Here is a 143532-nt window from a genome sequence, read left to right as displayed (position 1 = left end):
AACGACTGGCATGTACAGTTTGAATAGCATGATGTTTTACGTAGAAGAATAAAGTTAAAGCAGGTAAAAGCAATTCACATCTCCATCCAGAAGCACAATGTGAGCTGGTAAGGGACTTTCTTACACGGAGATAAAAAACCACAAACCAAATAATGCTGATAGAAAAGGCTGTCACGGCCTAGGAATTTCACAAGAACCTTCGCTACAAGAATCTAAAATAAATGCAAGATACTGTAAAATTGTTACCTTTACCAGTGCTCTGTATTGCCACAGATTTATAGAATTTATAGAAGGATCTGTTTGAAGTGTTTGGAACTTTCAAGACTTTTTAGCCATTTCTCTAGGTATTAACAGAGTAGTTTCAAGAGCCAATTTTAGTTTTTCCCCCACAAAAAAAGATACAGGTATAACGTCAAATGTTCTCTGTCAGCTTCCCAGGGGCTGAAACAGGGAGACATTCAAAACAGCTATGGCAAGGCTCCAGCAGTGGTAGGAGGAAAGCTTTGTCGTGCCTGCCAAGAATCCCAGCGATGGAGAGCAGAGAGCTGAACTTTGCCTCACATAGTGGCTGACAAGCCCTGAGGTTTGTACGGCTTTCATTTGGGGTTACTTGCTTACAAAAATGTACACGCTGTGGGAATCCAGGGAGGAAAATAGCTTTAATTGTAAATTGCTAATTCAAACTGCATTAAGCCAGTAGTTACAGGTCAGCTTTCTCTATGGTATCCAGCTACTAGACTTCTTCTAACATACCTTCTCATAAACACTTCCCTCTCAGTCATATTGACTGACAGAGTGGCTTTATTCATTTCTTGACCTAAAGGGCCCTTCTTTGCCAGAAATAGCCAAGAGAAAACCTCACGTGACACACCTTACATTTGCATTTCACTGCCAAAGTGCTTAATCTTGCCCATGAACAGCTGAGTGAACACAAGAGCCACAAAACTTTCAACAGGCATTTTCTTATGTTACCTTTGCCAAAGGACAAGTGATTTATTCTTGGAGGGTTTTGCTTCTTAGTTATTTGGTTTGTTGCTATTCCTGTGCTGTGATGTGACATAACATTCATTCTCACCATTTCATTCTCATACATCTTGTACCACTCCACCACCCCCCTACCCCCCCCACCCCCCCCCCAAAATACAAATCAGCAGGCTGGGACTGCAGAGTGTTAAGGAAGTTTTGTTTGAATTTGATTTAAATCACAGAACAGCTACAACCAAAATAACCAGGGTTTTGTTACCACTTGAGTAAAAAGCCAAATAAATTTTTTGGGGGGTTGACATTTAAAAGCATTTTAACATTCCACTTTGCAGAGTTACATCTGTGTAGAGAATGATCTTTTTTCAATCATGCCTTGGATAAGGCTTAATATTCTGGCTTTCCCAAAATATTTTTTGGAGTGTGGGTTCTTTTGTTGTTAATTTTTTTGTTGGCTTTGCCAAGAACATTCAAGCGTTTGAGGCTTAGTGAGACCCTTTCCCTCCCTTCTCCCAGTTCAGTCACTGAACCAACATCTAGTTTTATAGCCTAGGTGGAAGCCTTACTTTAGTTCTAGATCATGGACTGAATCTGCAAAGGCATTTAGGTGCCTAACTCCCATGTGATCAACAGGAATCACTAACCTCTGCTGAGAGCTGTGATTATTCTTCGTTTTCTCAGTGAACACTGTGCTATCACACCAGATTCTTTCCACCTCTCATTCTCTGCCCCTCCCTGCAAAGGAAATACCATGAAATCTTTCTCTGGAGAAACATGTTTGATTTCAAGGATACTGGAAGTTGCCCTTTACAATCCCACTAATCTTAATGCCCCACAGAAGACAAATAGTCTGGGCAGTCCCTGGCATGGTCACTTCGGCGGGGAGCTGGAAGGCTACTTGTTGGGCTCAGGCCATCTCACAACCCTGTAGATTGTAGAGGCTCCCAGGGTCAGCACCCTGCACACAGGCTCTTCCTCTCTGTGCAAGGAATGGGGTGGATGTGCCAAGGGGCATCAGATGCGCTGCATCCTATTTTCTGGCTGAAAATTGAGGGGGAGCTGTGAAAGCTCAAAGTTTATGAGACAAGTGGGCTATTGTAGCAAGGAGGCCAAAGTGCTTTCCCATAGAAGAGCACCATGTCAGGATTCTTCCCTGGGAAACTGAAAGAAAAGGTGCTCCTGCTCAGGCTATTAGCCAGCTACCCAGTGAGATGGCAGGGCAGGGGGGAGAGGGGATCTGTGCTAAGCATTCCTGTGGGAATAAAGAAAGGGAACTTACAAACTGCTGAGGTGTCCATCACATGAGTTTTGTCTCCTTATTAGCTCTACTCAAGATTTTTATGTCAAAGGCATTTTTTGCTGGTAATGACGTTGTATTTCTACTATACAGCATGAATCGTCAACACATGATGGTAGTGCACACCTCACTGCAGATTAAAGAGCAGCTCACTCAAACATCCCACATTTTAAGATAGTTGAATTCTATCTTTCTCATTATGTTCTGATTTCCTATCAGTTCAAATTTCCAGCTTTACAGCTGACCTCTCTGATCATCGTATTTTTCTCTTCTCAATGTTAAAGGAGTAAATGTAACCAGAACCCCAATCCAGGAAATACATAAAAGTTGCTTCCTTTCTATTAGTAGCCTTAAGAAGATTACTAATCCTCCCACCTGTGTGCAAAGTGACATAAGAGTAGTATGGTACAATACAAAAGAGTTGACCTAGCCATGGTTATATTTCATTGCAGATCTCTTTAGGTCAAACTTAATTTTCTCAACAAGAATTAAAGTACCTTAAAGAGTGCCATAAATAATTTTATTCAATGGGAATACATTTTATGTTCACTGTATCCATTTGACTGAGCCCTCTCACTATACTGGGTAACTCAGGGTGCTCCCATACTCACCCAATGAGTGATATATTAATACATTTACCATATAACCACAGATAAAGTAGGATAGGAAAACTCTAACCAGGAAACACATGATAGTGAGTCTTAAAATACTCTGGGTTTGAACTACTTGCTGGCTAGGAAACTGCTGAATCATGCCCTTAACCTCGTACCAAAAATAGCATTTCATTTGGCAAAACACATGCAAGGTACTAGTGTTCCCTATTGTTGAAAGCCTGCTGAAACAGCTGCTGATCACAAAGGATGAACAAGCATTCTCCTAACCTCTATTCCTCCTTGAGAGGAAGAGAATAGCAAGTATGTTTTCTCCTACAGTAGTTCCCCCTATCACAACATTAGCTTTGAATAGAAAAAGAAAGTGCCCCAAACATTTTCAAAGCTTTCTATGAGCTTTCTAAGTTTGAGACACCTTAGAAGAAACTTTAGTTCCCTTTTTATACACACACGTGTCAATGACGAGTAGTACATATCTCATCTCTCAGCTGTAGTCCTCTCTGGTGAGACTGTGGTAACTTGCATGGCCTGTAAGTTACTTTTTAGACCCAAGAGGAGAAAAGAGCCTTTCTTGATCATTTAAATAAGGTTGAATTAATAAGAGGAAAGTGGTTCTCTCTGAGGCTTTAGAAAAGGTGACTGCTAAATGCCTGTAACAAGGAAGAAGGCATTTTAAGAAGTTGAGCTCAAAAGCTCTAGCTAGAGTTAATTACATTCTCTAATAGGCTTTGTAATGACTGTGTTTCCTGGCCTTTGGCATCCCATAGGTGGAAGGAGAGACAAGAGCTGCTCTCTGATTTTCTCTGGGTGCCTTGTTACCTTCTCCCTTATTCCTTCTGCCCTGGTGTGACGGAGCCCTAGACTGAAGTCCTGGGTTTATCAGCAGAAAAGGATGCCTTGAAGGCTGCTGGTATGAACTTGGCAAAGTCTAAGGTGGCCAAGCACTTGGCACAGCACAGGTTTCATTCTCTTTCTGGCCTGTTCTTGTTAAAAGCCTGCTGAAACAGCTGCTGATCACAAAGGATGAACAAGCATTCTCCTAATCTCTCTGCCTGCTTGAGAGACAGAGGGTATGTTTTTTCCTACAGTAGTTCTCCCTTTCACAGCATTAGCTTGCCAGTGTGCTGGGTCTCTTGTGCTGGCTCAGACATACCACAGCTGCTGCTGGCCTCACCCAGTGAGTGTCAGCTCTGCTGGAGGGATGTCATGCCAAGAAGCCCCTTCATCAGAGCTGCCAGAGAAAAGGCACTGAGAAATTGTTAAGAGAAGACTAAGAAGGGAAGAAAGATCATTGCAGTTTTCTCTGCTCAGTCTGGGAGTGTTTCTTCCCACCCCTCTGCTTGACTTGATGTCTCCACAAGTGGCTGACTTCCACCCATGTAATATCTGACCATTTAAAAGAACAAAAAGTATATTACCCTTTAACCATCTACTCTGTAACCTTTATACAAGAGTTTGGGTGTCACAGAATGAAACATTCTCAAGCACTTTTTATTACAGGAGTGGCAAGAAAAAAGCCTGTGGTGACGCAGCCACTTGAAGTTGCAGCTCTTGCATTTTGTCTGTAACTTACATATAATCGTGTAATTTTTCTTGCAAATAAACCTGTCTTTGAAAAGACAAATAATCTCTAGGCAGGAAGCGTGGGCAGCGTGGCTCTCCAGTCTCCACAGAGGGCAGTTTACTCAGAAAGCAGAGGATGGTATTTCCAGTTTCCTTTATGGAACTTTAAGCTGCGGTAGGTTGGACACATGAGGTCTGTTGAAGGGATGTGCTGAGTTAATTTGCTGTTTTAGCAAGGCTGCCTGACACAGGCCATCTGCCATATCCACACTATATAGAGGGTTGTAAGTATTTTGTGCTATATATTTCTGCTATACAGGATGAACCCTTAACACATGGTGATTACAGTTACCTTTGTGTTATGTATTTCTCACAAGTTCATGAGTAATTCACTGAACTCTTTAGCACAGCTGTAATTAGGTAATTCCTCTTGGTCTCTGTCCAATAGTTTACTCATTTTTTTCCTGAAATCCACAAACACATTTTGCTTCTTGTCCTACTTCTTTAAGATTTCAACAGCAGATGACTGAGACTATCAGAGTCCAGAAACCTGGATGCATTCATCAAGCCCAAGACACAAAGAACCTGTATTAACGAACCTTCAGTCAGTATCCTTAGGATGGCACAAAACTGTCTCACTCCAGATAGCTTCAGATGCAGGAGTAAGCTCTAGATACGGTTTACTGCAGTGTGACAAGTGATGCTTCAGGGTATGAGAGCAGGGAAAGATGGGAACATTCGCTAAATAAATGAAGCATCTGAAGTTTGCAGGAATTTAAACAATGACTAGGAGAGAGGTTATCACATGGAAACCAATGAATCTCATTCTGCAGTATCTGTGTCCTCTGTCACATGCTCCTGGTGGGCTGCCATACCTCCCACTTCATTAACATTTTATACACTTTTGTCATGCCAGTCTGAGCTCTCCAATACTCTCTTCTACAAGCACTGGACATATATTCCTTTACAGAAACTGCTTTCTCCCAATCCCCTCTTGCTATCAGCCAGATTTTGCTGCTCTGTAAAACCCAGTCAGAACTGCCTTTTCCATTTCTAACCAATGTTTGTACTTAAGACTCCCAAGAATTGGTTTACTATTGTTTTGTGAGCATAGCCAAACTCCTTATATAATTTATTTAGCATGATGCAACATAAGAACTTCTGACTTATCCTCAAGCACATCTAATAATGCCTTGTATCACTTCCTCAGGATGGTCTTGCGAAACTGGTCTTTCCCTTTTGTTGAACTGTGTTATTTGTAGCTGTAAGCAAAGTTAACTGAATAAAAATGCACTCTAGAAATTGCAGCCAATACTACTGAGGTGAGCTATTCCTATTTTATTGTTTAAATTTTACTCAGTGACAGTTTTCACAAGCAGCAATATACAATAACCTCATTGTTTTTATGTGTTTGACACCCTTCTATTCTGAAGTGTTAACAAGGAGTATTAGAACTGTACTTTTCCATTCATGATTTTGCCTTTTAATGAAGAGAATTAGAAGACCAAAATGGTAATAGAGAAATCATTCCCTAAATATATACTTTTATTAATTCAGTACAACATTGTCTTGATGTCCTTTCCAAAGGTGAAGGTTCTTGGAATTTACAATAGCAGTGCATGGATGTTTGTACAGAATGACCTCAAGTAACACTGAAGTGTGAACCCAATGCTGCACACATTCAATAAACTACAGCAACGAAAGTTGTTGCTGCCTTGGTCATCCTGTTTGGGTCCAGGCTACAAGTAAGGCCTGCACCTTGAAGCTTAGTCCATGAAAACCGCTAATAACTTGCTGAAGTGCCACTGATTGGGTAGCTCCTCTACATGCTCTTTTTCTGATGTCAAATTTGTCAATGAATACAAAATTATCTTCAGCAAATAGGTAATGCCTGGGAAATGTACGAACCCAGAAATCAGCACCTATCCGGAATACACCAGTGCAACTTCCATGGTTTGGAGCTCTGTGTATGTGGCTAGAGTGAGGAGAATGCTGATGTGTATTTCAGTTCCTTTATCACATTTAAGAAGACCTATTATTGCCAGAAAGCACTGAAGTTGTTAATATGGTCTTCTGTTTCCATGCTCTGACACTCATCTAACCTATGTCCTCTGTGACTAAGTGGGGAATGCCAACCAGACAGCAGATGCAACATGGGAAAGAAGTACAAAATCAGTCTTAAGCTACAGCTTTCTGCTCAACATCCAGCTATCATCAGCCTTGTTCTCTTCTGTTTTCTCTGTCCTATTTAGATAAGCCAACATTTAGAGTTTAACAGAGCTTAGCAGATAAAATGAAACTGTATGTTTCTCTATAGCCCTGAACTTGAACTGGTTCCTATGTTCAGAACTCAAGTTACCATTTTGTTACTGAAAATCTAGTCTTAGTTAGCAAGGCAGCACCAGATAAGAATTAATTTCTTAGTTAGCAAGGCAGCACTGGATAAGAATTCATTATCTATCTATGGAGGGAGGACATACCTAAGCATACATCTTAAGAAAAACATATCTCTGCTATTGTCTAATCAGGATGTCTTTGCTGTAAAGCCAAAGATCAGACACACTCAGGTCTGATTCCTCAATTTGCTGCATTCCCCTGTTCAGCAAATCTGTTCCTCCTTGTGTCCAGTCATACAAAATTAAAGAAACAGAGGAAACAGTGGTAGAACAGTTTCTTTTCCCTCTTTTGGCTAAGCATTAGGAAAATGACACAGATTCAGGGGAAGGAATTGGAGGGGAATTAAAGGTATTTTATTTTTTTCTAGACATTGTGGATTTTGCACTGAGATGATATCTGCCAGATTCAGGCACTAAATAGGGCAAGCAAGACAGTAGAAAACAAAAGAACCAAAGCATGACTCTACTTCTTTGACAACTGAAAATCCCTGGAAAGGCTATCCTGGGATACTAAAGGCAGCAAAAAGAATGTAAAGTTAGAGGTCCTTGAAGTGTGCATGACAAAAATGGCTGTCGCTTTATAATAAGACATATAATAAGGAAAACACTCTGCCTTAAAAATAATTAAATAAAGGCTTCCTGACACATATAAAATGTCTTGGTATTTCAGAGGGCAAAGAAACTTTTCAAAGGCATTCAAGAGACTTTCATGTAGAAAACAGTTCTCCTGGGAGAAATATTTAACTGGTTTTATGTGCCTTCCATGGACATATATTACTCCTAGTGATATTTTGTGTGTTTCTCTCCAGGAATTGGTTGTATTCCAACTGCCCCACCATGTGCAGCGGTTCTGGGAGAGTTTGTTCCTGATTCCATCCACTTGGTCCACTGATACCTTGAGATTATGCTACCGAAATCTGCAGGGGGTTACTGCAAAGCAGCTCTGGCTGTGCTCAGATATCCACCAAGGAAGCTCTGCAGCCCAGATGGGCTGTTTAGTGTTCTTTGGTCCCCAGTTGTGTCAGTTTGCCCTTCTGGGCATGGCTGAACAATGCCAAGGTCAGTGCAGGATGACAGAGAACAGTGTATCTGTCTCAGCAAGTAAATAAATAAGAAAAAAGCTCCTAACATATATTTCAAGTAAGTAATTTTTATTCCTCTGAAACTTTTGTCAAAACTGTCCCAAAAGAACGGATCCTTTATCTTGTTTTGTTATCTTTAGCAGATAAATGGACTGCAGCACACTTCATACTGTAAACAGTAACTGGCCTTACTCCAGTAGCAGCTGAACAAACATTTCTAACACGGACATTCCTCCTCCCTCTTTCTCAGCTGGACAGACCACGTATTTTTATAACTCCCTGTCAGTTCTTATGTTGGCCAAGGGAAAGAAGCTCCAAGAAATAAAGGAATTCAAACATTGCGCTTACCTTTTCAGCAGTCTTAGAACCAAAATGTGCCTTTCTAGGAGCAGCCCCAGGAAACACACTGTCCAGGTTAAGGCCTGCAGCTCTTAAATGAGCAGGCTTTAGACAGCTAAAAGAGCTCAAAGCAGCAGACTGTGTAGGACATGTATACATACAGTGCAGGCAGGCTCTGCATAGGAGTATCACATATGAGTGTTTTGGAAAATAGCTTTGGCAAGTCTGCTGAATGAAAAGGGGAACATTTGTACTGTTGTACCCAAACCCTAATACTCCTCATTGTCATGCTAAATAATTCAGAAGACCATGTTTAATTATGGAAGATTCCCTGCTGAAATTATATGAATGTTAAACAGGAGGCATCAGTTTCAGTCCTTTAGGTCAAGATAAAATATCTGAAACGGTTTGAACTGTATTGAAAATGGTAATGTGAAGAATGTGCGTTTTCTTCACTTTAGGTGTCCTACTCACAAAGGTGCTTCATGATGAAAAGGTGCTTCATGAAGCTGTTTACATTTATGTTCTAAGCAAAAGAGGATTTTCACACTGTTTTGCTCTTTCAACCACGTATTTCAGCTCTGCCTTCAGCAGCACCCCTTTTGAAGATCTGCTGTATCACTGCTCTATGAAATCTGACTGTGGTAATTGTGGAGTTTTGACAGTACTCAGGAAGAAAAGCTTTCATTCTTACAAAAGATGCCTGAAGGCTTTAATAATCCTGCATAACAGCTTGTAATGGTGAATTCAGAGATATTGCTTATAAACGGAAAGCAAACATTAAGACATGAAATTAAAAGTTGTATTTATTGATGGACAAGCTATCCATTTGACAGATCTCTGGAGGGCAATTAACTGGTCATAAACTAGTGTGAAAAGTCAGTGTGAATAGGCTTCTCAGTTCTAGAGGAAATACTGAACTGGAAGAACTGTAGGAACATATTACATAAAACTGGATGAAAAGAGAGCTGGAAAAATGGTAACTGCCCTTCAAGATATTCAGGATTAGAAATTTCCCAACTTCCAGAGTTTCAAGCATGCTGTAATCTGAACAGCCAGCTTGTCCTGCCTAAATGTAGTGCCTTGCACTTGTCTACACTGGATTTCATCTTACTTTTTTTTCTGGACCACTTTATCAGTTTGTTAAGATATTAGTGCTGGCAACAGACATACAGCCATAACACACCTCACTCTCCAGGCACAACACAGTTTTACCCATTTTTGCTAAGGACACAGGATTTAGGCAATTACACTGCTCTCTGTCACCTCCCTTACTTCCTGACAAACAGCTTTTGAACCGCTTGGTTAATTCCATCTAAACATGATGGTATTGGAGCAAGTCCAGAGAAGGGCAATGATCAGAGGGCTGGAGCCCCTCTGCTATGAAGACAGAGGTTTGTTCAGCCTGGAGAAGCCTCTGGAGAGACCTTAGAGCAGCTTCTGGTGCCTAAAGGGGCTGCAAGAAATATGGAAAGGGACTTTTTCCAAGAGCATGCAGTGACAGGACAAGGGGGAATGACTTTAAACTGACAGAGAGTAGAATTAGATTAGACATTAGAAGAGAATTCTTCCCTATGCGGGCGGTGAGACACTGGCACAGGGTGCCCAGAGAAGCTGTGGCTGCCCCATCCCTGGCAGTGCTCAAGGCCAGGTTGGACAGGGCTTGGAGCAACCTGCTCTAGTGGAAGGTGTCCCTGCCCATGGCAGGGGGTTGGAACCAGGTGGGGTTGTTTAGTCCGGAGAAGAAAAGGCTCAGGGGAAACGTTATTGCTCTGTACTAATACCTGAAAGGAGGATGTAGCAGGTCTCTTTTCTCTAGTAATCAGTGACAAGAGGAAACAGCCTCAAACTGTGCCAGGGGAGGTTTAGGCTGGGTATTTGGAAAAGAGTTTTCACCAAGAGGGTGGTCAGGCATTGGAACATGCTGCCCAGGGCAGTGGTGGAATCACCATCCATGTAAGTGTTCACAAACTGTGTAGATGAGGTCCTTATTGACATGATTTAGTGGTGGTCTTGGCAGTCCTGGGGCTATAGTTGGACTTGATTAAGATTTTTTGATTAAGGTTGGATTAAGGACTTGATTAAGGTCTTTTTCACCTAGTTGATTCTATGGTTCTATGATCTTTAAGGTCCCTTCCAACCCCAACCATTCTGTTATATGGTTCTGCGACATGATGAAAGTCTCAAAGATTGATTTTAACAACTTAATTAGACTCAGCAGCTGAGTAGAAGTCTGAAATTGTTTCCTTTCTCTGAGGGAAAAGCCAAGAGCACAAGACCCCTATGTGCTGTTTGTCCTGTGAGCTGGCTAATCAGTCCCTGAGCACTCATAGGCCTGTTGCAAACACATCGATCCTGAGGATTAGTCAGAGCACATGTTCTACTTTGCTCTGCTGATAAAACAGGGGAGAGGGGAGCACTGTGAGCAGGCCTCATGGAAGAGTTAGGATTACACAAGACAGGGGAAGGAGCCACAGTTATTGCAGCTGTGGGCGTGTAGGGACTGACGACACAGATAGAGGAACACGTGCTTCGTTAGCTCTGCTGCTCAAGGTAAAACTTACTTTCAGACTCTGGTATGCTGTCATTGGGACGCAGAAATCTTCTATACTGTCTTTCCCCTGACTAAAGTGGACAATGGGTTACTATGAACAAAGTGGGTGTGTTTTCTGAGCTGATCTGTACAGCTTTAACAAGTGTTTTGCTGACTTGCAGGTTTGCTTTTGGTCTGACTGAGTTATACTTTGACACCCACTGAAGTTCTAACAGCAGTGTCTACTGTACATCCTTTTTCCCTTCTCTGCCAAAGGAGGAGAATCAGATTTTCCAAACATAAGTCAAGTAACTTCCCATGCATTTACAAAGGATTAAAAACTCTTAACTCTGCATGTGTGAAAACAGATTGCTCCATCACTCTGTGCCTAGAATAAGAGTGGAAAGCACATGTTTGCATGCTTCTCTTGTGACCAAATGCAATAAAGTTTAACTAGAAAGAAATATTGACCCACACAAGGACAGGCTGAAGTATTTGAAAAAGCATTATTGAACAGCGTGCACTTTGTCCATGCACTTTGCAAGCATTTAAGCAAACATCCTCCTTCAGGTTTTTCTGCCCTTCAAAGTTGCAAAATATAGTCTGTTACTTAAACCAGAAGTTAGAGACATAGTCTAACTCCAGGAATAAAATTACAATGATTTTTACTCCATGCAGTTAACAGTACTCACGAGCAGGAAAAAGGATGTGTAAGAGGGCAAAACATTAAGGACAATTACTCTAATACTTACTACTAGCTTCTCTAGTACTAAGTACTTGAGAAAGACATGAATGCAGAGTACAGAACAAAATATTCCCTGAGGACCTGAAAACAGGTCAATCTTGAGGCAGATAAAAAATATTTATCACCTTCACAGTGCTACATTTAGAAAAGCTGGATCTACTAGTTGCACTCATCTCTAGCAGAAACAACCCATACTCTGAATTACTTCAGGTTTGCCTGTAATCTTGTATAGTTTGAAAGTTACAAAGAGCTTATGACTTGTCATTGATGCAGACTCATCTGCTAGTTTTTAATACTAAAAAGCAATAGAAATTGTTATTTTAAATTACTCCGGATTTGCCTGTTCATTTCTATCATAGAATGTTTGATTTCTTTTCTTTGGTGTCCCTGCCCATAGCATGGGGGGTGCAACTACATGATCTTTAATGTCCCTTCTAAACCAAACCATTCTGTGATTTATGAAGCTTTACCTGCAAATTGTGATCTTTTGTAGCCTAGGAGTTCAAATAAATGCTTTGCTAAATTAGTTGTGCAGGAGGCTGTGAAAGAAGCCTCTGTCCAGTTGGGAAAGAAGCATAACACTGTGGCATGAAAAGATGTGATCTGTATCAGTGATCAGTGAGGGAACACAGCCAACTCAGGCAATGAGCTAGCTCTGCTAGTGTGGGACATACACACCATTATACTCTGTAGAAGCAAAGACAACAGTAATTGTAGAATTTTTTAACTATTAGACACGAACTTACTTACCCTTTCGGAATATCTAAGATATATGTCTAAGAGAGAGTTTTCTCATTAAAGAAACAGAAGATAGTTCAAATTGAAGGCACTGATTTCACTCTATCCTTTTTTCTTTAACAAGATTCAATTTTCAGTCCCCATATCATCAGTGCTCAGTTTAAGAAACTCCATTTGAAAATAGAAGCAGTGACGTATTCCAGAACAAAGTAATACAATATGTAATATGCAATACACATTGCCTTCCACAGGAAGGGCTGGTATCTCAACTACCCAGTAAGTGATCTAGTGCAACAAGCAATTAATCAGATCAATAGGCATCTTCAATCATTCTACCTTTGGTTGCTGAGCCGTGAATTCCACAGGGTGTTAGAAAATTGAGAACTTCCCATAATGTGAACACCTGAGTACAGGAAAACAGTGAAACCACTGAATAGTAAATGGCAAAGGGCCTTCTTCAGTCAGAAAAAGTGTTCTTTATCCATTAAGCATATTACACAACACTATTGACAAATCTTTGTACCTACAGGGGTGAATCCGTGCAACTACATTTTCAAGTCACTACTCTAATACTGCTCTTATTTTGTAAGTGACAGTGAAGGAAATTACTGATTTCAAATTTTCGGAATGTTTATCTGTCTTTAACACTAACATTTTGGTAGCTCCTATTAAAGAGGTACACCACTTACCCTAATGCTACTAGGTCTGATACATGCAACAAAGCCCATAGTTTCAACTCACCACATTCCAATTTCCACACAGGAATAAGTAATTATTACTAATTCTAATTCCCATAGGGGAATATCATGGTAATAATGTAACTGGGCACAATCGATAGAGGTATTTTTCTAGGAAAACCTCTAGTTCAAAGAGGAATCAAGGAAATCCTTGTGAATGAGCACAGCATCCTTCCAAAGACGGATTTATCACACAAGCACATCCTAAATACGTGTAACAAGAAGCAATGTTGTATAAAACACTCAACTGATGTACTTTTCAAGACTAAAACCAGATTATTATGCCTAATGTTTTCACCTAAAGGTTGCTGCTACAGAAGGCAGTCATCTCAAATTCAGTATGGCAAAAGATGACTGGGAAGGTAAATCATTTGCTTTCCATTGCTCAGCAAGTCAATACAAAAAACTGCTGCATCACCAGTGGTAGTCCTGGGTTGTAAGAGCACAACTTCACTTTCAGTTGTTGTGTCTTAAGTTATATCTGTGAGTGGTAAATTAAAAATCAGTTCAATAAAGACAGAGCTATATGGTCACAGAAAGGATTTACTATACTTGTTGCTTGATTTCTCCATATTATTTATGCTTCATGACTGTTTCCATCCCATCACTATGGAAAACCTTCATCTACCAGATCCATGCTAAATATTGCATAGCAAGATACCCACAAACTCAGTAAACAGAACAAATAATTTTTTATGTAAATTTATTCATCAGCTTTAACAATAGTAATACATAAATCAATGCTATGTCCAGCATAAGGTTGTATAATAAAATATGCTATTTTGTTAAGATTGATTTCTAGTGGGTACTTTTTAGGGGCAGTTTTCATCCAAATTGGATACATTTTTTTTTTTAAATAAATAAATATAAGGCCAAAAATGCTTCCTTAATGGAAGTCCTGCTAAGTAAGACTTCAGGCTCCACATTGCTTCAAAGTACTGATCAGTACAGGTGTCTGCGTACATCAGACTTACACAAATGGGGTGGGCTCAAGCAGCATACATTTTTTGACATCTGACCCAGACCAATAGATTCAAGATTTCAATTTAGACCTTATTATTCCTCTAAAAGCTAGCATCCACCTTTCTTCTTTCTCTTTTAGGATTGTCTTGCCTTCCAGGTGTGTATCTGCTCATATGAATCCTAGCAACATGTGCACAAAATACAGATGTCCAGTCCCCTCCCAATACTACTTTTCTTGGCTTGAGATCCAGACTGCACTACCTAGTAGAACTATTCATGAAACAAACTGCTATGCAACTCAAATAAGACTACATTGCTCTTGGTGGGAAAAAAAAAAAAAAGGACAAACTTTGGAAACAGATGGGAATATAGTATGCTCCCAGCTCTATTTGTTATGTTCTTGGAGCTCTACGGACTTCAGGAATACATCCTCTCTGGGATGTCTGGTGCTCAGTGATTGCTACAGCATAAAACTTCAGGCACACTGGGCTCTGTAGGCTATAAACAGCCCACAAGAAGCTGCATTTTCAGCTTGGTTTCCCTGATGGCCAGTGAGTCTAACAAGTACAATGGCATTCAGACATTCAAAGTGCAGTATGGAGGCTTTCACTGACATTTGGGCTACCTTTATTTATATTCAGCAATACTAAAATCTGGTCCCAGTTCAAATTAGATACATGTGAGAAAACATATTTGGCAAATCAGAGGTATTTTATTTACTTGTGTACTTATCACATACTGTACAGGCTATTCTTTGGGCATATTTATTCTGTAAATCTAGAAAAGTTTGTTTTATTTGTTTTCTGACTTTTAAATCCTGCTGATGGAGAAATTCCCTTTTCCTTAAGAACTTACACTCAGGACTGAGTCACAAATTTTTAAAACTACTCTAATTTACATATTTTACTTTATTAAAAACCTAAAGCTTGGTCAAAGTATAAACACTCATAAAGCTAGTGAAAACATCCCTGAGACACTTTCAGTAACATAGCAGTAATGGGTAGTTTTGGTCCATTAGAGGAGAAGAACTGTTACATCCAGTTATTGAATACTGAGGGCTACAAGTACATTGGCTGTACATTCAGTTCCACTCCTCTTACAAAATATTGTATCCAAGAGAGAAGCCACATTCTATTTAGTTTGATACATAATGTAATCATTAAAAATTTTATGATGAATGGCTAGATTAGCCCTGGTGTAACGCCTTTAATGTCAATGGAGCTCACACAATTACATTCCAGGGTTGAAGTCTGGCAACACAGATGACTGTGAAGGACAGTACCTAAAATACAAAATGGCTTAAAAGTTGCAGAGCACACCCTTCACAAGTTTATGGCATATGTTTTTGCATACCAATTATTTTGCAAACAAACATTTTTACAAAGATTTAAGTTTAGGAGTCATAGTCATGCCATAGGAAAATTCAGATCACCATCAGGTTCAACTCTACTGTGAGAGCAAAGTGTGTAGTTTCCACAAAAGTGCACATACAGTTACTATGGAAGTACTGTGTTAGTAGACATGCAGGGTAAAAAAAAAATAAATGCAAGAACTTCCTTAAAATCAGAGGGATATATCACTCTTCATTGCTCCGAAGTTGCTTTAGAGGGCCACACAGTCCAACATCTCACTGTCTTAGCAGTATTTGAGAACGAGTCAAAATTCACATACATGTAAAACAGATACACGCAAGTAAACCACTTTTTGACTTCTTTTGCCTGCAATACTAATAATATATCAATACATCAGGCTTTAGTAGGGTTTCTGAAAATAACAGCAAAAATAACTAAAGCTGCTTGCAAAAACTAAGTTAGCCCTAGACTTTACCTTCCTGTACCAGTACTCCTGACCTTAGCACTTCCTGCTACATTAAACCTGAGCAGACCCGTCATTTGCAATTAAAAAAAGCCATGCTTTCTAATGTTACATCAACAGCTTCTGCTAAGATGAGGCTATGTTTTACTTTATCAAGTGCAACAAAAGTGTAATACAACATCTTTTACCTAGCACTCATCTAATTTGTAAGAAAACATGCAAAAAACCCTACAAAGGTGTTTCTGTAAAGTTAAACCAAAACAGCATACTAAAACGTATTTTGGGAAAACCTCAAAACTCAAGAGTCCACTTCAGGAATTCAAGAATGATGCTTATACCATTGCTCATGGTAAGGGGGAAAACGAAAAACTCCACAAAAAAATCAGATATTATATATCAAGTTATTCTGAAGCAACTAAAAAAACCACCTTGTTTCGCTCAATAGCGAAGTTCAATTCATGAACAAATTGAGCTAGTATAACCACTAAAGTATCACTGTAGGGGTCAGCAACAGGAAGTCAACATAACTTTTGAGATCAAGTACTAGATGTAGGGATCCTTTGAAACACCAGCTGTCAAGATCCAATTAGGTTGTCCTCTACCAAACATGTAACACTTTCACAGGGTCACTATGACTTTTAGATCTCTTTGAAAAGCTTCCTCAAACAGCTAAGTTATGCATTCAACTCTAGAGAAACACCTTAGGGTCACAAAAAGCAGTATATGTATTTAACCACTATATTTGTGTAGCAAGTTAGTAAGAGAAGTGGATCCTCTCAGACAGTAGATGTATTACCAGTTGGTGAACTGTCAGACACTTTGGGATCAGGAGTGTGGCATGAAAAAAGTTGTTTTCCTAAGGTTTTCTGCGCAAATCTGAAGTACATTATGTGGCCCATGGCAACAAAAGACACAGAAATAAGCACCAATAAGCCAAAAGCTTCAGGATTTGGGGCCAAGATGACCATGATGAAGTGCAGCAAATCAAGAAGATAATTCATGGAGTTTTGGACACCGTTTATGATGCCTCTTTCAGATTCTACCACATTTTCTTGGAGCAACTGTGTGACAGTCAAATCAAAGGACCAAAGGCCTATGGAGAGAAAACACAGTTATCAGTACAACTGGACTTCTTATGATGAACTTTCATTGCTGGCAAAACTCAATTCATGCTTTCAAATTTTCCACTTTTGCCAAAAAAAGCACAGGACAAGGCTAGTTTCCTGTCAGCCTGGAATGGATTTCACACTGACAGTCAAGGAATTTACTTACCCTTTACTAATATAACCTGAAATAATACATACAGCTTGACATATGAACTTGCCTGTAATATCTTGCTTCAACATATCTACCAAGTTAACAATGTTTTGTTCATCTGTTCCCTATTTAAACAGCTGGTTTACAGCTATTTACAGTGTATTCATGCTAGCTACAATTGCTAAGTTTTGCATTAAATGTTTGCAATGAAAAAAATAATCAAGCACATTTTAAACTATGCAGAATACGTAATTTACACCTAGTCTCTGTTAACGCTATCTTCTATACTATTTTAGTCCATTAATGGTTCAGTTTTAAAAGTTTATCTTGCAAACAAACTTAATACATGTGAATAAATTATTTTATTCCTCAGAATTCTACAGATGAGAATTGCTGTTCATTACATTTATGCATTTGATTGCCTCTTCTTTTGGCAGATACTAATACAACACTAACCACCAATGCCTCAATAAATTAAGTATCAGCCAAATAAAAGTTTGTTCTAAAATTCCTTTGCTGGTCAAAAGTTTAAAGGTTAGACAATTTATTTAATGAATGGATTAATTTCTTGAACTCCTAAGTTCGAAGGTTTTCTTAGCAGATGTGTTTTGTATTGTTTCCAATTAATGAATGGTTTTATATGGTAGTGAAGATATCTAGAAATGAGCAAAGAAACAAGTTACATTCACCTCCAACTGTTGCAACTTCTCTGCTATTAGTGATATATGATATGCAAGAAATTAGTACTGCAGTCTCTGCACTGGCAATACTATTGCAAGATCATTACATTTTTATGCAAAGTGTAATGAATTAGCCTTAGAAATATGATACAATGCGTCAAATGTAGCCCACAGGTATAAACTCAAATCTGTATTTAGTTAATAGGCATTGTGCTTTTATAACTAAAAGCAGTCAATAGACCACATTTTAATAGAAATATAATACTTACCAACTCTAGCAGCAATGACTCCTGCAAACAGGAGACTAACAGAGAGCAAAGGCACAGGCTCAGGACTCATCTCTGGGTCGCTGTTAGCCGGAGTAGTAGACCCGTTGAACAAGTCGGGCATTTCAGTTGCAAAAAACACTTCAGGCTTATCTTCTGGAGATGCTATAGCAGGTAATGGTTCACTTTCAAACAGCCTAGCACTGATGTCAGCAAATGGGGAGACAGTCAAATCCATAGGACTTCCAGGCATAAACACAGAGACAGCACATAAGACCAGGCAAGCAAATTGAGCAACTCCAGAAATGAGGCCTGTGCGAACAAGGCCACATTTGCGACGAAGCCAAGTGAAAGCTACTGTTCCCATGATTCCAGTGACTGCTGAGGCACCCATCAAGAGACTTAGCACTGAGCCACTCAAACCCTGAGTGTAGGCATAGCCTGTAGTAATACAATCAAAGCCCAGAACAGTCATGTACAGAAAGGCAAGACCCATGCCTGCAAGAAACACTGGCTGGTTGTAGTACGCAACCCATCCATCACGGAAAGTGATGAAAGGCTCGGCAATCCGGGCACCGCAGCTCATCTCCTTCTCCTGTTGGGGCTCAAAGCCAGTTACATCTTTTTCAACAATTAACTGCACTCCTTCAGCAGGTTTCATGTCACTCTCTGTAAACAGAAATGTAACTGTTAGATATATTCTTGCCTGGAAAGTGCAGAGTGCAAACTAAGACAATTGTTTGTAGTTAGGAAGTTCACTGCTGCAGAAGTGCATCAGTTAAATTTTGCAATCAACCTCTGATTATTTAAATGTTTTAAAGTGTCTTTAAATCCCATCTGTCTAGTAAGATCAAGTAAAGTTTATCCGCATCAACTTAAACTCCTACTTATTTAATTAAACTGTGGTAGGAGAAAGCATGGCTTGCGTCTTCTCAACAGACTTGACACTGTACGCTCTATTTCCATAAAGAAATTATTTGCTTAATGAATGCTAATGTTAGTTGGCATTTTAGCATAGCTTTCTAATTAGATGCACTAACCACAGAGAGAAGGAAATACTTAAACATCTGTCAATATCTCATGTTATGTTAGAAGAACCAAGACAAAAAACCTTGCTGAAGCCTACCAAAGCCAAAAGCTTTCAAAATTTGCCTTAAAAAAAAAAAAAAGTAAATCTCAGGTCATGCTTTTCCACAATTCCATTTTCACTCCAATACAGAAGAATGGCACTTACACTGATGACAAACAATAATCAAAAAATCCCACAGCAGTTTTTAGATTAGCAGAGTAGATAAAAATGATACAAATGTTTGGATGCCTGAGCAGGGTTTTTACACTGTCAAGTTTGAAACAAACTCCACATACAGCAAGTGAGACATGAAGCTTTTCGGCAGCTTTTAAAAATGCAAGTCCTCTGCTGAAATCAGAATACTGCAATGGCAGACTTTTTGTTACATGCTGACATTAGCTAAATGCTTCATTTCTCAGGAACATTCAAGAGCCAGCTTCAAATCTATAGAGCCTTCTACACTCTTTATTTTGCTTTCCTATCCCAGGCTGAGATCAGCCTAGTCCAATAGCTCACTGGACCAGCTATTACCACAATGGATCTGCTGTATTTGCTGGGCAAAGAACAGATTGCTTACTAGCTCTTAAAGAAAAAAAAAAAAGCCAGCAATTCTTCATAATATTTGTTTTAAAAATATAAAACCCACAGCATGCTGTAGTTGGGAGCCCATAGCATGAGCTTTCAGCAGTATTCATGTACTGCTACCTTAAAAATGGGAAAATGCTTGTTTTGTATTCCAGTATCTGATGTTTCCAATACTTCATAATAAACAGTCTGCTTCTAAAGCAATTTTAATTTCTGACATGAAAACTATCTAAAGAAATGTTAATACCAATTTTAAGGTTGCTTATAGTCATAGCCATATAAATTGCAAATCAAAGTTGCTCGTGTTGACCAAGGAAGCATAGTGAAAGGCTCAAAGTAGATTATTTTTTTCTCCACCATTTCCTGCAGCATGTGGAACTCACTGAAGCATGCCAGACTAGAAATATTACTACCTACTTCACAACCTCCTGAATGCCTGTTAGTACTAAGTATTGAGTTAGCAAGAAAGAGCACTACCTACACAGGCTGTTTTGCTTACAGACACTGCAGAGCAAAGGGTCCAGTTTATTAGTTATGGTATAGATGGATAAAAGCATTTCTTACAATCAGCCCTAAGTAACAGGGCAGACTTACTCTAAAAAATTAATTTTAAAAGGACAAAATTCATTCTTTGGCTGCATTTTAAGGGATTCCTCAAAAGGTTGTAAATATACTGTAACTTAAGAGCCTCTGTATCCACAACCTGAAACCTCCAAGCTATGAGTAAAAAGCTATACAGGCCTCAAAGCAGTGTCTGCAGAAGACAAGAGTCAACACTTTAAGATCGATTGATTCAGTGAGTATACTGTGAATTTGAACAGTTACTTTTGTGTTTTCAGTACCTTTCTTTACATTCAGCTGTTTCAGTTCTGATTCTTCAACTTTTGCGGATTTGAGAGCCAGAGTAGGGGTTTTCTGATAAACCTTCCAGAGCAGCAGATATTCCACACACATCGACATCAGGTTCCAACCAGAAATGAATCCACAGCCAATCATTGGGGAGCCAAATGTCATTATCTGACCAACTGCCACTGGGGCCAAGATATTGGTCAACTGATCAATTCTTCTTATTGTGGCATTCATATCTGTCAAAAATCAGTTGACGATATGAAGCAATTGCTGAACACTTACAATGAAATACTGACAAATGTAACTGAGGATTGCACATGTATACACATCACACTAAGAAGTCTTACTCCAACTGCAAGTGGTTCCAGCAGGAGTTAGACTGCTGACCAGAGATAAACATTAACATACTTTAAAGGTAAGTTTATTGTGACCAACCAATATGTTTGTAAGCCAAAACCCTACTCCCACCAGTTTTGCCTGCCTGAGGTCTACCCGGTTTAGCATGCTGGATTCACAGTGGAAGTATACTACTGCTGGTAAAACGGTTAGTGATGGGATAAGATTACTCTTACGTCCTAGTGACATTATGGACACTTAAGCCTGTTTCTGTAACATTCAAACCCTGCATGTACAACTCCAGACATTAAAAGGTACCCCATATGGCAGAATTCTTTCCTATAAAGATTATTCTAGCAACTACTATCTCCCAATATTGGGCCATATATTTCCTAATCTCCTCCATTCAATTCTAATAAATGGTGACCACAGTTCCCACCACGATAGCAGCAGACCTTTGAAATGCCTTTAAATTCCTTATCGAGTCACACTGGTTGATGGCAGTTGTAGGCACTTTCAGAACTTAGTGAGCAAAGTCCTCACTCCTTTCTGTTCCACACTTTGATGTTTACAGTCAAAACAAGCAGTCTATTCTTAGCATGAATGCATCTTCCATTTGCTGGTAGGGGATGTCTCGCCCTCCCCAGTCTTATCCACTGGAGTGGCATTACATCCTCTGGGCTCCTGTAAGCTTCCAATTAGTGGTGCCATCATTCTATGCCTAGAAGTTGCCAGAGGCTCAATGGTTCTGCACATCAGGGCTTCAGGCTGCTTAAAAGTACATCTCAAACCCATTTTAGAATCCTATTATGAAACTGGAGATCTCGAAACGCAAGTGAAGTTGTCTGTAACTATGAAGCTGCTTTTCTGAGTCTACAGAGAATTACTCCTTGCCATTCAAATAAATGTTTAGATTATTCTATTTAGAATTCAAAGTCAATTCAATGTTAATTATTTGACCGATGGTTAACTAAGATGAGTAAGCTAGATACTTGCATAACATTCGGCTTTAGAAATTCCAAGAATTAAGCTTTGGGGTTCCGAGTTATTTCAGGAAAGCTAATATTTCCACAAAGGAAAGAAACAAAGTAAGAGTCAATGGAAAAATTAAATCAAGGACAATGAAGAAGGGCAACTTTTTATTTCCCTAGTCCACTAAGCTACCTTTCCTCAAAGAGGAGCCTTAGTTAACAGTGTAAAGAGGTACAACAGTATTTTCAAACATGTCAATACTGGTGTTTGGTTTTTTTATGTTAAGAAATTTCAACAGTCTCCAAATTACATTATGATTAAACACATAACAACCCTATTCAGCCTGGAAAAGATGCTTTAGATATGTTTGTTAAACTAAGGTGCTTGGTTCAAGGGATTTTCTTGTTTTTAAATTAAGTTGCATGAGCATTCAGAGTAACCTCTTGCCTGATTTTTCAGTACAGAGTGTAAGTAGTCATACAGTTCTGTCTGACATGAAGTAGCACAGAGGCAGGGACTGCCTCCCATGTAGGTGTGGTCTGTACTTTATCTCATGTGTAGTAAGTAGTACAGGGACTGGGAAGAGAATTTGCTGAGTAAGAACTGACACAAGAAAGGTTAATGAGAACCACTAGGACTTTAAGGCTTTTATGGAAAGATAACTTTTCTACTCATGATTCACATGCATAAAGAAGTTAACCTGCACTGCTGTTCTACAAAAGGCATAACCTAGAAAGGCACTGCAAGGTCAAAAATAAATGGCCATGGCCGAATATGTGTATACCGGGAAACAAAAGCAAGACACTGCATGCATCTAATTAAAAACTAGCCTCTCCTGGATGAGATGGGCAAGTAAGATTCCTTCACTGGAGATAAACATCAGGAATAAATCTACAATATAGGATTCAAATCCCTGAAAGGACTCTGGCATATAAACCAAACTCTGGGCAATTTAGGCAACTTTAAACAAACTTAAAGAGTCCAGAAAGTGAAATGCTGTCTACTCCTGGAGGTATCTAAACTCTGCTTAAAGTTTTAAGTCAGGCTTAAAACTTTAGTCACAGAGTTAGTTTAGTGAGCTATTAATGACTTGCCAATGTTAGGCTGTTCTGTGCCTTGTTTGCACTTCAGTATCAGTTCCTCTTCCTCGGGAGGCTTAAGTTCCCTTATAGGAATGATTCAGAGCCCGTACAACCTGCCCAAGTTCATTGCAAAAAAAAAAAAAAAAATGCTGCTTCTCATACACTGTTACAATCAAAGCAGCAGCACAGCTAAGATTAATCATACATCCTTGGTTTGAATGGCCTTGGGAGGAGCAAAAGTGAGTCAGGTTTAACACATCCTTGGAGAGGACCCCAAACAGTCTCTCACATTCAAATAGTGTCATACTGCCAAGCTGCAGTAAAATTTGAATGGAAGCTCACTCTCTCTCCCAAAAAGAGAAAAGAAAGGTGGGAAAGGAGGAAAAATATTTGCGAGGCAAAAAATAAGATGAAGTCTGTAGTCTAATACCAAAGGTATCAGATGTCAGAGGAACACAGAGCTTTCAGCTCCAACTGAAGAGTGTTCACAGCTCTGAGTTAAGACATCTAACGCTACAGAAGTGCAAGATTTTAAACAGATTTGCATGAACAGCATTTCCTACTGGAAGTTTCCTGATCTGCCTCCTTTACTGTTCTGGACTTCATTCTCATGTACCTCTTTCTTTGATCCCTATGTGATGAGCCCAGTTATGCAAGAGTTTTCTGTTTCATTCCACAGACCTAAAAATAAAGTGTTGCAACACTTGGCTTTAAATGCCTGAAGTTAAATAGCTTTTCTATTAAACACTGGTTATTTGATTTAAGTATCTGGCAAGAATAAAGTTCTCCTGACAAAGCTGCAGTAGGACTAAAAGGAGGACAAAACAAGTTTAGGGATGCCTAACTGAATTATGGTCACAACAGTAATTTCTAATCTCAGCAAGTGTAATCCAAAGCAGGAAAGAGGAAAATAAATGCTGCCCTTTTTACCTGCTGTTTTCTCATAATATATGGAACTCAAAGATGTGCTGACCTCTGTAAAATTCTAGTCTAAAAAACAAACTTGGAAAGTAATACATTGAAGGCATTAAAAAGGCAACATATTTCACCTGCCAGTTTGCTTCTGTCTTCCCCTGCAATCACGACAATCCAGTCCCTCTGAATTGTGATTGCTGTAGCAGTGCTGGCCAAATTGGCAATATTTGCTATTGTGATAACCAGGATATAGCACATCGTCTAGAGAAATGGGGGGGGGGAAATTACAATGTGAGAAAACTGATGAAGGGAGATCTCCACTCGTACCCTGTAAAACCAGAAAAGACACTTTTGCATTTGAATTTATACATTTCAGTGTTATTCTTCAGACAAAATAAGACCAAGTCTACTTTACAATTCCTGAAAGAAAACAACCACCTCTGTTTACCCAACCAGCTCAAAGTTCCCTTTTCCAGCTTTAGCTCCCAGGAATGTCTAAACAGACTAGAGGAAAAAAAAAAATAATTCATGTCTCCCATGCTTCCCAAAATTTCTTTGCAAGTTAATTCCTTATTAACAAGTTCAAGCACTCACAAGAAGCCATCCATGGTATAAGGTTAAAAGCTGTGTCTTAAACAAGAAGATAATCATCAGGATAACACCACACAGGATGACTGATGCATTCTGTACAACCAGGGATGTCTGGGCCACTGTTTTAAATCAAAGCAGAGAGAAAGAGTTATGATCAGAAGAATGAGCTAACTATAAGCTTAAGGAGGTTACAAGTAAGGAACACGCACAGATTCTTTAAAACTTTTTATTTTCCCATTTCCCCCCCTAAAATATAAGTGATAAAACTATACTTTGTTTCAGATGTTGAATCTTCCATTGTCTTAGAGAAACAAATATCTGTCGTAACTTCACAGCTCTGAACAATTCACTGCTCTTAATTTCCAGTCCAAGTAGTTCTTTTCTCAATCAAAATCCAAACTGCACCTGTTTAAATGCTGACACTATTTTTAAGCGATGCTCTAAAATTCTTCTTCAGCATACCATGGAATGATATTGTAAGCTTTTGGAAAATAAGTATGTGTAAGAACCTGATGCCATGTTATTAATAAATGACTACAGACTACAGCAACAAGTAATTTGAGTGTATGTTAGTATTAGACGGTAAAGAATTTGGTCTGTAGCCCTTGAAGTTCTGTGCTTTTTACCTTTTGCATTTGTGTGCATCTCTATATATCATACAGGTTTAGCCTGAGTAGCAGACATAGCATGATGTAAACTGTTTTGCTCCTGTCCTTAACACTACCTCTGTAACCATTACCACTCTGAAAAACTACCCTTCTGAAAAAAAAACCAAAACAAAACGTCTGCAAGCCCCATTCTCGTATTTGACTTGAAGAGTTAACTCTATTAGCCTTATCCTTTGCCATTAATTTGATCCATCCTTAAGTAAATAACCTGCTCTGGGCATCTAACCTTTGAGCCTGGAGTTCTTGTCCACCCAGTCTCCAATAATGGCTCCCAAGAGAAGAACTGATCCCGCCACAACCAGTCCATAGACTGCCGTCAGGAGTAAGCTGTTTCCATAAAGTTCAACCAGGAATACAGACACAGCAAAATGCCACATACGATCTCCCTTTAAGAGTAACAGAGAATACATACACAGCATTACAATTTGTACTTTCCAAGCACATGGGTTGACAATCTTATTAATGCCCTGATGAAAATATGTAAGAAAATAAAAGTTTGTTACACATCCAGTGGTGTGCGGGGGGGGGGGGGGGGGGGAGTTCGTTTACCGGGGGAGATGGGTTTTGTTGTTTGTTTTTTTTTTTTGATGACTGCATCCCACCACCATTGTTTTTATCCCACTATCATCTGTTCTAATCAAGTGCAACATAACCGCTTGCAACACCACATTAAAAACCCCAGCTGTTTTCCATTATAACATTAAAGGACAAAGTCTGTTAGCAGCCACATGCAACAAATCCCAGAAAGCTTACACAGATTCTTCAGCACAGATCAAGTATTACCAACAGATTTATTGATTACTGTTATTATTTATATAACTTTTCAAGATTGCAGTTTGATCTCAGATGATCAATACTTAAATGCTGCTTTAAAACATCAGAGCAACACAAGCCAAGCTTGCTATAATTCAGGATAGCCATGGTAAATCAAGAAAGGTGTTGTCCTAAATATTAGCTAAAGTTTCTAAAGTCAGTGGCTTAAGCTCTTTTTAATAATGTTAATAGGATACTATTAAGACAGAATATCAGAGCTCATTTAATATACGCAAACTCATTGCTAGTTCAACCTACTTAGCCTATTGCTGTTTACCTAGTGCTTAGAATACAAGCTTTTCATGTTGTGAGAGCACTTACTACAGATAAAAAAGAAGCCCAAAATCCTGAACATAGTCAAGCAGTTTTCATACTATACATAATATTTTTTGTTTTGCTACCAAAAGTCCTATATCTTGCTAATGTAGACAGCAAGGTTTTTCTGCTGTCACATGACGGGAGTCACACCTCATTTTGCTTTTAAACATATTGCAAGAAATGCCCTACAGAAAATGCTTTATCTAATAAATAACAAAAGAAGATTAATAGAAGCAACTCATACTATTCTAGGGCACACAGTATGTTTACTAAGGGTCCCTAATATTAGTCTTTTATAAACCAGTCATTCTGCTGCCTTAAATAAGCAATTGCTATGTGATACAGCAACAGTAAAGGACCTCCAATATTCTACAGGACTGGGGGAGGTGTAACATAAAAGCACTTCTAAAAGGCAAAGTCTGACAAATCTAACATACCATGAAACACAGCAATCAAGATACATAAAAAGCATGCTATTTGGAGGGTCAAAGTTATTGTGAAGTTTGATTAACATCTTCAGTGTAGCTTAGACAAAGAGAATTTGCCTTTTAATGTTACTGAAGTTGTCTAAACAAGGTTTCTTCAAACATTGTAATGTGTAAGCATTCATATTTGCTTCCTTAACCACTGGCAGAAAAAAATTTACAACCCTATCACGTGGGAAAAATAAACTTACCTGTTCAAGAAAAAACTCTGGGGGGTTTCTGTAATTTTATTTTTTATTTAAACTGATAAAAAAAAAAAAAGGCAAATATAAGCATACCCAGAATATTTTGAACGGGCCAATCCACACAGATAATTCTGAGGTAACTGAAGCTGTACCAATGTGGAAGAATGAGCTTCTTTGAAGAATTCAAAATAAAAGCAAACAAACTCCACAAAACCAAAACATAAAGAGTGAACAGAGATAAATTAGTGTTACAGAAGAATAATATTAGTGAATTGCAGGGGTTTGAAGCAGTATGGAATTTCAAGCTAGGATCTATTGAAATTTAGATAGTAAATACTGCCTGAAGAAATCAGCAAACCATTGATTATATATCCTTAATCCCACTTTAAGATGTCTCAAATGTGGATATTTCAACACTTCAAAATAAATAACTACAGCTGTTTAGCCTCACCAGCCTTTTAAAGATGGTTCCTTCTCTTCTGTCATTATAATTATCCTTATAATCATCTCAGACTGAATGTATACACTGTACACTAAGGCCAACATGTGAAGCAGCACAGGCTACTACCTACTGACAGGCCTCCCAAGGCCCGAGTAGCACAGATAAGGCTGGGAAGTTGCAGCTCACTTCCTGGAAATTATTAGGCCTGGTACCAACAAGGCAAAACCAGTTTCATTCTGTGCTTTCTTTATTACAAGTGATAGACAGCAGTGAACTAAAAACATATAGGCAACAGCATCAGGTCTGAGACTGCAGTTCAGCAGCACAGTCCAGCCTATTAAGATCAAGACCAAGGACATACTCAAATGCTTTACTGAACAAGAGCCTAAGACACAGTCCAGACTTTGTTGAAGTCTGAACACATGTGGAGATGTGACATGTATAATGATTTACAGCTCCTGGTATTTGGGAATGGCTTAGTAACACAGAAACCAAATTAGCTCTCAATTCCAGCAAAACCACATTTCTAGCAGGTTTTGTATTGCAGATATGGCCATTTTAGAACAAGATGATCCATTTCTTAGAGTTCTGAACATTAAGGTGCTGGTTTATTACTCCTGTTAGCAAAACCACTCAAACTACAGGCCCACGACAGCTTAGGAAATACAAAAGTTCCAGTCCTGTGCCCAGTTTTGTGGAAGTTAAGTTGTATTTCTGTTGCTTCAGCACAGAAGTTGATTTGAGTCAAGATATTCAGCACAAAAGAAAGCACACTGGAACAAGGAGTACACCATTAATACAGCTAAGCAGCTGAACTGACACCTTGCAGCCTAATGTTCGTTATGGTGTGTGACATTGTTTTCAAACTCTGCTTTGTCACCTTTACTCATGAGCTCAGAGAGCAGCTCTGCTCCAGAGCTCTGAAGTGCCCATCAGAGAGGAGTAAGCAGGGCTGGCCAAATTGCCAGGTACAGGCAATGGCTGACAAACTGCTACAGGGAACAACCTGGCCTCCAAACAGCAGCGAGACAAACATCACCTCTCAGCTACCATTAATAATAGGTAAAATATTGCACTTGTTTAAACATGTTTGATACCACCCTGAGCCTTCTTCCATTAACAGAAACATCAATATGACCTTTCAGGTTAGTGAAAGTGAGGAGCTGCCAGAGTTCGCAATACAATGTTGTAACAACTGTACCAGCCATTTGTTCAGTGCTATACAAAGCACACATTAAACCAATCCAAATCCAGGACTACACACAAAATAGGGAGTATCAGGGAGAAAACTTTCCACTTCTTTTGAATCAAGCCATTGGATGGAGACTTGAGATTGTACTACGAGATACCAATATTCTTCATTGTATTATATGGAATAGAAGCATGTAATCTATTTTTAGTGCACATTTTTAAGATTGTTAGTATCTTTCAAGTGAGTAAAAGCTGGTGTAGCAAGTTACTTTAGTAGAGAAAGAAAGCATTTCAGAAGACAGGCATTTTGACAGAAAAAGGGATGACATCTGGCACTCAACAGATTTGCTAGCGACTAGCTAATGGGTCCACATCCAAAACACTGTATTTCCAACTAGTTAAGTGCACTTAAGCATACAGGTCCTTCAGATATATGCTGCAATGGACCATCTTTCATTCTGCTATAGACTACGCTTAATCTCTTTCACTTAGAACTTACTTTATAAAGAATCTCATGGGTTCTGTAGTTACATAAAACCATAAAAAGGTACAGAACTACAGAACCAGGCCTTCAGGAAACCTGAATACTGCACCACTGAAAACTGGATCTAGTGCAGCATCATACCATGTACAGATGATGAAGGTTTTTAACAGCTAGGTGTTGTACCACGAACTCTGTCTCCGTGGTGGTGTCCTGTTTTATGAGTATTTTTTTTTTGAAAGTACCAATAATGTCCATTGGTAGATTAATAAAACCCTACTTCCACCAGGCCAGTATTTTACTTACCCAAGTGGACAGTGCATGCCCAAGGTAAAGGAGAAACTTTGCCGAGGTAAAATAGACAACCACAGATCCTAAACGAGAAACAAGAAACAAATGCTAAAGGCGATTCGGGCACACGCACCAAACCGCTGGAGGAACCCAACGCCGCTTTCATCGCAAAGCCACCCCCGTCGGAGCCCCCCGTGCCGGCCCCACCACCATCGCCCGTCGAGCGGCCCCGGCCGCCGCCTCCCCGGCCGCGCACTGACCGCAGCGCCGCCGCTCGCCCGCCGGCTCCGCTTCCCGCGCCATGCTGGCCCGTTCAGCCGACAGGAGGCGGGGGGACGCGCGGCTTTGCTCCGTGTTGCCTTCCCCGACTTAGCTAGCACTGTAGCTGAAGTCGGAAAGCCTTTGCCTTATGCGGCGCGGGCTGCCGGAGACGCTCCGCCGCGGAGGGGCCGAGCGCCGTGGGACGCTCGGCGTGGTGAGAAGGACCACAACAGCCCCCACGCGCGGTTGCTTTAGCCTCTAGAGGGAGCCGCGCACCGTCCTTTGTAGGCCGCGGAGGGACCGCCCCACACGGACCGCCCCAGGGGCGGCCCCGGCCCTCCATCAGCCCTGCCCAGACCCGCCGGGGCCGCGGCCGGCAGGGTACGGCCGTCGGGGCTAGTCGGGCCGGGTTTGCGTGCCCGGCGTCTTCCTCTAAGATGGACTTCGAGACCGGCTCCAAAAGTGTCACAGTGTGCTTTCTGAAAGCACGGGAGGGCTGGCAGTGTTCTTCGCTTAGGTCTGCTCTTTCTTGTTGGCTTTCTCTTTTCTGACATTTTAAAACCTGTGAAATTCTTGATTATTCAAGTACGTCTAGAAGCTGGGTTGTAAGACAGGCATCAAATATCACAAGGCTGAAGCTGAAACACGTGGAAATGACAGCTCTCCCAATTCATACCTTTCAAAAAGAACCCCCAACAAACTAACAAGGTACCAAAATTTAAGCTGTTTAACTGAAATAACCTGTTCTTGAGAAGATGATGCAGAATTCACTCATTTGATTCTGGCTCAGACGAAGTACCCTGGTTCCTACCATAAACACTGGTTTTTGCATGACTTACTTTTGGTACTGAGCACCAGCAAAACCTGCATCTCCACAGAATGTACAAAGTCAAAATGTTCAGCAGGCTAGGGTTTTTTCCAGATACTATAACAACAACTAAGAACTATGTCCTCATGCTTCAGAAAACGTGATTGCTCCTGACTGCCAAAGCTATTTTTTTTCACTGTGTAAGACTGCGAAGATCCCTCCTATATGTGTAAACTTGCTTTTGGTTTGTTTTGTTTTCTGGTGGATTGTTTTTTTTTTTCACCCAAGAATATAGGCCATCCCAGAAGCAAATGTCTGATGTAACAGACCAATAAGCTGTTCCGGTTTTGCCACTCCTGTGATCTTGTTCAAAGTATTTCTTGTATTAATTAGATGACTTTCTATGCATGAATCACAGTTTACCCTTTGCATACAGAGAACTATACCTGGGGAGAAATGATACAGAAATAAAAATCCATATAAACATAGGAAGCCTGAAATTACTATTTGGTTATCCTTAGAAAATGCACAAAATCTTTTCCCAGATTGGCATCAAAAGTAGGGGAAAGTTTCTTGATGGCTCATCTTATAAAGTCTCACTGCTTAAACTGTGTTCTTCCTTCCTAACAGACTAAAAGAGAATGATTTTTCCTAAAGCTGAACATTTTTAGTATTATTAGCCCATATGAAATAAATGACCTACAGTTTAGGTTTGGATGGACAAGGAGCTGCTGAGCAAACTCAGAATGAAAAAAAGATGCTTACAAAAGGTGGAAGTGACGGCAGATGGCCTGGGGGGAATATAAGGACATTGTCTGGGAAGCTAGGGACCAGGTGAGAAAAGCTAAGGCCTAGCTAGAAATGAGTCTGACCAGAGATGTCAAGGATAACAAGAAGGGCTTCTATAGGTGTGCTGCCACCAAAAGAAGCACTAGGGATAATGTGGGCCCTCTCCAAAAGGAAACAGGAAAACTGGCTACCTTGGATTTGGAAAAGGCTGAAGTTCTCAATGACTTCTTTGCCTCGGTCTTCACTGGCAAATGCTCACATGCTGCTCAAAAGACATATGCAGGGAGTGGAAGAATGAAAACCTTTTAAGCTCACTGTAGGAGAGGATCAGGTTCAAGATCATCTTAGGAACCTGAATGAGCACAAGTCCATGAAACCTGATGAAATCCATCTGTGGGTCCTGAAGGAGCTGGCAAATGAAGTTGCTAAGCCGCTGGCCATCATATTTGAAAAATCATGGCAGTCAGGTGAAGTTCCCGACAACTGGAAAAAAGGAAATATAACCCACATTTTCAAGAAGGGGAAAGTGGATGACCCGGGGAATTACAGACCAGTCAGTCTCACCTCTGTGCCTGGCAAAATCTTGGAGCAGATTCTCCTGGAAGGCATGCTAAGGCACAGGAAAATCAACAAGGTGCTTGGTGACAGCCAGCATGGCTTCACTAAGGGGAAATCCTGCCTGACCAATTTGGTGGCCTTCTATGATGGGGCTACAGAACTGATGGACAGGGGTAGAGCTGTTGATGTCATCTACCTGGACTTGTACAAAGTGTTTGACACTGTCCCACACGACATCCTTGTCTCTAAATTGGAGAGACATCAATTTGATGGATGGACCACTCGGTGGATAAAGAACTGGCTGGATGGCCGCACGCAAAGAGTTGTGGTCAATGGCTCAATGTCCAGCTGGAGACCAGTAACAAGTGGTGTCCCTCAGGGATCAGTGTTGGGACCGGTCTTGTTCAACATCTTTGTCACTGACACAGACAGTGGGATTGAGTGCGCCCTCAGCAAGTCTGCTGATGACACCAAGCTGTGTGGTTTGGTTGATACACTTGACGGAAGGGATGCCATCAAAAGGACCTTGACACACTTGTGAGGTGGCCTATGCCAACCTCATGAAGTGCATGGTCCTGCACCTGGGTCAGAGCAATCCCAAGCACAACTATAGGCTGGGCAGTGAAGTGATTCAGAGCACCCTTGTGGAGAAGGACTTGGGGGTGTTAGTCAATGAGAAACTGAGTATGAGCCAGCTTCAGTGCACACTCGCAGCCCAGAAAGCCAAACATATCCTGGGCTGCATCAAAAGGAGTGTGACCAGCAGGTCGAAGGAGGTGATCCTGCCCCTCTACTCTGCTCTTGTGAGACCTCACCTGGAGTATTGTGTGCACTTCTGGTGTCCTCAACATAAAAAGGACATAGAACTGTTGGAACAAGTCCAGAGGAGGGCCACGAGGATGATCAGGGGACTGGAGCCCCTCCTGTATGAAGATAGGCTGAGAAAGTTGGGGCTGTTCAGCCTGGAGAAGAGAAGGATGTGTGGAGACCTCATTAATATCTGAAGGAGGCCTACAAGGATGCCGGAGAGCAACTTTTCATCAGCGACTGTAGTGACAGGACAAGGGGCAATTTAGGCTGGATATAAGGAAGATCTTTATTGAGAGGTTGATGAGGCACTGGAATGGGTTCCCCAAAGAAGTTGTGAATGTTCCATCCCTGACAGTGTGCAAGGCCAGGATGGACAGAGCCTTGGGTGACATGGTCTAGTGTGAGGTGTCTCTGCCCATGGCAGGGGGGTTGGAACTAGATGATCTTAAGGTCCTTTCCAACCGTGACTATTCTATGATTCTATAACACAATCACCTTATGCTTAATTGGTTGAAAATCTATTAACTATCAGTGCTTTCACCTTCACTGACAATCTTGCTGTAGTCCAAAAGTAGATGCATTAAATTAACTCAGGTTTCTTCTGAAATGAGGTCCTGATTGGTATCTGAGTTACCAGTACCTTAGGCACGAAGGCAACACACAACCTGGAGGAGCACTGTGGGATACCTGTGGTGGGCCCTACAGACCAACATGTTTGACCTGTATCTTTTCAAACCCTGTCCCTGCTGGTACTTTGGGCAACTGGCACATTTGATTACTGGACTACATGGGTCCAGTGCCTGATCTGGTCTGTCAGGTACCACATGCAATATAGCAGCAGCAGAACTGGATCCTAAAGAGATAGATTCTCCATACAGTAAGACTAGGTAGGAACACTTGCCACTGCTGGTTGGACTTTCTTTGTTACTAGAGAACAATTTGGATGAATTAAGAGTTTAAATAAACATTTCTGGTCGAATGCTCACTGTACTTTATATATGTTCATTGGATTATATAGGTGAAATCATAGAATAGTTAGGGTTGGAAAGGACCTTAAGATCATCCAGTTCCAACCCACCCTGCCATGGGCAGGACACCTCACACTAAACCAGGTCACCCAAGGCTCTGTCCAACCTGGCCTTGAACACCGCATTCACAACTTTCTTGGACAACCCATTCCAGTGCCTCACCACCCTTACAGTAAAGAACTTCCTCCTCACATCCAATCTAAACTTCCCCTGTTTAAGTTTGAGCCCGTTACCCCTTGTCTTATCATTATTATCTTCATTATATTTTCCTACTGGGTAAAGAATCTTTTCTTTTTTCCTTTTTTTCTTTTTTTCTCTTTTTTTTTTTTTTTCTGATACTTAACGCATGAGAACAGGCCAAGAAAACACACCTACTATCCTTTTATGCCTCATCTCTGGCAGTGTTAAAAGCCAGGCTGGATGGAGCCTTGAGCAACCTGGTCTAGTGGAAGGTGTCCCAGCCCACGGCAGGGGGGTTGAAGCTAGATGAGCTTTAGGGTCTTTTCCAACCCAAACCATTCTGTGATTCTATAATCCTTTGCAATTTAAAAAGCAAAGGCTCCTATATCTCTCTGTGATTTCTCATGCAGAAGTATGTATAGTCTGTCCAGTACGTACCCACTGAATCCACTGTGCCTATGAAATACTTACTGTACTGGATTTTGGTGAAAGTTTGTATTGTTCCTTGCAACCTAGAGTTGATCTGCACACAGTGAAGTCAGCCTGTCCACAGTGTACAATGTGTGATGTATAGATTTGCATAGTGCAAACAAACAGTGCAGTTCACACACCAGAGGTCACACATGTCCCAGACACTGCACATGGGACACAGGGTACCTACCGCCAATAGGTCTTGTAGGTATCATCCAGAATTTGTTGCAGCTGAAGGCAGTATCAGCACCTTTTCTAACAATTTGTCTATCCAGAGGTCCTAGACACATAATACAGCCAAAAGGCCATAGCTGCTTTATGAAGCATGTGGCTACTTTCAAAGGCAGTGGAGCTGGCAGGTAGGGGAAATCCATTGTTCTTCTCCTGAATTTGCCACCACTTTGCTGCATGATCTTTCCCCAGATGCTTACTGAAAGAAGTCTGTGGTCAGGTTTCTTTCCCTGTCAAACAGGGAATAACAGAACATTCCTTACAAGACTGATGTTAATCCTAACACAGTAGCTTGAGCACTCTGATTTTTAAATCTAAGATGCTGCTAGGAGACTCCCAAATATTCTTCTTAATACTCCAGTAAATCCAGATTTTATGAGATTGCTTTGTGAAGCCCTTGTGAATATTTTTAAAGCTGCAGCTCTTGTTTCAGGTCGGCTGCTCACCGGAGTCTTTTCACCACAATATGTACAGATTCCTGATGTACTTAGGGAGGTGTTTAATAGCTGGAAGCTGTACGAGAGGAGTTACCAGTTTTACTTGGTATAGACCTGACCCAGCAGTCTTACAGCAATTATTTACCTAACAAGACAACATGCCAGCTGGGGATTTGAGCCCAGGTCTGACTAATTGTTACTGGCAGAGTGGAAGTGGAGAGACAAAAAGTGGGAATTTGGAGACACAAGGTATTTCTTTTGTCTGAACACAGGTGAGAGAAGATGTCTTTAGAGATTCCTTTACAATAAGGGCAATAAGTGTGTCAGAAGCCTTGGATTAGGTTAGCAAGAGTTGAGCAAAACAGTAAGACAACCTTGCTATGCAGATAATCCTGGCTTTCCACCACTCTTTTCAATATACATGGTTGTGGGCAGTCCTATGGCCGCTTCTATCGCAAGGCAAGAACTGGCATCCGACTGGTGGTGCTTCCTGTTTTTACCTACATCTCTGCTGTTCCTATAGAAAGGCTTAATCATTTCTTTCATTACTACTTTTCCAGATTATTAGATAGCACAATTTATCTTTGTTTTGTTTATTTTCACATGAGGAAAACCTTTTCAGACTGTATATTTACTACTTTTTGTAGCTGTCACAAAAGCATTTTCTTCCCAATAATCTCTTAATCCTTTACAGCACATCACTGGAGATGCACAGGAATTAACAAAACATGTATTTATGTTACCATCTTCCTAGCTAAAGTTTTTCAGTGGATTAATTCCTTATGCTTTAAGAAAAATGTATGACTGATGTCATTTCTCTAGTTACTGAGTGAAGAGATGTAACTACTAGATTAAATTTTAGTACTTGTTTCAGATTAATATATAAAAGTAATTTCATTCAAAAGCCAGAAACGTTCTTCCAACTGTTTCTAATGAGACAGCAGATGAGAATGGAGAAAAGTTACAGTGTATTTAACTTGTCTGGCAACAATACAACTAAAAGATGTAAACAACTTAGAATGTTTTCGTTATTGGTAAGCACATAACTATGATGCCAAGAATATTCAAAGATACACTTTCAAGAAAGACATTTCTTGAAAAATAAGAGAGGATACATTTTGGCTTTAAACAACTGCCCACATCAGTGGCAGCTTCTTTATGCACTGTGCTTGTAATAGAACTCCTGAATCTAGAGCAGGAGCAATTTTGCAAAATAATACCCACAAATGTCATCATGGTTTCACCAAAGAGGCATGAATAATAGTGAGAGACCTCATGTATGCTCAGATCTTACACTTAGCTGAGAGGTTTCATGATGTTTAATTATCATGACCTTACCATCCTTCATTAAGCTGCCCGTCTTGGTGTGCAAAGTGTTTTTTTACTCATTTAGCTTACACAAGGCCCAGCAAAACTTGAAAATATATATACAAGCTGTGTCTTTTGAAGGTGACGTGCAGAAGCCTTTACTGAACTGACCCCTGCTGTGATTTAGGCATGGAAAGCTGTGGCTCTTTTGCTCATAACCCCACACATTCAACCTCAAAAAACTGTTTTTCACTGAGTTTGTAATGCACTTGCAGAAGGAAACAGAGAAACACAGGTTTTTCAGGATTCCAGCTTCCTTTCAAAAGAGATACTTTTTACTCCAAAACTGTGAATTTCACTTACATATAAAGTAACCTGAATATCTATACTTATTAATCTTTATTAAGTAAATGTCCACTCCCTTCCACTTCCTCTGAGATCCAGAGTGTGATGCTTCTCTTGGATTTGTTTTTCTCAGACTTCGAAGTGGTAGCTCCTGTCTCTTAGGGCTAGGTGACAGACTACCTTCATTTTAACCCAAAACAATGATCATTTCCATTACCAGAGCTAGACTCCTGTGACAAACTCCTGTGGGAAAACCATCCAGAAGCTGTAGCAAATTCAGGATTTAGAAGCTGATTTGGAGAGGCTAGAACTAATCTAGCTTATAGAAAACTCCAGCTCAGAGACTTGAACCATCTCAGTGCTCACATGCTCAAACTAAGATGTTTGTGATTGGAAAGTGATAATCTAACGTGGTCAAAAGAACTTGCTTAAAATCCTACATTGTATGTAATAACTTGTTTCAGTAAGAGACTTCTTTTGCCCAATCCTTCAGTCATGAGAAAACACTCTACACAAAACACAAAGAGGAACACAGCTTGTACCAGATGAGAAAAAAGTAATTAAAAGAAAGGAAGACACCACATCTATGAGGAATAAGTGGATGTGTCACATCTAAATGTCAGTAGCAGCATTTTTGCAAACTCCCAATATCATACTCAACATTCACTCTCAAGGGCTGGAATTAGTGACTCGAATTGGAACACTGTGTTCAGGAAAAGACTGAAATGAGTCTGGACGGGAAGATAACCTATCGGTGAGTTAAGCTCATTTTGTTTGTTTTCTTCATTAGAACTTACTGCAGTTTGTCTCCTACAGGGTGTCATTGTTCTGTTACTAGATAATACAACAACACTTCATAAACACTATTTTGTTTCCTGTTTGTGTTTTAGAATGCTATATGAAAATATTGGGATTTGTTATTTCCCCCACAGCCTTCTAATACCTATGATTTTTGCCTTTATTTATTAATTCAGTCTTCCAGAGTTTTGATACATACAATAAAATCAAATGTGAAAGCAAGTCAGACAGGATTTATATCCCTTATAAAATGAAACCCTGTTATAAGTAGAGAGCATACTTCTCTCGAACAACTCCCATTGAAGATTATGGTTGACCTCTTTAAGACAATCAGATTTTGACATCCTTGCTCACCTTTCTGCAATATTTTATTCTGATTCTATGCCAAGAACATACTTTAAGACACATTTTTAACTTCAGGCATGTTTAGTTTCCATGGATTTCAATAAAATTAAAAAAAAAAAATCATAAATTTAAGACTTTTAGGAAAAGAAGTGAACCAGGAAACTTTCTTGTGATCTGCCATTAGTTTGAGCTGAACAATCTGTAGCATCAGTGATCCCACAGCAGGAAAAATGAGACCCCTCAGAAGAGCTTCAGTTGCATTATCAACTTCTCTTCCTGGGTGTCCCCCAGAACTGTCTTTATGAAAACATTTGTCTTTGGAAACCAGTATTACCTTATGTTCAAATTAGCCACAATTTCAAAGTAAATTTTTAGAAGGCAAAGCATGAAGTATAAGTGCTTAGAATTACATGACTAAGTAACCATATATCAGCAAATAAAATCATTAATTTAACTGTTCTGCAGTTATACAAATACCATCCTCCTCACATCAGTTTTGCAGGTGAGTGAACATGCATGGAGCCTTTTGCCCATATACAGCACCTTATGTGACCAGGGCTTTGCACTGGGGCATAAGACTTTGCCCGATAAATCTTTAGCAAAACCTGCACAAATCAGTCTGGCATGCATTTATAGGAATGAGAAGAACCTCATACTACCATCTGACTGTACCTGATGCTAGGCAGTGATTAACTAAGTTGCCATATCTTACTAAGAATTAACAAGACAGTCTTTTCCCCTTTTGCAACACCATTAATGTAATCTTTTGGTGTTCATGCTGTATTGATTATTCATAATAACTCATGTAGTAATTAGCCATCATTCTACAATTACTTAGCCTTCAATTCTTATAAATTCTAGCCTTAGCTTTCAAAGAGTAGCTTACCCATCAGACTTGACCTGATACCTTCTTGTCACTGGTGTATGACTTCACTAACACAAGTAAACATCAACTACTGGTTCAGTCAGGTAAAGCTGTTCCCATAGAAAGCTTTGTCCACCTTCAGGCTTTTTTCTTAAAAGGTCTTCAGCATTAATAAACGATTGAAAAATCAAAACAAACAACCCTGAAAAAAATGACTTTGCTCTACAATTTCTTTTAAAGTAGCTTTAACAAGACTATTCATATCGTTACTTTCATTTTCTAATATATTTGAAGTGAAAGTTAATGTAATATCAAGGGAAGGACTCCTGTCTGTTCCATTAATGATACCTGTGTCCTGACTCATACTGCAGAGGTACTGCTGGGTAGACCCCCACCCCAATATCCAATATGGTATGTCGAATCTGCTGGCATCAGTATATTTATGTAGCTGTGCTCAGGGACAATATACAAACCCCTCTCCCTCACGAGTGTTTTTGAAAGAGATAGTCTTTGGCCACAATGGTGGTCTTAGCCCTCACTTTCAGCTTTGTGCAAGCACTGCTCTATCAGAGCTGAAAATGTGGCTTACAGTATCGGCAGAGCTTTTTTTTTGTTGTTTTTTTTTTGTTTGTTTCAATATCTTAAGCACAAATCTACTTCTCAGCTTAAATGAAGCTAACAAGAAAAAACAAATATGACTGATAGCTTGCTGTTGCCTTGCTGTAATACTTCTCCACCCTATTATTATGGCTAGCACTCCCAAGTGGATGGAACGACGTTTTATTCTCACCCAGACAACTGGCTAAAGTACAATTTTTCATGGAACATTTATGCCCAATGGCCCAAACTACGATACATTTAAATAAGGGAAATAAAATCTCTATATAAATGCCCACTGAAAATTTGAAAAACAAGTGTGGTCAACATTTCAATAGAAGGCTCTTCAGAAGCAAATGCAAGGTCTTATACCTGGGATAGAATAACTCCATTCAACAGTACAGGCCAGGGAACAACTGTATAAGAAGCAGCTTAGAGTAAATGGATGGGGGAGGCCTGGTGGACAAGTGGAACATGAATTGGCTGAACATGAAGCAGTGTGTCCTTTCAGCAAAGAAAGAAGACCAACTGTATTTTGAGGTGATTTGACAACAGTGTAGTCAGCAGGAGCAGGGAATTCATCCTTTCCCCTGTTTGGCACTTGTCAGGCTGCATCTGGAGCACTGCAACCAGTTTTTGGTTCCTCTGGACAAGAAGGACATTGACATATTGGAGTGAGTTCAGCAAGAACTGGAGCACACCACATAAGAGAAGAGGCTGAGGGAGTAGGGTCTGTCACAGTAGAGAAGACTGAAGGCACATCTATGGTCAGAAGATACAGAGAAGATGGAGCCAGACTCATCTCCAAGGTGCACAGTAATAGTACAAAAGGAAACAGATACAAGTTGGAACGTGAGGAATTCCAATAGCTACAGTAATAATTTTTTACCACAGAAGTGGTCAGATACTGGAATGGAGTACCCAGAAAGGCTAGGAAATTCCCATCCCGGGGGTGTCCAGAACACAAGTGGACAAGTCTCTGAGTAATATGCTCTGGGACCTACTATGAACAGGGTATTGGCCTAGACCTCCAGAGGTCACTTCCAACCTAAATGATTCTATGACCATGGCAACTTTAGCACATTCAGGACTCAATTTCTCAAACTGTGGAACTCTCTTTTGGAGGAACTGTAAATAAAGCCCATTACAGATCCACCAAGTAGTCAGTGTATGTGAAGAAGAAATAATCAGAAGCTGATCCTGCTTGTTTGAAAAGGCAATGTTGATTTGAATTTGGGGGTTATATATAACTACATATTACAGAAGAACTAATTATGAAAAAGAAGTCTGTATTCAATGCTCCTGAGTCAATTCAATTTAAATCAAGGTTAAATTAATATAAGAAACACAATCAGATCTTTGAGATTTTGCACATCTAACAAACATTATCAAACATTAATAAATGGAAAATCATGGGGGTACTGATCATATAAAACCTAGCATGTAAGTCAAACATGAGTTAGCAAGAATCCTTTCCTGCCATATCAGTGTCAGGAAAAAGAGCAATTATCTTCAAACAACTGTGACAGAAGAAGAAATATCTAACCAAGTATATTACTGGTACTGCGAAGAACAGCTTTATGTTAGCTACATTCTTAAACTACATTGCATGGGTTCACACATGGAAAAAGTAAAGATTTCAGATTGTCTCTCAATACAGTATATTGGTATTTTTTTCCTGACCTCAACCTGGGCTGAGGCAGGGCTCTTGCTTCACTGCAAAGGAGATTGACTTAAGTTGCTTTTCAAGGTAAGTTTCAAGTAAGTAGGCTTTTAAATCTATGAGCTGCTCACTAATTATGTCTTCAGTCCTATAAAAACACACAATTGCTCATTAAAGTATTCAGTAGAAATGGTCAGGTATTTATTATGCACGTGCTTCCAGGTGTTTTCAGGACGAGAGTCCATGCCAAAGTCAATTAAGTATAGGGTTTAAAAGCGGTTGGGAAATTATGTAGGATAAACAGGCAGAGGATATTTCTTAAGTGAAGGTGCAATTGGATGCCTGGATGTCAGACATGGTCAGATGGTCAGTGTCCTGCATTGCTGTGATGCATTTAACCTTGGAAACAAACAGAAGAATTGTTGTAACATACAATTATTAAAGAAAACACTGACATGATTAAACCTCTAACTAATGCCTACTTACACAGTATTCCATCCTGAGAAGCATGGGGTTTTCATTTGTGAATTCCTTTATTCTATAGTCTTTCTGTTTTGACCACATCCTTATTGTCAGCAATCGATTTCGTACGTCCCATTGCAAAACAGGTATTTTGTTTATGTTGGTGTGCATAACAAGTTTCAAAGTAGTCATTAATTTAGCTGAAAAACTGCACTGTGACCACATGCTACGTAGGGCTAAAATAATCTGCCTAAACATGAGCATCTTGTTTGAGAGACCCCTGTGTATAGGAAACATACAAACAGCAAATACAACACAGCTCCTGCAAGACTGCTGTGCTCTCCTGGTGTATTAACTGAGTGGCAGAGAGGATAGACTCTGTCATCTCAGATGATAATAGGTGTCTAAATTTAGAAAACTAGATCAAACTCTTACTCTCTAAAAACCTTACTGAGGCTGCTGGAGAAACACCGTATCTTTAGGACAGCATGTGTTTATTAATATGGTAAGTTTTAGGTTTCTATGTTATACTCGGAGTACTTTGTCAATATTTCTATGTTGAGACAGAGCCAGAAGTTCTGCAGTAGGTATTACAACTACATTGCAGAAGAACTGAAGTTCAAGGAGATGAGGAGCCACATTCAGTTTTCTCAAATTCTACTTCAGTCTGTGTCCAGCATTTTCCACTGGAAAAGCCTACAGCCAACCATCTGAAACACCATCACTTAGCTGCAATTTGGATGGCATGAGTTGGGCATAACTTCCTCCGGAATGATCTCTTGGAGCCGTCAGAAACCTTGAATGGAATCTTAAGGGGGGACTTGTCCTAACTGATGTTTAGAACACAGCCTGAAAGGAGAAAATGAGGACTGTACCTGAGCTTCTGCTGTTGGGTGGAACAGTAGGTTGTAGTAACTGAAGAAGGTAGTCACAAAGAATGTGGGAATCATTCCATATTGTCCGGGGAAACATGTCTGTCTTCACATTTATTATTTCTTAGATAACTAAATACCTGGAAATTGTCTGTGGGCATCACTGTTCAGAATAAATTGGTTCGCTTCCTTAACATTTTGTATAGGTGTCTAGACTTGGAGATTTAAAGGAAGCTCTCAAAAGAATAATAGAATTGTAGAATAGTAAGGAAGTATTTCATTAACTAATTCAAGACATGAGATTTATTCTTATGATTCAGCTTTGTTACATACAGACATTTAATTAGTAAAAATAATTAATAATGCACTGATACATCAAATTAACAATGCAAGATACATGCAATTCAAGGTTTATTACTTTCTCTAAGATGTACAGGCCAAAGATGGGACCTAAGGGAACAAAAAGGCTGAACATTTACTTAAGCAGGAAGCAGTAGGGGAAGAAAGAAAATTCAGAACTACCTGCCAGCGTGGACACGATCTGATCTCCAATGGGGCCTGTGGGAAGTAGAAGGCAAATGGGAAGAAAGCAAGGAAATTAAAAAAAACAGCTTTGGCACACAGGAAAAGACACAACTGAAAAAGAGATTAAATCCAGTAACTGACCAACAGGCACTTCTGGATTCTGATCTTAGATTCATTGCTGACTCACCGTGTGGCCTCAAACAAATTACTCCACCTTTATGTTTCAGTTTCTCATAAGAAGGGTGATATTTATCTACTAGTCTCATGGAACGTGGTAAAGATAATTAATAAATGTTTGGAAAGTACTTTGAAGATGAAAGGCCAAATTCACAGTAATGGAGTAATGGCTAGGAGGGCATAAAACTGACTTGTTCATTTCTTTTCCACAGAAACTGTCTATACGTACAGAAAGCATGCAAAATTTGTCACTGCTGTCTACTCTCTCCCTTATTTTCACCTCTGCTTGCACTCAGTATTTAGCTAATCTTTGATTCAAGCAAATCATATAGATTGTAGAGCTATTCATCAGCTCATCATGTGCCTAACTGATAGTCAGATCAGATTCCAGGATTAAATGGTGTGTAGAGGGCTGTCTTATCGTATATCTACAGAAAGAGCTGATAAACACTTTTCCGAATACAACTAATCATAGCTGGTAAGTTATAAAAGGGTGACAAATACATTTAGGATTGGTCATCAGCTCTATGAAGTCAGGACCATTTTTTGTGCACTAGCACTGAAGTGGCAGGTGTTGATTAGAATTTTATATTATTAAAATATATTTTAAAAAATCACCACACACTATAGGGTACATTTACTATTTCATGTAATGTGAAAAGCCTACTACATCTTAGGCAGCACTGTGTTTGTTTGGTCACAATCAGACCAGAAGCAGACTGGCATTGTGGACTGGTAAAATTCTGGTTACTTAATGATTCCTTGGCTCAAGGCTGAGGTCTTTCAGAGAGGCAAAACAGTCTTAGCTGTTAGGCCATTAGTGTCTTATGGGTGCCTTAAGTCAACTGTAATTTCTACCCAACTTAATATGCCTGACCTTCCTATGAATCTATTTAAGGTTTTGTGTGTCAGGCTTTATATATGCAACTATCTACAAACTCACAACGACTTGACCTACTTTGGTAATGTTGAGAAAGTTCACTAGCCAGCCCTAAGTAAAGTTTGCTTCTAAACTATTCAAATAAGTATAATTAAATATTTTTAAATGAGATATTTAGGTTTTTGCCAATTATGATTTGCTGTGCTTGGCACAGGTACTATGTCTAGCTTTAGTAAATTATCATGATCTAATATGGCAATAGAAAAGACTGCTATTCAGTGTGAATTAGTACATGAAATACCAGACATGATATAGAATCAAGTGGTTAGTCCACTTCTGCTTCTCCTGTACCTAACCGGTGAGTAAACCATTTGTTCAATCCAAGAAGAACAAGAAAACCTGCTGAAAGATTGAAGTATTATTAAATGCTGAGGCAAAACTTGCTTTTATTGCCTAATGCATGTTTAGTTTTGGGCAACCCAATGAAAAACAATGTATCTTGGCTGCAACATAGGGGTCTGTACTTTATTTGTCAAACAAAAAGAAAACTGGGTTGTTTAGCCCATTTTTAAATGTGAACACAACCAAACACAAACATAGGTTTTGTAAAAAAAGACAGCAAGCTGTAATTATTTAGCAAACAAATTAGTTTAAAAAAACCCACACACTGTATCTCCAAACCATAGCACACAATCACTAGTTTTCAAGAATACCACTTGAGAAGTTGCAGAAAGTGACATTACACCTAAATAGTCACATCTGAATATGAAAGAAAAACAGTATTTTTGTGGCTTAAGTGACTTAACTGACAATTGGGTGAACTCCTGATAACTCACTGCTTGCTTTTTCCCTACTGATACAAAAATGAAATTGTAGAGCAGCTTGCTAATCAGTAATCTTGGATTCATCCTGTCTTGGCCTTTGTCACTGATGCAGGGTGCAGTCTCTAATACCAATCTAGTTATGGCAGTGCTGAGCTGCCCTATCTGTCTAGGATATGGGGTATGTGCTCAGACAGTCCATGTCAAGCTTTATGCTGCATACCTATTGGTGCTGATACTGAACTAATACCACACATATACTAACTCCAGGAAAAACATATCAATAGCGTGTCACAATTTCCTTTATGCTTTATTAGCAGCTTGATGGCAGTAGAGTGACAATCTAGCCTAGATGGGGGTCAGGGTCTAGATTTGGTTCTGTCACAGCTCTTTTATCTATTCCTAAACAAGTGCATAATTTGTTTTAGTTTCCTATTCTTAAAAAGAGATATTTTCTAAAGTCTTTCTTTTAAAATTTGTGGATGAATAGTGTCCTGCAGAGTAAATTCAAAGTGCTGTCATATGCAGTCATGTCTAGTTTTATATCCTTCAATTCTCTCATCTATAGAATGAGGATTATTTTGTGTGTTATAATTACTAAGAGGTCAAATTCATGTATGTCAGTCAAGCATTGTGAAAAACTGCAAACGGAAGCAGCATTCAAAGAATATTATTAGTAGTTTCACCACATGCACCACACACATAAAGCTTTGCAGAGAGGCCAGGGAGTGGAAGACAGGGAACAGTGATGTTATTGTGCCCAGACTGATATTAGAACAATAATCACTATAAGCTGATGATACTTTATCAACCAAATAGAACAATGGCCAAGGCTTAGCACCTAGTACTCTATTAGTTGTGACATTATAAATCAGAGAGATCACAAAAATGAGGTCAGTTCTCTGGGCTAATTGTGTTTGGCTATTTGTTGAGAATTGTTTGTATAGGAAAAAATGTGTACTTAAATTTACACACCTACTGTACTAAAAAATTAGGAAATTTAAAAGAGCTAAAACTCAGCTGAGCTCCTCCCCTGGTGGTACCAGTCAGGCTCCTGTGTGGCAAAGATGCCAGTCACTTTTAAAAATCCCAGTGGAACGTGTGTAGTTTGCAGGATTCACAGGTCTTGATTTTTTCTTTGTGAGCTAAAGTCACACTGTTAACACCTAAAACATATGTTTATACACTGTCTACAGTACTGGTATTCCTCAGGGAACAAAGCAGTTAGAAAAAGCTAAGTGTTGGGGCTACCACTACATTTTTCCTCACCCAGTTGGTTACTAGATACATATATATCTAATACACTAGATGTTTGGTTAATTAAGGTTGGACCAGATGATCCTTGAGAGACAGATGATCCAACCTGTATCCTATGATTCTATGAATTTGACCACTGCTATTTGTATAAATATAGCTAACAACACTGGACTTGTTACACTGAAAACTACTGACCAACTAATACCCAGTATGTCTAACCTTATAGTTCTCCCAAGAAAATCCTTATGTAGTCACTGAAGAGGTACCGAAGTTCAGACATCACCTTCCTTGAAGGTCTTCAGAGCACTCTTACCACTGCATGCCTTCCCACTGTTTGCCATGTGCTTTCTGATATGAAACAGCTTTTTGGTGACCAGCCTGCAGAGGAACTGTGGGATAAAGTACAGCCATTACAACAGTAACTGTACAGCAGTACAGCAAGGAATGTAGCTGTGGGAGAAAAGAATGCGTATCTGTTGAACAGAAGGGACAAGAGGGGATGTGGAATTAGTAAAAGTCAAATCTGAAATGCAAGATGGGGTTCATTTTTTTTAGGTGTTACAAAAACTATGGAATTAAAGAACAGTAAAAAAGGATGAAAGTGGGGCTTGACTTGTCAGGTCGAAACATTTATTTTACTGCAACCAGTGTGATAAAAGCATGAAAGGTAGGAAAACCAGGATAATTGTTCATATACAGTACTATTATCGGCATGAAATCTGTAAAGAATTAACCTCAGTAATTGAGTACCCAAAAGAAAATAAGACTTCCTGCAAATATGATTAATTCAGTACATACTGTTCTTGTCCTCTCCTCTCTCCAGTACAATTTCATGGAAGTTAAACTGAAATTTGTTGCAGCCTTGGGAACAGCTGATTAGTACAATCTTTGCACCGGAGTCTGAGACACATCAGTGGATATGGGAAATGAGGCATAGGGAGCAGCAGGAGAAGTGAACAGCCTCACTAGAAAGAAGGTGAATCAATTAAAGCAGGATGTTGCAGGTAAACATCAAGCCAGACTGTGGCAGGTTTTATGGTCCTTGTGAGATGCTGGACACCTTCAAGATTTTCTTGATCTCAAAGACTTGCATAATAAGATAGTTCAGGGTGGAAAGGACCTCAGAATGTCTCTTGTCTGATCTTTGGTTCCAAGAAAGGTCAGATACAAGATCAGGTTACTCCAACCTTTATCTAGTTTGGTCTTGAAAACCTCCAAGTTTGGAGACTGAAAAACCTCCCTGGACAACCTGTTCCACTGCTTCACTGTCCTCATCTACATCTTTTATCTCACCTGAGAAATTAATTAATGCTTCCAGTTGCCAAATATCTCCTGTATCTGTTCCTGCTTCATCCTCATTGACAATGGCACCGTGGAACTGCTCTTATTCTGCTAAGGGGGAATTTATGTTTTATTTTTTACAGAGTTCATATTGTATGAGCTGTGGCTATGTGATGAGAATAAAATACAAGGGAGATGGTGCTGTGCTATAAACTTAAAACCTTTGTCAGGCTATTTTAAAGCATTTACAGAGGGCACTGCCATGTTATGAACAGTCTCACAGCTGGTCTAGTTAAATTCTATAAGCTAAAATGCTCTAGTGTAGGGATTTTAGGAGCTCAGTATGAGCTGAAACATTCTCAACTGTCACGAGAACAAGCATTTCAGTGCCCACGGATGTCTTATGAAAGAAGAGAAGCAGCTGTGCAAGCATTCTGGCCAAAATTATCAACAAAACAGTACCTAACAGTAACTGGAGTAAGTGGCTGTACATTTTGCACCCCAAGAAATGCAGGGAGTAAAAGTGAGAGCAACAGCTGTAGAAGTAATAGTTAGGGAAATAGAAAAGGACAGCAAGATATTAAAAAATACAGGGTTTTATTCATTCCGAGGTATGCATTTGTGCCTTCTGAGATAGGCGCCAGGGTGCTCACTACCTCAGAAAATTAAAAATCAGCTATGTCGTTTGTGTCCCAGACAAAGCAATGATAAATGTTTTTCCCACACCTATGCACAGAGGTGTGGCACTCTGGTCTTTCATCAGATCTCTGTTTGCAGGAAAGCAGCTTGCTAGATAAAGCTCCTGCATAGTAAGAGCCTTTCATAATGCACATGCTAAACATGGCTGTTTTCCCCAGGAGATTTCCTCCCATTAATAATCCTTCCTGTTTGAAGATGGCTTTTCTGGATAAATCTGTAGAAACCACAGTGTGCTCAAGGGCAGAGTGCTGGCCCAATCACACCACACCACACCGCATCGCCCTTCCCCCCCCCCCCCGACAGAATGCAGGACTTTGAGTCAGGATGTTGCAGCTGTTTCAGCACAGAGGTGCTATGCAATGATTTCGTCCAGGAAACGGAGATTGCTTCATCCTAATGCAGAGCTGGGGATGATTTTTAAAAATACTCAGAGGTGGAAGTTTTATTTCACAATAAAACAATAAGTAAATAAATAGATGAAGCAATGGCACCAAAGTCAAGCAGGAAGCCTGCTTAATAACTTTCGAATATAAAGGACTAAAAGTACAGTAAAATAAAATGACAGTAACACATGGAATGAATAAAAATATCCTCAACCTCGTCACCTCAACTGCTGAGTTTACCAAAATATTCAGCCTGCTATTGGATCATACAGAAGGAAGCTGCTCCACAGGCAGTAAGAACTATTTGGTCCAAGCACACACTATGATGAGAAACGAATTATTAAGAATTAAATAATTAAATGCTGCTAAATCATTTTTCTATGCATGAGGTCATTATTACTTGAAAAAAACAGCCATCTATTCTGCTAATCAGAAACTGACAGAATGTGATAAACCCTTACAAAAAAACCTGCTTACTCCCTAAAGCTATATTATAGTCTTACTTTTAAAAATGAATTAGAAAAATAATTTAAAGTTAATCATTTTAATGCCTAAGCAGATTCCCCAGAATCTCTCAGTAAAAGCCACAGCAGAAGCAGACTTAAAAGCTTAAACCAATTCCTTTCTGACACCTGCTTATATACACTGAAGCATGAGATTTGGTTCTCCTTGCTCTACCGTACACTATGACTAAAAACATCATTAATTCCAATAAAATTAATCTATTTAAAAAGCATTTTAAACTAGGAATTTCTGTGGCATTACCTTCTACTGACAAACTGTGTGCAATGTATTTTCAGTTCTAAATATATTACAACCCCACCACCCATCAGTGCTTGTCTGTTATAAAATTAAGTTAAAAAGAGGCAACAATCCCTACTATTTGGATACATAATTCAACCATTTTTCCAGTTCTACCTAACACAATTGTAAATAAATTCTCCCACGTCAACCCTATAGTACCAGTGAAATGTCAGATCATAAAGAGAGTTAATGTCACCACTGTTAGAAATCATGCTGCCAACCATCTAGCAAGTATTTCCTGCAGGACCAGATAAGTAGGCAGAATGGATGGCACAACCTCTCTTTGGATGCTCTACTGGGAAGAAGCTGAATACTACAACACTTCTCTTCCACCACACCCCCAAATCACTTCCTCATCTACATATTAGAACAGAAAATCTTTACCATCAATATCCTCAGCTTTGACCTCAGCATCAGAATGAGACACACTCACAATTTTGCAATGGCTAGAAACTGAATTGTCTGGCAACCAGAGTCAAATCTTCAGCTTTCTTCATCAGCCCTGTGCATGATGCAGCCTTGTCAAGCAAAAATACCTTCCATTTTGAAAATCTAAAAGCAGCTTGAATAAGATTAAATATATTATCAAGGTAAGGTGTTGAGGTATATACTGAAACCCAAATATGTTTATCAAGATAAATACTGAAACATTCTGTATAGTTTTGGAAGAGTGCAGTGTCTGAAAGAAAATAGTAAACTGCAGTGATCTTAGATACATATTTAGGTCTGATTCATTACATGGTTTTTATGTCTGATTCATTACATGCTCCCTTTGCTGCATTCACCTGAGCTTAGGTTTTAATGACTTCTCTAAACTCAAGAAAAATATTAGTTGAGTTACCCATGATGATTCATGACTCCTTTTCAAAACAGCATCTGGCACTCTTCATCAGGGACTGTAGTGATAGGACAAGGGGCAATGGATTTAAACTTACACAGGGAAAGTTCAGTTTAGGTACAAGGAAGAAGTTCTTTACTGTGAGAGTAGCGAGGCACTGGAAAAGGTTACCCAGAGAAGTGGTAAACGTTCCATCCCTGGCAATGTTCAAGGCCAGATGGGACAGAGCCTTGGGCAACATTGCCTAGTGCGAAGCTCCCAGCCCATGGCAGGGGGCTGGAACCAGATGGTCTTAAGGTCCTTTACAATGCAAACCATCCTATGATTCTATGATTCTCAGAGGTCATCAAGCCTACAAAAAAATGTTATTGGTAGACTGGTATTCTTGTCCTTTAGGGCGAGTTTATGCTCTAGGATAAGTCTGGCCTTGACCACTACACAGAGCACTAATGATTCTCATATATTCCAGTACCCATAAAACATTTTCCAAATAGTTTATAGTAGTTTGGCTTTTTATACATAATGTAGCAACAGAATCTGATCAAATTCAAACTTAATTCAGAACTAGCACGGGTTTCAAAACAAGAGCTTGCTGAAACTTGTGGGCACTTTTCTACAGATTCCTTGTGATTTGTATCTGGACCTAATTGAAAATTCACAAAAGCCTAGAACTATTTAAGTAGAGAAGCTTGGTTTACAAACCAAATCATCATCTTACTGCACAATCATCTCTGCTTTGCTATCTAAAGAGTCTCATCATCTCTTCTTAGTGTACATTTTAATACACAGTTCTCAACTTCCAAACTCTTTTAAGATGCTTCAGCCCTTGACAATTTTTCCACATTCTTATTTTCTGATTTTCACTAACACTTTCTTAAGTTTTTCTGTCTACACTTCCAAGGACACTAACTTGGAATTTTATTTTTTTTTAGAGTTTATCTATAAACTCCTTGTTTCATACCATGCATACCTATGAACCATAGATTTCTGAAATTTAAAGAAATGCTACTAACAATAATTAAAACATATAGGAAGAATATTTAATACAGCATGCTTATGTACGTATACATAAACTTGCACACACTTAAATTTATACAAATGAGACATGAAGTTCCATTAAAGCTAATGAATACCCTCCAGCAGCATTTTCAAGACTGTGTTGCTTTACTTTCCCTACAGAAAGAATGCAGTCACCCAAATAGTTCTTTATCAGCTAAATCTTGCTCATCTTGCTTTGTAATCAACATTCATTCAATTCACATTACCTAAAAGAGGAAGGCAGCAGACTTTGGCTTTGCAGACTGCTATTCATTCACACAAGTAAGATGAAGATCCTATGTTCATGTTCTTATATAATGAGATAATGACTTTTACTTCAGTTAAAAATAGCAAATGTGATTGCAAACTAAAAATAAGCCAATTTTCTAATTATTACTTAGAACAAGAGATGCTTTTTATTTCCCAATATCACGTATGAACAAAATTTTCCAATTTTTCAGTCATACAAACATTTTATGAAAAAAAATATGGGTACAGCACTAAAGGAGGAACATTACAGTCTGCAGGAGTCTATTTTAGTGCATGATTGAAAATAAGCATGGCAAAGTCTCCTGGCAACACTTTGTGTAAAGACACAGTAAGCAACCAAGTCTAAGTTACATGCACAGTAACTGAATGCTCAGGCTTTCATTTCCTATCCAACAATATTTCCATGGTGCTCTGTACTCTTAAGGAGCTGTTGCACTCATTTCAGTAGCAGACAATCCATGTAAGACTGTAAGCAGTGAACTTATTTAATAGAAGATTAGAAGTCAAATATTTCAGATAAAAAGTAAAATGCAAAAAGAAGGACTACTAATCATTTTCCAGTGATCTTCCTCTGATCTTTCAAAAGATCATGACCTCCTAGTTAATATAATTTTTAATCAGAGATCTTAATGTCATTTCTGCAGTAGCTGTTTAACTAACAGAGTAAATCTGATAGTTGCAAGGGCTGGCCATGAGCAGGTATTTGGCAAATCTGTCTCTATGGCTTTGATTGTGCTGAATACTTTATAAATGCTTTAACAGTTGTGACAAACTGATCACTTATTCAACAGAGGATTATCACAAAGTTATCACAAACTCTGCTCACCAATAAGCCAGGCACAGCCTGTGACACTACTGTTCAGGGGCTTGGCAGTGGGTTTATTTTTCCCCACAGTGACAGATACCTCAAGAAGCCTTGCAGTCCAACTGTCAGCATCTCAACTATACTCTTTATGCCTAAGGATTGCTTTAAATTTTGAATTGCCTTTTAAGTTTTGAACACCATTCATAAGAGGATTTTGACCGCAGTTACAGACCACAAAATATGATGTCTGAACACTTCCTCAAGAAGAAGCAGCAGTCTTGTGCATTCTACATAGCAGTAAACCAGGGACTAAATGATAATCCTGACATTGACATAAACAGCGAGAACTGAGCAGATCAATTTACCACCATCCCCTATTTAACCTATGTATGGTTCCAACAGCCAGTCTGGGGATTAATTACTTATGATTTACTACCTTCTGCATGCTATAACCACACATTATTACTGTAATGTAACTTTTGCAGATTGTTACTGAAAGAAAATGTGGCTTGCTTTTCCTTCTTACCATGCAGTTGTGCTAGAAAACTAGTTCTCCTAGTCCAGTAAGTGAAAAAGCAAAGAAACACTTATTCCACCTGTAACAACTGAGAAACAAGTTCCAAAGAGATATTATTACACACTGCACTTTCTCTACTCTGAGGGAGTACACACCCAAGTCCTTGACCAGCAAACAGTAACAGACCAATCCACCTCATTGTGTTAAATACATAGAGCGTGATTTCATAAGAACAAAAGAAATTCTTCCACATACTCACCTTTCTTAATGTAATAATCATTTGAAACAAATTGTTTTTTCTTGTTTCTACTTCTTTGCATGTTCTTTCCTGGGCTCCATTTATCAAATACAGATGGAGATAGCTCATAGAGCTAGAGGGACCTTTGATCTGACTTCATACAGCCACTTGTGTTATCTTATATTCTAACCTATTTTTTACACACATGCACACATGCGCGCGCACACACACACACACACACACAGTGCCATGTATCAGAACAGAATATTCATTGTACCAATTTGGTCCTGTAATTCAGATATAAGTATACTGACATAGTTTTGTGACTGAGATAAAATTATTGACCTTTCCTGGTGCACTGCAAGGAAGAGCCATATCCATATAACATACACATAGACCACACTAGAAAAATCAACCATATTCCTCAAGTACATATTCTCAGCTTCCATATCAATGACTGAAATTCATCATCTCCCTGATAATCACTTTTCAACATTTCTTTGAGGATGGAAATCAGCTAAGAAGGCTAAGATGACACAAAAAGTGGAAAAACAGTTGCCAGAGAGAACTTTCATCCTTTTGGACTAGAACAATTCTAGATATATATGTTCCTTCATTACAATTCATTGTCATGCCTCTTTTTTCATTCTGCGCTGGATACAATCAAATGTAGTCACATCTTGCTCACATTACTTTAAATTCTACCAAGAAAGGGTAGCTCCACAGTTTAATTTCCTATGCTACTACTGCTAGGCCACTCTAAATTTTCCTCCTTTTTGCCCATGTAAACTGATGCCAACATCACTGTCACCTTCTACCTATTGAGACTGTAAGCAAAATTCAGCAAAGATGTATTCTAAATTCACTATTCTTATATCTGACTCCCACTGCTAACCAAGATTACTACTACTTCCATCTGCCAAGTTCCACTGATACTTTCTTATACTTTTTAAAAGACTTTAAATGACACCCACAGTCATGCACAGAACACAACAACTTGCAACTAGTGAATTTTGTCTTTCTTCAGGTTTTATGTCAAAGTGACAAATGGAAGATGCTTTTGTCCTGTGATATTCCAAAATACATGTTTCAGGAGATCTATTCTGTTGCCCTATGTGAATTTGATCAGAATATTTTCCTTTCAGTTATTGAGATGAAGCGTCTTGGCTGCCAAGCAAGCATGATGGTTTAAAAGTCAACATAAAAACGGTGATAAAAATAAAATAGATAAAAATTCACCATTCAGTGCATTTCTTTTTTTTTCTTTTTTTTTTTTTTTGGACAGACTAGTTTTCTGACTGTGACTTCATAAAGCAAAAATAGCTTTATTTTAAATATAGGAATAGTCATTTAAACATGGAAATAGCAATGCTCATGGGTAGAATATAAGAAGAAAAACCAGGACCTCAAAGTTCTATTCATCACTCTGTCAACTCACACAATTTTGACTTTTTTTTCTCTCTGTATTTACCCATCCGAGTAAGGTATTTTGACTTCTACACACCCTTAAAGCATTCAGAGCATTCAGTATCATATTCATCATAAAATGATGGTGAACAAGTACACTTCAAGACTGAAAGCTCTAGTAAGATTTCAGTTATTTTGGTCCCAGGTTGGTTTGCAGTGTGTGCAGGGCTTCAAGTAGAAAGGAAAAAAGAAGAGGAAACAAAAAAAAAGCTAGAGAGGAATAAAGACAATGGATAAATGGGAAGCCCCTAATATAGCCTAAGATAATAATAAGTGTAAAAATATGTGAAGCTAAACAAACTGTGTGATAACATGGCCTCTGGCACAGTACAATTTAAAATCTTTTCATATAACTCAAAACCTGGAAAACCTGTATTTTCTCTCCTCACTGTCCCAGCAGCTAAATTTGCCCACTAGTAAGCAGTAAGCCCAAATGTCTGTAACAGTGAGAAAGAAGGGACAAAAAGCACTTGAGAGCAACACTCTTACAAAGTAATTTAGGTAAGATCCTAATCCAGCTGGGCATCTTAGGACAAACAGCCTTACCTTCACTCTTGCCTCAGAATACTCCAAAGGCTTCAGGCATTTCCCCCTTTCTCCAGCCTACTCAGACATGTTCTGGTCTGCACAAGCTCACACTTGGGCAGGTCCATTTTGTGCTGATGGGAACATGCTTTATGGGACTGTAACCTATCTCAGCTGAAATGACCAAGTCCCTGATTCTAGGAGACTTGTATTAGAGTAACACAAGCATGCTGCTACTTCCATACCTTCAGCCCATCCTGCTCAGGCCTGCCTAATCCTTCAAAGCAATCTGATCTCTGTGTTATATCTCCAAGAAAATATCAGTTGTATATAATCTTAAACACAGTACTTACTGTCAGAGGCACTCCCAACAAGAAATAGAAGCAAGCACCTAATTATCTGTCTACTCTTCTCCAGGCTTCCCAGCTCAGCTCACAAAAAGCAGCCTTGCTGGGTAGGCTGACTCTGAGTGTACTTGGTGCAGTTCTCTTCTACTTTTCTCATCAGACAGAAATATTAGCACTGATTTTGCATCAAGATGCCCTGATCCGAGGTAACACAAGTAAGGCATACGTGCATCTGTGCTCACAAGCAGTTCTAAGCCATGCATAGTTCAGCTCCTTAGCGGCATCAATGGAAGAGCTTCCAGTATCTGGCCACCAAGCTTCCAGCTTCATACTACAAAAAAAAAAAAATTGTGGCTGTAAGGCAAAGCACTTGATTTTTAAGATCCCTGAATATTCACTGCTGAAAATGTATATCTGGAAATCTGATCCCCTATTCAAACTAGACTGTTACTATAGTAAACCTGTGTGTTGGTTATTCAAAGCATGTAAGGAACTGTTGTGCCTGGCTAGGAACTCTCTATAAAAAAGAGACTACATAAGCAAGAGACAAAACCAGGTATTTTAGTTCTAGCTTTCTAAGTCAAACTGCCACTCACATGAACTTCTCAACTCTCTTTAAACTCCAGCAAAATGCGTAACAAGGTATTCTGTATGAAGAAGGAAAGATTATGAGAATTAAAGGTCAGACTGTGTAACAGCCTGGAGAAACAGACTGTCGCAACAGAACACCTGGAGAAAGGCCCTTGTATTCATTAGAGTTACTTTAGTTTTACACTAAAGAGCACAGGTTGGACATGTAAAAGTCAATTTTAGATCCTTTTTTATCTAAATCATCAGATGAAAGAGTACACTGGGTGTATTTTACAAACAAGCTACTTAGTCCAGCACTTTTAGAAGCTTTAAGGAATGCAATCAGATTGTAAAAACTAATGATAGACTGATGCGATGCACATTCTCAGCTATTTATTTTCACAACAGCCTTAAAATCTGAGAACGATGACATTGTTTTTAATTAGAAAATTAAGATTTTTATGCATCTGACCTATGCAGAAGTTTTGTATAAAGGAGTTCCCAGACTGCTTTACCAGTGTATCAAAAGTAAATACTGAAAAAACTGACAGTCCTTCAAGCCCATAAAGGTACTCACAGACTTCTTGTTTTCTTTGTAGTAATGAGACTTTTAAAGTAGAATGATTAGAGGGTTTTCAAGGTTTCTTGTGCAACTGATAATCTAGATACTTAACCTAAGAAAACAAACCATTACTTTACCTAGATTCTGGTACATAGATCCAGATCCCTGGTTGTGTAAACTCGCTTTACTTCTTTCAAATCCTAATGTCTCAATCAAATTAGCAGAAGAATTACCATAAAAAAAAAACAACTAAAACCAACCAAAAAAAGCCTAACTTCAACAACTCAAATTTTCTTAGACCAGTATAAGTTACTAAAGTAAAGCTTCAACTGATGAGTTAATGTAGACATCAATGTTACGCCTCAGAATTTTCTAGCATGGATTCTGATGTTATATCTGAATACAAAATAACTCAGAATCAGAACTGAAAATGTTCCAAAAAAGCCCCACCAAAACCAAAAAGCCTTTGACCATGTTCTCCCCTTCTAGAGACCTCATCTACCTTACACCCCAGGCTCCGTAACTCTGGATTCACCTAACAGCACAGTTTCAGCTTGCTCTCTTGTGGCCAACATGAGAACTACAATTCTCCAGCACTGATGTTTCATGGACCATCATGAGTGGTTCTTCTAAAGCATTACAAGCTTCCTCAGCTAACAGACACTTACAGCTGAACCTACTAAATGACTCAAGTCTGAACTCATAATCAAGTTAAAGGGACAGAAGCACTCGTCTGTTCGCCTGACCTGGTCTCCAGGGAGGTGTGTTGCCTACCAGGGGCACAGATCAGGGATGTGGCAGAGAGGCTGCCTGCTCTAGTAAGTCCCACAGACTATTACCCACTTCTGGTGATACATGTGGGTGCTAGGGATATAGATAGTAGTAGCCTGGGGAACATAAAGGACTACAGAGCCCTGGGGGAGGGGGTTAGGGGCTCTGGAGCTCAGATAGTCTTTTAGTCAATTCTCCAGGATACAGGGGAGGACCTAAAAAAAGCTAGGAGGATTAGCCAGGTTAATAAATGGTTAAAAGGGTGCTGTCATAGTCAGGGGTTTGGATGTCTTGAACATGGGACCCAAGTTTGTAGGCCAGGTCTAGTGGGGGCTGGTGGAGCTGGTCTGATAAAGAAGGGAAAGAGCAGTTTTGGTAGGAGGCTTGCCAGACTGGTCAAGGAGGCTTTAAACTAGATGTGTTGGGGGAGGGGGGCATCATTCCATCCCAACACACCCAGTCAGTTGCCAGAACCTATAATAAATGCTTGGAGCAATGTAGAGATATCCCAGCCTCTCCAGCCAATGAGCCGGCTTCAGTTGGAGCTCGGCTCAGATGCCTCTCTACAAACACTCATATCATGGGGAACAAACAAGAGGAATTAAGAGATGTGTGCACGTCTACGGGGGTATGATATAATAGGCATCACAGAAACATGGTGGGATGGCTCCTATGACTGGAGTGTTGGAACGGAAGGTTACAGGCTTAGAAAAGACAGGCCTGGCAGGTGGGGAGGGGGAGTTGCCCTTTATGTTATTAGGGATAGGCTGAAGAGTATGGAACTCTGTCTGGGGACAGGTGAGCAGTTCACAGAGAGTTTGTGGGTCAGGGTTAAAGGGAATATAGCTATGGGAGACATTACTGTGGGGATCTGTTACAGACCGCCTGATCAAGGAGAACCTGTGGATGAAGCACTCCATAGACAGACAGGAAAAGCCTCACGCTCACAGGCCCTTGTGTTCTCATGGGTGACTTCAACCACCCTGACATCTGTTGGAAGGATGGTATGGCCTGGCACAAGCAATCCAGGAGGTTCCTCAATTGTGTAGAAGACAACTTCCTTCTGAAAGTAATAGAGGATCTGACAAGGAGAGGTGTCATGCTTGACCTTGTGCTCACCAACGGGGAAGGGCTGGTTGGGTAACAGGAAGGGATTTTACAGGTACATAGCAAATAAAGAACAGACTAGGGAGAACATAGGCCCCCTCAGGAAGCTCTCGGGAGAACTGGCTACACAGGATTTGGAGAAGGCTGAGGTTCTGAATGACTTCTTTGCCTCGGTCTTCACTGGCAAAGGATCTGACCACACCACCGAAGTCTTGGAAGGCAGACGCAGGGACTGTGAAAATGAAGACCTTGCGTCCCTGTAGGAGAGGATCTGGTTCAAGACCATTTTAAAAATCTGAACATGCACAAGTCCGTGGGTCCTGATGAGATCCATCCACGGGTCCTGAAGGAGCTGGCAAATGAAGTTGCTAAGCCGCTGGCCATCATATTTGAAAAATCATGGCAGGTGAAGTTCCCGACAACTGGAAAAAGGGAAATATAACCCCCATTTTCAAGAAGGGAAAAATGGATGACCTGGGGAATTACAGACCAGTCCATCTCACCTCTGTGCCTGGCAAAATCTTGGAGCAGATTCTCCTGGAAGGCATGCTAAGGCACAGGAAAATCAACAAGGTGCTTGGTGACAGCCAGCATGGCTTCACTAAGGGGAAATCCTGCCTGACCAATTTGGTGGCCTTCTATGATGGGGCTACAGAACTGATGGACAGTGGTAGAGCTGTTGACGTCATCTGCCTGGACTTGTACAAAGCATTTGACACTGTGCCACATGACATCCTTGTCTCTAAATTGGAACGACATCAATTTGATGGATGGACCACTCGGTGGATAAGGAACTGTCTGGATGGCCGCACGCAAAGAGTTGTGGTCAATGGCTCAATGTCCAGCTGGAGACCAGTAACGAGTGGTGTCCCTCAGGGATCGGTGTTGGGACCGGTCTTGTTCAACAACAGACAGTGGGATTGAGTGTGCCCTCAGCAAGTTTGCCGATGACACCAAGCTGTATGGTTTGGTTGATAATGCTGGAGGGAAGGAATGCCATCAAGAGGGACCTTGACATGCTTGTGAGGTGGGCTGATGCCAACCTCATGAAGTTTAACCATGCTAAGTGCAAGGTCCTACACCTGGGTCGGAGCGATCCCACACACAGCTACAGGCTGGGTAGAGAAGAGATTCAGAGCAGACCTGCAGAGAAGGACTTGGGGGTGCTGGTCCATGAGAAAATGAACATGAGCCGGCTTCAGTGTGCACCTGCAGCCCAGAAAGCCAACCGTATCCTGGGCTGCATCAAAAGGAGCATGACCAGCAGGTCGAAGGAGGTGATCCTGCCCCTTTACTCTGCTCTTATGAGACCTCATCTGGAGTATTGTGTGCACTTCTGGTGTCCTCAACATAAAAAGGACATGGAACTGTTGGAACAAGTCCAGAGAAGGGCCATGAGGATGATCAGGGGACTGGAGCACCTCCCATATGAAGACAGGCAGAGAAAGTTGGGGCTGTTCAGCCTGGAGAAGAGAAGGCTGCATGGACACGTCACAGCAGCCTTCCAGTATCTGAAGGGGGGCTATAGGGATGCTGGGGAGGGACTGTAGTGACAGGACTGTAGTGACAGGACAAGGGGTAATGGGTTCAAACTGGGGAAGTTTAGACTGGATACAAGGAAGAAATTCTTTACTGTAAGGGTGGTGAGGCACTGGAATGGGTTGCCCAGGGAAGATGAATGCTCCATCCCTGGCAGTGTTCAAGGCCAGGTTGGGCAGAGCCTTGGGTGACATGGCTTAGTGTGAGGTGTCCCTGCCCATGGCAGGGGGGTTGGAACTTGATGATCTTAATGTCCTTTCCAAACCTAAATATTCTACGATTCTAAAAAGAGGGATTCCACATCAGTCTTACTCAAACTCCCCACTCATATTCACTAATAAATACCTGATATCCATGAATTCAGAGATACAGTCCATTCACCCATTAACTCAGTGATCAGAGAATGCAACTGCTTCCGTAACTAAATCAAACTCTTAATATTTTGTTCTTCATTGGTGCTACTGGAAAACATCTTCAAAACCCTCTTATCACAGTAACTGGCTCTAGCATTTATCAGCCTAAATTTATGTATGATACCAAATGAGGGCAATGTCATTTGTCCTTGTGCTATCATCATCCTCCTGACAGCCAACTTCTTCCTTATGTATTTATAAAGGCAGGTGCATTGCTGCAATTACCTATAGCAGAATGAAAGAGATGGCAATATTAAGGCCATCCTATGAAAGAGGAAAACCTGTCATCTGTAAATTTTATATAACCCGTATCTCCTCCAGATTACCACTAAGGATACTGCTTAGACCTATTTCAGAACAAGCTGACTCTAGTCCATTGTCTCCCCCACACCAAGCAGCTCCAAAGTAAAACCCTTTTTCCTTTACATTTTTCCCCATCACGCCCTACAAGGCCCAAACTCCAGCCCTCATTCCCAACAGCTTTTTCACCTTGGCCTTGCCAAGGCCCCCTCACAGGCTATGCGACAGCCTGCTGTGCGCGTTGGGCTTCCCAAGAACCCTTTGATGGGGCCAGCTCGGCAGCTACCACCACGCAGACACCAGCACCGAGCGGACAAGAAAGCAACCCCTCACGCCGTACCGCCAAACCACCAACGAGGGCGACAACCCCGCCCCGCCAGCGCATGCGTGCTGAGTGGCGCCCACTGACTGGCTCTCCGCTTGGGACGGCCGTACGCATGCGCGCCGCTGTCTGCGCATGCTCTGTGGGTGGGGGGGTGGTTCCGGAGATGCTCTGTGTATGTGGGGGGTATGGCGGGCCGTGAGCTGCGGGACGAGGAGAGGGATGAGGGTGCACGGCTGCGTCGCAAGGAGGAGTTGAACCGAAAGGTGAGCCGGGACGGGTTGAGCCACGGCTAACATCGGCGCCTGTAGGCCGTGGCCCCTCGTCCTCCCCGCGGTGCTGTCGGTGTTAAGGCACGTCCAGGGCTGTGCTGTCGCGGGGGAGAGAGGAGGGAGCGGCGGTCCAGTGAAGCCTGTAACTTCAGGCGTGATCAGTGAAATGAGGGCGAGTGCTGTGAGGAATCTGGGGTCTTGTGGCACTGAGTTTTCATTGTAGGCCTCATTCGTTCTTGTCGGCGTCGCTGTTGGCTTTCTGGTGAGGTTTGGAGATTTTTTGTTTATTACGGCTCCAAGTGGAGCTTGAGATGTCAATGAGGCTTTTCTTTGCAGTTGTATCTACTCAAAAAGTGCCAAGGATTTTCAGTTACAGAGGGTGGCACTCCTCATAAATCTGCTCTATTTCTCCCGTGATACCAATAGGTTTGTTTAATATGAAATCTGTCAAGTCCTATGGAACTGCTTTGTTGTATAAAGTCAATGATAGTTTTGATTGCCTGGGAGGCTATAAAGCTACGGCATGTATTTCATGTTGTCATTCCTGCTATGCTTAAGTGGCTGGTTTAGCCTGTAGCAAAAGATGACACTGTCTGTTGGCATTATAAGATACTGATATAGCTGCTGGAAAATTTGTCTTTTCTGTATGCCGTGGTCAGTTTGGCTAACCTAGCAACTTTCTGCGTTGCACCTGTTCCAGGAGACACGAAGAACAAATTAAAACATGTTGCTTGTTTATGGCGAAAAAGAAAGGCGTTAAGTGCCCTCCAACAAGATCCTGTAATTTTTATGGCTTTCATGAGAGTCCTCCTGATTGCTCTTTACCTTTCACAGCTGTTATTGTAAAAGAAAATGGGAATACCTGCCACCTCTGCCAGTGCAGTTGAACAGAGTGGTAAATCCTTCTAAGGAAGTTCGTGCAAAACTCCAGAAGCAAGGGCTTCTGTTGCTATTAATAACATTTTAAGAGTTTTGACTGTTTGCTGGTTTCATTTTGAATCTGGAGGATACCTGTGATTATAGAGCGTATTGTAGATTTTATGCGAAATTTTGGGTTAAAATTATTTGATGTTTAATTAGTTGTTTGCACGTTTTCTTTACTTCTGGGGGGAAAATGTGATCTCTGATTATAAATAGCTAGAGGTACTCTGGCTTCTCAATAGTGATTGCTTTTGAGGGTAGGAGAAATATTAATCCCTGCAAGATAACCTGTTTCTACGCTTTTTGTATCTACTTCTACTTTGTCTTCAGTGGTCCATTTGGAGAACAGCAACTATATATGCATGTAGCCGTCTTAAAAGAAATCAGTAAGCGTGTTCACCAGCAGGATTATAATACAGTGATTTACTTTTAATAATTGAAGTGCATCTTTTGCCTTTCAGATTAAAGAGCAGAAGGTTGTAGTTGATGAGCTGTCAAATTTGAAGAAGAATCGGGTAAGTATTTACAAATTTGCTTCTGACTGTTTCATTTTAGCATCAGAGAAATAAATATAGAGACAAGAGGGGAAACAGAATTGGAGCACACTGTCTTTAATTTGTTTTAACACAGGTTTTAATGCAGATGTGGGCTGATGTTGTCAGAATAATTTGTCCTTCACTTGTACCATAACACAGTATGTTGTTGGATTTTTTGCCTCTCTTATCTGAGTTCTTTAATTAAGATGTTTGAGTTGATCAGAAGACTTCATGAAGTATTTTTACTTCTCATGTGCATGTGTTTTAAAATAGAATGGTAGCCCTCATGTATGAGAAAAAGCAAAATGCAGACAAGGCATGGGTTGATCATGAAATGTTTTTGATGATACAACATTAGAACGCTGGTGTTCTCAGGGCAGAAATTGTCCTTCTGGAATAAAAATAAAGGGGTATATAAGTGGATCTGCATCAGTTTCTCTTGCAGGATGGTTGCCAGAGTTTCTTGCTCTGATCTAATGCAGTGTTGGTTTTGTTTTACAGAAAGTTTATAAGCAGCAACCCAATAGCAACATATTCTTCCTCGTAGACCGAACAGAAACGCTATCTCAGTGCAAAAGTAAGTTTGCAGTCTAAACATTGTTCGAATAGTTAACTATTTAAAAGCTGTATTTATAGCTGTTAATGATTGCAAAAGTGTGTTAAAATGAAAAGGTGGCAACTGTGTATCAAATACAAAGTAGACTTAAGACAGGCTTGTTTTTCTGGATTGGATAAATGTGAAAGTGTTATGTAGGAAGAGGGAGAATGTCTATCCCACAGAGGAGCTGCTATTGTCAGTGCCCTTTGGGAAGCTGTATACTGGCTTGTCCCTTAAATAAAAATAAAAAAGCCTAAAAATTGCATGGGATGAGTAGGAAGAAAATAACATTAGTTTAACTGGAGGTTAAGTTAGAAATCTTCAGGTATTTGAAAGAAAGGATCTGTGAAATTATGAAGATAGTAGATGGATGATAAAGAGAATTGATGATTGAACAAATGTTAGAAATGTGTAACTTTAGATGTATGAATTTGTTTTCTGGAATGCACAATTTCTACTTTAATTTTCTTTCCCTGTCAACTCACTACTTATCAGTTTATGAAACTGATTATTCATGTATTTCTTACACAGATACATTAGATGAATTAAAGAAGGCACATCAGGAGATGGAAAATTCAGAAAAGACTAAAATCAAGAAATAGTCCATCTGAATTCAAAGCCACCATGTGTGGTATTTGTTGCGTTGTTACCTTGTGTAGGCAGCATGCTATTCATGGTTTCTTTAACGAAGACATACTCTGCCATCTTAGAAGAAGAGGACCAGATAGTAGCCAGCAGTTGATAAAAACTCTGCCTGATCTCCCTTACGAGTGCCTGTTTTCTGGCCACGTACTTCACTTAAGAGGACTGGTGACTCCTCAGCCTCTGCAAAATGCCAATAGCAGTATTTTTCTTTGGAATGGAGAAATATTTGATGGAGTGCATGTAGGAGATCTAGAGAATGACACCGAAGTTATGTTTCATCATCTTGCATTATGCAGTAGTGAAGAGGACATGTTATCACTATTTTCATCAGTTCGGGGCCCATGGTCTTTTATTTATTATCAAGCATCTAGACACACTTTATGGTTTGGTAGAGATTATTTTGGTCGCCGTAGTTTGCTTTGGCAATGCAGTAATGAGGTCAACAGTGCTTTCTGTCTTACATCTGTAAGTGCTTATTCTGAATCAGGTCACCAATGGCAAGAAGTCCCAGCATCTGGAATTTTCAAAATCGATCTCAAAGCTTGCACAGCAACTAAATCTTGGTCTTTAACATTGTTTCCATGGAAGTACAGCTGCACAGAGAAAGCAGTAGAAGAAATACTCATTAATGTTCTGGACCAAGTTTCAAAGGACTTACCAAACCACATGCGTGTTGTGATGAATGAATCAAAACTATGTCTCAGAGCACCAGTTATCCCCTTAAATAAAACAATTTCTGAAGCTTCAGGTCAATGTCCAGGCACTAATGCTAGCAACATTACTCATACGGTTTCTGTAGAAACCCTTCAAGGATTTCTTGCAGAGGAGCACAAGAAAAAGTTAATTTGTCAGTTTATTGATGTTTTAAATGAAGCAGTAAAGAGACGGGTTTTATCTCTCATTAGAGCTGAAGATCAGGAAACAAGAGAAGTTCCAAGCATGTCTAACAGAAAAGCACATATTGCAGTGCTCTTTTCTGGTGGCATTGATTCCATGGTTATTGCAGCCCTTGCTGATAAACATGTACCTTTGGAGGAACCAATAGATCTTCTCAATGTAGCTTTCATGCTGAAAGAACAAGCTAAGCAAAGGGGTACCTCTAAAAACCATACCAACGGGGAGGTACAGCTTGATCTGCCGTGTCCTCAAGAGAGTCGTCAAGACCTTGATGCTAAAACTCGTGCTTGTTTCTCTTGTTTTGATGTTCCTGACAGAATCACTGGTAGGGCAGGACTGAAAGAATTAGAGGCCATTAACCCTTCAAGAACCTGGAACTTTGTGGAGATCAATGTTACACCAGAAGAGTTGAAAAAAATGCGACAACAACGCATTAATCACTTAATTTATCCACTGAATACAGTCTTGGATGACAGCATTGGCTGTGCAATTTGGTTTGCTTCCAGAGGGGAGGGTTTTATTAGTAACCAAGGAGAGCTGAAACCATATAGAAGTCCTGCAAAGGTACTGATTTTTTTGTTGTTATTTTCTGCCTTGTGCTTGACCTGTGAATGTAAAACTAGTTCTGTTGTTTCAGAAATCAGCAAGGGTCTTTAATATTCATAAGGCTTCTGAAATTCAGTGGCATAATGTACAGTAGTTCAATAATGACAATCTTTGTGTAATTCTGGAGTTAAAAACTACATTCAGTTATTTTATGATGTAATATGAATGGCTTTTAATTGAGCTTGAATAAGCAGCAGTGTGATTAGGAAAAAATAACGTCATCTGTCATCTTTGGTGTTTCAGCCCCAGTAGTGAGTAAGAGTTGTTCAGTCCAAATTGAGCAGCTTAACAAACTCAGAGTTATATGTTAATGAATTATTAAATAATTGTGTTTTGTGCCAGCATTCCAGCCCTTGTAAAATCATTACCTTCTTTAGGCATGCTATTTATGTGACAAAATAGCAAAGAGTAGTGGCAGAAAAGGTGACTGTTTGGAAGTGTTTGTAATTAGTGTCTGATCGAATGGCAGAACTACAAAAAAGTAGCTCTTTCCCTTTTGTAACTTGTTTTCATGTGTTTAGTATTAAGTAAAATCTTTTTAGCTACTAAATGATTTTATTTGGCATTTGACTCCTGTTTCTCACTTCCTAATTTCCTGCATCCCTTGCATAGGGATGAAGAATAAAGTGATTAATTTCAGGAATTTGCAGTCCACTGCTGAGACTCCTGTTACTTTCCTACTAATTGCTAGATTCTAAAACCACAAAAAAAAACCAACCAACAGCAGTAAGTCCCCCAAGAAATGCAGTAGTTTGCTTAAAAACTGCTACAGAACACAGCTGATTTAGTTCACGGATCTCCTTCAGGATGTGTTCATCTCAGATTTGCAAAACATACAAATTCATCTTAGGTTCAGGATGTGTTGAAATAGGTCATGAGTTAATAAAACATGAAGCGAAAATGTCATTTTCCCCATCGGGTACCTACTGCTACGTACAGGTAAAAAAGCAGTTGACCACTGGCTGGTGTCAGATGAGTAAAACACACTTGACATTCACTGTTATAGTTAAGTGCTGTTGAAAGCATAGCAGTGGATCAGCTATAGTAGTGTTTTTTCCCTTCATAACATTTTATGTACTTGCTGAGTAGACGACGATTATAAGACATTTTTACATTGTGTGATGCAGTTACTAACCCAGTATTGTAAATTAGTAATCTGGGTGTAACTATTTAGAACATATGATATACTACATAATCTTCAGCACCATTTTTTTATAAAGGCTGGTGTTTAGCAAATGCTCTTCATTGTAATAGAAACTAACGAAGACATTCTTCAAAGATAACTGGTGAATTTGTGATGTATAGAACATTATTTTGTGGGTTTTTCCTTGCATCAGTAGAAATATGTTTGTGTACTTCTAGGCCTGATTGTAAACCTGTTTCAAGTTCCAGTGACTTTGGAACTTTTTCAGGCTCTGTAAATGTGTAAGGCACATCCCATCAGGATAGGCAATATTTAGATGATGTATATTGAAGTGACTCTCCTTAAGATACAGTTAAACATTTAAGATGTTACATATTATTTACTTGCATAGCTACTAAGAAATATTTATTCTGGTTACTTAGGTTGTGCTTACAGGCATTGGAGCAGATGAACAGCTTGCTGGCTATTCTCGACACCGTGTTTGCTTCAAAAAATATGGCTTCAAGGGTCTGAATGAAGAACTTGAAATGGAGTTAGATCGCATTTCTTCCAGAAATCTTGGTAGAGATGATAGAATTATTGGTGACCATGGAAAAGAAGCCAGGTATTACTGTTGTAACTTGAAGCAAAACTGGTTTTGCTGGTTAGATTCTGCTTTAACACTAGCAACAGAGAGCTTAATTGAAAATTCTCTACATTTTGTTGTCTCAAATTTTGTTGCAGTTTTGTTAATGTGTTGTGGGTGTTTGTTTTTTAGAAGAAGTGGTCTCTAGTACTATAGAAAAGTTACCTAAGGAAATGCAGCAATGTGGGTTTCCATCTAGAACTTTTAAAAAGTACCAACACATGCTGAAATAGGCAAAATGAAGTTGATTTTATTATTTTAGCTGGAACAGTCTTTCTGCACGCCTTTGAAGTGCCCTGAAATGGTCATCTGGGGACTCTGAGACTCTGGAGACTGACAACATAATGTGGAAGCCACATATTCCTGTCCATGTAGTAAAGGCATCATCAGTATCTATTGTATTTCCTGGTTGCTAAGTCAGAATAGTTAAAGCAGCATTTTTTTTGTGGTTACTTCCGTCATGTTACCACTTGCTACTTGAAAAAAATTCCTTAGGTGTAGTCCAGTAGCATAGGCCACTCAGTGCATGAAAGGTCTTTTTGCGTGATCTTTCTGCCGGTGTTTTGCCAAATCTGTTCTTGGTTGCACGTTTTCAGTTTAGAAAAACCAGACCCCTTGGAGTGGAGAACAGGCAGTGCATGTGGTTAGATCTGAATGCCTGGAATTCAGGATGTTGTCAGAATTTGTTGTGTAAATATTTTTGTGTCAAAATTACAGTCTAGCTTCCTACAATATATGGTAATACTTAGAAATGACCTTGAAGTGTTACATTTATATTTGTCTTGCTCTGCCATTGTTTTTTTCTGATTTTCTCCATAGTTTTCATTTTGTATAAACCCAGTATTTCTGATGCTTGTTTTTACTCTTTTCTTTGCTTCACTTTTGAAAACTTCCAGACTTCTGAATTTAAACATGATATATATTACATTTGCTTTCTCCAAGACAGTGTAACTGTTTCAAAGATGCGCTTCATTACTGGGACACTAACATTAATGGTACATCTATAGTTAAGAATTGACACAGATTCTGAAGTCTCTGCATGTGGTAAAGGGGAAAAACAAAACTGTTATACATGGGGAAAGACCTTTTAAATATGTCTGTCTTTCCTTCAGGTTTCCTTTTCTTGATGAAGATGTTGTTTCATTCCTCAGTTCTCTGCCCATCTGGGAAAAAGCTGACTTGACTTTACCTCGAGGAATTGGTGAGAAGTTGCTTCTTCGTCTTGCAGCCAAGGAGTTTGGCCTCACAGCCTCAACCATTTTGCCAAAAAGAGCTGTACAGTTTGGATCTCGGATTGCAAAGCTAGAAAGCAACAGTGAGAAAGCATCTGACACATGCAGCAGACTGAAGTAATTTTCAGTAGATGAACTATAAAGCTACGTCTTGAGATGCTGCATTTATTCTGTATACAATTTCAGTAAATCTTTTGGAGGTTTCTTAAAATGTTTGGTCTATTTTTTTATGTACTTAGGCATTATTATTAAGCATCAAAGGAATGCACATAGATGTGAACTTGTACTAGAAACTTATTATGAACGCATTCATGGAGGGGAAGAGAGGATAGCCAGAGGCTGGCTTTCCCACCCTTCCTAACTTGATGTCAGTGATGCAAAAATCATGGATCTGTCTGGGCTGTCATGTATACTGAATTCAGTAAAGGACGTCTTCTGTTGTATAACAGGGCTGGTCCTGCAGCTGTGCTTTAGGAGAGGGTTTAGGCTGTGATTTTAGAAGGGAATGTGCAGTAAGGAGCTGGCCTGAGATGCGAGAGCCAAAAAGAGCTGAGTGTCTTAAGCCTTGTTGCCTCTTAGGAGATCTGCGCTTTAAGCATCATGCTTGGCCACACACCCCCTGGGTGCTTTGGGGCATCCTGTGCAGCTTTGCAGTCCTTGGCCAGTTCTGCAGGGCTGCCTTGGTTGGTGGTCCACAGCACAGGGCTCCCTCTGCTTCTGGAGAAACTGGGAAGTTCCCTCCAAACTGTTCTTTGTCCCTCCTTGGCTCCCTAGCTTGCTACCTCTTCTTTTAACTTTAGCTCGGCTACTTCTAAAGTTGCAAAGCATCCATTGTGTACTTCAGTCAATATATGAATGGGCTTCCTCTGAAGAATGAGTTAGCTTGTCTTCCTAAATGTGTATGGAAGGATTGCAAAGTTCATATAAGAAAGACTGGATATGAGCTGTCCAGTGTTTTTTGTAAGTTTGGAGTTTAGTACTCAACATGCTACCTTACAGTTCTAGTTTTTGTGTTTGTCCAATCAAATAGAGAAAGGAAAAATACCAGAAAAAAAAAAAAAAGGCTGGGATCATTACTTGTAAAACATACAGATCATTGATCTCATGCAAAATTGTAAGAAAGATGACAGGAAATGCTGTAGATGAACACATTTCCAAAAGAGCTCATTTTCCACTGTGGTATTGAAGTGATGGGTCAGATTTTTCAAAAGTCCACTGTACTTGTAAGCTCCCTCTAAAGATAACAAGAGCTGCATTATTTTAGCCAACCTCTTCCTTCAGCAAAGAAACCGAACCCCATTTCTTTTTTCTTATGTTTTATGCCTATAATAAAGACCAAATGGAGGCCTCTCTTAGCACTACATTATTGATTCATATTAGATCTGATTCCATTACAGTTGTACAAATCTATCTCATTGAGTAGATTTTTCAGACAACTGTGTGATCTGTTTCCTTTGACATAATGAGATAGGCCAGAAAATTGGTATGACAGCATTTCTAAATCCTTGATACAAGACATCTCCACTTATGTCTTTGACATAATTACTTGGGGCATTGTTCCCATGTATGCATTTTGGAACAGCTTTAAGTATTTTAATTAAGTAATTTTTGCTGTGTAAACTCTTAGCTGAGATACATGTAACAGTGATCCATTAACTGTATTTACAGTATCACGCAAGAAAGTGTGGTGTTAGAATCAAGCTCTCTGGTTCTAACAATAGTAGTTTTGGTAGGCTTGAGACACACTGGAATCACTCCATCTCCAGAAGGCTGTGTCCTTCGTGGGAAATCTGAATTGCATTTTATCTGTATTTATTGTCTCACAAAACAGCTTTCTAGGGATTTCTTCCTCCTCATTGTTCAGAAAATTTGGAATCGGTGAGACTTCTGATCAGTGAGCCACATGAATAAACATACTGATGGATAGGGCCTATGAAATGTGGCGGTGTTCAAGGCCAGGTTGGACAGAGTCTTGGGTGACATGGTTTAGTGTGTGGTCTCCCTGCCCATGGCAGGGGATTGGAACTAGAAGATCTTAAGGTCCTTTCCAACTCTTAACTATTCTATGAGTATGATTAAATGATATATTGCTGTGCCAAGAAGATAAACTACTTAACACTACAGATAAAATACCAAAAGGTAAATTACTTGTAGTTGAATCCTATGAAAACACCACTCCAGAAATGCTACATAACAAAATGTAGATACTACATACACTTCCAATGCTTTTTTTCTCCCAGAAATTAAGTACTGGAGAAAAAATAATGTATGTTCTTGATTTGTTACATCTTGCCCTCAAAAATGATAAAAAAAAATAAAAATACAAAAAATCAGGTAAGTCTGGCTGTTCATAACTGTCCCACAAATCCCAGTTACTTGTTTGTATTTAAATGAAGGCAGTTTTCAACAAATGCATTATCAATTAGTAAACTCTTAATGAAGAGGTACTTAAAGTATTTATTCCAGTAAATACCACTGCCATGAATAAATCTTATGATTATCAAAAGGCAAGGTCAAATAACATTCACATCAGAACTGAGAAACTGCATCTTAACAGCTGACCTACACTGTGATCAGCTTTACTCAGCAATTTATAAAAAAAGAAAAGGCACAGATCCCATACCCCAAAATGATTATTCTGTATAAACAAAAATAGGCTTTTGACATGACCAACAGAAAATGAGGTACTGCTGAAATTCAGCTGTACTGGCACAGCTAATACACACTGAGATCTTGAAAATGTGTGCTCTCTCACATAGACTTTCTGTAACTTTTCAGTTGTAGAAGGTATGATTTTTTAATATGTAGTGTAAATTACAAACCTTACATAAACTATTATATTGTTAAATTACAAACCTCACATGAATGATATATTACATTGTTAAATTAGAATATAGTAGGTATTATAAATATATAAAGCTTATTAGTAAGTTACAAAGTGTAAACAATGGAGATTTTTTCATTTGTGTAAGTTTATATTTATTAGAAAGTACACTTAATTTTTAGTTGTGTTAATCCCTAGAACTCTTAGACATCTATGGAACAGTAACTGGAATCACTTTGGTGATATCACACAGCATTTATTTCTCTGGTAGGTGATTTTCAACACTTGTAAACCAAGTGCCGTCAGTAAATGTAACATCATTGAAAAAGTTTTTAGTGAAAAATTTATAGTTGCATTTACTTTACCAAGCTACTTTTTAAGATGCCAACTGTAGTATCTTTTTTAGTCTTGGCACCTTGATGGAATCTTCTGCAACTCTTTTTGAAATATCAATTCCAAGGGGAGCTCTGGAAAACAGTAGAATTACTTGCTAAAAATAACATTACTGCTGCATCCCACAGATGTGCACAGTCACAGACTTTTATACAATGAGCATGGGAATCACGGTATTTTTGCAGATTGCCTGCACTGTAAGACTGTGTGACCATTAACATGGTCAATCTGAAGCTGCACCTAGAAACATCTTTACATTAAGGACACGTTTGCATCTGTAGTCATTCCAGACTCAGGAGAAGAGACAATTGTGATTTCAAAGCTGGTTTTGGGGGATGATTTTTTTGGACTCTGATTTTAGTTGATAATTCAGTTTGCATCTCACTGATGAATGCAAGATACACTAGACATTCAGAAGTGTCTTCTATTATAATCTTAATGTATATAGCAAATAAGACTTAGTATTTTATTCTCTGAGATAGATAAAATGAGTTATTTTTCAGGAAGAGTATTTTATCAATTTTTCATTTGAAAACTATAAAACAAGGGATTTTTTTATTTTTTTTTTAAAACAGATCCGAGGCTGCTTTCCTGGAAATGAAAGGAGGAAAAAAAAAGTCAAATTTAAGGCCAGCCGGTACTTTGAAATACTAGTGTTTTGTTTGGCCTTAAGCCTAGATCTACTTCAATCCATAGAACAAGCCTTAACTAACAAGTTATCAAAATAATCAGTAAAAAAAAAAAAAAAGTATGATCAGATGCTATGTTAATTTTTTTTTTAATTGATTCCTCATTATAAATACAGAGTTTGACTTGGAGTACGTTGATTTATGTCTACAGTGACTGAAAAGCTTAACTTGCTCCAGTTTTCCCAGCCCACAGTAGTAATGGGAAGATAACATGGAACTGATACAATGGTAACTGACATTTCTGAGCCAAAACACACAAATGCCAGGCACCATCATTTGCATTTCATACATTGAAAAGGGAGTGATGGTAACTTTTAAAGCTTACCTGCACTGCAAAGACACTCCTCATCAACCTCTGCTACTCTTTCTAGTCTGCACCTCCTTCCACTTTAATTGGCCATAGTAAGCGAAGAAACAGACTGTTGAACAAATTGAGTCACTTACTTTGGTTCATAGCGGATGCCTTCAGTACTGTGTAAAACACCGAGTCCTGCACGTAACCTTTCAATGCCATTCCTACGCAAGAAAACAATTATCTAAAAATGCGATGTCATAAATATGCATACATTGTTCAGTCACCATGAACATAAGTTCTTGCCTCTGTCAGCTTTTAAAAAGCATTAGAGAAATACATGTAAAGAGAAACAACTCTTACCATGCAATCATAACACCATTATCAGTGCACAGCCTTGGAGGAGGACACAGAAAAGCAAAACCATTTATATCTGCCAAAGTCCGTAGACCTTTTCGGATATACTCGTTACTTGCAACTCCTCCTGATATAACCTGAGAGCAGTTGCAAAAAGAAAGAAGTCATTAACTCGAAAGTACTGATTGGTCACTCTCAACATCCTATTTAGAAAAAAGGTTATCAGATGAAGTTCTGAAGGCAGCAATGAATAACATGTTTGAAGATTAAAACATATCTTTGGAAATGAAAACGTATCAGAAAAGGGTATGATAACTGAGCTTTACTATACTAATAGAATCATAGAATAGCCAGGGTTGGAAAGGACCTTAACATCATCTAGTTCCAACCCCCCCTGCCTTGGGCAGGGACACCTCACACTAGACCACATCACCCAAGGCTCTGTCCAACCTGGCCTTGAACACTGCCAGGGATGGAACATTTATCACTCCTTTGGGCAAACTGTGCCAGTGCCTCACCACCCTCACAGTAAAGAACTTCTTCCTTATATTTAACTTGAACTTTCCCCTGTCTAAGCTTGAAGCCATTACGTCTTGTCCTATCACTACAATAGTATGAATAAAATGAATAAGAGAATAAACCCATAACTAGAACAGCTATCAAGTACTGGAGAGGACTAGGTCAAATTACATAGCCTAAATTATTATGAAAGGTCAAATTACAGATGTTTTTTACCATCTATCTCAAAACCAAACCATGAAACACTTTATTGTGAATATTTATATGACTATTACTTTAACCCTGGTATTTTGTCAATACATACTGACACCTTCCTCACTTCTCAAGGGAGAAACTACAGCAAGGCATGTCCATCTTCAAATGATGTTATAGAGCCAAATATAAAAAGGGGGAAAAAACATGTATACCCACCAAAGTTGCATTTTTTGATGACAATATGCTATTTTTCATGCAGAACAGCATGGCTCGGTACGTCCGCTGCATAATATGCACAGCCACTGTGTGCTGCACAGCAGCAGCAATATCCTTAACACAGGAAAGGATCTCACCTTCTTGAATACCTATGGAAATGCATGATCAAATGGGTTTTCCTGAGTATGCATCACCAAAAACATGGTTTACATCTGACTTTGTTTAAAAATACCTTCTTCTTTTTCTTTTTGTGTAATGGTGTTATTGACAATGTTCTGAAGTCCAGAGAAAGAAAAGTCACAGTTACGATACTGTTGCATGGGAAGTCTTAACATGATCTGCTGTCGGTTTCCAGTCTGAGCCAAGTGCTCTATTGCCTTCCCCCCAGCCATGCTGTGGCACTCAGGGTGCTTTCTTAAGGATAGTCTTCTAGCTACCTAGGGAGATAATAACAGACTTGGAACAGAGCACTACATCAACTCCTCCTGTAACTGCATCACTGTATTGTAGTCTGTGGAGTAAAATTCAAAACCACAAATCCCAATCAACATGCAATTACAAACCAAGTGCGATAAGGATGAGGCATACACCAGCTGGATTTTAAATTAGAAATGCAATTTTGGAACAATTTGGGCAGACATGAGGTCAACAAACTTTGCAGGAAACATTAATTACCTAATTTTTATGCTATAGGAAACACACCCAGACTGTCATATTGTGTTACCAGATAAACAGGAACAAAGCTGGTTTCAACCTTCAACAACCCCCTCTCTGATCTACTCTCTTTTTCAATATAGACAACTACTGTTTAACAACTCTGCTTCTGTTGGGTCACTTGCAGTTTTGTTCTCAATTTTACAGATCGTACCCAAGACCCAGCAACCTTTGATTCTGAAAGCCAAAACAGGCTTTTCAAACTGTACAAGAAACCGGGTAAGAATTGTTTAATATGTATTGCTTTCCACCTGACAGCATCCTTTAAAACACCCCTATCCATCTTCTCAAATTCATAATAATCCTTTGTATAATGGGTGTCCATGAAGCTTCCAACACCAGTTTTGGTGATGTTGTCTATTTGCTAAAAATCAATTTGCATATGTTACAACAGATGTTGTATGTAGATTTTTAAGAGCTTGTTGTGTATTAAATGTAAGGCATTTCAAAATAGGAAAAAAAACAAAACAAAAAGGGTTAAGTAAACCTTATACTGCACTGTATTCCTCTGCATGCACTGATGAAAGTATTACTATATTCTAGTGTAAAGGCAATAAAAAAAAAGCTAGATTTGCTTACATAAAGAAGTACTACCTTATCCAGCATGTCCCCTGGTGCTATATCTATGGACTGTCCAAGCAGAAGGAAATCTGAAACTCCCTGTGCTACTGCCAAGAGACAGTGGCCTCCGGAGAGCAAAAGCACCAGGAAGGGAAACTCCAGGTGACAGGTCAGCCTGACGGTCAGGGCGTGAGCCTCCATGTGATGGATTGGTATGAACGGCTTCTGGTACTTGTTCACTAAGCTCAGGCTGTACTGCAGCCCCACACCAAGGCTCAGCGCAAGTCCTGGCTTGACTGTGGTGGCGACAGCGGTGAGGTCAGGTATGGAAACGCCACTGGTACCAAGCGCCTCTTTTACCACTCGCTCAATGTTTTCTCTGTGAAGCTGCTGTGCCACCACAGGAATTATTCCACCTGTTCTGGTAAAAACAAAGAACTACCATATATTTGTATTTTCTAACAGACAGGATGGCACAAAAACAGATTTCAAACACCTCTAAACCTTGACAAACCTTGCCTGTCTCCTCAGTACATTCTCAACTGCCTTGTTTAGTATCAAGGGCATCTCTGCACTGAAGAGAGCGTAGTTATCTCTGGGAGATCAGAAAAGTCTGTAACTTGCCCTTTTGGGGCACACATAAATCTTAAGCGGATCTCAATACTGTTCCAAAACAATGTCTGCTCAATATCCACAACCCCTCACTTGTCAGTCCAAGTACCTAGCCACCAATGCCTACATTGGATACATTTTCCCTTTAGAAAATTGAGACATTTGGAGGTTTTACCAGTAATAATGATTTCGCCTTTGATTCAAGCTATATCAGTCTCTTTTTGAAAGAAAATACTGGAGCAAACTTGTAAATGCACTGCATTTCTTTCCTTACCCACAGCAGTATCTCTGCCAGGATGTGTTTTGGCCCAAGGTAGTCTTTACACCTACTCATTTACTGGGTTATCTGGGGAAGACTTTTATACGGAAGATACTACAAGGAAGAATGACAACAAAATCATTAATAGGGTGAAAGCCCCAAGAGAAGTATGCTCTTACTGTAAATGGACTTCCTTCTGGCAGTGCAGCGCCTCCCCCAGAACGCAGCCGGCATCGTCCACCACGGCAGCGCCGGTGTCATCGCAGCTCGTCTCGATTCCCAGAACCAGCTTCCGAGGATGCCGTTTTCCAGAGGGATCAGATCTGCTTCTCAACCACGCAGCTCGGCTGTGTTTAGCTGACTTCAGAAGGCTTTTGGCAATGCTGTTCATTGGTGGTGGTTATGTCTAAAAGAGAACTGAACAGTTTATTATCGCTGGAGGGTTTTCAAGCATGTGCTCTATTTTCCTGAAGAGGTGGTACTGCTTTTCACGTTGTGAACGATCGTACATGATATTTAAGACCCCACAAAAAGTTATGCGCTACCGTCTTTATCTCAACCATGCTTCAGGAGGAGCTCTTCGCCCACATCTCCAGTGCACGGTGCTTCTGCAGCCCTGAGGCAGGGCACCAACCACAGCGTTAACCCCAGCCCCGCGGTCCTCGATACCCAGCTCTCTGCAGCTTTACCTCCAACGCCCCTCTTTCCTGCCCCACCTTCAAGCGCTCATTTCCACCCGCAGCGGGCCGACGGCACAGGTAGCGGGTACGGGCGGAAGGTGCGACCCTGCTCGGCCCGCCGTTCCGCCAGGACAATGCAGACCTCCGGCTCCACCGCGCACCCACGCCGTACCCTTGTATCGCGATAGATCTCCACCTCGTGCCCTCCCCTCTTCCCAGCGGCACGTTTCCGGTGCACCGGCGGGTCACGGGGCGGTGCCCGTGGCGCTGCCACCTCCCCCCGGGGCCGGCCGTGTCAGCTCCGTAGGTCGAGAGCCTCCTACAGCCGCCAAACAGCAAGGCCGTGCCCCATAACAGGGGCCCCGGAGCCGCTCAACGCCCGTCATCACCGTCCGGTGGCGGCAAACCTCCGTCAGTGCTTCAGAGCCCCGGCACTGGCACACTGAACAGGGACTGTCAAAGGGCTGGCACTGCCTCTCCAGGGTCAGTATGCACGAATTAGACAAGTAACACTGTACATACACCACACAGAATTACTTCCAACTCATCACCTTTTTTTTTTAACAGCATCTTTATCAAGAAAGTAAACAGCCAGCAAATTATCCTTGCAAGAACAGAAGTATGCCACTGTGGGCTTTATTTTTAACTTTTTTCCAGCTCACTGGCTGTCACTGCAACCCAAATGCAAATGAAGTCTTAAACAGAGCCCTCTGTCAAACCTGAGCTGGTTTTGATTGGCAGATCTCAATATTCATCCTTTTCCAAGACAGAGAAATTAAATGCTCAGAGCTCTACAAGTACCTCCTTTCACTCTTAATTCCAGAGTTGATTAAACACAAGATTACTCCATACCCTAACAACACAGCATCCCCCACATTTCCAAGACATGCAAATCATCTATAACTTTTTCTGCAAAATCACACAGTTAGTCCATGTGATTTGCCTATTCACCTACTTCTAGTTTGGCTTCTATTCTAACTCAGGACCTACACAGAGTTTGTCTTCTGTGTTCCAACTTGGTTGCTCTATAATGGAGCAGCCTCTCCTCCACCAGCAGCAGCAACCCCTTCCCCCACCATCACACATCTCTCAGCTACTGAAAAATAACCAGTCAGAAAACAGTCAAAAATTCACACCATGAAAGAAATTTCAGAGTCTCAGAATGTGCCACTTAAGTCAGTACCCTGGCAAGCAAATGAGATCAACGCAACAGTGGCAGCTTCTAAAAGCATACAGAAACTGAGCTATTGAGTTGATGTAGAAGTCCCCTAAGCTGACATTTAAGGACTTTTTTGGTCACTGTGACAAAAGAATAATCACAAGAACAGGTAAGGCATGACTGATCCCATCAGCTTATGCTGGCTGTCACAGTACGTACTGCAAGACAAACCTTTACAATGCAGGAACAAGTACAACCACCTACAATCCACACAGCAGAAACTAGGTACTCTCACTCAACCTAAGACTACAGCCTCACCAGTTCGTGTGTGGAGAATCCTGGATTTACATATAAAGTTACCATTTGCATTATGGTTGACTGGGTGTTTGCAAAACACTGCTCTCTACTTCCAGCTGATACTCGCTGTTACTTCCTTACAGGTCACTTGCATCATACAGGCATACATACAGTCTCTGGGATTTCACTTTAGAGCTGGGCCTGCCCAGCTCTTCATGGAAATCTTTCTTATAAATGTTTCCAATTCACGTGTAGGTGTTTGAAGGCATCTTCTTGCAAACTCAACTTTCATCCCAGACAAAGCTGCAGGACGTAGGAATTGTATCTCAGCTGTAAAAGCATCTTTCATTGAATACAATTAGACACTAGGCACAGCAGACTACTCGACTCCTTCCCCTGGGGAGCAGCAGCAGCCGTGTCAGGGGTGGTCAGTGTCAAACCTTCTGCTTAGTATTTATTGATGCCAAAGATTCGAACACCATGCAACTGTGGCAGCTTGGGGATGAGCACGGTCAGGAGGGAGGTCGTGTTGAGAATAAAGTGTGTTGAATCATACTTTGTGTAGAAACTCGCCAGGAAGTACCTGTGGTAGAAAGGGGAGCAAACTTAGCTGATGACACCCTTGTCTGAAAAAACAGACAAAGTTAAGTAGAAGAAAGTGCTTTAGTAATCAGTACTAATTTACTGGTTAATTGCCTTTCTATTTCTATACTCAGTATCTCACCTGGGGCTCTAGGATATCTACAGCACAATTATGGACCTCTTCTTCCCACCCTTCTCACAGCAGTGAAAAGCAACTCCCAGGCAGTGTCTTCCTCCAGCACTTCCTCCCACCCCTCAAGCTGGAATCTGACTTCTGCAGCTACAAGCCTCATTTATGATATGGGTTTTAAGCACTTACACCAAAATCATTGCAGTTCTGCTACCCTAGCAAGCTGAGCAAGGAAACATTTGACATTTTTCAGTGCAAAAATCTCCTATGCTGAGCACATCTGCGATAGGTATGACTTTAAAATGATTCTGATCTGGCGGATGTTTCCAGAACTATTTTTAAGCTAGTCCACAACCTGTTCAACTGCAAGAATAAGAAAATGTGCCTCAGAAAATCAAATTCACTACCAACCTCTTTACACTTTGAGCTAATAATTCCATCTCACTCTTTGCAAAAACTAGTCACAGAAATAAGGCTATCACATTGTTTTGGTTTTGTTTTTTCCCCAGCAAAATGGAGACATTGATTCAGCTACTTATGCATTATTAGTGCACGAAGAGAACCACACACAAGTATTACAAATACAAAACCAACTTCCTAAACACGATGCAGGATCTTCCCCCTGCCTCCCTGCCATGCAAGTGGACAACTTCCTTCAGAGAAAAACAGAAAGACTTTTTAAAGTTGGATATTAAATAGGTGGTGTTACACACTGTGCCTTTGTCAACAGAGACAGGCAGGGTAGGATTTCTCATCTATTTACACAACTAATTTAAATAGAAGGCAATCTGTACAAAGCAGAACTGACATGCAAAATCCTGGACCCCATTCAGTGAAGGCTGCCACACTCCTTAGCACTCACAAGTCACTAAAGTGCTAATAAATGCTGTCATGTGCCAAAGGAGTGAACTGGAGTGTCAAAAGCTGCAGGAAGAAAGATTGTTGATAACCTGTAAACATGTGCTCCCTACCCCTGTGATGTAGAAACACACAAACAAGTGAGGAAAAAAAAAAAATGCTTTTACAATGTAAACTGCAACCCATTTGCAGCTTTTCAAATCACATTTTTATAATTCAGTTAATCCAGAATACAGTTTTGAACTCACAGAATTATAGGAGAGATTGTGAAGAATTTTCTTGAAGATGTAAATTGTACTCCATAATCCAGTTGTTCCCAGTGTGTTAGTAGCCTAGCTTTCCCCTGATCCGGTGTTTCAAAAGGAGTTCCCTTTACTGCATGCAAAAACACATACATTCCCTGGGGAAAATGAAAAGGGAACACAGTGGCACTTTTAGCTATTTTTTTTTTTTTTTTTAGTAATTTCTACATTGTTCAATGCATTGTAAAAACGGAGAGTAAAAGCATTCTCAGCCTGGTCTCAGCATTCTCAAAGCTGCTGGTTTGTAATGACAAATTATCACAGAGGAGGGAAGAGAGAAGATGTGATTTGCCCCAGATTGTGCAGTCAGTGGCACAGTCAGAATTAAAGACAAAGTCTGTGTGACATCCAATCCACTGCCTTGTCTTCGACATGAGATGACAAAAAAATTGCATGAAATGAAGACAATTTTAACCAGTACTGCCACAAGCTCAGGGCTGCTGCGGTGTATTACCACTTACCTAACATAGTGTTAAGTCAGTTAGGAGGTAGAGTCTGCACAAAGCAAAATCTACCTACAAATAATGCCAACATTACAAGAACTTTAACGCTTTCTTAGCCCCACACCAGCTTCAAACACTTGTAAGCTGACTACCAGCAAGCTGTTGAGTATCATCTGTCCATCTCTTTGCTGTTTCTTCTTTACCACATTGGACTTCACTTATGATTGTTTCTATCTGATGGGAACACACCATGTGTACCCTGTTCCAAGAGATCAATGTGGGCCTACTGATTTCAAACAGGGGAGTCTATCCGCTTCCAGATTTAACAAACATTTGTTTTCTATCAAACTGAGCACATCAACTCCAAGCAAGAGTCTCTACCAGAAAATATCAAAGACTTCCTTTTCTTTCTTTCAGGTCCTTTCTTATGCACATACAGAAATGAATATTATAGAAAGCTTTATATAGAAAACATTTATTTTGAATTCTTATAAATGAAGTGAAATCTGAGCAAGTCACTTGAAATCATTTTCCCTTTTTCTTTTTTGGACCCCCCTGACTGTTAACTTAAGCAAATTCATTAATTTGCTTAATGATGTTTGTAGCGTCTCATTTTTAATACCTAAACCAAGAAGGCACTTTTAGAACAGATCCATATTCTTACTTCGTATTTTATTTTGCACTGGTAGTTGCAGAAAGGAGCACCAGAAATGCTTTCAACATCAGCTAAGAGTTTTCCAGTAGTGGAAATCCAAGATTTTGTTGTTTGTCAAACCATTCAAAGATTTGTTTCCCAAAAAGTACCATTTAAATGCTGAAATATGCAAAAGTCCAGTTTATACTTATCTTCTAGGGTTCCACTAGTACTTGCCAGTGCATGCTCTCATCCCTGTTGTCATTATAGCTACTTGTTATAATGAATTCGGTAAGGCATTTGGGAAATATTTAGTAATATTCATCTCTGCCAAGCATCATCTTCCCAAGACAGGCATGTCTGATGCTGACAACGATACCGTACACAATGCTCTACTGATGCTTACAATTAGTTTTAAACCTATCTACAAAAATAAAAAGCTTGAATAAAAATCACTTTATTTTTCACAGGATTCAAGAGGATATTATTCCACCTCAGCCTTTAAAGTGAATGATCATCTTCCTAAATACAGAAGAAGCTATCATTTTGTTAAGGCTTCTTCGCTGTTAATCTCAGAAAGCTGTATTAGCATAAAATGCTGGATTATGGCCCTCTTTTCATACATCACTTGTCCTCCCCAAACCAGCCAGCTCATTTGTGGATAAGCCAAGCAGAGATGGGATTTCATTATCCATACAACTTGGCTATTTTTCTCTTCTCCTGCCACTAAAAATAAGTATGCACGAACAACTTCTCAAACTCTGTTACAAGAGAGGGTACTTACCAGGTTGTGAATCACATTTGTTAAAGTCCAGGCGACAGGCACACTAAAGAAAGGAATGCTGAGCAAGACAATGTGCAGCAGGCCAACTCCGAGCGCATACGTCAGCCACATTCCACGACTGTTCATCACCCGTGTGTTTGGATTTACCTCGCTGTGGGCAACGCCTACGTTCATTTTTACCCTATAGAACAAATCTGTCTGAAGAGTGAGACTACTGTTATAGACAGTACTTAACATGTACAGGTTTCAGATTGGATAATGGATGTTTTAAATCAGCAGGTCTGGCAGCAAAACAGTGCATAAGCCAAGATATACCTCAAGATCTCCAAAGTATGGTTTATAGAGAAGTCATAACAAAAAGGGCTGTTAGGAACCATTTGTTTTTAAAATGCCCAAACAAATAAACCCCACAGTCTTGCTACAGAAGGGACATTTCAAAAAGAATAGCAAGCTGTGCTCTTGTTACCTAAAGTTGCAAACCTGTATGAAATCCAGCTTTGTAACTCTTGCCCTCTAAATTTTTTTCTCCATCCACAATATCTGCAGTTCTTACCCTCCTCTCATATCAATTTTCCTCCTCTTTCCTGCTCATGTAATGGCTAGTGAAGAATTCTGCATATATCAACTGCCCTGCTACCTGCCCTACTGCTATAAAGAACAAGGACTGATTGACGCTTTTCTTGCAGCAGAGTGCAGATTTCAGATTTCCTCCTCTCCCCACCTGCTAGTTTTCAGACAGGCATTTCCATCTTTCAAATCTGGATGAAATTAGCCAATGGGTTTTCTAAGTGACAGCCATACACAGAGATATAGAGAACAACTTCATAACACTGATTTCACCAGGAGATAGACAACTTACAGTGAATAACACTGTATTAGAATCTGTACTGATAATTATAAAAAATAATTCCGTATTTCATACTCACATGATCTGTGAGACTATTTATATTGTTATGGGCCTGGGATGGAGACTTTTTACTTCCTTCTAAATCAATCTACAAAGCACTGGTTAATCAACAAAAATAGCTTGCTTTTGGTATGAAGTTTGTTTCTTACGCTGGCTCAGTGCCACGAGATGCTGGTATTATAGCAATATTTTGCAATATTAACAGTGGACTATAAAAATAGATGCGATGAACCTGAAACTGAACCGTGACAGTGCTGACTTTAATCAATACTTATCGCAAAGTCTTTCAAGCCGTGCACTCACAGGGAACACATTACCTGAGACGTGTGAAGTGAGGTTGTTCCTCCCTCCCTAGGATACAGCACCGCCGCTGAGCAAGTACCTGCACACACACTTTCACGTTACCTTCCACCTTGCCCTATCTTTCCTATTTTCTAACTTAACCAGACTGACCCGCCCCCTCACCCAGCCCGCCAGACCCGTGCTTTCCCTCACAGCGGCACGGAAAAAGCAGGACCCTTCGCCTCCACGCACAGACGGCTCCCTTCCGGCCACGCACCATGCGGACTCCCCGCAACCCATCCTCCGGCCGCCCCAGCCCAACGGGCCCCGACGCGCGCCTCAGGGCTGGGCTCGGCTGCAGCTGCCGACCACCCCGGGGCCTGCTCGTAAGCACAAGCAGCGACCCGGCCCATCTTCCCGCCCTTCGCCTCCCGAGCGCAGCCCCACCTTTCTGGGCACCCACGGGCCGCGCTGGGACCGCGGCCGCCGAGAAGCAGAGGCGGAACGCTAGCCGCGGGCCGCAGGTAGAACCGGCCGGCCGCCCCGTGGGCGGTGCTGCCGCGGAGGGGAGGGGCCCGGCTAACTGCCCGCACCGCCCACCGCGCGGCAGCGGCGACGGCAGTGGTTAGCAGGGAGTGGGGTGGTGCGGTCGCGGAGGAAGCGCGGCCGCGGAGCCTGCTGGGGGGCGGGCGCCTGGGAAAGGCCGAAGGGTGCGGAGCTGCTGCCTCCCCTTGGGTCCTGGCCGGGCGACGACGCTTTTTGCCTCTGGCAGCTGGCTTCACCTTGGCGGGAACTGCTGCTGCCCAGGGACGGGCTAGGGCCTAGGGTGAGGCCTGGGCCTGGCTGGGCGCGGCGTCCCGCTCCCCTCTCCCTGCGGGACCAGGCCCCGTGAGGACCGAAGTCAGCAAGCCGGGCCCTCCCCTCAACTCCCCTCATCTTGTCGCCCTGTGGCGACGCGAGCTTAGTCCCCCGTGCTTTTTGTAATGAAAACCGGAACCGGGAGCTGGGGACTGTTGGTGCGGTTTTAGGTAAACTCGTGTGACCGCCGCGGGTTTTATCTGCAGCTTTTGTCCCTTTCGTTTCCACCGAACCGGTGGACTCCTGAGGAAGGTGGCTGTGGGAGGGGGGTTGGGGTCCTGCCCTACAAATCTGTGAGGCTGCGACTGTGAAGTTTATGGAGGTTTTGTCTGCAGTTTATCTGCTGTTGTGTAGTATTACAGCTGTCTAGAGAGCCCCTGTTGCAGGAGTGTCTGACTTTACTTAGAGGGGTAAATGAACTGCATTCAGTGATGATGCCCAAGGACAGAAACCACTGTCTTCCCACCGAGCACAGATTATAGTATGTCTGCCTAGTGAACAGTTATAATAGTAACATGGCTTGAGCTGAAATATGTATGTTTAATATCAGATATAAGGCAGAAGTTCTTCCCTGTGAGGGTGCTGAGGTGTTGGCACAGGGTGCCCAGAGAAACTGGCTGCCTCATCCCTGGCAGTGTTCAAGGCCAGGCTGGACACGGCTTGGAGCAACCTGCTCTAGTGAAAGGTGTCGCTTTGGAACTGGATGAGCTTTAAGGCCCCTTCCAACTCAAACCATTCTATGTTCTTTTAGCTGAAAGTAATCAAGGATTGGATGTATTTGCATAGGTAGCAAGTACCAGCAGGTGCCCCCGAGATGTGGCCAGCATGGCTTTATGTCCTCCCATCCAGTGAGCAGTTGGCACAGGGCCCTGCACGGGGTGTTTGGGTCCAGGGGAGGGGAGGGTAGTCCTGGGACTGGTTTCTTTCCCAAACCATCTGCATCAGTAACACCTCATGGACAGTTTGTCTTTGGGATCTGTAATGTTTCCCTTTTAAGACCCTCCCTTTTCTTAATGTCTTTTGGTAAAGATACCCAGCTCCGATCTGGTACTTGTCATTGCTAAATCATGAAGCACTTGACACAGGAGCCCTGTATAATGTGTGACTGTGTGGGGAAACCTGCCTCACTGAATGTGTATACATGATTAATATTGGTCTGTCTTCAACAGCCCTATTCTGTGCTCATTTTCCTGTTTGTTTGCTGGAACACATGATTTGTCACATGTTTTTACCACATACGAAAGGCAAACTCCCTTTGGAATATAAATAAGAAGTATAAAGAGAAAATATCTTTGTAGCAGTTCTTAAAAAGCCTTAATGCTGCTTCCTCTTCAAAACACTGTACCTTTTTTTTTGCCAAGTAACCATGTTTTGCTTTTGTTTTTTATGTTTAAAGAGTGGCAGCCCTTAGAAGGACATCAAGGCAGAGAGAAGTGTCCTGTAATTGTTGTTATCAGCTGCATACACCCTGCAGGATGGCAGTGCTCTGGGGTGTTGGTTGCAGGCCCCCACTGTGACCTGACTGTGTTGGGAGGAAATCTGGGTTTGTTCCATTCCTCCACACATGCTCATATCCTTGGGATGGGTGCTGAGTGTGCTATGTCGTCCAGCAGATAGCTTGGACTGAATGAATGGGAAAGCCAGGACTGCTGGGATTTTTTCCCCCTTAACACAACCTAGTAAAGAGCTGCTTTGGAGAGAAGAAACCCAGGTCTGAACTATTCTTGGGTGCAAAGAGCTGTCTAGCAATGCTGTTTGTCCGCCCTTCCTCACACACATGAAAAACTGTGGTTGAGTTCTTTGTGTCACTCTAGAAAGGTTACCAGAGATTTTTCTTGTGTCTGCTTGGGTACTTAAACAGAAATGCATACAAAAATTTGCAGATCCATTTACAATCTTTTGATAGTAGAGTATCTGTGTAATGATGCAGGAATTTTACACACCTTTGAAAGTGTTTTCAGTGGTAAAAACCAGGTATTTCCACTGGCTTTTGATACAAGGCATCTTCAAGTAAAAGATACAGAGGCACAGAAATACACTGACTTGTCTCTGTATGCAGAGTAAGTCAGATCAGAAAGGCAAGGTTATAATTCGGAAGGTTTTTTGTTCCTTTCTTCATTATTGCTAATAGATCTCATTGCCACTGAATATGATTTCTGCATCAGTACCACTGTGCTTCCTCCCTGCTTCTTTCCCAACTCTAAACCAGTTACCTTCAGGTCATATTTCTTCCATGATTTTTTGTATACTGGGGAATTTATTTATCAGTGCTGAAATCAGACCTGGTTCTGAGTAAATATCCTAGCTGAAGACATTTCTGACAAGCACTTTGCATTACCATCTGGTCTGTCTACTTTTGGAATTGCAGGATCCCAGCCATGTTACAATAGTTTAGCAGAGATGAGTACATAAGTGAGAGATAATACACTGTTTTGCTCAGTATTTCTCTGAATTCTTAGAAGCTTTTCATTAGAAGTTTAATCTACTTAAAATAGTGGTTTTTAGTCTAGACGTGTGTTCTGTTTCTTCTACAAGTCAAACTTTTATTGACTGCTCCTACTAACTGCTGCTACTGTATATTGAAAATTGTACTCTTCAGCTGTTTATGCTTCACTCACATTTAAAAGATGCCGTGAAACAATTAATTAGAAGTGTGTATTTGTAATGTGGCTCGTATTTTCTTACCTTTCTACACAGTGTCTCTGAATCTTATTCCACAATGAAACAGCTTTCAGCAGAGACAGTTCGTCTCCTTTCAAGTTCTCAGGTGATTACATCAGTTGTCAGCGTGGTGAAGGAGCTGATAGAAAATTCTTTGGATGCTGGTGCCACAAATATTGATATTAAACTGGTAAGTCCCCTTTCTTTCTCTAACAAAGACTTGAACGTAAAATAAGAGGCAGGGGAATTTGTTCCACTGCAAATGTATTTTTTAGGCTATGAAGGTTTGGGGAATGGTATTAATAGTAGTTATACATACATATTTTAATTTCAACTACAAATGGTCCAAAACCAGTTTTCATTAATGTTTTTGAGGCCCCACCAAAACAGTAAGGCATATTTGTACTCCTGAGTGTATCTTGGGGTAAACGCAGGAACTTCTTTAGTACTTCTTTTTCTACTTGCAAATTAACTTTCCTGACTAATAGTTTGTTCTAAAAGGTGTTGGGCTTAAGTTTTACTGCTAGATTGACATGTTCAATGCTCATTACAAAATACTGTCAGGAAGATGAAAATGGAAACAATAGAAAATGTTGATGGCCATGTTAGATATTGTTATAAATTACCACATGGTGAACTCTGGTTACTGCTAACATCTTATTTTTACAAGATGTTAAAAAAAGTTGGCATATTACTCAAGGATAATTGGGGGGGGGGGGGGGAGGGGGACGGGAACGTGGAGGAATATTGCTTGTAATAAAGAACTTGTGCTTTTTTTCCCCAGATTGGATTAAATGGCAAACATGATTAGTTTCTCTTGCTGCCATGAGTATTTCTGGTTTTGTGGTGGTTTGTCAACAGCTGCTTAGTATCAGCATTTCCTACTTTGCAAGAAAGTGTGTTGTTACAATCTGTATAAATGGATGTATCCAGAATAGCATCCAGTTTCCTTTCCTGCAAATAACAGTGAATGTATAAGCTATTCTTGAATTAAGTGTTAGACAAATGCTCTTAATTAGGAGGGAAATCAATTTTCTGCTTGTTTTTCTGTCCATGTCACTGCTTTCTTTTCTGAATAAGTCTCAAATGCTTTCCATCTGAGTCTCCTGCAGATGTTAAAGAGCATGCTTATTTGCCATTTGCCTTAAGTGAGTTGAAGGTACTTCTGTGATCTGTGATGACCTCTATCATCTCTATATGTAGGCTGAATAGTATCTTGTTTCATGAGTAACTCCAAAGTGAGCAGTTTGTGCACAGTTCTGGGGATAAGATATTAGAGTCAGATCCTGTGAGCTGATCAGTAACTGCAGAAAGTCAACAGGTTTTAGAGCCTTCAGAAATTGTTAGAACAAACCTTGTCTCTTTTACTGGAGTGCCAGTAGAGAGCCATGCAGATAGTGGGTGAAAAGCCCTCTAATTGCTGTGGGTTTCATGCTGCAATAACCAGCTGTTTCCATCATGAGAAGTCCCAAACCAATTAAAAAGAGTATTTTCAACCATTTCTAGTGCATGAGTCATCTCCACTACTCTTAGATTCTTTGTCAGTCCAGGCTAATCCAAATCACTGTATTTCTAGAGCAAACAAACCTGGCTTTACAGAGGTTGTCAGTTTTCAGAGAGTAAACAAGATTTGCTGATTGTTCTTCTGTAGGTTCTAGGGGAGAAGAAGAAACCTGTGCTTTGCACAACTGTAGAACAGTAATACTGAAAAATACTGGATTTTTTTTTTTCTGGGACTTTTAGTAATAATATTTTTATATCAAAGTGCTGTTTTAATGGCATGAAATTTAAATAAGGTCAACCACATAATGACACCCACTCAATGGCCACCTAACTGGATTAGCTCAAAAGCATCAGGGAGAATGGAAACTTTGAAATTCAATTTTACAGCTTGTGGTTGTTTTTTTTTATTTTTGCCTGAAACTTGCAGAATTTTCATTGTTTTAACCTCTTCTAGGTGGATTAGGAAGGCTAGCTGATTTGTGCAGACTGATTCCGTTTGCCTGAGCAAAGACAGGAATGGCTTTTTTGGAGACAGACAAGAGTTAGCCTGCAGGTGGAATGGTTCTCAGGTAGAAACCATGGAATGATCTGTTGTGGTGGGAAGCTTTGGCTAGTGCTTTATTTTTGTTAACTTGTTTGACCAAACTGCAATAGGTGATGTTACTGAGCATCTTTGCACCATGTTATCAATCAGCTTTTACACAACACTGGGAAAACATCAGCTTGTGTTGTAGTTTTAAATAATGCGATATTTAATTTCAGTTAAAAGCCAATCATTTGACTACAAACTGAACTGTGGCCTTCCTGTAAGGTGTTGAGTGGCGTCTATTTATTAATTTGAACCTCAGCTTTGTTACTTTTAGGAATATGAATATGGTGGAGCTTGCATTGTTGTTAGCAGCACAGTCAACTGCCTCTGTAGTATGACTGTGCATTAAGCATATATAGAATTACGTTTTTATACTTGATATGATGTCCTGGCTTCAGGTTAAAGTATGCCAAAAAAACATTGATGCAAGAATGTAATTGCTTGTGTATGGATGAAGAGACTTTGTGGACATCAGGCTGTCTGTTTTCCTGACAGCATCTAACAGCAGGAATTTATGAGGATAATCTGAACAGTCTGACTGAGACCTGCATATTTTAATAGAGACAATGAGGAACAGCCTGTGTTAGTAGTTGCAGCAAAGTTGGGGTTTGAGAACTGTGAATCTTAGCTACAGGTTTTCTACTGTTGTCTGCCTTTTTTACAATGGCCATTTCAGACACTTGTTTCTGCACCTTTTTTTCCAATACATGAAGTGGGAGCTTTAAGCCTTAGAACATTCTCAGAAGAAATTTAGCTCGGGGTTAGGTTCTGTTGTACCCGTGATCGATCCCATCGCCTGAAAAACAAAGGCCTACATCCATCTGCACAGCATTGCTAAACATTTGTGTTTCTTGTAATCCATTCATCTTGCTAATGCAAAAGAAAAGTAACCCAGCAAGCAAAGGGATTATTTGTGCCAGTTTAATAAGCTGAATTGACCTTAGAGCTGTCATGAATTACAGAACTATAGCTGAAACAAAGATGGGACCATGTATCTGTGAACAAAAGAGAAGGGAGTTGAATCATATGGCTATCTGGTGGAGCAACTTAAACATACCATGGGATCGTGATCTCAGTAGTATTTAGGTCATGTAACATGATGGAGGGTGTTATGAAGAATACAAAGTTTAAGCACTGTAATATTTTGCGTGAAACACGTGCAAATAAAAATAGGTAATAGTAGAAAAGAAATAGACTCATTATTGTAACATTCTGATGAAAGCTGGATAGGATAAATCTTGCTTTTCCTAAGCAGTTAAGTGGTTTGGAAGTAAAAATTAGAATGGAAACAGGGATTTCTTGTAAAATGCTCAAAGCCTTCAATAGTGCACACAGCAGCAGGATAGAAGGTTTCTTGTTTGTATCTCCTAATGTGTTTTTATGTTCAGCTGAGATGTATTATGTTTAGCTGAGTTGTGACAGCTTTAGGTTCTGTTTTGCTTTCCAGTGGGAGGATTGTTTTTCACCTGGAGGTAGCTTTAGCACCATTCATTAATGCAGAAAGTGAAAAGTACACGCATTTCTATTTTGTATCAATTAAATATATATATAGTTTTATGCCTACCTTAGAGAACTGTGATGTTTCCTAATGCAGATCATATTTGCACACAGATAATATCTGTAGATACCTTCCTTCTGGTTTTGTGTTATTTTTTTACTTCAAGAAATAACCCTGGGAGCACACTATATTTTTTCATAACTGTTTTCAGTATATGTCCAGCTGGGACAACAGGGTTAGTTGTGATTAATCAGTCAGCTTTCTGTGAGCAGCCATCATGTGCTCTGCACAGCATCAGTGGTGGCAGCCACTCATTCAAGATACCCTTTCTAAGCAAAACCAGTTTTAGGGTTGCCTGGATGTATTACGCACTACAGCACGTTTTTCTGTATGTTGCATCATAATCTTTCAAAGAGCCAGGCATGCTTCTGTGAAAGAAGTTTAGTGATCCTGCAGCTCCAATAACTTTCTCTTTCTGGCCTGTGATTCTACAAATAAGCAAGCTAGAAGCTGTAACCTTAACTGCTTCAGATTTGTCTTTCTATTCATTCAGTCTTTCTAGTGCTCAATTAATGCTTTGTTCTTTTTCTAGGAGAATTATGGGTTTAACAAAATAGAAGTAAGAGACAATGGCAGTGGAATCAAGGTTGCTGATGTTCCAGTTATGGCAATTAAACACTACACCTCAAAAATAAGCTCTTCTGAGGATCTTGAAAGATTGACAACATACGGTTTCCGTGGGGAAGCTTTGGGATCAATTTGCAGTATATCAGAGGTAAGTAGTTGCTATAAATGTGTTGAATCTCTTGTTTCATGATTATTTTTGTGTGTGATTGTTAAAATATCAGTGCAAAGACTTTAAATTTGTTCCAGCAGCCTGTCAGTGGTATGTTTTCTGAATAATTTGGCTTGTGTATGCTGTGTTTTACCTGCTCACAGAAGTCATGTCATACAGTTAAGAAGCAGTATGGATTTCTTGTTGGTGTCAGTCCTGCCCTTCTGTCATACTCCAGCACTCCATTTATTTTCCTCAGTCCGAAAAGTTTGGAGATAGGTTGCTTAGTGTTTTTCAGGGTAGAGATAATGATTCCTTATATATACACATATAGATACATGATTCCTTAAAACACTGGCTTAACCTTCTTAGTGTTTAGTAACAAATATAATGTCAAAGGGTATGGTGGAGTTTGCTCCTTGAATTAGGGTAAATCAAAATGAGGTGGTGGCCAGGAGAAATAATTTTAGGGAACTGATGGCCCACATAGCTACCATTCCAGTAATGATTTCTGCCTTGATGTTATCTAGGTGATTGGCAGTCATGGGATGTTGATGGGCTCCATATTGCACTCTGACATGTGCATGAGTGCAGTTGCACAAACTTTGTTGTCTGTATGAGTAAACAGGAACCTGTGCCCTGATCTGAGTCTGATCCATATGTTTGTGTTAAGAGGACTGACAGTGTACTGATATTTGGGATTTAACTTGTTGGCTGAAAGTAAGTACATTTGTTCAAAACCATCTGAAAAATGTTCAGTGTTAAGGGCACAGCATCTACCTGTTCCATTGTGCTCTGCCTTTCTGTATTCATGTTGTGCAAAGGTCAAGGTTCAGATTCTTCTGTCAGCCAAGCATTAGATCCTGTATGACAATACTGATAACCGTGTCTGATTATAACCACCAGCTGTCAAGGCCAGGAGAGATGTTACAGCTTGAATCCTTGCTACCTTGGGCTATATTCATTCTGCAGTAAGCAGAAGTGGGTTGTGTTTTGGATGGAGATTTCCAAAGATGCTTTCAGAAGTGTTGGTGTTTTGACAGATGATGGTGGACCTCAATCATTGGCTCTTTCTAATGAGTTGTCAGAGCAGAATGCCATCTGTTCTGTCTTTATAATCAGCTCTATGGTACATTTCATAAGAGATGGGAGGTTGCCTGAGTGTATCAAGTACTTTAATAGGTATTACTTTAAACTTTGAATCAGTAATTATGTTTATTAAATGCTCCTGACATTAATTGCATTCTGCCTGCCCAAACTGCCCCCTGAAGTTTCAGTTAAGAGGTAATTTGCTATTGGCCCTTAAGTAGGTCTGTAATACTGTCAGTTCCATGTAATCAAGTACTGTTTTTTCTCTCTCTAAGAGGCATGGCTGAACTCTGAATGATTCATAGGAGGCACTAAAATAAACCATAATATCCTGAAGCTCTGTGTGTGTGATAACCTTTACGTCTCTCAGGTGGTTAAAGTGCACTGATTCTATTGTTTAAAATGTTGATACCTCAACTCAGGGAACTGTAGTTTTATTTAACTTCTGGTTTATGACTGGCCTGGCTAAAGCTGATCTGTTTATTACCTTAATAGCTTACAAAACATGCTACCACTGATTGCTAGATACATGTGGGTGCAGAAAGATAATGTACTGTTTGTTTGATAGTAGTTGTGTTTGTGAAATCTCACATGAATTTAAGAAGCTGTCATAGTGTGCCTTTTCTCATAAATGATGAAAAGGCAAAATTATCAATAGATTTAGTTGTTTGTTTAACCTGTTTTAGAATAGAAGATATAGGAGTGTGTGTTGTAGGTAGTATGAATTGCTATGTGTGGTAGAAATGCATGGCTTTTAGTTAAATGGATAGAAAAATAAGTAATAGTACAGGATATGACTGAGAAACACCCATAGAAAAAACTTTATAAACTAATTAAATGTAACTGGTGAGTAAACTAATGCAATGATAAGTGTGGCAGTAAAGCTTATCTGAGCTCCTGCTGAACTTTGTGAATTCTTCATCAACATATTTTTCTTAAAATCGCTCTTTTCAGGTTTTGATCACAACAAAGACAGATGCTGACGATATCAGCACTCAGTATGCTTTGGATAGCAAGGGGCATGTAGCTTCGAAAAAGCCTTCTCACCTTGGACAAGGTAGGATGTTCTGATATTGCACTGTGACAGAAATATTTTATGTTTCTCTGAGGCTCTATTCGATGTTGAAATACCTGTTCTGTACTTGAAAGCCGAGTATGAAATCTTTTCATCTGCAAACGTGTCTTGCCTTATGTCTGTCAACTGAGGATGTGTTATCGTAAGAAATAATATGTCTTGTAAGTTGCTTTAGATAGTAATTATAAACTAGCCTCTCCTTCTCTGACTCACTTCTTCAAGTTGTCAGTGGAAATAAAAGCTGTAAAAATTCAATGCCCCAGGTCCAGGCAGACTATATATAAGTATATGAAAGATTTGCTCAGGACTAAAATAACGTTTCTGTATTTATCAAAATCCTCGCTCTAAAGGAGGAAGAGTTGCCTTGCTGCTATGTGAACAAGTTGCAGGAAGCAGCACGGCTACAGGACTAGGCAAAGTCCTAGTTCTTTCTAACCTGCAGGATGTGTATGGTGCTGGCAATCCTGCATGTTTATGTGAAAGATTAAAGGTTGCCTTGACCTTAGAGGTGGCCTTGGTGGTTCAGGCATGGTGCAGGTTTGGGGCAGCATGTCCTTGTGTTCTGCTCAGCCACTTGTTGCTCAGCAAGGACTGTTAAGGTCATGCTGTATCCTCACATTCGCAGTGTGTATTCATAGAAGAGGTGTGCACCTTTCTTGTGACAAGGGTGTGCTCCTTGGGAAGCACTTGCAGCTTTTCCTAGCTGGCTGCTTGTCAATATTGTGCCCACAACCTGCCCCCCAGCTGCTTGCAGTGCTCGTACCCCAACAAGGTCCTGACTACAGTCTGGCACCTCTGCTCAGCACCAACTGGCCACAGGGGACCATTAAGCCAGAAGAAGCTGCCGAGGTCCAGTACACGGGCAAATACTGAAGAAAATTGAGAGCTCTAATTTTAGCCAATATCAATCATTTTCAGGATTTAGACTGTAGTATTTTCCATGGCGGGAAAGCCTGTGGGTTGCATTGCCGTGTCTTTTGTCAAAATTGTTGAAGGATTAACTGAATTCTGTGACATACTTAATACTTTGAAATATCGTTGCGGGCAAGGATTTTGTGATAGTGTTGGTAGATGACTATTCCACCCCTTACTGTGTGTGTTGAACAGAGGTATCTGGCTCTTCAGGAACTACCCTAAAGCAAATGCTTGAGAAAGGCCTTAATAGAGCACAGTGTTCCTTTGTCTCCAGATAAGTCTGATTAGGTTCTAGTATGTTAACTGTTTTACTAATGAAAGTTAACTTAATATGCACTGAAAGTGTCTTCAGCTTTATTTAGTGCTGATTCTCACCACTGTCAGTGTGTATGAAAGAAAGATTAATGCTACAGTCATAACTCTGAATAAAGGAGGGGAATCACAGCACTTGAAGTGCTTTTTGGGAGAGGATGACTGCTAATTTGGTATATTTCTTCTCATGCTAATGTACTCTAATTTAGTATTACTAAGGTTTATTTTGTATGCAGCAGCATACAGATAGGTCTCTGCAATATCCAGTTAGTGGTATCCTTTCATAGTTATTTCTGCTTTTTTTTTTTGGTCACCTGCTTGCAGGTACTACAGTTACAGTTCTAAAGTTGTTTAAGAATCTTCCTGTAAGAAAACAGTTTTATTCAACAAATAGAAAATGTAAGGAAGAACTGAAGAAAGTCCAAGATTTATTGACAGCATATGGTATCATAAAACCAGACCTGAGGATAACCTTAACACATAATAAGGTAATATTTTTCTGTCAGCTGTCTTAAGGATCAGTTTCTGATGACTTACGCAGTTCATCTAATACTTGCATAAAATCTTTCCTCCTTGGGAATTTTCTTTCATCATAGGTTTGTTTCACTTCTTTTTTCCCTTCAGAGAGGTGTATTTATGCTGGTTACAGATTTAGATGATAAACTTCTAAAACTCAGGTTCAGATGGTTTTGGTCTCCTCCAACAGATACCTGGTTAGATATATATATATAAAATATTTTACATGCTAGTAGTGTAAGAATGACTTTACATGTTAGTGGTTAGTAACAGTGGTGGTAGTGGTGGTCTGCAGAACACAGAAGTGAGACCTTACTATGCCATGGGGCCTGATCAAGTGTTAACCTAAGCCAACTGAAAAAACCTCTCAAAAAGGTCAGGGTTATCTTGCTGTATGCTGAGTCATAAAAGCTCAATACATAATGATGGTTCTATTTTAAATAGTTGAAAAATTCAAAACAATTTGCTACATAGATGTAAGTGAGAGTAATGTGTTTTATAACAACAGACTTTTGTTGGGATAGTTGTTCTTTGTTTAGACTTGGAACAGATTCAGAGGCTACTTGGAGGCTACTTTGTCTTCACAGCATATTGAACATAGCTGATTTTATTGGCTGTGCTCCTGCTTGTTTTCCTTTTTTTGAGGAAACCTCTGCTAATGAATTTCCAAGTTGCCACAAAGTGGAGAGGGACATCTTGTGGCAAGATCCCTCAGCAATTCTTTTTCTGTTCCAGAATAATTTTGTTTGATCTTGCTACTGGGCCTGTTCATTGAGCAGTTTTGATCAGTTACTCTTACCAACCAAACATTCACACTTCAGTTCCTTTTCAGTGGGAATGACGAATGACACTGCTTTCTTGAAATGGCAACAGATTGACCATCCTTTTCTGGAGTTATAAAACATGCTCTGACTATATTTATGTATGTATTTCTAAAGAGCAAAGAGTAGAAACTGTGAAAAATAAAAGCCATCCTTGTTGCTATAGAATTAGTATTGCAAAGCTGAGAGTGTAGCTACTTTCAGTCTTACTTCATTGGGACTGCAGAAGGTTCAAAACCAGAGGTTTCAGGGGTGTGCACTTCTTAAGTTGTGTTAAGCTCCCTGATATACCTACCAGTGGTTCACAGTACTGGTCTTAAATGTTGGTTAATAAAACTAGTTTTGCCTTTTAGTGGTGGGTTTTTTTTGCTCTCTCTGAAAAGTTGCAATATTTTTTTTATGATGATATTTTGATTTCATCCCCCTTGATTAGACTGTTACATATCTTGGTTTTCTTTGTTTTCTCTGCTTAGCTTAGTACAATAATGTGTAATAAGTTGATCACATCTCTTTGTCACAATAGTTACTGCAAACATGTTGTGGAGAATGGCACAATAGCCATCACATGTTGGTTTTGACAAACTACCCTATTAGCTTCAGAGATAAATTCTTTAGTACACAGTTTGATTAGGTAAAATAAATCAGTACAGATGCTATCTGCAGGCAGTATCATTCATTGTTATGACAGAGATGATGCTGAGTTTTTGGGCTCTTCATTTTGCACTGCCGGCCTTAGGTTTGTTTTGATCTGTTAGGAGAAGAAGCAAGCAAACGAGAAACTGCTCAAACGTTTTAACACAAGAGGTCGCTCGGTAGCTGTTGCTGAGAAGAGAAAATGAAATCATGCAAAGTCTAGTCAGTCTCTCCGCATGTGTAAATTCTTTGCAATAGTTTGAAAATGCTAATCTTTTAATGCAGATTCCTGTCTTTCTACTGCTGCTATTTCTTGCGAAATAAAACATCACCTACTTCATCATGCCTTTTAAGACGTTTGAAATTGTTAAATTCTACTGAATTGGGTTCTGTGGTTTGTTGTTCTTTTTTTTTGCGGGGGGGAGGGTTGAGGGGTTGGGGGCTGGTTTTGTTTTTGGTTCGTGGAGGTTTTTGTGGTGGTGGCTGTTATTTCTGTTTGAAATGTTTTCAGAGAAAGAATCAACTTACTAGAATGGCTTTATCTTTCACATAGCTCATAGATTATGTATTAGTTTAAGGAAAATGGATATGCATTTATTCAGAGGGATTCCTAGAATTCCAGATTCTTGAGGCTGAGCCAATACTTTCTGTTGCAATGGAAGAAGATACATGTCAGGAGTAAGATCAGGTTCTGAGTTTGAAAAGAGCATGAAGGTAGCAGACATGAGGTATTACAGGAGATGAGGAAAGATGGGTTGAAAGAGAAGAGATAGTAAGTGAAAAAAAGTGTAAATGAAAGTGTATTTCAGAGAAACCTTCAAAATAAATGGCAACACTGGGACATAAAAAACCCCAACAACCGACCAGTCTTTGAACTTATATATTTTGTAAGAAACTAAAGGGGGATGGAAGAAAGCATAGCCCTAGCTTTACTAAGGAAGAATGTAATGAGGTTGAAGCTTTCATAGAGGTGTCTGAAGCTGGGCATCTGAAATGGCTGCCTAATAGATTCTAGCAGAAACTTATTTTAGCAAGTCAAGCACTTATGGAGCTGTTGAATGTATATATTTTATATATATATATATATATATACACACATGTTTTTAGGATCCACAATATGTTACATGTTTTATTTCCACTATGTTTTTTTTTGTAAAGGTGTGCCTTCTGCTTCTGAAAGAGATTTCCAGATTTTTTTTCTTCTTCTTGTGCCACATTTTATCTCTGTATTGGTTAGGAAAATACCACCATTAAGTGTCTGATCTCTTTTCTGTGAAGAACCATAATGCTTTTTCTGCCTTTGGGTTTTTTTTTAGTAAGTAAGAAAATAGGTATCCTTATATTAGTCGTTCTAAGGTTCATTTATTGTGTATTCTCTGTCAGTGGATTTTCAAGATAGAAAACACTTGATTTCTCTTTCTGCTCAGAATGTTTTGTTTGCATTAGCAATAAATAATGAATCACTTTGCAGATCAACCTTTGAAGTACTATTGCTATTTTGACAACTTGGATTAGCTAGTGCTCCTTCTTTTTCTGAAGGTTTATCCTGCCAAGACATTCTTTGAATACTGATAATGTTGATCCTCTTGCCAGTATGGTTATGTTAGAAAGAGGTATTTTTCTTCTTTCATCACCATGTTCCTTGAAAGCATATTGAATAATGAGACAGCCAAATGGAAATAATTTACATGAGTATTCAGCAAGTATATTTAAAGTTAATGTTATCTGAAGGCATGCTAAGAACATTACAAAGTCAGCTGCCGCTTAAATTGTATCAAACTCTTCAGCCCCAAATGCTATGTTCTGGCCACCTATGAGCTCTGGCTATAATTTACCCAAGGTGGTGGGGGGTTCTTCCCCTTAACTCAGTCTTGCAAGCCACTTACAAGTTCAGGAAACGCCTTTGTGTGTTGAAAGGCTGATGAGATGGAATACTTTAATTCTGGTCTAGTTGCCTATATTCCACAAATGCTGAAACAAGAGAGGACACCCAATAACTATACCTGATTTAACAATTTCAGATATGATAGGGCTGAACAAATTATGGCAACAGGTGGTTCAGATGGTGCCTATCAGCAGGTCATACCATATGCAAGTGGTCCCATGTCTTGTGCAAAGCACAGGTGGGCCATAAGGAGACTCAATAAATTTTGCAGCTCCTGTTGAGGAAAAACATGCATAAGGCAGTATTTTTTATCTGGTATTTTTCATGCATAATATTTTGAGGCTTTGCTCACACACAGTTCTGCCTCTAACTGGGTCTTGTTTGTTTGTTAAGAGAATCATGGGTCAAAACTTCTGGATGCAAGAGGTCCATTTTAAATCTGTTATTGTAACTGTGGGTTGTATTTTTCCCCAGACCTCTTTTGTGGTTGGTGTTGACCTAAAGGGTACCATCCTTTTTTTTTTTTTTTTTCTTTGCAGTAACTCTCCTTGTATTTCCAAAGTTGGATAATCTCAACCTACAATCTGTGTTCAATAGTCCAAAACCAGTTTGTTTTCTGTGTCTGAGTTCTCTGTAGTAAGTGTGGAGGTTTTTGAAACAGAGTAAGTGCATTAGGGTAAATTTATCATTTTTAATAGTGCCATCATACTTTGCATTCATTCATTGTGCTTCCAAACTCTACTGTCCCTGTATGTTGAAAAGAGATCTGCATTGAGCAGAAACACCAGCATGTAAGTTCTTTCGTGAGTTGGAAAGGCCACTCTGTTTAATGTAATAATGATAATTTAAGTCCCTCCCTAATCTGTGTGTCTTAAAATTTAAAGAGGAATTATGATTAAGAATCATGATTAAGAATCTGCAGTGCCATGCTTTCATGCAGACCTGGAATACAGCTCAGTGTTTACTCCCATTCATTGTTCAGTGGCTTTGCTGAGAAAGCCAAACAGGGAGTTAATTATGATGTTTTTTGTGCTGAGGACACCTGTCCACTAGGAAATGCGCTGAGACCCCCAACTCGATTTACATCAGGCAGAGAACAGCTGCCAGATGGTAACTACTTTTGGTCACCACCAACCTGGTTGAATTTGAACTGGTGACCCAGAGGTGAAATGCTTTATATCCTATTACTAATTCCTTGAGGTTTCCAGTTTCTCATCCATCACTTTTTTCAAATGACAGCACAGTATATGTCTGAAATCTCAAAACAATTACTGTTTCACATATGTGGGGGTTGTTGCAGAATCTGAGAGGTGCCCTTAGCTCTTGCAAGGCTTTCACACTCACTTTGTAACTTAAAAAAGGTTAGCAGAAAAAGGATGTTTCAAAGCTGCCTGGGAGTTTTCCATCTTCCTTACCAACATACTTTTATTTTTAACTGCTATTTTACAAAAGGCTTTTAAACTTCCTTTTATTTAATGGAATTTACTGTGATGATGTACGTCCTCTGAATGACAGTTTAGGATTAGGAACTGTGTTTTTTTGACAGTAGTTTAATTGTTTGGGAGGTTTTACTTATTTCCCTCCCCCCCCCCCCCCCCCCCCCCCTTCTGCTATGGAATTCAATTTCTGTAAACCCTCATAGATGAACATGTGTGGTTAAAGCAGCCAAAAAACTTGCAGCTCTCTGTAGCCTTTGTAATTCTTGAAAGGCTCTGAAGACGTGTTACCAGATAAAAGGTCTTGGTTCCTTGTAATAATGTTAACTCCTCTCCTGACTTATCTCCCAGCTCCAAATCCAATTTCTCTACTGCATGATGCTCTAGAAAGCCTTTTCATTGAGAAATATCAAAAAAGGGAAATCTAGGCAGGAAACACATGGGAATTTGTAGGATGAATGGTGCTCTGGAACATTACTGTCTTTCAGCAAGTCTCCTTGATAGCTGTAATGCTGATGCCCATGGGGTAATGAGGTGTGTCAGCTGCATCTGATGAGAGGAAAAATGGTGCCTTGAGTTTCTCTTGCATACCTCTAGTGGTAGTTGTCCCACCATAACTTCTGAAATGGGTGGGACACCTGATTCCTCATGGCAAGTATAAAATAGATGGGGAAAATAAATATGATTGTGTAAGGAGTCATGTTACTGTTCTTTAAGCTAAATTGAAATGCTGCTGTGATCTCTGTTCAAGGAAAGATCTCACAAGAGCTCTCTATTGGTCAGATAATTTACCATTGGTTTTAAAACAAGACATCAGTTATGGCATGGAGCTGATAAACAACATCAATGCTTTTCAAAGCTGGGATTTTAAAGAATGTGGTTAGGACTTTATCCTGAACCTTTCTTGATTTTAGCTGATAGGCTTTCTTCCACTGCTGAGAATGTGCCAGCCCGTGCAGCTAGATACAAGGTGATGTCTTGTTTTGGATGTTGCTGCTTGTCTTTGTTCCTGTTTATAAAAACAGGCAGTGTTTTTTTCAGTTATGTTGGAGCCTAATAAACTATCAGGTTTTAGGTCAGGAAAGCTAAGGACAGGATTTTAAAGCAAGTAAAAGAATATTAGACTGTGAAATACAGTTCTCTTTTACAGAGCTAACTCATGTTACCAACCTGCTGTTCATGTACCATGAACATAGAGGTACATAGAGTTACTGTTCATGTACCCTGAACAGTACCTCTACTAAACTTTTACGCCCTTGAGCATTATTACAGAATAAATAACACAAGGATCGTCACAAAACAAATGAAGAAATTAGGGGGTTTCTGGGCAGTAAAAGTCCATTTCATTATGTTACTGTCATTATGTAGTAATAACTTGTAGCATCATGGTTGCACTGAAGTAGTCACAGCCAGCAATAGCATCCAATCCCCAGCTCTAATTAAGGTTTTTCTTTTGTCTGTGATTGCAAATCATTGTGGCTGCTGGTAGAAGTTCTGAAATATAAAGGATAGTTAAGGATGAGGAGTGGCCACATTTTTTCCTCTGTCCTTCCTCGGTATCTGAGGAGACAAATATGAACAGCGCTTACCTACTGCCATATCCCAGAGACCCCAGTGGAAAGAGGTTGCATACTGTTTCTCCACTCTTCATCAAGAAATCCTTCTGGGCTATGTCCCTAAGTAAGAGATGTCTTCATGTGTGCATGTATATTGTCATCCTCCACAAAAGTATGCATATATCCTAGGGCTGGATGGAGTGGAGAAATACATACACATACATGCACATACTTACCTTCTGTGTATGTGCAATAAGTTTTATATACGTTATGACATTTTGAGGACCTAGATCAGGTAATCCCTCTCAATGAAGCAAGGAGGGAGGTTGGATATATTTGGCAAGCTCTAGCAAAACCTAAGACGGGCCATATGTAATAATATATGTTTGAGTAGGCTGTTTCTGCAGTGTCATCATACTGACTAGAGTCAGATTCTTCCTTGGCTCATCCTGGACACGCGCTTTATATGACCTAGAAAAAATATATAGAGGAGAGTGTGGGGGTGTATTTTTAGCTAAACTAAAGGGTATCAGTAAGGTTAAAAAAATAGGGTATTGCAGGAACCTCATGGAAACAGGCATTTGCTAAAATAAATTAAAGGAATTGGCATTGTTTCTTTGTGGATTTGCTAATGCCTGTTGATATGCCTGGAGAGTGTAGACAAACAATTTTCTTTAAAGTATTAGCTATTTCTGTGTTACTGCTTCATAACTTGCAGTCAGGGCTAAAAATTAATATACCATCTAATTGTGCTTACAGTATAGTAGTATATAAATTTATATATATAAAATACTACTATACATATTTATAGTAGTATAGAAATTTAGGAGTTGTCTGGCCTTTTCAGTATGTAGACTTTAATTTAATTTGCAGCTGCAACCAGTTCCCAAAACTTTATCTGTAGTTCTGAGCATTAGTATCTGATAAATATATGAATAGTTAAAAAATACCCCGTGAACTTATTAACAGTATCTACTTCTAGCAAGTTTGCATTTAATAAGTTCTTGTTCTCCAGAGCTTTCTTACAACCACCTTACTGAAGTGATCTTTTTACAGTCCTGAGTATCAGCCATTCAACAGGTCCAGCAGTGTAATAACCTTGCATTAATCAGCAGCTAAGACTTATATCTGTACCTGCCACATCACACTAATATAACCTAAAATAAACAGCATGATGTTTATATTAGTCATGTAACAAGTGTCTTTCTCAATTTGGTCACATACATTTAATTTAAAGTGTATCCAGTAAAGAAAAAAAAAGGCTTGGCACTCTGTGTTTCCATTTTAAGTAATCAATTTTAAAATAGAAGCAGTACAGGATATGTTTTATAAGAGGAGCTCTAAAGAAGAGGACAGATTCTTTCATCACTCCAAAATGTCTTTGAGGAGATTTAAAGCAGGTGTTACGGAGAGAGGCTGAGAGGCAGTGTGCTGTGGGCAGCCCTGGGCTGTCCTTAGCTGCTGCCTGCTGCAGAAGCACGGCGGGGACTCCCTGACAGAGCTGTGGACACCCAGCCCATGGCTGTGCCTGCTTGCTTCAGCTTCTCCTTGCTTCAGCTTCTCCTCTGCCCTCCCTGAAGTAAATTGTCCTTTATGTTTGAGGGGTTCATGTTCCCTGTGGGATGGCTGAGTTGTGATCCAGCATGTGACAGGCTTGTGTCTAGGAGGTTTGTTAGATTCAGGCAGACTGAAAAGCCCCACTTTGCAAATGCTGCAGAATGTAAGTAGAAATGGAAAATTAAAGATCTGGGGAATAGTTTTAGGATCAACAGTCTCAAAGCTTTACAATTCCACCTGTCCTGTAGGAAGAGAATATCATTTTACAGGAGCACCGTGTGCTTCTGTGGAATTCACCCCTGAAGGGCAGCAAATATCGCTCTGGACAGGTGGAATTTTAAGGCTGTGTATTGCATTTCTTGAGACGGGTGCATGTGTATTCTTTGCTCACTCACCATGCTTTCTCATAACATCCTATACCAGTATACTGTGAACTCATTTTGAATTTGGTGGACACCTAGCACCTAGTTAAAGCATCTATTTTAAACAGCACTAATAATTACTAAACAGTAATATCAGGCTTAAATTGCAACTTGCTGCGGTTTTTTTCTTTTGTGTTTTAATGTTGCAGATTGAAATACACTCGGTCAGCTAATAGCAGACATAAGTGGATCTGAATTGAGCAGTGTCAGTTGCCTAGAGGCAGAAAGGCAACTAAGAAATTTTTCTTAATAGTTGATACACACCAATAAAAGTCAGCAGATTTGGAGTTAAATTCATGGCTATTTAGTATAGGACTTCTCATTAGTGAGAGACAAAATTTCAACCCCCAAAGTAGCTAATATTTACTCTATATGTAAGAGGACCTGACAGGTACCTTCTGGTGCAAGTTGCAGTTCATACTGCCTTACTGTATTTAGTAAATCTTTGCAATAGTATTGCAACATGTGTAGCTAATAGAGGAGATATCCTTTTATTCTTTTAATATTTATGAAGTTTTCCTTAGACAACCACTTTCTTTATGCTTCCTTAAATACTGCCTCCCTTTCTAAATAGCAGGTTTGTCATAGACTTAGAGTATCCAGATAAGAGCTATGAATGGGCATCCAATAGCCAGATTTCTACTAAGCCAGCCTGTATCTTGAGTATAGGTACCATAAACATTGCAGTCACCTTCAAACGCTGACCACTGTGCCAGAGACATGTCATACGCCCTCAATATATATGCTTGGTGAAAACACAAAGCCTACTGCTGTACATCTAAGAGAAGTAATATTTTTTATTTGTTCTAATAATTGTTTCCTGTGCAGAAGACCAGATAAGCCCTGTAACATCCATAAATACAAGCTTGCTTAATTTTGCAATCACTGTGAGTCTAAAGAAGTAATACAATATGAGAAGACATGCCAAAAAGTACCATATCGTGTGTTAACATTGAAAGCTGTGATTGTAAGAGGGTCAAAGTACAGAATGTTACATATACAGTATGTGTGCAGTTGCATATGCATGTTCATAGACATGAGTTCAACAAATATAATGTCAAAAATTTGACTCTGTGCCATTTGCTTCAGGCAGTTATTTGGCAGAAGACCAGGGTGTCAGATCACAAAATGGCCTGTATGTCAGTTCTGGGAACAGCCGTTATGGGCAGTATGGTACCTTTTCAACACTGCTGTGAAGATCCTGAGGTGAGTTTAAACTTCCTTATCCCAAATCCACTTAAAGCGTCAATAAAGACACCTCAATCAGTATTCAAAAAGAAGGAAACTTTGAAAAAGAGACTGTTACCTTCAGATTGACACATGATTAATACATTTGCTTTTATTACCGTCCTCTCTGTAAAATTTATTGGTTTGGTGATTGAAAATCCACTCCCAAGAATTATCTAGTCAGGACTCATGTGGCACTGATCAAATGGCAGTATAAACAGTTGCGATGACAAATGCAGAATTGCTGATTGCTCAGGGATGTCTAGGTGGGTGCATTCAGCATGTTAAGTTGTATTTAATGGGATTATTCAGACTTTAATATATGTATGTATTGCAATTTAATAGTATTATTTAGACTTAAATCTTGAGTTTGTCAGAATGCTTGTAGTATACTTATACAGGGTAGTGAGGGGAAAATAGTAAACCTGCTTCTTGTAATTTACAGTGTTTTAGTTGTTCATGTCTGAGCAGAGCATCCAGAGTCGTTCTTACCTGAATGCAGGTTGGATGTGTCCCACAGGGCAAGTGCAGGGAGTTCCAAAGGGAAGACATGGGGGTATTTAGAAGGGCTTGAAGGAGTCACTCAGGTTCTCACATTACCTCTCTGCTATATCATGAGGCATCCATATTCCTTGAATAGAAGTGGGGGAACATTCCATCTCTCCCTCTCTAAATAGTGTGTAGAATAGCATGTGCATCATTTATAGGTATATAAGTGATCCATGCATATTGCTTATGCACTAATCTACATTCAGAAACCACGGGCATTTCTAAATTAAGCTTCCAAACACTGAAATGACAGAATTAAGGTTGCCTGCGTAACTTTCTTTCTCTGCTGTGTGCAGGTATTGGGATAGGTATTTAGTAACAAGCCATGTGCTGCTTTTTTCCTTCCCATGCCTCATTCAGTACACAAACCAGAGAGCAGCTTTTTTCTTTTTTTTCCTTTCCTGCTTATTCATTGTATAGTTTCATACTCCTTTGCTGCAAAATTTACTCCAAAGACAAAATTAATCTTGCTATAAACAACTTTCTGTAAGCTGTACCTTACTAACTGCAGAGTTAAAACTTTTGTGATCCAGGGGTTTCAAAGACTGGCCTTCAAAACATCTCCATGAAACAAGAGCACATTTCAAGCTGATTCCAAAGCATGCACATGAAAACTTGGGAGCTACTTGTAAAATAAAAAAGAAAACTAAGCAAATAAAAAATTGGCACAATTTTTTACATGTATAAAATAGCATCTGTGCTTTTCGCATCCCCAGCCTTGTAAATGGATGGATCTGTTTTGGCTGAAAACTCACACAGGAAATTTTCCTTGTCTCTCCTTCTGTGGAGGTTAAGTTTAGCAGATACAAGTGAAACAAAGTATCTGGGACAAAGATAAGTACTTAAGAAAGACCGTATATTGTCAACACAGATATATTTAATACTTGTATAAATTGATTTTTATTAAAGTTATTAATTTTGAAAAGTTAAAAGCAAAAATTCTGTAATACGTTCTAGTTTGTGATTTTGTCTCTATGCTTCTTATCTTTTTAATGTGAAAATTCTAATAATTAAGCATTAGTTGTAGAAATTGTTGCTGACTTCACTGAGCACACTGGTATTCTGCATGGCTGTAAATAGTAACAGCAGTCAGCCACTTCTAAATCTGTCAACTTCTTAAATGGAGTTATTTAGAGACTTTCAGTTTTGCTTTAATGTTTGTATATAAAAAATGTTGTTTGGGGTGAAAGACTTTTTGCACAAATATTTGGGAATTAGAAAAGGAGCTTGAAGCATAGAGGAGGAACATTCAGGGAGGATGTGATAAAGTTGCAGAATAAAATCTAGAAGTGCTGCATGTTGTTTTCTGATAATCATCCAACAGATATTTGACACCTCTTTAACTTGACCAGTGGTGTTTGGTTATGTGCAAGGTTGCTGACCAGAACACTCCAGCTTTAGCACAGAATGCTTATTACAAGGTCAAGAGGAGTACATGAGCAGATAGCTGGTGTGACGTAGATGAATGGGAAGAATAGGCTAAATCCCAGGGATTTTAAATTCCATTTCAAATGTATGATAATTTGGATTTTAGTAAATACAAGTGGCTCTGCCAAGAGCAAAGCTAACAAGGTCTCATTTTTGTGTTTGGTGATCCACCCTCCTACCAGAACATTCTAGTCTTTCCCATATCTCCAAAATCTCCATCCTTAGCATGCCCCAGTGTTCCTTCACCTATTAGTTGGTGCCAGTGGCAGTGGGGTGATGCATGGGGCAGTATGTGGGTTGATCGAAACATCAGTTCTTACATGCTAATGGGTCCTGGCTTCTGAAAAGTTATATTTGCCTTTCCCTCAGTAAGGTCATTATCTTGAGGCTGTCCTCTCCAAGCAGCTGTCAGTTATCACAGAAATTGTGGAAATCTAGTATCTTTGGGATTTCTGCTTCTTCATCAGATTGAGCTGAAATCGATCCAGCAGTTTCAAAGCTGCTTGGTAGGGGAGAGGGGGAGGTGATGGGATAGGCAGCAGAAGTCATCGGCTTCATTTTGACCTGAAAAAACTAAGCTGAAGAATCTCAACAGAAAAATCTTAAAACTTGGAGTTCGTTAGGGACTCAAATTGTGTGAGCTTTTGAGGCTCCTTGGCAGTGCTGTGTGCTCACAGGTTCTGGTGGGGTCATGGGTGTTTAGCACTCTCGAGAGTCAGCTGATTTGGATACAGGTGGCGTACGTAAATTTAGGTGCCCTGAATAAATGCCCTGTGACAGGCTATTTAAAGTGCCCTGCATGTAGAAAGGAAAGGACTGTGTGTTTTGGGCTTTCCCCACAGGAGTAATTCACTGACTGCCTTCACCACATTGGGCAGCAGTGCATGCCTTTAGCTTGTACAGGGGTTAAGTTGGAAAGCCCACAGTCAGCAAGCCTAAAGCTGGCCAGTGTTGTTCTCTGCAGTCTTTGGCTGCAGACAGCAATGTGATGCAAGTGGTAGCCCAAATGGGGAAATTTCTCAATAATTTCATCAAGAAAAATAGATACAAACCCATCCTTCTCAATCTCTTTCTTTTTTAAATTGCTTTTACTTTTTTTTTATCATAACTTTCAAGAAGCAATGCATGTGTTTGACTTGGACTCCTGTACAATTTCATCTTAATATCTCACCTCTAAAAAAAACTCCAAAACTGTTTAAAATACTTTTTTGCTGTATTTGTTTTACCATTGCAGATAAATCTCTCTGGATTTCTCCCAAAAGCTGAGTCAGACAGTTCTTTGACAAGCCTTTCAAGTTCAGAAAGGAGTTTTGTTTTTATAAATAATCGTCCAGTTCATCAGAAGGACATACTGAAGGTAATATCCTTTAGCATTTTATTCAAGGAACAGAAACATTACTTGTTTGAGGACAGAGACACCTATGTAATCTACAACCTTTTTCCCACATAATATAACTAGAGGCAAAGATACTAGCGTTGTAGTTTCTTGTAAGAGAATTCTTCTAGAAGTAGTTCTGATTTTGTGTACTTCTTGCTGTGGGCTTGTCAGGCAAATACACGCACTTTCCCTTTAAATTTCTGTATGCATTGGATAAAAATGAAAGTGATAGTGCAGCAGCACTGGCTGCAGCTAGTCATTGTACAGGCAGAATTTGATACTCTTGGGTTTCTCACACTACTAAACCTTACAACACCTCATTTGGAGCAGCCTTGCTGTCCTAATCCTTGCCCTCCTCAGAAAGGAAAATCATATTCATGCCAAAGTGTACATGTAAAAAAAGGTAGAGTCCATGAAGAGTTTTCAGCTGCTGGCAAAGCTTTATAGATTTAAACCGTGAGCCTGTGTTGGTATGTTAAGTGCTAAATAATGCTAATCCGTCTCCATACAGTATTTGATGTGCCCGGTTCTTCTGGGAGTTTAAAGCTCAGCTTGAGTCCCACAATAGAATCAACGGTTAACCACAGCACAGAAGCCTAGTTTCAGTGAGGTTGTTCTTGTAGCAGTGCAGATAATAGTGTTCCACTGACTCTGTGTGTGTGTGTCAAGATTTTTAATCATTTGCTTTTTTTGGAGGAGGGTGGTTGGGGTTTTATTCAGCCAGGTGAGGTTAAGTACACATCTGTAAGAACACATTTTGGTGGGTTTGGAAAACAAGCTATAGATCACTTTTATCTTCGTGAAGTGTATGGGGAAGAAGTGATGTGGACCTCTTATTACTACAGTTCAGTGCCAGCTGAACTTACCACAGACTGTGGTAAGATTGAGGTTAGAATAACTTGAAAATATTTAAAGAATTTTTATGTAATTTAAAAAATATTTAAGAATTAAAAAACTCCCAAACAATTAAAAAAATTAAAATTTAATCTGCTGTGGCTCTTAGGTTTTTACAATCAATTTATGATTTCTTTGTCTTGTTAATGAATTCTTTTCTCCAGGATGTACATCTGTGGAAGGATCCCTGATACTAGAAGGAAATTCAGGGATCTTTATTTGACCCTTCTAATTAACAAGACCAAAATTCTGAAACAACTAAATAATTCTGTAGTCTTTTGGAGGAGTTTTGGGGAGGATCATAGAGAAAATAATAAGGGCAAGTAGAGCTTGAGGAAAGCTGTAAATATATCACTGGGTTAAAAAAAAAGGACAAAATCCTGTTCTGGAAAAAGGGCAGATGTGTAGTGCAAGTGGTACCTTGTCAAACAGACTTTGGTTTGGATGAAAGAGACAGCAGTGAAGTTACATGCTATATGGGTAGATTTTCTTTAAAAACCAGCCAGCCAAATAATAGTGTTTGTGTTGATGAGGAAGTAAGTAACTGGAGTTGCAGTCCAATCTGGACATACCATCTTTTCTTCAAAGTGTGATCAGTACATTCATTCAGAAAGTCGAAATAGCAACCATTAGTATCTTGAAATTGGTTCCAACCAAAACTCCAACACATCTTTTGTGCTTTTATAATGTCAAATTTTGGTTTTGTGCCTTTGTGTCTATTTTATTGCCTTTACTGACATCTCTTTATTAAATCAATCTGTAGTTAATTCGACAGTACTACAGTCTGGTGACACACAAGGACTGTACTCATTTATACCCTGTCTTCTTTTTGAATATTACTGTACCTGCCTCTACTGTGGATGTGAATTTAACACCTGATAAAACTCAAGTTTTACTGCATTATAAGGTAACTAAGATTTTAATCTGGTTTTGAGTTGTCAGCCTTTTACTTATATAAGCAGAACAAGGGCTCCTGGGATTATGGAAATGTTTGAATATAAGCAGTGCCACTTTTTTTGTTTGTTCTGTTGTTTGCTTTAGTTACGTGGTAGTTTGCCTTTATCACTGGACTGTTTTGTTTGAGAAGTATTGAATAGTTTAAGTAGAGTATTATTCCAAATTCATTTCCCAGTTGTTGTCAGGGATTTTTACACTGTCAGATATATGCATGTATCACTTGGTTTTCAGATGGCTTTATAGTGAGAAAAGCTAAATGGAACTACGATGTGTCCCTACATAAAACTCATGCTTAACTTGATACCTGCACAAAGTAATCACTTCTTAAACACCACATGCATGAAGGGAGAATGTGGGGGTGAATTGATTTCTGGTCAAAGCAATATTTTGCCATTATGTATATAAACTGTTGACATCACTGAAGTTTCAGGACATCCTTTTCATGCTATCAGGACCTGAAATTTAGACCATATGTACCTTTGTTTTAGAGGCTGTATAGTGATAAATGCCCATAAAGTTGCTTTCACTTATGAGCACTTCATATGAAAAACAGTGCCACAGAAATTAAGAAGGCAAATAGGTAAGGTCATTCAAAGTAAATACAGATAGTCACACCAGTATGTTGATCTTCTTCACTGAAAGCTTTTGTATTTGTGTTAATCTTGTAAAAGTACTACCTGTCAAATGTCGCCTATATGAAAATTAACACAGCATTCTCTCATTTGATCCAGTTAAAAATCTTTCCTTTCATGTTAGAAAAATGGTTGGTTTTTTTTTGGTTTGGGGTTATTTCTTTTTCATTTCCATCATTTGGTGCAAATCTGTCTTGGAAGCAGGCATCGTAATAAAGAGACTACACAAACATGCTTACATGAAAAGGGTTGGTGCATCTGTCTTGACTGTAAGTTTCTAACTCCATGTTAGGTGGGAATAGCTTTATGTGATACTGGTTTAAGCAGTCAGTACCCTGTTACAAAGAAAGCAGTTAATTGTTTTTGTGATGTGCTAGGTATTCTGCTTCACTGGTTTACTCTGACAAAATATTTGAAGTATCCAGTTCAAGGTCTTTTTGAGCATATGTGAACAACTGCACTGCAATAATCTGTCCAGATTTGCTTGAAAAATATTCTGGATAAAATTACTTTGCTTATTCTTCTATATCCTTAATATCTGTCAGTTAGATTTTCAGGCGTGCTTGTGTGTGTGGCTTTTCTTTTGTGTTTTTTTTTTAATTTTTTTATTTTTTATTTCCCCAGGAATCTGTCTTACTTGCTGTTGAAAATGTGTTGAAATCACTGTATGGGCCACTACCTGCTACAGTCCCCAGTGAAACTGATAAAACAGATGTTAACTCAGAAGACATGTTTGTTCATAGAACAGAACAAACAGATGTGGTTGTTAATGAGATGGGACCATCTGGAAACGATGATCAACATGCTCATACTTCATTCCTTTCATTCAGCAGTGATGTGCAAAACTGTCAAGCAGGAAAAAACATGGAGATCTGCTTAAATCATCAGACGCTTTGTGGTGATGATGTACATAGTTGCCTGGACAAAAAAGAGCTTTCTAAGAGTGACGCCTTTCCAGACAGTTCCTTAAATTTATTGTGTGAGGATGAACAGAATGGACAGAATATGACTGATATTCAAAGTAACAGTATCCCTGTGGACCCCAGTTCTAAAAAAGCTGATGGGTGTCTTTTGAGTTCTGGTGATATTGATGAAATAGAAAAAAATGGGGAGGCTTTAGTCTCTAAAGACTTACCTGAAATCTCTGCTGATAGTTGGAGTATGGGAAGTGGATTTAAAAACTTTCTAGGAGACAGCCTGGAACCTGTTAAGATTTTGATTCCTGAAGTTGGAGGAACAATTAATAAGCAAAATGGACATCCTAGTGAACAAAGCAGTGATCCACGAATCTCAAATCAAAGCATAGAGAAAAGAAATCTGATAAGTGATAAGTTTGGACATGTGACAGCTTATGACTTAATTAGTAGTAGAATAATAAAGAAACCAAAGTCTGCTATTGGATTTTTCACTCAAGAATGTCGTCCAAAATTGATAACTGATAACCCAAAGACCAGCATGGAGGATATTCTGCTGCAAATTGAAGAGCAGTGGGATAATTTGAATGAAGAGGAAAAAAAGAAGTAAGTTTCCAGGCTTTGACTTGCTTTTGTAGCTGGTAGTTACTGGTAAGTCACATGTAGTGAATTAACAAAAAAATAAAATAACTTCCTAGTTATTTTATGAAAAAATAGAACAAAAAAATGGGATTTGACTTTCTAAGATCAGTGTCAGTATTGTGAGTTGTCACATTTTGCTCTGTGAGGATGTGCACTGCTGATACGAGTTACTCATTTTGCCACCCTGTCATGGAGCAGTTAGGTAGGGATGGTTTTGCTGAATTGTTATTTACAGGTAACAGGCAAGTAAATGTACTGTTTGAATCCTGCAAAATTCTGTTAAATAAGGACTGCCTGTATGTTGCCACTCCCGATGCACTGTCAGTGAAAACCAGCAGGGTGATGGATGAGCTGTGTAGTTCGTCCAGAGTTTTTCCAATGTGCAGTTCTTTTTTATTGTTACGAAGTGAGGATTCTTTTTCAGGATCTTTAGTACTTGAACATTTGATAAATTCCTTTCCTATAAATTCAGGAAGTGTCCCAACCCATGGTACCTCAGAATTATATTTGTAAAACCCATTTGGATGACACAAGGAATTTCTTTTTTCTCTAAACAGCTATTCCAGTGCCATTCACACTATACTACAATTTGAATTTTAATCTCTTTCAGTCAGAACCAAATCTCTTCTTAGATTACAGTCTAAAAGAAATTGTCACTGTTTTTTTTTAAATCCGTCTGCAAGTAAGGGAAGTATTTTAGCCTAATTTGGGGTGGAGGTTTAATCAGTTAAAATATTAGGTATATTTTGTACTTCATGTAGAACTTCTAGTAAAAGATGAAGTAGAATAACAGATTTTGAGACATTCTAAGGCAGGTAAAAGAAAAACGAAACACCAAACCTTTGATATCTTATTTGTAATTTTATAAAATGTAAAACACTGTAGGGCATCACACAAATGATGAAAATAGTTCTTTAGTAGTTTTACATGTGATGATTTGAATGCATATTGTGATTTGTAGCAGAAAGTTTGGGAAATGAAATTTGGGTTCTGAAAAACAAAACTCATTGGAAGTGTTACGAAAATGTGTTTTCTTAATGTGATGGAAGCTAGGAGAGGCAATTAAGAAAGGCCACTGAAGAGGAAATTATACTGGCAGTGTAATTTTAACACTAATGAAAGAGAAGATTAGCAGTGTGATAAGAGAAACTACACCTATTGAATTATTGTTAATATATGTGTTTTCCTTGACGTTTTACTTTGTTTGAAAACATCTGCCTTGTTCTGAATACCAGCTGTATCAGAGTTAAGTAAAACCTTTTTTATCTAGGCTCCGATTTACCTCATGCTAAGCAAGCAACATGCTATGATCACAAAACCATACATGTGAGAAAGTGTTTTGTCCATCTCTGCATTAGCAGAAATATTAATGTAATAGTAGAAATCTACTCCAATTATATTCACGCTTTTAATGAAATGAAACAAAAGGTTCTGCCAGCTGTTTCAGAAAATTTTAATTTGCTCTGCTTTAGCTTTTCAGATTTCATGGTTGCTTTCCTGGTACAACTGTTATGTTAAAGAGTGTGCCTTCAGATTAACTTTGTATTAGTTCAGGAAGAAGACCTTTCTGGTAGTTAAGTTTTCCTTATATGTAGGGTTGAATGCAGCATATTATATATACTATATTCATTTTTCCATATACATAGGATTGAATCAAATGGATGCTGAAATGAACTACTAGTTTTATCCATACAGCTTCGATGTACCTCTTTTCTGCTTTAAATCTTGTAAAATTGCCTCAGAAAATAACAAACATGAAGAGATGCACAGACATCTTTCCCTCCAGGGCAGCAATGCACAAGAACTGTGGTTCATCTGGCAAAGAACATAGTCTTGCCTATCAGATACTCTGGATAAATTGGGCCACCTAGAGGTAACAACAAATGTATATGCAACAAGGCAGCCAAAGTGCCACAGTTCTACTGAACACACTATACCCCCAGCTTCATGGCAAGCCTTGCTGGAAATACGCGACTTTTCCTAGTACTCCATCCTTCTCTGATAAAGTCACATGTTTATTACAATGGGTGTGCTTGGCTTCAGCATCTTTTTTTCTCTTTCTGGTTCCATCAGTAGGTCTAAATGAGTTTAAATCCCTTTTTGGAGCAGTACAACCAACAGATGTCTTGTAGTGACATAGGATGGCCTTTTCAAAACAAGCCAGCATTTATTACTCAACCGGAATGTAAAATGTTACGGTCTTTAGGTTATAATAGAAGAGGAAAGCTTCCATGCATGTCTCTCTTGGCAGCATCACATATCCCCCTGCTTTGCAAAGCCATGATTTAATTTATTTTACTCACTCTGCTCTTACTTAATACAGCTTGCATATGTTTCTGGCCTTGACATTTCTTGCATATTAGGCTCAGGTAGGAGTGGGAGAAATCCCTCTAAGTGCCATGGCAGTGGCAGCAGTAGTTATCCTGAAGACATAGGAAAGGTTCAGAACTACGTGCTCATTATCATGGGACTAACAAATTACCTTGTCAGCACTCTAAGGTTATTCTTCATGAGTATATTTGTACCTTGGGAGAAACGTCATTTCAGGTAGTATGATGGCCTTTGTTGTCTGTTGACAGGTAAGAGCATGCATGTAGTCACTAGTGGCTGTCATGTGTGATAGTTTTTTATTGCCTGAAAACTTTCCATGCATCATATAGTGTGTGTGTGTGCATTATTTGCAACTATTTCACACTGGGGTAAATATACTTGCATAGGAATTCCAGAAAAATTATTTATTTACTGCATTTTAATCTTTTAGTTAACATGTTCTCTTTCCTTTGGATGGAGATCATTTTGTGGTACCATCTAGTCATTGGGTATCCATTGTATCTCTAGCCATCTCCATTTATATACTGCCAGATATTAATAACAAATAATGGTATTAGTAATTGCTATCAGGCCTTCCACACTGTTGCCTGTCTCCAGCATCTGTTCAGTCATAATAGTAGGTCCATATTGTCCACTCCTAGAAAACAGTGCTAGTCCCGTGAGACCTCTGCATTTGAGAAATGAACTGAAAAGCAATTAAAAGCTTGTGTTTTATTATTCTTTTATTTGCCTCTTCACAAAGCAAGGAAGCACAGAAGCTGAATATTGTACTCATGGTGACAGCTTGAATTGTTTGGGTTCATTATGTGAAGAGGCTGATGCTGAGATGTGTTACATTCCGCGTGGGAAACCTCTTTATTCTGGGCACATACGAATCTACACAAGGGGCTCTTTCCAGTAAGAGTTTACTCCAAATAGTGAAATTCAGATTATTTGACTTACAAGGTCTTTATATTAAAAGGTTTATGTTATATGCTAAATATTTCATTTGGGTTTAAGATGCAAGGGGAAAATAATAAATTGTGGATCCATTTTTCTAGTTAAACCAAAGCTACATTAGAAACTAGACTTCATTCTGGTTTTCCACTCTCTCCTTACACCCAGTTTTGAAATTTCCTTGTCTTTAGGTTTCAAAGCTTCAGGGAAGTATCCTGAATTTAGTGTCTTGATTCACCAGGCAGAGAAGAAACTGGTCTTGTAGCACTTGTTGGTTATGCTTGCCCCTGTGAAAGGACTTTTTGAAAAGGCAAAGGTTCCCTTGCAGTTTGTATACCTGCTGTTTTCTTTGATGTTGAGCAAATCACTGATCATGATGTATATGAATTTGCAAAACTCGCAGTAAAAGCTTGTAAGGCTAGAATTTTTCTGGTGGTAATCTTAAGATATCAGGCAAGTTGGACTTTCTTTGGAGGTGCTTTTGTTTGTGTTATCGGTGTATCACTCAAAGCTCAGTTTTCATATAGTTTTCTCCTGCATTACAGTTGATTCTATACAGAATGAAGTATTTCTTGATCTGGTCAAAGCTACAAATGTATTTGGGTAGAAAAAAAAACAACCTGTTCAAGTGATTTCATCCATTCATTTTAAAGGGAGCAGATGTTTTTATCGTAATGTTCACTCCATATTTTCTAGGGCATGATTTATTGCAAGAAACTATTTAAGCTGACTTTTTTAGTTAACTAAATATTGGTACCATATGTGAATGCTAGCACATCATAATTAATTGCAAATGGTGACCCTTTTGTTGACCTTAATTTTCCAGCATGCATACACATAATTGAATCAAACTGTTCCAGCAAGTAGCAATAAATAAATATGACCAGCTAAAATACTTATTTCTAATACTTACATCTGATAGTACTGCATTTTTTTCTTATTATTATTGAAGTTTGGACTTGTTTGAGTTACCTACTAGAATTCAGAATATCAAATAAAAGCAAAAAGAGGGAGTTCAGGAAATCATCTTTTTGGCCTTCAAAAAAGAAAGATTCATATGCAGTAGGCAAGCATAAACTTGGCATCTATAAAAGTTTAGCTGTCTTTCTGACATTTGTAAGCTCATTAAGAATCCATTCAGGTTGCAGAAATTTGGTATGTAGTAATGTTTTAACCGTTTAGATAGAATTTAGGAGTAGTTCATTCTTGAGTACTTTTTGAAAAATCTAAGTCTACTACTTACAGAATTCTGTGACAGTTGTATCTATTCTGTATTCTGAACTTTTTATTTCTCTGCGTAATCTTAGGCCATTTGAAATCAAATGTGTTTCTTTGTATTAAGTAAAGCCTTAAGCTTATGAAGTTAGGCTCCAGACTCCTACCTAACCACACGGACTCCCCTTGAAGTCTGTAGAGCTCTAGAAACTTATATGACTTTGTGACAAAACTACTTCCAAAACTGTTTGTATGGGTGTGAATTAAGGTTAAACAGAGTCTTTGGGACTGAGGTCAAAACCAACTTGCTGTAGCTCTTTATATGAGGCAGTCTACTCCTTCCCCTTCTGTAATTCAGGTTTTGCTGGCTGTCACGATGAAGGAAAATTTCCAACTCATCATCTTCAGAAGGTAATGTAATATGGCCAAAGTCCCCGCTGGCCTTCTCTCTTCCATCATAGTGGAAAGCATTTTGATGTGCCTACTTGAATGAACCATGGACATTATTATTGTCTGTTGAAATAGTTATCTTGCCTTTTGTTTTAGTTTGTTAGGAGTTAGGGTTTGGGATTTTTAATCTGATTATGCTGCTCGTTTGTTTTCTCTTTTAAGTTATGAAGTAAAAGCTGATAAAGACCTGGAACGATACAACAGAGAGGTCAAGAAAGCTATGGGACAGAAAGTACATCAGGCAACAAAGGAGGCAGGAAAACAGAAACCCAAGCTGAAGACTTCCCTCTCTCACCAGCAGAAGCTTGACAAGATATTTCATGATCAAATTGAAAAAAAGAGGCAAACTGAACAGTCTATGAAAATTGTGACAGTGCCGTTTTCTTTGAGTTCCTGTAGACATCAGCATCAGAGACATGAGAAAAATTATTCAGATCAACATGAGCTTTTCCTGATCCGTCACCGAAGTTTTCCTGATGTCTGGATATTTTCTGCTGAAAAAAAGCTAAGGTTACTCAATCCATACAGATTGGAAGAAGCCCTGCTATGTAAAAGATTACTTATGAATCATAAGCTTCCAGTAGAGAAACTGGAAAAGCCAATTATGTTAACAGACAGGTATAGTACAACTGAGCAAAAATTTGTATGTTATTTCGAGTATTGTTTGGTAATTATTTACAGTAAATTCTGGTAAGGTCCTTTTTGCTTATTCTGTGATTATTTGTACATTCCTTTATCTGTAAGAACAGACTTTTATGCTTTGTATAGTTTTACCTTACAGTAGTGAGCAGGCCTGGTCATACTCCAGTTGCAATAAGTTTTGACCAGTCTATCAGTAATGCAGTGAAGACAAATTTCTTCCCCCAGAGAAAAATTAAATGTTCCACATTTTAACAACTTCAGTTAGTTGTCTAGTTGTCACTAACTTTCCCTCATGAATTAGGAAATAACTGATGTAATTATTATTATATGCCCTAAACTTGGTCACTCTTTAAGATACGTGAATACTTGTGATTTTATTCATTTAAACAAATTGCTTTCTCAGAATGCTTTTAAAAGTCTTGATCACTTCTCACCACTTGCTGCTTTTTTTCTGTGTTTTTCTCACAGTTTTAATTTTCATATTTTAGTTTGTAACACTTTGGGAATTTTTTTTTTCCTAGTCTCATTGGTGGATCTCAGTATATGGCTGCTCTTTATAAAATGCAGAAGGATTATCCCAATTTCAATGGACCAGGTTATTTGACAGATCCAAGGCTTGTAGCAAATGGATTTCAGATAAAAGTGATAGAAGGTATGATGCTATTAAAAATCTTTCAGTTATATTGGGGCTTGTTTCTTCTGATTTAAGGATTCAAATGATTGTTAAATGTATATCATGTTATTCTACATCACCTTATCATTTGAAGCACTAACATCCTGCTTTTATTAGCATTGAGATTTTATTACTTGCCAAAGAATGTAATCTTCTTCATAGAACATCGAGTAATGGAAACTGGTAACTGAACAAAAAATTTCAATAGTATTTCAAAGAATGCTCCATGTATCTTAAAGAAATACATGTTTTCTTGACTTTTGTGTTTTCTTCTTTTCTCAAAATGCTGGGTGCTGATATCCTTAATTGCCGTCTCACAGAATTTAGATTAAACTGATGAGAATTCTTTAGTCTTGGCAGCTGCTTCCAAGGTGATACTCACAGAAGCTTCTGCAAGTATGTGCTTTATGTGACAACTACTCTGCTTTGAGCAGTTGAGAAGGTCTGGTAAGGAGCTGGATCTGCTTATTGACTTACTTTCATATCAGACATGAAATCCAGAGCCCAAAAGAGCTGGTAAAGACAAGATCACCACACCTTTTGTTAGGGTTCAACTTGAACTTTATTTTGAGACAGCCTTTTTCTCAGTGCCTCTACGTTCATCACAAAATAAATATTTCATATACCTGTAGCAAGAGACAGCAAATGTGTATACATTTTCCTGAAGAATGGTTCGTAGGGATGCTTTTGGAAACCCAGGGGCAACCTACCCAGTGTCAGTTCTGTAGATAAGGATTTCTCTAGCAGAATTTCAAGAAGAGCAAAAGTCTTTGGGGGTAGTACCTAGCTGACAGCTCAGAGGAAAGATTCACTATAAGAGCTGTTAGAAATGCTATAGCTTCATGTGTTACAGATCCCCACATATGTACAGTGATGACAGATGTACTGTAACATATGGGATCTTTTAAGGGTAGGTACAAAAATGGGATGTAGAGCAACTTCTTCACTTGGTGGCGGCTCTTGGGAAGAACAGCCTAAGCTGTTTTCTTTACTAATCATGCACAGCAAAAAAAAAAGACAACTTTTTTCTGACTGGCTAAATCCCTACACAAATAACAGACTTGTAGGAGAGGTGTTCATGGTAAGCTTGGATTGAATGATTAGGGGAATAAAACATGTATTATAAGAGGCAGCTCTTGAGAGTTATATTCAGCTTAGCAAATCAAAAGCTGCATCTCTAAGACAAACATGGGAGAAAGGAATTGTTGCTTAGCCTTTTTGCTCACATACTGGGTTTTTCCCACCTCCTGATGTTGTAAGTTTGCTCAAAATCTAATTAGTGTAAACTGGATGTGAATAAATTGAATGTGAAAATTTGAAGAGAGTTTCTAGGCAACAATGGAGGAGACTTGTTGATTGATCTTGTGGTACTGGAAATGTGTTGTGGTTTAACCCCAGCCAGCAACTAGGTTCCACACAGCAGCTCACTCTTTTCCCTTTGGGTGGGATGGAGCAGAGGATATGAAAAGTGAGAAAACTCATGGGTTGAGATAAAGACAGTTTAATATGTAAAACAAGAGCCATGCTCACAAGCAAAGCAGAACAAGGAATTCATTCCCCACTTCCCATGGTCAGGAAGGTGTTCAGCCATCCCCAGGCAAACAGAGCTCCATCATGCGTAATGGTTACTTTGGAAGGCAAATGCCATCAGTCTGAACATCACCCCCTTCCTTCTTCCCACAGCCCTATAGGCTGAGCATGACCTCATATGCTCTGGAACATCCCTTTGGTCAGTTGGGGTCAGGTGTGCTGCCTGTGTCCCCTCCCAGCACCTTGTGCCCCCCCATCCCTGCTTGCTGCTTGGGGTGGGGTGAGGAGCAGAAAATGCCTTGACTCTGTGCAAGCTCTGCTCAACAATAACTAAAACATCTCTGTGTTATCATCACTATTTCCAACACAAATCCAAAACACAACCCCATTCTAGCTACTACAAAGAAAATTATTTCAGCCAAAACCAGCAGAAGATGGGGAAATGAGTTTTAAGACAGCTTGATTAGTTCGATAGCTGAATTATACAATGTAACAGCAAGAGACTCAATAAATAGCTGGGAATTATAATCATCTTCCAAACCTGTGTTCCTAAGTACATAAAGTTAGGGAAATGAAATCTTATGAGGAAAGTGTTCTCATCTGGTTTACAATTAGTGGAAATTAAAGTGCTTTATATGCACTATACAGGTCAACAAACCATGATCGTGGACTTGATCCATACAGATAACCCAGACGAAGAATGGGAATCTAATTCAGTTCTTTGTCCTAGTCTCATATTTTACCTACTTGAATGAAACGTTAATAACATCTGAGGCTTGTCAGTCATGTTTATAAGCTTCTGCTGATGACATTAGAGGAGTTACAGCCTCTCTTATTAAGAGAGCATACCATCGCAGATGAAGCTAGAAATACCAGCAAACAAATGGAATTTCTCACAGCCTTTTTTCCAGCTGACCCAAGGATTTTTACTCAATACTTCATCAGTCCCTCTTTCTTTTTCTCCCTTAAACTCATCCCTGAAATATACTATCTTCTACAGATATCCTACGGTGTGCCACAAATACTTATTAAAACTGAGTTTTAGAAGCACAGGTATTAATTACAAACACTTGTTATGTGTTCTTCTCTGGGAATTTTACTGTGCAGTCAAGTACTTTGTAGATTCTTGTTATATAATATCTATGTAAAGTGGCCAGGAGTGATTTGTCCCACTTAGACCAAAGTATTCAATAGGATTACTCAACTTTGAGAGAACAGGTTTGTCTCATAAAACATTTTTCACTATCCTTATAGAAACATTTTGTTGTTGTTTGCTGTCTGAATTCAGCAGCTTACTTGAAACTCAGCAGCTTACTTGAATTCAGCAGCTTACTTGAAACTCAGGCAAAGCCAAAAAGGGAGGCATTCCAATGTTGAACTAGAGGTTGCCTCAGAAAAGTTTTGTTTCTTCAGGAATATTGTTAACTTTTGGGAACAGTGGTTGCCACTTTGCATGGCTTGCTGCAGGGAGGTTTCAAGAATACAGACATGCACTTAACCCATGGTAGCTGGAGAGTTTCACCTTGGCAGCATCCATAGGAGCATACCTGAACTCTATTCTCTGTGCATGTACCTTTATAAGTAATCCTTCCCGTTTTTGGGTGTGAATTGGATCAGTCCTAGTATTTGCTGTTTCTCAATTGAACTATCAATTCTTTCTTGCTGTTAGGTTCCACTGTAGAATATTTAAAGGTCTGTACTTTCCTTTGGGACTTCAGCCTTGACGTGATCATATTAGATGTCTCTTTCTGACTGCTGGTTGATTAATAGCCACTAGTGCATTGCTTCCTCTTTCATCCTGGGTTAAGAGTTCTGCTTTCTGTAGTAGTAGAACATTTCTCTTTTATGTCACAAGCAAAGGTTCCATTTCTTTAGCTTTGAATTTGAATGTGAAAGTGTTATTTTAGTAATTTCTTCTTGCAAAGCTCTTGATTCATCCATGTGGCCTTGGGTGATATGGTTTAGTGTGAGGTGTCCCTGCCCATGGTAGGAGAGTTGGAACTGTATGATCTTAAGGTCCTTTCCAACCCTAACTATTCTATGATTCTGTGGTTCTATGGATAAGTCTATTATGACATTAGTGGCTCTAAGATACCTTCCAAAACAAGAACAAAAGAAATTTAGCTGCTCCAGTTTGATATTTAGCAGCTTTGGCTGCAGAATAAAGGGCTTTCCTTGACCCACAGTGATCTCTGAAGAGGACTGTCAGTCTACTGGGTTGCCTTGGTTATTTGTTTGTCTCAAAACATATTCTGCCAAAAAGAAGGACCCTGAGTTTTGCTGCCCATTAACATGTATTAAGTCTCAAATACTAACTTGGAATGCAAGACCTCTTGCTTTGGTATTGAGCACCTCACTAGGGCTGTTTCCTAGATAAACGTAATGAGTATAGGACTCTAGATTCATTCCTTACTTCCTCTTGGTTTGGGGAATGTTTTACAGAACTGACTTTAATTAATAACAAGAAAATCTGAACAGCTGCCTTAATTTGGAAGGTGTCTTTGGTAATTCCTTTGTTGCATTGGGCTTGCACCTCAACTGATCTTTTTGTTAAAGACGTTTCTTCTTAAGTTAAATCCCTACCTTTTGGCAACTTATGGCACAGAAGATCCTGATTCTTATTCATTCTCAATTTAAAAAAAAAAAAAAAAAAACAACAAAACAAACCATCACATAAATTGTTTTTCCTTATTTGGATGACTTGTCTGTAAGGGACAACTTCTGTCATAGGATTAAAAAAACTAATTAATTAGTCTTGCACAAAATTTGGTGCAACTTGGGGTTAATACTTGGAAATTGAATCTTACTCCCTCACAGTGCTTGGCATTTGTAGAAGTACAACTATACTCTTTAATGGCAAAGACCTTTTAGCTAGTGGAGTGGTTCTGACCTTTAGTCACTCTAATAACCTATCAGGTGCATTTCTCACAGGCACAGCACGAAACATGCCTCATTCTGAGCAGCATGGTACTATGCGACACCAGATACACTACTCCTAGTAGGCTTCTGAAAGGTCTAATTAGATCTTTTCTTCCTAACAGGGACTCAATTCCAAATGGAGTTTTGTTCTTGTTCTGTCATTTAGTGGAAAAACTTTGAACTTCTGGCAGTGTTTTCCTTTTTCACAAACAACTTTGGATAGTTACTTTTACTTCTTATTGTTTCACTTGAGGATAAGTCCATCCTTTAAATGCTCTCTCGTTGTAAGACAGGAGTGTCTTACACCTTTGCTCCATACTGTTCAAAGACTCTGTATGACTGCAGCCAAAGCTGTTCCAGTTCATCCTGGATCTTGGGTGTGCCCTATCTTCTTGTTTTGGTAGACTATGATCTTCTGTAATGTCTCCTTTTTTCTCCTTGTGTTGATTCCTCAGCAGTCTAAGGAGTTTTCAGCTAGATATTTCTCTGGATAGCTGACAGTGAAAAACATGTTGTGAAACAGCTCAGAAAATGCTTCTTACTGTAAGTATGTCTGGCAAAATCAATGGTTTCTTTGTGGAACATGCCAGTTGTGGTTTGCAAAGCTGTGACGCTGAGCTCCAATCTGTCTTTGCTGCCCTCCCACCCCCTCATGTTCTGACATTACTGAGGCTTCAAGTGATGCTACCTTTGGGAAAGCAGTCTGTTTGCTTTTACTTAACTCAGTGTTCTTCGATCTGCCAGGCATTTGTTTGCTGGGTATAGCTTGCAATGACCCCTACGTACAAGGAGCATTTCAAGAAGTAAAATGGATTACTTTCTGTCCAGTTCTTCTTAAGATGTGTTTGTTATATAAACTTTCACTGCACATCTGTTTGCCTTTGTGAAAGTCCTAGAGAGAGATGTGAATTCTTGGCTGGAAAAGAACTGAGAGCAAGGAACACATCTTACCTGGTTTTGTAACAATGGTGGGCCTTGGGCCATACTCCAAGGCAGGCTTTTAGGGTAGAATTGTCTACCTGATAGAATGCATGTATCCAACATACGTATATGCAAAGAATGTGCTTAGGCCTTAAAGAGCTGTAATAGATAAATAACCCATCTTCCTTGGTAGTGTAATCTGCTTTGGCTCTTGTAATCGACAGTGGAAAGTCATGCTGCTACTTAATTTCAGTTTGATTTCAACTGTAGACTGGAAGGTAGTCTTATAATGTCACCTAATCTAGGTGGCAGCTGGAAGAGAACAGTTTTTCCTGGCCATCAAGAAGGAATTATCGAAAGATGATTGCAAATGCTTTGTTTGGAAAGAGAAAGGGGAAATTTGTAGCAATGAGAAATCCACATTTTTAGTCAATTGAAAGATAGTTTATTTGTTCACAGAGATATTTTCCTTGGAAGTTGCAAAGCATTTCACAGACACTACCATGGAAACTGCTTGAAGACTGCTGTTTGAATACTCAAAAATCTTAAAGTATACTTTATCAAAAATTTACAAGTACACTGAGGCTTGGACATCTGCTTACTTCATCAAATGTTGCCAATATCAGAATTCCTGCAAAGACTTGCAGAGATAAATATATGTTCATCAGCATGCAGTGGGCTAATTTGCGGTCGAAGAAAATCTAAGCAGAAAAGGAGAGTTACACACAAACAGAAATACCGAAGAAGAAAACTTCTTTTAGCGAGGATTTTTATGATTTGTTCTTAGCTTAGACTCTTTAAACATCCCTTTGTCTTTCAAATTAATGGCGAAGTCAAATCTGGCTCTCAAAATTTGCAGACAGGAAAATTGCTATTGGTAAAACTGAAGAGTATCAAGCAGTAAGCATCTTGGTAGCAAGCTCTACCCAGGTATGATTGGTTTACTGAATTGGGGGGGAGGGGGAAGGGGGAAGTTTTGCAAATCCAGAACCTCACTGTCATGAAATTTTCATAGGATGCACTGGAAATACAAGTTCTTAAACTGAAAATCTTAGTACTGAAACTTAACAAAATTTTGTTTTCCACCTTTGCTAGCACAAAGAGAGGTAATTATTGAAAGTCTGTCAAATAGACAGTTCTCATTTTAGAGAGAAGGCAGCATAATCAACTGCCTCGGAATTGTTACGCAAATCTAGTCTTTCATTAAAGCAAAACTGGGATAAGATTAAAACCAGACTTTATCTTTTGCTCCTGTCTCTTTACTGGCAGCCTTTCTCATGGGGAAATATTGGCATTGCTCATCATCTTATCTCACCTTTAATAACTGGCGAACTTTCACATAGTTTAACATTTCCCTTTAAGCTGAATCTGATCACAGGCTTACAGCAGTACATAAAAATTGTCTGGCTTTCCTGGCCACGATTAGGGAAAGACAGCTTGAAAAAAAGAACAAAGACAATGCTGGGTGAAAAGGAAATAAAGTTTCAAATCTAAAGCAGTGTTAAATACATAACTGGAAGGAGGTTATGTGATTTGGGGGTGGGGGTGTTCCCTATATCAAATTCCTACTCTGCTCAAAGTATTTCTTGCCATGAAGCGTAAAAAGGCCCAGGAGTGTTATTTACTTGGTGACACCCCCATATTTAGAAAAATTTGCAACCTGCACTTTGTAACGTTTATTTAATGACTGTCAAATAAGCAGTGCCTGGTCATGGATAACAACCTCCTTCTACTGGCTAATGAAGGTACATTGTGGTGACTTACATTGCATATGTTATTTCTCTCAATTCTGAAATCTGTCACATTTTTTGGATTAGAAACCTGAATGATCCTTTATCACAGTTTCTTAGTTTAATTCACTTTGTAGCCATCTATTTGTCTCCAGCTCTTTTGACTATGCCAAAACTATTCATGACTCGGACTGAATGTAATTTATCCTACCTGGAACCATTAAACAAGAGTAGATTTGTTTGCATTATGAATTGTATTCTTCCATGCTCACCTTATGAAGCTCTTTACTTCTTAGACTTCTAGTGGAAGAAAAAGGAAGTTGCCTGTGTGGGTTGGGTTGAGGTTTCTGTGCAGCCAGCATGAATGAGAGCAGCAGCTCTGAAGGACTGTACAAGAATATGTGAGCCTGACCCCTACAGAAATTGCTTCTGACTGGGAGTGGAAGGAAAACTAACTGTAGAGTAGCAACTACATTCAAATTCTTTGCAAGTAGTGTGAATAAGAACTGAGATCTTTTATACCTCAAAGATTTAACAGATACTTTGTTGAGAAGGTTGTTTAAATGTTTTATTCATCATTCATATTCAGAGTGATACCTGCTGCAGCAGGTATCATATGAGTGATAATATGAACCCTGTCACAGAGCTGCTAGTTATATGGCTTGTATTCTTCCTTTGCTATGGTAGGAGAAAAAAATGCTTTTTGTTTCAGTGCAAACTGAATTTGTTATTGTAACATTTGAACTCTACAGATGTTAAAACCAATTACATAGGAAATAGTGCCAACACTTTTATTTTTTTCTTTCAAATGAAATTGTATTTTATTACTAGCTTCTAAGTCCATTTCATAAGTTTCTTAATTGTATTTGATTTGTGAGAATAATTTACTAAGTGATCTTACATCGTTTAGTTTTCTCTGAATTACTCCAGAATAGAAATGAAAGCAGCGTATAAATTACTGTTTTGGTTTTGTATTTTCAGGTGTTTCAGCTGTAGAAAGTCACCTGGAGATAGAAGGGATGGCAAATTGTCTGCCATATTATGGTATTTCTGATTTAAAAGAAATTCTGAATGCAGTAGTTAATGGAAATGCAAAGGAAGTGTATGAATGTAGACCCCTCAAAGTGATGAATTACTTGGAGGTAAGACAGAAGTTTGCTTCTAAATACTGACCAGCTAATAATAAATCATTAAGCAGCCTGAAAATCTTTCTGCAGCTTTCTGTTTTAATTAGTGTAGTTCTGTTCTAAACAAAAGTTACTTCTGAAAAGGAGAATATCCTATCCTCTCTGAGGTGTAGGGGTTCTGCACTGCTTACCAGAATGCTTCCATAAGACACATCTAGAAGCAGTTGTCCAGTGTGATACAATAGGTGCTGAAAGCTCAAGTTCACAAAGTGTTTCTGCCTAGGCAGTTTTCAGACTAGAAGGACATTCCTCATGTTAGAATACAGAACTACCATAAAATTGCTTTGCAAAGTCTAGAAGGTAGTTGAATCCAGAACAGCCATAAAGATTTAATGCCTTTGTAAGTAAATCTGTGAAGAAGTTATAGGTAATTTAAAGTAATAGTTTGAAAAGTAGGTGCAAATTGAAGCTTAATTTTCATGTAAAACTCAATGAGATGCACATAATGAAAATCACAGAACACAGTTTTCACTTAAAGAAGAAAAATTCCCGATTCCTTCAAGGAAATGGAAACTTTTTTTTTCTTTGCTTGAAAAGCAAGCTATCGCTTGTTTAAAACATTGAACTAAAAATGAAGTCTCACGTAACACGAAGCCCATATGCCTCTGCAAATGCTTGTGTTAACACCAATAACTTCTGCAGTTAAAGGAAGCAACCAGCTGACAGCCAACAGTTTTTAAGTCCGCTCTGTTTGATGCAGTAGTGACTAAGTTCTGCAGTGCACTGGCAGAGACGACGCAATGTGTTTGCTCTGCACAAGCAGCCAGCATTATTAGTTACCAAAAATATGGTGCTTGAGTAAAAGAATCTTTAATCTGTTTTCTTGCAGAAGTTACTATGCAACAGTTGGAATAGGAATGACTTTTGTTAATATTTGATATGCAAATAGATAAAATCACCCATCCAGAGACAATAGTGAACATGAAGTTTCAGAAAACTAATATATGTGGTACTGGTTAACACTGGAGTAACTAACAGTAGTAGTTTTTTATCGCTTCTTGTCTAGGTGTTTCACTAATGCTATCTTTAATCCCAGTTTTTAAGATCTCAGTTCAAAAATGTTACCAAAATATATCTTAAGTATCTTCTTACACATTTGCTGACATGCTTTCCTTCAAAATGGGGACTAGGCATTTACACAAAATATGTGTTTTATCTTTTAAATATGTATTACACAAATCTTTCCCTGTCTTTTTGGGTCAGTAAGTTTACAGCTGCCTTTGGAGCAAGTGATTCTGTTGTGTACTACTGAACCATTCTTGTGCATTCATGAAAGAAGCTTAAGGAAGTGATAAGTGTTGAGACAGGAATGGTTTGTAACTCAGTGATCAACTTACAAACTTGGTTATAAACTTGGAAAATCGCAGACAAACAAGATTCAGATTAAAATGTTATGAACACTGCTTCAGGTTTGTACCACATGAGGTGAGATTGTATGTCACATCCATTTCTGTCTAGGCGACATTACTAAAGTACAGAAGAGAAGGCAATAGCAGGAAGGCCTATCTTGGAGAAGGAAACAAAAAAAACTGAGAACTTCTTTTTGAAGTTGCTAGATTCTTTGAAGATGGATACTTCACTAATTGTGTTTAGCAGCCACTTCTGCTTTCTGGTATTGAGAGATAGCTGGATACAATAGGCAGTAGTCTGTTAATACAACATTAATCTACAATTTCACTATAGTGTTTTTAAAACTTTATTTAGCTGGCTGACTTCATGTTAGTTCTAAAATGTGTCTTGTGAACTGGTAAACACTTCAGCTGATACTGGTGCCAACAGGAAGTAAGATATTCAGAAACACAAAGCATCTTGCTAAAGTGGACCCTAAAAGAAAGAGTGCAGGCATGACCAGGAGACTGACTGTGTGTGACTCCGTTGTGGAACTGCCATGAAATGACCGATAGGAGATGTTGGGAGTTACATTTGGGTTGCTGGGATTCAAAATATTTATCAGCAGAAAAGAGTGACCTTTAACAGTGAGTGCTTAATTCCTGCTTTCTGGTAGCTCCAGGTCAATGTGTTAAAAAGTAGTACTTTAAAACCATTGGGGTTTTGTTTTTGTTTTTCATTTCCACAGGGAGAAGCAGTACGCTTAGCTCGGCAGCTGCCCTTACATTTGTCAAAAGAAGATGTACAAAACACAATTTACAGGATGAAGCAACAGCTTGGAAAGGAAAATAAAGGCTGTGTTCATGGTCGTCCTTTCTTTCATCACTTAACAGATATTCCAGAAGTTGACAAGCACAGCTCCACGGAAATTATTTAGTAAATGGAACATTTTGTTTGGGATCATATTTCTCTTGCTTAATCTTCATCATTACTCTGTAATTTCAGTATGTTTTGTACAAGGCTTTTGTATAATAACTTTTCATTATCATATGTTCCTCTTCTGGAAACTTATTTAAATTCAAATGCTACTTGAAAACTGGAAATAAATACTGTAGATAAACAACTGATCACTGTTTTTAAAAGGATTTATTAAAGTGTTCTCAAGTGGTTTGATACTTATCTTTTTGCTGCAGGTTTAGAAAATGCCAGTATGTCACAATTTTTTAGATGTGAAGTGGTTAGAAATTGCTTTTGACAGCGCCTGGCAAAGTTCATTGTACTGAGGACATGAGATGTTAATTTTCAAAGGAATGCCAGATAGCTGTAGGTAATGTGACAGGGCAAGGGGGAATGGCTTTAAACTGAAAGAGAGGGTAGATTTAGTTCAGATATTGAGAAGTTGTTCTTCCCTGTGCAGGTGGTGAGGCACTGGCACAGGTTGCCCAGGGAAGCTGTGCCTGCCTCATCACTGGCAGTGTTCAAGGCCAGGTTGGACAGGGCTTGGAGCAGCGTGGTCTAGTGGAAGGTGTCCCTGGCTGTGAAAGGGGGTTGGAACTGGGTGAACTTTGAGGTCTCTTCCAACAAATCATTCTAGGATTCTATGATTTAAATGTAGCATTGCAATACGCAGTTATTATGGTTAAGGCTTCTGTGGTAGTGTACTTCTATTTGGAAACTGTTAGCTTATGTAAATGAGCATTGAAGTCCTAGTGTCCAATCTCTAGAAACCTTTTCTACACACGAAAGTGTTAGTTCTTGAAAGTACCCTCTTAAAATTGTAGATCAACAAAAACTGGACAATGTCTTGAAAGGTGAAAGAATCGGAGCCACTGGAGCACAGGTCAACGCTGGAAGCAAATACCTGTGTGTTGGTGCAGTGCTATACACAAACTGTCTGGGGGTGAAAAACATAACCTGCCCTCACTCAAGGAGAATATGGCATAACTAGAGCAAGATCTGCTATATGGAGAGCAACTTACTCTGGTAGACCTATTCACTCTGTTTCTACCAGAATGGAATGTTTATTCCTCAAATAGTAACCTACTTCCATAAAACTACCAAATTGTGCCTTCTGTGCATAGCAGATGTAACGTCTCTGGAAGAATATGTTTTAAAAATTTCAAGAAAGATCACATGGAAGATCCTGTCCATCCCTAGCATATCTTGGCACTATGAAAATGTGGTGGTAGGACCTATATTTGTAGTGTTGCTGCAGCTGTTAGGTAAATGGTTGAAGATTGCTGGAAAACCTAAAATGCAAGCTAGTTTATGGACAGGAGTATTTGACCAGACAAGCAGATGTTCAATCTGAAAATGTAAATTACTGATCTATTGCTCTGTATCAATGCTGAGCTGGTGATCTAAGTTAAGAAACCACATCACAGCAATACATGACAACATCTACATTCTAAACAGAAAGGTTTTATGCTGTTAAAGTACATTTATCCTTTTCATAAGAAGCAGGGATGATCAGAGAACACAAACAGGATGTCTTTCCAAACTTAACCAGTGAGCAGGGCACAAGATGAGAATGTCACAGCAAAACTGGACACTTGTTGGCTGTAAATGTCACTTGGTGCCGAAGATGTGAATTTTTAGAATGGAAGTGAGAAGGTGGATGGAGGCACAGGAAGGAGACTTGGCTCTGAGGGGGAAATAGGATCCCAGCCTTGTGGTGGATGCAGAAGGTTATAGTTTGTTTATTTTTATTCTCGTTTGGATACAAACTGTGAGAGTTTCGAGAATAGCCACTGCAGTGAGAAAAAACAAATGCAAGCTGGAGAATGGAGATCTATCTCCAAACTAAGTTTGTTGGAACTTAAATGAATATGTGCACCAATTTCAGTCAGTTGGGAATATAATATGTAGTGTTTAATGAGATTAATAATTGCTAGGGTTTTTTTGAAAAGGTAAAATAGCTGTATCCCAATTATACTGAAGCAAATATTGATGTGTTTGATAAGACCAGAATCAATATCAAGTGCTTAATAGGTATTCAGGCCCTAGGTTGAGGATGAAAAGTGACAGGTAAATTGGTATTCACGGAAGCCATGGAAGCAAATCAATGTCAGGTGTTCCTGTGGGTGCAGATGTACCAGGTTAGGCAATTTGGAGCTGGGCCTTCCCTCCTTCCCTAGTTCCTTCTCTACTTTCTGGTTGAGTTTTCCTTTACCTCAGAGGGCTGCTTTGGATTTCTTCCTTAGGTTACATGTATGTACAGCTTGTTTTCTGTCTCTGTGATATTGTTGGATTGTTGAGTGGCTGGGTACCGGCAAGCAGTTTAGCACAGATTCAGAGGTGTAAGTCTGGGTGTCTCCCCACTGTGTACCCATGGTTGGGGGTGAAGATTGAATTTGCAAGTTGATCTGGTACTGCACTGATGGGAGATGGCTTCAGACAGGGTGGGTGTCCTTACTTTATCCAGTGTGAACAGAGAGAAATGTTACTTCTAGTTTTTAGACGTGCTCTTACTGATGGCTCTGTTGATACATCCATTTTATGTTCCGTATTCAAACAACAAAAATACCCCAGTTCTAGATTTACAAGTTTAAAAGAAGTAAAATGGTGTGCTTGATTTAATGGCTGTCAAAATGGGAGGCATGTCAACTTGTTGCCATTGCATTAGCACCTGGTGCTTCTCAGATGTTCCATTAAGTGATGAACACCATGATGCTCCTGGAGTGCATGCAAAGTCTGCTTGTCCTTGCAGTCAGCCAGTCAGTCCCCAGCTGTATGGGCTGTTTGAAAAGAAGAAAACAACCTGAAATGTGTAATAATGAGTAGATCAGGTGGTTGTTGTGCTTGACCTCGAGTCAAAACCAGGGAGGCAGGACCCGGTGGGTGCATGTTGCAACAGTGAGCAGACAGGCTGCCACATTATTGTACCTTGCACCGTATACCCATGGGAGACTTCTGGTGTTTGCAGTGCCCTCTGCTTGCATTTATTTTTGTACAATTTTGACCACTTAAAAGGATGGGTAGGCAGTTTGGAGTTGACCATGAACCAGTATTGTTCCTTCCTTAACTTCAGGTCAAAGTGTTATTGCTTACGGTGCTTCTCATGGTGTGCATTTTTGCCTTCCCAATGTATGCCTAGTGCAGATAGCAGTGTTCTCCAAGTGATAATCAGGAGCTTTAGAGGTTAAAGCATAATCTCGTAATAAAATGTAGAAATCCTTTTGGTTTATAGCTTTCCATTTTTTGGAGGATCATTTGTAGGGTTGGTTTGGACAGTTCAGTTCTGGTGATATATCTGTGGCTTGGGTGCCCACCTCACCCAGATTTTGAAACTTTGTGGGTTATTTTAATAGAAGACTATTGAGTATCAATTTTATGTTCAAGTACAGGAAAACCTCATTGCAAAAATAATTATTTTTCCCTGCATGTAAGTGTGGACATAAACATAAAATGGAGGTAGCACCTTTTACATGTTTCTTTTCTGAATGTATTTAGGAATCTTAATAATGAAGTTCATGTGTCTTGTCAGTTAAGAAGCGTGTGTATGTGTGAAGTGATTTGGAGGATTTCTGGGGATTTTTTCTTCCTTTAGTATGAATAGTAGAAGTTCAGGGAATAATACCAAAACAGAGGAGTGCTTCACTTACTTCAGGAGCAATTAGCAGTTACTGACAACAGTAAAATCTGGATGATGTAATTTGTGATTTCTTAAAATAGATTCTTCTTTTTCTGTATTTCCCATGTTCTAATATGGAGTGTTTAAAATATCCAGCAATAGAATCAATACTCATAAGGAACACTCTATTTAGTTGAACAAGCATCTATTCCTTGGTCTCTATTTATGCAAGATGGTTGGAGGTTTGGGGTTTATTTTTCCCTTCCTCTCCCCTACATACATATTGGTATTACGTTCATGAAACTAATAATCAGAGAGCAACTTTCCGGTCTTCAGAGCTTACCTTCTGTAAAGCAGGTCTAATTTTGGTTTGATAGGGTGTTTGGTTGGGTATTGTTTTGCAAAATGATCTTATGATTCTGAATTAATTTTGTTGGCTGCAGTAGCAATATTAAAGTATTCTTGAATGTTTTGGTTCTTTTGTACTTTTAACAGTCAGGGTTAGCAGTAGCAAAAAACTTATGGTACATCCATTTAATTTTGCAAATGGAAGGCTACCAGAAATAGCTTTTATTTTTTCCCCTCACTCTCTCGAAGTATGGAGTATCATATTTGAAATTACGGAGAGTATACATATGGAAATATTAAATGTTTTGTTAATGGCTTCGAATTAAGCACACATTGTTGCAGATGATTTGGAGGACTTATTTAAAGTAAATATACAATTTCAAGCTCAATTATCATTCATAGTTTAGCTGAACATAGTGAGATATTAGGTCTGCGTATTTGATACAGTGTTACTTCATAATTACGATGCTTTTTTACAGTAAATTTGATATAGAACATTTGCTAAAGGAAAGCTGCTGAATAGTGTGACCAACCATTTTATGGGACACATCTGGTGCATTAGTTCAGGATGTGCACTGCAGAAGAACAGAGCCTTTTGCATAAAATGAGAAGGAAGCTAACTCCACATGTATACATTTTGCGGACATGCGGAGAAGTTAAACAATTAGGAGTTAATTGTGTAAGCTAATAGGAGGGGTGTTTGTAATGTCATTTCAAAATAGCTAAGGAGGAAATGGAGGGGAATTATTGTTTTAAAATCTCAAATGAATGGTTTACACCTGTTAATGTTACATTTAGAACAGCTGTTTCTTTTATTATCAGTAAACAGATGCAGAAAGTAATGGAATGTTTTAAAGCAATATGTTAATCCTGTCTTCCACTACTGAGCATTCTCACAATATCATGGTAAAATATTGACTGTAACGCTGCTATCATGTGCAGTTATAGAATTCTTCCTTATTTTGTTAATCACTTTTATATCTGAAGTTCTAAATGTTTATCCAAAGTTACTGCAGTCTTCTATCAACCCATCTTAAGACTTTTGGCACATAAGTAATTTAATAAAACAGTGATTTAATTGGGCTGAATTACTTAGCCAAAGCAACCCGCATTTTGATTGTGTTCAAGGGTATTTTCTGTATTTGTGATTTCACCCTGAAATGAAACGAGCTATATTTATAACGTGAGAAAAAACTGCTCGAGGGCCTAAGCTAACCCATTTTGTATGAACTCCATATGGAGTTGGTTGGTATTATAGGTAATGTTTTGCCAGAGCATGCTCAGTGAAGTCCAGCACTGTATATTGGGATAGTACTGATCAAGTGGTACAGGGAGAGTCTTGTTTAGAGCATGGAATTCCTTGTTGTCTCTGAAAAAAATTTTAATCCTTGTTCATTAATTTTATGTATGTCTTATAACAAATGTATTGTGCTACTGATGTTTTGAAATGAAGAATGGCTATGGTTCTGAAAGCCTGTTGGAAAAAAATACCTCAAAGCTGCAGATGAAATACCATATGTACCTAAAAAAAAACACCAAAAACCGAAGAAAAATGTAGACACAAAACCCAAGCATTTAAACGTATTAAAAAATCAGTACCTAAACTGACCTGAAGTGTCCTAGTACCTGCTACTCAGATGCTCAAAGGTGGCAGTAGTAGTTCTTCAACTGAAAAAACATATCAGTCTTAATTTTAGAATTATAGTATCTGTAAATGTTCCAAAAAATGTAGCATTTGAATGAAATAACGTGTGATTTTGGAGCATTACTAACACAGCACTCCAAGAACGGAAGCACAGAAGATTAATACTGTGTAACTTGTTTGGCAGATTAGTTTTCAGGAAATGTAGAGACCAATGAATATGGCAGCTGCATTATGAAAATACTGTATTCAAGCCCAGGTCAAATTGTTCATTCATGCATGGAGTAACTCAGCGTTAATTGCATCATTACATTTTTTAGATGTTTTAGATCACCGATATTTTTTGCTTCAGCACTTGAAATGCCTGTTTAAATTACAATATTCACAAGGAGGAAGCATTCTGACAGAGGGAGTGCTGTATAGAGCATTTATATGTGAGTGTTTGCTTGTCAGGTCAGTGCAGTAATAAGGTTGTGTTGGTAGAACTAAGGTTCTGCCTTATTTCTAATATCAGAACAGCCTATTTTTGGAGGATTTTAAAGATGCTTAGTCAGGTAAAATTATCTAAGTGGATATAAAATAAACTCTTCCCTGTGCTTGTTAGCCTGGTACTATTTATGCTATATAAATTAGAGAGTGTTCCTGATGAAAGGTAGAAGAATTTATTTGCTCAGTTAAAAAGATGAAGTGGGAGGGGAGGGAGAAACCTTGTAGTGTTCTTTAAGTAGCTTTTAAAGAGTCCTGTCATCTCACTTGGAGAGAATGGAGATTTGGAATAGTTTGAGTTTATTTCATATAAATAGTTATTGATAGGCAAATGCTCTGAGGAGCAAATCTAGGTGTTATTCATGTCAGACTTGGCCAATATTGACTAATAGTAAATAGATCCAACATCATTTCACTTTGAATGAATTTCTGTTCTTCATCTAAGTAGCCAGAGTTTGACTATTCAACATTCATTCTTGACGTTCTCTGACAGCTTAGGTATGTACAGTTAAGAACAAGATCCTGTTAATAGTTACTAACATGTGAAACTGTGTATGTGTAGTTCTAGAGAAATGTTCCCTCATCAGAGGAATTCATACAGTTGCTTCTCCCAAAAGTTAGCCTCTATTACAGAATATTTCCTTAATTGCTGCACTTACAGTTTCACATTCAGCTTCAAAACCCCCTTTTTCAAAACTGCTTGCCCAAGATCCCATTGCCATTTAGAAGAGCCATACCTTCTATGCTTTATTTCCAGTTACCTTTGAGCAACTGAAAATGCTGCCAACTCCTTTAAGAACTGTGGACCTGAAATTCAGTTTTGGTCTATGTCTGCAAATAAGTAAATGTGATTATGTGTCAACTGTAACAGCAATAAAATAGATACTGGCCTTTTAGAGTAGTTACACTATTAGTGACCTTCACTGTAGAAGCTGAAAGCACTTCATAGTGCACCAACCACTTATAGATTATGGAAGCTGAAGAAACAGCTACATCAGTCTTGGCGGGGGGGGACCCCAAACTCTGTAATTCAGCTTGCACTGTTGCATTTTATTATGATGAGCATGACCCTAATGGTTACTGGGTAGGTGCAGTTTAGTCTTGAGGACTTGTGGAGTCCTCAGGGCTGTGTAATTCCTGATTCTTTACTACTACGAGTCATCAGAAGTTACGCATTTTTTTCATTACTGCACTGTGATTCTTCTGAATTATTTGGATGCTATATAGCAACAGTGTTGTGCTGAATTCTCTAATCATGTGAAATAATGAGGGTTTCAAGCACCACTACAATTTTTTTTCTTTAAACCCTGTGTGGATGCATACTTACTAAGACTAAAATCAAGTCAATCTAAGGAAAGGTTTAAGTGATAGAATACATTGCCGTAATGACTGTCTTGCCAGTTTTCATCTGGTTGTCAGTCTAAGTCTTAACTGTAGCTCAAAAATCTGGAGCAAGTATTCTGGCATAGCACAGTTTGTTGTAAGGAAGATTTAATAGCTTGTTATGTCCTATTTCTATAAACAGAAGTCATTTAGAGTTCAGCAGATATATTTAGAATCAGCATTTGTGCTGGTAGTTACAAGCTGAATAAAATAATCTTTGAAAAGCTCAATATACAGATGGGAATATGCAAGTTCAAATCTTCACAACCAATTTTCTTTCAAGAGACTTAGGCATATTCACAAATACCTACAAAATTGCTAATTACATTTATTATTTTATTTACAAATCTTTTTAATAATGTGTTGAAGTGTTGTGTGCGAAGTTAGTAGTTATAAAAATGTTTTATGATTACTGCTGTACAAGAGGTCTGCTCCTGCACTCTTTACCCTAACAAAAGTCCCCAGTCTTCATAGAGGAGGATACCTCTGTCTCAAGAAGTGCAGTGCCCAATAAAATGAACAGCTGTGAAAGCTATGGAGAGGTCCGTATTCTGGGCTGGTTTGAGTCAAAATATTGATAGGAATTTACATTGAGTGACTTGTAATCTAACCTGTGATTTGTTGACTTCAGGGTATGCATAATGCCTGAAAAACTTACATGAAGTCAGTTTAAGATATGAATTTTATAGCAAATAGTAAATTAAAACCATAGTGACCTTTTGATCTTGCTGATCATGTTCATAAAGATGTTCATCTATTGGTCTGTGCTAATCACAGTAACAGAGCTCTTGCTCAGGGAATAGCAGGAATTGCTTAAGTAATACTCTTGTATATTTGTTTCTCTACTGTGTTTTTTATTAAGAAAATTTTGTGATTAAAATCTTTATAATCCCATCTCGATGCAATTTTTATATTAGAAAATATAAGTAGGTTTTTCTTTTGAAAATGGGTTTGCTTAGTGGTACAAATAGACATCAGTGCCCTATTTTAAGTATCAGTTGACATTTTTGTCCTGATTGCTGGCTCTGGCCACACTGGTGTAAAGTCTAATAATTTGTGTAATAATAATTTCTGGTACAGAATTTGATAAACACTCAGGAGTTTGAAGACTACTAATTAAAAGGATATTAAAGGTTGCACTTAAATATCTTCTTCTTTTTGTGTTTTAACACATTAGTTTCTGTTGTCTTTTATATTAAGTGTCCATGCTTTCAGCATCATGAAAAGTGCCACCCCATGTGATCACCTCATCATTAAAAAGTTACCTTGCAGGATTGTTTTGCAAATAATTGAAACCTTCATTTTATATTCTCATCTCTAAACAGTACATTTTTCAGTTTTTACCATGTTTGAATTTTGTTTTTTAGTGAGGATCAAAGGAATTTTCATGTAGTTGTTTTTTCAATGTCATTACTGAAGAGAAAAAACATGAGGGCTACCTTTTTTTTTTCCTCGTGTTACTTACAGAGATTATAAAATGATACTTTAGAGTGTTCATTGTTCTTCATCCAAGTGTCAGAAACATGAAGTTGTATACACAAATGAGAGTCATGTACTCATTAAATTGGCAATTTGAAAAGAGCACTGGCCACATACTGGCTATTGGCAAACCTGAGAACAGAGCCTAACATGCTGATTGTGTTTCCTCACTTTAACTACATTGGAAACCTACTTGTTGGGGAAAATGATATGCTGGTACCAAATGATATATATGATGCGCAACACAAAAGAGTTCCTGTTTTCAGTTTATATGACATGACCTGTGGGCTAACTGAAGAAAACATCACTGAGAAAAAGCTATATCTACAAGTGTTCCTATTGATACATTATTTTTCTAAGGTTTTTGCTGAGTAAAGCTATTTCCATACATAAGCATTTTGGCCATCTGCAACTGCTTGTCAGTGAGCCTGGTTTGAGAACACTGGTTGTAATTGTAACCTCAGGAATGTGTGACCAGCTCGCGGCCAGCTGTGCCTGCCCTGACTTTTCCCAGGTGTTAAGATACATGGACACTTTTGTTCACTTTAACCAATGGGGCAAAATACAGTCCTTGTTTTTCCCCACCTTGCATTAAACCTAAAAACTGCTGGGTTTTATTATTTTTTAATGTCACTGCAAACAACTTTGCAAAGTTGTCTGTGGTGTTTCATTATTGTGCATGTGACACAGTATGCTGCATCTGTGTGATAATATACATTTAGAGAAATACAAAGAGGGTCCTCAATGTGCCATGGTCTTGTTATAAGTTTACAGTGCTGTCCCTAAAAATCATAGAAATGCTCTTTTTTGTTTGTTTGTTCAAAAAAGATTTTACTTATTTTACAATAGAATAGATATTTCTGCAGTTTAAGCCTCTTCAACTTGAGTATCAGTGTGTTTTGGGTACATTTTCTAATCAGTTTATTTTAATGATCCATTTCATGATCATACAAACACTAAATAGCTTTCTTCTGCATAGGAGCCAAATTGGAACTCCTCCTAAATCCAACCTGGAATTGTCTGCACAGGGTGGTTTGTGTTTTGTCTTTACTTGTGAGCGCTTTCCTTACTTGTGCAGCATTTTCCATATTCAAGGTGAGGCATGACTTGCTTGAAAGCAATACATATGAGCACAGGTCTCCTCCTTATAGGTAGTGTAGGGAGAAAGAACTTCTAGTAACCACCAGGACAAAATTTGCTCTGTGGGCTGTGGCACTGTTTAGTCAAGTATAAAAGTGAAAGCATGAGATGAACTTATAGACATGATGTGTCTATAAGTTAAACACTGTGATTGTTATGAAGGAATGAGTCCACTTCTCAAGTCACAGCTGCTGTCTCTTATTTGCCAACAAGCTGACATGATCTCCCCATAGTTGATACGGACAAGAAACAAGTTTGTAACTTAGACCAATTCTTTATAGGGGTCAAAAGACACTTTATCCTTAAAAGTAACCTACAACCTACCTATTTGGATCAGTTTTCATGGAATGAACTCACATCTTCAAGCAGAGCAGGTCTGTGTCTTCTGCAATAAGTTCTAAGTTCATGAAGCATCAATTTCTGCCTTTTATGGCCTTTCAAAGACTGTTGGTTTTGACCAACTTTGAATATAGTGAGGACACGTAGTTTCTAACCCAGTGCTGGGTTTTTCCTAAATGTTTAGAAGTCAGTGAGAGATGAGCGCATATGAAAAGCTTATATGTGCCTAAATGCTTTTCAAAATCTAGTTCTTAGAGACTCAGAAAAGCTTATTTAAGTCTTGGAAGTCAGTGGAAAAAAAAGGCTCCTAAACAGTTGTTTAGTCCTTGAAAAACATATCAGAACTATTTGGGGAGGAGGAGAGGATCACACCAATCCGGGACTGAGATCTGCTTAAACATAAACTTGTCTTCTTACAAGTTCTCCCTTACAGCTTCAATGATATGGAGCACTCTTGCATGATGGTCTTCCCTAAAAGTCTGACTGGAACTAGATGATCTTAAGGTCCTTGCCAACCCTAACTATTCTATGATTCTATGTGCATTTTCAAGGGTGGGGGCTTTTTTAGTTAAAGTACTGGTTTTTGAATTCTCTTTAAAAATCAGGGACTATCAGTTCTTCACCAGAGCATACAGAGGAGCTGCTAAGCCCCAGGATAAAGTTGCATGGTACAAATCACTCGTGATTTGTGCCTCTGACTGACATCTCTCCAGTGAAGACACACAAATATGTCCCAGTGTTGTGAGATTCCTGTAACTACTGGTCTTCGGTATTTCCTCTGAAACATAAACCTAATGTTCAAAATCTGCATCAGCACTGAACTATTCTATCCTTTGTTTTCTGTTCGTCAAGGTGGCTTTTCTCATTAGCATAAATCACAACGCTCCTGCAGCAGTAGTGTTGTCCACATGATATACAGCATCTCTGCTGCGGCCAGGGAATATTTACAACCCAAAATGCTTCGCTTTGCTTGATTTGGAGAAGCCTTTCATTGTTTTCTTCTTCACAGTTTCTTGCATCCTAATGAGTAATTCTGGTTATAAGATGGAAGAGATAAGAATCTTTAAGAGAAAACCATATAGAATGCTGTGATACTTCCATTATTATTGTGCATGTCTGATGTGAACAAAATATATCAGCCAAAGGCAAATAAAATGCACCCTTCAGGACAGACAGAAGTTTAAAAACAACAAAACAAATATCTGTGGTGCATTTCATTAGACTAAGGTAAAGAAGTTAAACAGTTCAAAATTTTGTGTAACCAAGTCGAAGAAATAGCATACATATGTAGAGTATGGATACACAATGTATGTAGACAGTTCCAAAGAGTGTTTGGCAGTCTTTTGGAATTTCCTCCAAATGCTTTTAGTTCAATACGAGTGAAAAGTTATGTTCCACTATAGCCTAAATGGATATTTTATTTTGGAGGAAGGAAATTTGGAAGCAAGTCTACTTTTTTTTTTTTTAATTGCTTAAAGGTGACAGTATTAAAAAAAACTAAGATGAGCTGCATGCTTGTATTTCTTCCTACCTGGTCATCTTTCTTACTTTCATTGTTGCCTTTAACTTTCAGTCTTATTTAAACAAAAGGAATTAAAATGCACACACATAAGATATATTAATAACAGTAACTGGTGACAACTGCTTACTTCATATGTGAAAGAAACTAATCTGTACTCGTTTTAGTTTCCTGCCCTTTCTCAGAGGTTGCTCTTTGAAAGGGAATAGGTATTTCTGGTGCTGTCTTCCTATCTGTGTATCTTTATAGTAATTCTTTATTGCTATGCCTGGTGAGATGATCCTGAATGATTTCTTTATGTGAACTTGTCGCTGCTCATTGCAGGGGATGTGGGACTAGGTGACCTTTGAAGGTCCCCTCTAACCCAAACTGTTCTATGATTTTATGACTTAAGGCTCATGGGAATAGCAAACATTTTCTTCCTATATGGCTTTTAAAAGATCAGTAAGAATTGCTCTGATTCAGAGCAGCTTTCAGTCATGTGGCCTTCTGCTGCATTTTCATCGCATACTGCAGAATAAGTAGTATTAATCTGCTTAGTAGTTGGGTGGAAACCACAAGGAACAACTAGAAGTGGATTTTTCCCTGCTTCCTGTAGCAGCATACAAAACCATTTGAGCAGAGCTGTTAGCCTTGTTCCTGAGAGCTCATGTAAATTAAAGGTCCTGAGCACTAGGGGTTGTTAAAATTCTCATAGGACTCTTTGTAAGATGCTAACCCCCGTGGTCTGGCCAGGCTCCAAACGGGGTAATTACATTCTTCCTACCTAAATTCCCCCTGCAATTGCAATTTGATGTGCTGGTATTCCTCACTTCCTCTCCTCTGCTGTGCCCTGTGGAACAGTTGTTACATTTCATCCCAGAGGTACTTGCTTTGGGTGACGGATGGAGTGATCTGTGGGTAGAGTCTATAAAGCATCTTAAGATCCTTTTGGATTAAATGTAATTTGCGATGCTTAATTTGTTTTAATTATCTACTGTTTAAAATGGACTAGGTTAATCTGAGCCTTGTATGTGAGCGAGCTGTGTGCAATGGACTTGGAATGAGACAGTATCATCAACTGTTCTCATTCCTTGTTGAAGTCTCATTCCAACTTTTAACCCTCTTACCAGGGGTTTTTAGATAGAAGTAACACACTCTGCTGAAAATAAAAGAAAGCTTTTCTAAAGGGTTCATTACAAAATACGAAGAGTACAAACTCTGTATTAAGGCTAACATGATTTTTGCCTCAATTGAATTACATATTGATGTGTGTGTGTACACACACACACACGTATACATATGCATATGCATATAATATCTCCTCTGCTTAAGGATTCTGTTGTAACCTTAAAAGCAGCATCTAAATATTCATGTTCTAAAAGTTAAGGTGTTTTCTACCACATCTTATACTAGAAATGTCTTTTGTTATGAAACCTGTTTTTAATTAAAAATATTGCATACTAATTGGAAGTAGACTATATATAAATTTAAATGTTGCCTGTAAGCAGACAGATACGGAGTTAGTACTCAGTGTTTTACAAAATAGTAAGGGATATCTGTATGTGCCAAATATAAAGACTTCAAATATGATGTTCTCTAAATATAGGACTTGCTTACTGTGTGTCTGCAATACAAACAGGATGAAGGGGACATCTCTGTGTCTAGTTCAGTGTTAGTTTCTCTCTTCACTAGTGGAGTGACTCACGCTAACCCTAACTGTACTACACGGGATATCTTTGTTCACACTAACTAGAATGAACTGAACTTGTGTTTCATGAGATCACTTAATCTGGTCTGTTGTACATAACACTCCACTACATTTCACCTGGTGATAATGTCAAGCCTAAATATTTGTTTAGGTGTCCTGGGTTCAGCTGTAACAGTTATTTTTCTCCTTCTTAGTAACTAGTGCAGTGCTTTTGCATTTTTGTCTATGCAGCACATAGGCTACAGGTGAAAAAAGATCATTGGTCATCTGTGCCCTAATGTCCTCACTAATGAAGTAAGATCTTTCAAGGTGACCTAAGCAGGTGAGCTACTCACAGTGCTGCTGGGAAGTTGAAGGTTTTGCAGGTGACTTGTCTGGTAGCACAAGAAATGTATTTCCAGTCCCAGATGGCAAAAATCAATATCTCACCTGACACAAGTGAATATGATGCACAGCCTGAGCTCCGAGGGGATTCTTGGTGTTACTTTCTGAGTCAGTGCAGATCTCCAAGCATCTTGACCCCTGCATCAGCCGATCACTGTCTGGTGCTTCTAGGGAAGCTTAAAAAAAGAAAAACCACCAGTCAACAAACTGAAGAAACTGTGTGAAAAAAACACAAGAACACGTCAAAAAACCCAATCAAACAAAACCCTGTCTACTATGATACAATAAGTTTGAAAGACTGAAGCTTGAAATGTCCTTGCAGGTCTTTCATTGTGTTTCACTACACTATTATGAACATAAGATATCTTTCTCTTTGACCTGTGATGAAAGCTGAAATAAATTTACTTAAATATTTGACACCAAATTTAGCTCAATTTGTTCTATTGCTTGTTGCTTAGAAAGGAGTCTATGCTAACTACATACTCAGGTGTTAATATGAGTTATACACATATAATCACACTCAGTGTGGCCTTAATAGATTTTAACTTGGAATAGGAAATTTGGTTCTCTTGCCTATGATCAATTCAGACATATTCTCACTTAAAAACAGTTTGCTGTTTAAAACTGAAATAACCATCTATATAGTTTTAGTAACATTTAAGAATATGCTTTCTTAATTACAATATATAACAGTAAATATTTCCATAAAATGTGGCTGTGAAATGAAGCATTTTCTCATGATCATTTATCGATAACATTACCATTAACAGTTTAAAAATACATTTAGTTTGTAATTCTATTACAGAAAGGAACATAGTTTGTAATTAATTTATGAGAAGTTAAATAGAAATAGCTTTATTCATACTGATAATCTCCTGACAGGCACAAGAGCAATGTCCTCTCATGCACTCGTATCTTCTAAGCATCCTAATTTTATTTGTTTGAGCTTTGGCAAATAAGCATACTTTTACATTTTGTACTGGCTTCTGTTTCCAGGATGAAACACAAATTCCCGGAAACATTCATGCAGGAAAAACACAAACACGTATTTTAATACACAGAACATTTTTTCTATGGAATAATATGTTTAGGTAAAGGTAATCTGATAGAACAAGGCAGCAAAGGATTTATTTAAATGGCAGATGATTCATAGCTAGGTATGGTGGAGGTGCATATCCCATAATTTTGTGCAGCTGTGATCTTTTTTGGTTCTCTTGGTTTGTATCTTTTTCTTTACCT

The 143532-nt window shown here is 39.1% G+C and overlaps 6 protein-coding genes across 21 annotated transcripts; 3 read left to right on the top strand and 3 right to left on the bottom strand.

Annotated features, from left to right (window-relative positions):
• Nucleotides 1-13708: 13708 nt before the first annotated feature.
• On the bottom strand, nucleotides 13709-29767 carry SLC40A1 (solute carrier family 40 member 1). The gene is made up of 8 exons (XM_062610031.1): nucleotides 29537-29767; nucleotides 29292-29359; nucleotides 25297-25456; nucleotides 24406-24521; nucleotides 23946-24072; nucleotides 20500-20742; nucleotides 18007-18672; nucleotides 13709-16893 (listed from the first exon to the last, which is right to left on the bottom strand). Exons 1-8 carry the CDS (start codon nucleotides 29577-29579, stop codon nucleotides 16577-16579), a joined length of 1740 nt encoding a protein of 579 aa, XP_062466015.1. The 5' UTR covers nucleotides 29580-29767; the 3' UTR covers nucleotides 13709-16576.
• A 30970-nt stretch (nucleotides 29768-60737) lies between these two features.
• On the top strand, nucleotides 60738-63521 carry ASDURF (ASNSD1 upstream open reading frame). The gene is made up of 4 exons (XM_062610047.1): nucleotides 60738-60826; nucleotides 62215-62268; nucleotides 62791-62866; nucleotides 63419-63521. The coding sequence occupies exons 1-4, from the start codon at nucleotides 60749-60751 to the stop codon at nucleotides 63487-63489; spliced, it is 279 nt and encodes a 92-aa protein (XP_062466031.1). The 5' UTR covers nucleotides 60738-60748; the 3' UTR covers nucleotides 63490-63521.
• On the top strand, nucleotides 63512-68247 carry ASNSD1 (asparagine synthetase domain containing 1). The gene is made up of 3 exons (XM_062610030.1): nucleotides 63512-64993; nucleotides 66602-66783; nucleotides 67917-68247. Exons 1-3 carry the CDS (start codon nucleotides 63512-63514, stop codon nucleotides 68155-68157), a joined length of 1905 nt encoding a protein of 634 aa, XP_062466014.1. The 3' UTR covers nucleotides 68158-68247.
• Nucleotides 67972-76597, bottom strand: OSGEPL1 (O-sialoglycoprotein endopeptidase like 1). 8 transcript variants are annotated; one of them, XM_062610038.1, is made up of 8 exons: nucleotides 75847-76338; nucleotides 74815-75217; nucleotides 73754-73958; nucleotides 73522-73670; nucleotides 72598-72728; nucleotides 72387-72458; nucleotides 71221-71327; nucleotides 67972-68106 (listed from the first exon to the last, which is right to left on the bottom strand). In XM_062610038.1, the coding sequence occupies exons 1-7, from the start codon at nucleotides 76056-76058 to the stop codon at nucleotides 71237-71239; spliced, it is 1263 nt and encodes a 420-aa protein (XP_062466022.1). In that variant the 5' UTR covers nucleotides 76059-76338; the 3' UTR covers nucleotides 67972-68106; nucleotides 71221-71236. The 8 variants fall into 8 exon arrangements, with proteins under 8 accessions (XP_062466022.1, XP_062466021.1, XP_062466019.1 ...); XM_062610037.1 differs by having other exon boundaries at nucleotides 67983-68106; nucleotides 71226-71327; XM_062610035.1 differs by lacking the exon at nucleotides 67972-68106 and adding an exon at nucleotides 76520-76597 and having other exon boundaries at nucleotides 70991-71327; nucleotides 75847-76084.
• A 349-nt stretch (nucleotides 76598-76946) lies between these two features.
• On the bottom strand, nucleotides 76947-82888 carry ORMDL1 (ORMDL sphingolipid biosynthesis regulator 1). 3 transcript variants are annotated; one of them, XM_062610045.1, is made up of 4 exons: nucleotides 82761-82888; nucleotides 81537-81734; nucleotides 79622-79773; nucleotides 76947-78386 (listed from the first exon to the last, which is right to left on the bottom strand). In XM_062610045.1, the coding sequence occupies exons 2-4, from the start codon at nucleotides 81708-81710 to the stop codon at nucleotides 78251-78253; spliced, it is 462 nt and encodes a 153-aa protein (XP_062466029.1). In that variant the 5' UTR covers nucleotides 81711-81734; nucleotides 82761-82888; the 3' UTR covers nucleotides 76947-78250. The 3 variants fall into 3 exon arrangements, with proteins under 3 accessions (XP_062466029.1, XP_062466030.1, XP_062466028.1); XM_062610046.1 differs by having other exon boundaries at nucleotides 81537-81730; nucleotides 82761-82878; XM_062610044.1 differs by lacking the exon at nucleotides 82761-82888 and having other exon boundaries at nucleotides 81537-82070.
• Nucleotides 82889-83121: 233 nt separating this feature from the next.
• PMS1 (PMS1 homolog 1, mismatch repair system component) lies at nucleotides 83122-128435 on the top strand. Of its 7 annotated transcripts, none has more exons than XM_062610021.1 (13): nucleotides 83122-83249; nucleotides 86281-86434; nucleotides 90427-90609; nucleotides 92653-92755; nucleotides 94325-94488; nucleotides 103916-104032; nucleotides 107265-107387; nucleotides 109066-109209; nucleotides 110516-111411; nucleotides 116542-116997; nucleotides 117543-117673; nucleotides 125776-125936; nucleotides 128059-128435. In XM_062610021.1, the coding sequence occupies exons 2-13, from the start codon at nucleotides 86303-86305 to the stop codon at nucleotides 128245-128247; spliced, it is 2799 nt and encodes a 932-aa protein (XP_062466005.1). In that variant the 5' UTR covers nucleotides 83122-83249; nucleotides 86281-86302; the 3' UTR covers nucleotides 128248-128435. The 7 variants fall into 7 exon arrangements, 6 of the variants coding, with proteins under 6 accessions (XP_062466005.1, XP_062466003.1, XP_062466002.1 ...); XM_062610019.1 differs by lacking the exon at nucleotides 83122-83249 and adding an exon at nucleotides 83374-83705; XM_062610018.1 differs by lacking the exon at nucleotides 83122-83249 and adding an exon at nucleotides 83374-83753.
• The last annotated feature ends 15097 nt before the right edge of the window (nucleotides 128436-143532 follow it).

Source organism: Pezoporus occidentalis, unplaced genomic scaffold (genome assembly GCF_034315485.1).
Source record: "Pezoporus occidentalis ecotype Australia unplaced genomic scaffold, CSIRO_AGI_Poc_V1 ctg143, whole genome shotgun sequence".
NCBI lineage: Eukaryota > Metazoa > Chordata > Aves > Psittaciformes > Psittacidae > Pezoporus > Pezoporus occidentalis.
The sequence above is the reverse complement of the archived record's forward strand: the minus strand, read 5'-3'. Positions and strand labels throughout refer to the sequence as shown.

Excerpts from the sequence above, each read along its gene's own strand:
- PMS1 (XM_062610016.1), top strand. The coding sequence starts at position 85,447 with ATGCATACAAAAATTTGCAGATCCATTTACAATCTTTTGATAGTAGAG. Across the intron at positions 90,610-92,652 it reads CAATTTGCAGTATATCAGAG|GTTTTGATCACAACAAAGAC; the intron begins GTAAGTAGTTGC and ends CGCTCTTTTCAG. Across the intron at positions 116,998-117,542 it reads CCAATTATGTTAACAGACAG|TCTCATTGGTGGATCTCAGT; the intron begins GTATAGTACAAC and ends TTTTTTTCCTAG.
- OSGEPL1 (XM_062610035.1), bottom strand. The coding sequence starts at position 76,058 with ATGAACAGCATTGCCAAAAGCCTTCTGAAGTCAGCTAAACACAGCCGA. Across the intron at positions 75,218-75,846 it reads CAGAAGGAAGTCCATTTACA|AACAGGTGGAATAATTCCTG; the intron begins GTAAGAGCATAC and ends TGTTTTTACCAG. Across the intron at positions 71,328-72,386 it reads GGCATCCGCTATGAACCAAA|AGCTCCCCTTGGAATTGATA; the intron begins GTAAGTGACTCA and ends ACTGTTTTCCAG.
- ASDURF (XM_062610047.1), top strand. The coding sequence starts at position 60,749 with ATGGCGGGCCGTGAGCTGCGGGACGAGGAGAGGGATGAGGGTGCACGG. Across the intron at positions 60,827-62,214 it reads AGGAGGAGTTGAACCGAAAG|ATTAAAGAGCAGAAGGTTGT; the intron begins GTGAGCCGGGAC and ends TTTGCCTTTCAG. Across the intron at positions 62,867-63,418 it reads AACGCTATCTCAGTGCAAAA|ATACATTAGATGAATTAAAG; the intron begins GTAAGTTTGCAG and ends TTTCTTACACAG.
- ASNSD1 (XM_062610030.1), top strand. The coding sequence starts at position 63,512 with ATGTGTGGTATTTGTTGCGTTGTTACCTTGTGTAGGCAGCATGCTATT. Across the intron at positions 64,994-66,601 it reads CATATAGAAGTCCTGCAAAG|GTTGTGCTTACAGGCATTGG; the intron begins GTACTGATTTTT and ends CTGGTTACTTAG. Across the intron at positions 66,784-67,916 it reads GACCATGGAAAAGAAGCCAG|GTTTCCTTTTCTTGATGAAG; the intron begins GTATTACTGTTG and ends TCTTTCCTTCAG.
- SLC40A1 (XM_062610031.1), bottom strand. The coding sequence starts at position 29,579 with ATGGCGCGGGAAGCGGAGCCGGCGGGCGAGCGGCGGCGCTGCG. Across the intron at positions 24,073-24,405 it reads TATACCATGGATGGCTTCTT|ACGATGTGCTATATCCTGGT; the intron begins GTGAGTGCTTGA and ends CCATTTCTCTAG. Across the intron at positions 16,894-18,006 it reads AGTCATTGCTGCTAGAGTTG|GCCTTTGGTCCTTTGATTTG; the intron begins GTAAGTATTATA and ends TTCTCTCCATAG.
- ORMDL1 (XM_062610044.1), bottom strand. The coding sequence starts at position 81,773 with ATGTTAAGTACTGTCTATAACAGTAGTCTCACTCTTCAGACAGATTTG. Across the intron at positions 79,774-81,536 it reads CAAATGTGATTCACAACCTG|GGAATGTATGTGTTTTTGCA; the intron begins GTAAGTACCCTC and ends CATTTTCCCCAG. Across the intron at positions 78,387-79,621 it reads ACAATCTCTCCTATAATTCT|GTACTTCCTGGCGAGTTTCT; the intron begins GTGAGTTCAAAA and ends TTTCTACCACAG.